The sequence below is a fragment of the Syngnathoides biaculeatus genome, chromosome 2 (genome assembly GCF_019802595.1).
Source record: "Syngnathoides biaculeatus isolate LvHL_M chromosome 2, ASM1980259v1, whole genome shotgun sequence".
NCBI classification, from domain to species: Eukaryota; Metazoa; Chordata; class Actinopteri; order Syngnathiformes; family Syngnathidae; genus Syngnathoides; species Syngnathoides biaculeatus.
The window spans coordinates 22,407,513-22,551,691 of NC_084641.1; the positions used below are offsets into that span (position 1 = coordinate 22,407,513).

General features: G+C 41.5%; 5 protein-coding genes and 1 long non-coding RNA gene across 17 annotated transcripts; all 6 read right to left on the minus strand.

The window, feature by feature from the left end:
• Nucleotides 1–677: 677 nt before the first annotated feature.
• Nucleotides 678–28,186, minus strand: dennd2da (DENN/MADD domain containing 2Da). 2 transcript variants are annotated; one of them, XM_061841241.1, is made up of 16 exons: nucleotides 28,042–28,186; nucleotides 26,362–26,428; nucleotides 26,177–26,263; nucleotides 25,970–26,035; nucleotides 15,088–15,180; nucleotides 12,962–13,137; nucleotides 11,599–11,711; nucleotides 11,444–11,513; nucleotides 11,300–11,377; nucleotides 8,347–8,487; nucleotides 5,137–5,285; nucleotides 3,398–3,569; nucleotides 3,258–3,308; nucleotides 3,077–3,158; nucleotides 2,756–3,001; nucleotides 678–941 (listed from the first exon to the last, which is right to left on the minus strand). In XM_061841241.1, exons 1-16 carry the CDS (start codon nucleotides 28,066–28,068, stop codon nucleotides 874–876), a joined length of 1,686 nt encoding a protein of 561 aa, XP_061697225.1. In that variant the 5' UTR covers nucleotides 28,069–28,186; the 3' UTR covers nucleotides 678–873. The 2 variants fall into 2 exon arrangements, with proteins under 2 accessions (XP_061697225.1, XP_061697235.1); XM_061841251.1 differs by lacking the exons at nucleotides 25,970–26,035; nucleotides 26,177–26,263; nucleotides 26,362–26,428; nucleotides 28,042–28,186 and adding an exon at nucleotides 24,102–24,512.
• Nucleotides 28,187–36,244: 8,058 nt separating this feature from the next.
• igf3 (insulin-like growth factor 3) lies at nucleotides 36,245–49,802 on the minus strand. 3 transcript variants are annotated; one of them, XM_061841344.1, is made up of 6 exons: nucleotides 49,666–49,802; nucleotides 48,531–48,634; nucleotides 44,544–44,636; nucleotides 43,658–43,790; nucleotides 40,452–40,639; nucleotides 36,245–39,090 (listed from the first exon to the last, which is right to left on the minus strand). In XM_061841344.1, exons 2-6 carry the CDS (start codon nucleotides 48,627–48,629, stop codon nucleotides 38,890–38,892), a joined length of 714 nt encoding a protein of 237 aa, XP_061697328.1. In that variant the 5' UTR covers nucleotides 48,630–48,634; nucleotides 49,666–49,802; the 3' UTR covers nucleotides 36,245–38,889. The 3 variants fall into 3 exon arrangements, with proteins under 3 accessions (XP_061697328.1, XP_061697344.1, XP_061697336.1); XM_061841360.1 differs by lacking the exons at nucleotides 48,531–48,634; nucleotides 49,666–49,802 and adding an exon at nucleotides 48,084–48,102; XM_061841352.1 differs by lacking the exons at nucleotides 48,531–48,634; nucleotides 49,666–49,802 and adding an exon at nucleotides 47,451–48,019.
• On the minus strand, nucleotides 48,882–58,129 carry lrif1 (ligand dependent nuclear receptor interacting factor 1). 5 transcript variants are annotated; one of them, XM_061841284.1, is made up of 6 exons: nucleotides 55,846–55,950; nucleotides 55,631–55,744; nucleotides 53,403–53,689; nucleotides 52,267–53,297; nucleotides 50,633–50,951; nucleotides 48,882–49,945 (listed from the first exon to the last, which is right to left on the minus strand). In XM_061841284.1, exons 2-6 carry the CDS (start codon nucleotides 55,666–55,668, stop codon nucleotides 49,671–49,673), a joined length of 1,950 nt encoding a protein of 649 aa, XP_061697268.1. In that variant the 5' UTR covers nucleotides 55,669–55,744; nucleotides 55,846–55,950; the 3' UTR covers nucleotides 48,882–49,670. The 5 variants fall into 5 exon arrangements, with proteins under 5 accessions (XP_061697268.1, XP_061697276.1, XP_061697258.1 ...); XM_061841292.1 differs by having other exon boundaries at nucleotides 52,267–52,589; nucleotides 52,878–53,689; XM_061841274.1 differs by lacking the exon at nucleotides 55,846–55,950 and adding an exon at nucleotides 57,991–58,129 and having other exon boundaries at nucleotides 52,267–53,689.
• On the minus strand, nucleotides 58,123–76,296 carry renbp (renin binding protein). 3 transcript variants are annotated; one of them, XM_061841314.1, is made up of 12 exons: nucleotides 75,973–76,296; nucleotides 73,707–73,779; nucleotides 72,747–72,856; nucleotides 72,549–72,624; nucleotides 72,392–72,467; nucleotides 67,518–67,696; nucleotides 63,966–64,193; nucleotides 62,811–62,892; nucleotides 62,523–62,698; nucleotides 60,943–61,074; nucleotides 60,141–60,228; nucleotides 58,123–58,348 (listed from the first exon to the last, which is right to left on the minus strand). In XM_061841314.1, the coding sequence occupies exons 2-12, from the start codon at nucleotides 73,761–73,763 to the stop codon at nucleotides 58,275–58,277; spliced, it is 1,278 nt and encodes a 425-aa protein (XP_061697298.1). In that variant the 5' UTR covers nucleotides 73,764–73,779; nucleotides 75,973–76,296; the 3' UTR covers nucleotides 58,123–58,274. The 3 variants fall into 3 exon arrangements, with proteins under 3 accessions (XP_061697298.1, XP_061697307.1, XP_061697315.1); XM_061841323.1 differs by lacking the exon at nucleotides 73,707–73,779 and having other exon boundaries at nucleotides 75,973–76,268; XM_061841331.1 differs by lacking the exons at nucleotides 72,747–72,856; nucleotides 73,707–73,779 and having other exon boundaries at nucleotides 75,973–76,260.
• A 3,042-nt stretch (nucleotides 76,297–79,338) lies between these two features.
• Nucleotides 79,339–89,290, minus strand: pex10 (peroxisomal biogenesis factor 10). Of its 3 annotated transcripts, XM_061841394.1 has the most exons (7): nucleotides 88,840–89,199; nucleotides 87,171–87,251; nucleotides 85,290–85,543; nucleotides 85,131–85,223; nucleotides 83,647–83,819; nucleotides 81,169–81,310; nucleotides 79,339–79,750 (listed from the first exon to the last, which is right to left on the minus strand). In XM_061841394.1, exons 1-7 carry the CDS (start codon nucleotides 88,949–88,951, stop codon nucleotides 79,682–79,684), a joined length of 924 nt encoding a protein of 307 aa, XP_061697378.1. In that variant the 5' UTR covers nucleotides 88,952–89,199; the 3' UTR covers nucleotides 79,339–79,681. The 3 variants fall into 3 exon arrangements, with proteins under 3 accessions (XP_061697378.1, XP_061697368.1, XP_061697357.1); XM_061841384.1 differs by lacking the exon at nucleotides 88,840–89,199 and adding an exon at nucleotides 89,206–89,290 and having other exon boundaries at nucleotides 85,131–85,543; XM_061841373.1 differs by having other exon boundaries at nucleotides 85,131–85,543.
• An 11,333-nt stretch (nucleotides 89,291–100,623) lies between these two features.
• LOC133512118 (uncharacterized) lies at nucleotides 100,624–119,397 on the minus strand. The gene is made up of 3 exons (XR_009798104.1): nucleotides 119,330–119,397; nucleotides 119,046–119,207; nucleotides 100,624–101,962 (listed from the first exon to the last, which is right to left on the minus strand). It is a non-coding gene; the product is annotated as an uncharacterized LOC133512118 (long non-coding RNA).
• Nucleotides 119,398–144,179: the final 24,782 nt, after the last annotated feature.

Consider the following 144,179-nt stretch of genomic DNA (forward strand, 5'->3'; position numbering starts at 1 on the left):
CTGGGATAGGCAACGGCACTCCGGTGACCCCTGTGAGGATGAGTGGCTCAGATAAAATAGTGGTTATGCTTCGAAGTGGTCTCTCATCATACAACAAAGCTTGTTCAGCTATCTAGAGGAAGACAACATTTTTGTTCCCCCCACATCTCAAATAAGGTGCCTATAAAACTTGTGTGAATAGAAATAAACGGTTGGGCGATGCATGTCACAATGCATCCGAGAGTCCCAGATTCAACTCCCCATGACCCGCAAAAAGGAGCAGGTGGCCTGAGAAAAAGAGCATCGAGCATTACTTGCGCGTTCTTGTGCAACATCAGTGGTGGCATTTTAAGCCACATCCTGTGCATGTAGTATTTTGTTTTTTCTGAAGTGTGGTTGTGTGGCTGCAAGCAGCATTGCTCTTGCTTCTCATGCTTGACAGTTTCAACTGTCTGTCTTTGTGCTTGTTCTCACCCTTGTGTTTTTGTAATGCTTTTCTTCGCCTCAGAGACTGAGCCCAAGACTTCCTTTTGACATCATCTAGATGGGGTAGGGTGACAAACCTTATCGCTGCGGGTTAACAACTCACTATTGGTTCTGAAGAAAATATATTTGTTAACAAAGTGTTGACAAAAATAAATAAAAAAGAATGCCCAAATATAACCCATTCTGAATTTTTTTCAAATAAACTATCCAAATGGACTTAAAAAAAACACTACTCTTTATTCGATTGAAATTATTTCCTGCTCACCAGTATTAGACTGTAAAACAGTGTTTCGACTAAGTAGCAGCAATATAGTATCTTTGCACAAAAGTATTTAACAAAAAATGACAAATAAAAACAGTGCAACATTCATTAACTATGTACTCAATTATATACAGTCAATGTGAGAACTAGTGTTTCTTGGTCTTTTCCTTTTTCTTCTTATCCTGGTATTCCACAATTTTTTGGTGAAATATTCCTACAGAGAAAAACAACACAAACTCAAATTAATAGACAGGTACAGTTTTTCACAACCACTAAATGTACAGTACATCGAATACCCACAAAAACCCAAGCTTCTTGAATCACCACTAAACGTATACAATATGCTTTTGAAATAAAGTACAGGGGTGCCTCTTTTTTCGAACGTCTCTGTTTTCGTACACATCGGATTTCGAACGAAATTTGAGACATTTTTGCTTTGGTTTTCGAACGAAAATCATTATTTGAACGCCCCGACCAGCTGACCCAACGATGATTTGTGATTGTGCTTTCAAACGCACCCCCGAAAACAACGGAAACGACGCAACCAGTTGACCCACACACTCCTCTGCGTGCGGACGTGTCCCTGTACTAACTTTTTTTTTTCTTCGAATTGAGCGACATTAACCCCCGATCACGACTCCAAAGAAGGCAAGGGGAACTGCTGGTGCTGAAAGGAAAGTGGTGCGTAAAACTGTCGACTCCAAGAAGGATTTGATAGCCGAATACGAATCTTGTGTGTTTCTGAGCTATCGAAGAAGTACGACATGGCGAAATCGACGATCGGCACCATCCTGAAACACAAGGATGCCCTCAAAGCGAGTGATGTTGCTAAAGGAGCAACCGTGTTGACCAAGCAGAGGCCACAGAGCTTGGCGGAAATCGAAAAGTTGCTTCTTATTCTGATGAGGCTGAAGGCAGGAAGGATGTCTCAAGTGCCGATATTAAAGCCATCAGCGCTAAATGGAATGACATCCATAATTTTGTCAAACTCCATCACCGTAACAAAGCAGAATCTTGTAGAGGACTGAAAATTTTCAATGACATTGTTATGAGCCACTTCAGGAAGGTGTTCATAAGACGGCAGAAACAGTCTACATTCGACTCTTTCGTTCTTAAAAAGGGGACAGTCATCCCCACCGAAGACACTTGAAACAGTTATGCATTGCTTTTTTTCTCTTGTTCCATTAACCCTACCTCTAGTTGCAAGTTAAATTTTTTGTACGTTGTGTACTTTCTGTGCATATAAAATTTGTCTGCCCCCCCCCCATTATTGCTTGTTTAAAGTTATTCTGCACTTTTATTAATAAAAAAAGGTTTACAAGGCTGGGGGCCGAGTCGCTACAGATACGGCAATGCACTCCCAGCCTAGCATACTCTACTAGGCTAAAGCATACATTTTAAGCAAAAAAATATATATATTTCTTAAATGATTTAATTACATAAAGCAGGGGTCACCAACGCGATGACCGCGGGCGAATGGTAGCCCCCAAGGACCATACATGGCATGTTCTAAAAATGCCATAGGCCACAAATTGTTACTATTATTTGTGCTTTAAATTCTGAATCTGACTTGCTTACGTGAATTCAAATTTTAAAATACTTATAATGTCATTTACTACAATAAATTAAACCAAAAATATTTTATGTACGTGTAATGAACTGAGTCTGAAATTTGCCCCAAACAGGTCACGTAGCCCTTCATACGATCGGTGCTCATGAAGCAGCCAACAGCCTCAAAAAGGTAGCTGAGCCCTGATATAAAGTATTTAAACAATACATGTATTTCTACTATGCAGTTTATTATCAGGAAAAGCTAAAAAAAAAAAAAAAAAAAAAAAAAAAAAAAAAAAATTAAAAAAAAACTTTTTAGGCTCGGAACGCGTTATTTAATTTTTTTTCACTGTAATGGGCAAACACGCTTCAGTTTTTGAACGTTTTGGTTTTCAACCGGCCTTCTGGGACGGATTGTGTTCGAGAACTGAGGCACCACTGTAAATGGAGGAGTGCCAGCTTTGTGAATAGCCTCACCCTGCTGCGGTCCAGTCTGCTGTTGCTCCACCTCCTGGATGAACAGGTCAAACATCTGAGTCTGGATAAACTTCTTCACAAAGTGTCGAGTTGTTTTTGACTCGATGGCCTTGTAGAAGGTTCTTTTCTCAAACGTCCGCTGATTTCCAGCCTGACTGCCTTTCACATAAGACGTGTAATGACCAACGGTTTTCACAAAGAACAGTAGGAAGGCCTCTGACACCAAACGGTTCAGATCTTCGGTCGCTGAAAGAGATGAGACAAATGTTGTGATGAATGAATAAATGACGAATGATATTGAACACCCCATACTTGACCTACATGATCCTTTCTTCCTCTGGCTGAGTGCCTCTCGGATTTCGCTTTGCAGTTTTGGGGGAAGAATAGAGCCTTCGTCACCGATCTGCAACAGAGCATTTTCTGACCTTTTAATTTCTTTATTTGAACCTTGTGCACAATACTTGCATGCAATTGACAAAAAAAAAAAAATCTCATCTCTTACAGAAACAATGAAGGTTTCCTTTTTGTTCTCCGATAGATCCACTATCAGCAGCTGTGAGAAAGAGTAGGAAGGGACACAACGTTTAACAACGCCGTTGCTTTTATTTCAGTAGAACAAAGCTTCAAGTAGGCGTGACTGACATCGCTTTGGTCGGTAACTAGGTCAAGCAGGCGTTTCTGTACTCCCAGCAAGTACGGGGTGGGTGCCATCACAACATCAATTAGGATCTCCGGAACTATGGAGATAAAGGTGTGCTGCCACGTAAAAGGATAAAGAAGCGCCGCGACTGCATGAATGACCTGCGATAAAGTGCTGTAGAGGGATGAGATGAGAAAAGAGAACGTTATCGAGCCTAAAATGATGAGCACAGATGTCACGCCCATTTAGTAAACTATGTCTCCGACAATTAGAAAATGCAAGGTGTTAAAATGAACTTTATACATTTATAGTTTGAATGGGGAAAAGATATCAAGTTTTGAAAAAGGTTAACTCGATCAAATGCGCTTTTAAATTTAAAGAAAAAAAATTTTGAATGCAGGTTTCAACTCTTAAAAGATTTACCCAGCAATTACCCACTAAGTCACACAGTGTATAAAGGTAATAAGATTTTGCTTATTGACAGTTCAGGCTGCATATTCTGAGTGCACGTCATGAATGTTGGGGGTTGTTCCCTTGTTTGCCCACTGGGACTCTTAGGAAAACTAGTTTTTCTGGTTTTTCTCTGACTCCAACGCAACAAAGCAAATCAAACATTCTGTTGAAGTAGATATCAGGAAGTTCACTTACAGTACAAAACTTAGCTTAAAGGAAGGAATAATTTGATGGATCACATGCCGTATTGGTATTTCACTCACTTTTCAACAGACTTAATAAACTCACAACTAAATTATTGCCTTAGCATTCATGATTAAGTCCATCAATCCTTTATTTTTAGAATGCGTGCAAACTTCCATCCAGAAATGATGACATTAACAAAGAATTCAATGTTTTGCCAAAATGTGAACTGGTTTACGAGGTGTTTCTAAAAAATTAGAAATTAATCAAGCATGACATTGAACCACAAAATATTTTTTAATGTCCTGGAATTCCAGTAATTAACTCATTTGAAATCTTTCCTATTTTTCCCATTTGGGAAAATACATCACCCAAACAATTTTGAAAAAAAAAAAATGTTTGCTAAAAAAGATTTGGATTAACAAGCTACACTGGGGAGTAGAGTAGCAAAGTAAAGTAATACATTTATTGAGCATTTTGATATGGAAGAACAATCATTTGAATTCTATGCTTCCAAGGTTATTGCTCATATATTACATTTTTTACATTCCTTGAATGACAGACCAAAATTATAAAAACCATGGACATTTTTTAAGATCACGACTTACACAACACTAATGCAACTTGTAGTTAATATTGTATAATATTTGAGCCAAAAACAAGATAAATTCAATGTTATCCAGTTCATAATTCTATTTGTAATAATAAAGTTAGTCTAATGAATGACAACGAAAGCTGTGATAGGTTTCAGCTTACTCATGACCCTGCTGGGTACAAGTGCTATACAAAAAAAAAAAATGGTTGGTAGATAGAGAAAACTGTAAATGCAAATTTTAAGTTTACTTTTTTCTCCATACAACCAAATTCTAATCAGAGTCAAACAGAGATTTCTATCACTTTAGAAGAATAATATCTTCTTATAAAATATTATTGCGTCTGCAATGTATCTTACATTGTATTCAAAGTCAGTTGAACACTGACAATTGTCAGTATTACATACCAGTAGTACAAATCAAATGGGAAGTTTTGCAAAAACGAATTTGCGTACAAGACGGTATATTGTCCAGGCATGTACAGTTCAGTACGAGGTGAGTGGATACATTACCCCAACTCATCAGCGATGAAGATGATTCGTCTCTCAAGGACGGCAGCCGCAAACACCAGGAGCACCTCCTCATTTGTGAGACAGCTGAACAGCACTTCGAAGTTGACATGTTCCAGCCAGGAGTCCAAAGGTCGCGTCAGTCGGATGATCTGGCGAGACAATTACTGACGCATAAGCCGAGAAAAACTAAACTCCAAATTGACTAGAACCTCTACATACAAAGTTTTTGTAATTTTAAACAAGAGTTCATCAGAGCAGGACACCAACACTTTTTTGAAACCATCAGTAAGAACTTCAACAATACTTGAACTGTGTTCGCTGTGGTTGACAAAGCCCATATATTGAATATTGACTCAGCATGGGTGTAAATTCTGGTTTTGTTGGATTGCAATGCATCTTTTGATACTGTAGATTATAATATACAACTGAAGAGGTTGAAAATGTGGGTAGGACCCAATCGAACAGTCCTTAAATGGTTCAGGTCCTACCTGGAAGAAATATTATTTTGGAACCATTGGAAGTCTACGAGTTCATTCAATGGCAATGATATATGGGGTCCCTCATGGGTCAGTTCTTGGACTCCTCCTGTTCAGTCTCTATATGGTACCCTTTGGTCAAATTCTACAGAACTTTTATTTTGACTATCATAGTTATGCGGATGACACACAGATATCTAGCAGTGTCTCCACATGATGAGAGTTCAATTGCGGTGTTGGGCCACTGTCTAAAGCAGATAAATAACTGGATAAGCCAAAAATTGATTTAATCAAACCACAACAAAACTAAGAATTGGTTTTAGCAATAAAGAAAAGAGGATTGCTGTTAGTAAATACCTGGAGTCATTCTCTTTAAAAGCCAAAGACCAAGTTCATGGATTCCCACCTGACTTTCAACATTTTGATCCAATGAATCATTAAAACTGCTTTCTACCATCTGAAGAACATTTCCAGACTGAAAGCTTGCATGTACCAAGCAGACCAGGAGAAGCTCATCCATGCTTTTAACTAATCCAAGTAGAGTTCAATATTTTAATGGTATTCTGAGTGGAGTCCCCCCCAAAAAAGCAATAAACAAGTGTCGCTCATTTTGAATGCTCCAGCTCGGGTTCTGACCAGAACAAAGAGGTCAGCGCATCCTGCTCCAATTTTTAAGTCTATACTGTCTCCCAATCAGGTTTAGAACAGATTTTAAAGTTCCCCTACTGGTCTACAACTCACTAAAAGGTTTAAGTCCTGATTACATGAAAGAAATGCTAATGGAATATTAACCAGGTGGGGCTATGAGATCTATAGTCAGGTCAAATAGTGGAGCACAGAGTCCAAAGCGAACATAGGGAAGCAGCATTTAGCTATGACATTGCACATAAAGGGAATAAGTTGGCAACAGAATTGCCATCAGCCCGAAGCGTGAATGACAACAGGTCATCACCTAATTTGCATTCGACAGTTTTTATTCTTAGGACAGCCACAGGTTGTCTCTCCATTGTCATATCTGAGGAACAACACAAACAAGATGCATGCAAATTGTCTTCCACCCCGAGGGTCTGACTTCAGAATACGCAGACACTGGCAAGCATCGCTGAATAACAGCGGTGAACGTGAGCTGTTGAAACATGGAACGCGGCCTCATGCTCAGAGGGGTAAGTTGGGCAATGTAAGACAGGTTGGGACACAACTCCAAACAAACAACCACCTCGGAGAAAGAATACTCTCAAGTCACTACAACAGTTTGGCCTTTCGTTTGTTGTGATTGAGGCACGCGTGTATGAAGACAAATGGTCAAAAAATTAATACAAAAAAATAATAATAACGGTCAAAAGCAATAGCGTTTTTGGGAACTTAGGAAACTAAAATTACCTCTGCAAGCTGCAGCTATACAAAGGATCCACAATCATCAATGTGAAAAATATGACCAAGATAAAGAAGTTCAACAATTTTTACACATGAATGTGACTTAAATCCTGTTTGACAAAATCTTTTAGAAAGGGGAAGTAAATTTGGACAACAACTAAGATAATGTGGTGCTGATCAATCAAATAATTGTGGGTCCGACTCTTGTTCCGATGTCACGTTACACCTAGTCCGGCGGCTAAGCACCAAGACCGAGATATCATGTCTGTCCCAGTTACTGTATCCTCCTCTGGAGCCCACCACCTCATTGGTAGCTCACCCGAACGCAACCAAAGCGGCTGCCAACCGAAGCGGCTGCCACGTGATTTGTGGCGCAGGAGGACCAGCAAGTACAGACCTTCTCAAGCTCCGTGTAACACTCCAGTTAAAAGAACAAAAGTTTTGCTGAGTGTGTCTGTGCGGCTTAGTGGTTAGTGACGCCTGTCTTACAGGACAGGACATGGTATTCAGAGAGCTGCTACAGCAGGGGTGTCGAACTCATTTTTGTTGCGGGCCACTTTGTTCTTACGGTTTTCCTCAGAGGGCCATTATGACTGTGAAACCATGAAAATTTTTAATCAGCTAAACTAGTTTTGGAATCAGAATTCAAGGGTAATGGGTTTTTCAACTGTTGTTGATGATTGGCAACACAAAAATGCTCAAGGTCATCCTTTAAGATATGACAATTGGACGTTTTGGTAGAGATTAAAAAAAAAAAAAAATCACAGAAGTTGATACACGGTTTGCCTCCACAGGCCACATAAAATCATGTGGCGGGCCGGATCTTGCCCGCGGGCCTCGAGTTTGACACCTGTGTTCTATAGCATCAGAGGGATATCACTGTTGAACTATATCAATTAGAAGAACGGTACAAAAGAATTTCTAAAGCAATAAAACCAGAAAAAAAAAAGATGTCAATTGAAGAAAATATGACAACAGTGACATCATCGAGAACTGGACATCCCTCCAAAACAGATGAAAAGATAAGAAAAGTGGTTAGCGGCTTACTGGAAACACCGGAACTTTATTTGGTGTTAATCCGAGGCAGTTTAAAAAGTGGCAGGTGTGTGTTGACTCATATTTAAAATGCGTTTCAATGTGATTGGTTCATTCAGAACACGGTTACATCCCCCAGTTAGACAGTCTGACGATGTGCATACTTCTGCAACCACCTTATCTCAGTTGGCTACTTTTACTTTTTATATACAGTATGTATATATAGATATATGCATGATTTTGACAAGACAAATGAAATAGTCACACTTTGTACAGTCATTTTCAAAGACTTAATAACTGCCGAGTGGAATGCTATTCCTCTGACCTCAGTGCCCGACTCAGGAATGAAGCTTTTAATCTCCACAGTGTTTCCTGGAGCTGGGAATGGAGCCTCCCGCAATTTCTGCATGAATGGGTAAATCATAGCCATGGAAATCTGCCGCCTCTTCTCAACTTCATCAAATATCTGAGGGGGGGGCGAGCGGACAGAAAAACAGAAGTCATAAGAGAATGTACCAAGAGATAGTTGAAACACTGGACAGATATTTTAGAATGTCTCGAGGCAACTTAATACCATAGTTTGGTCATCAGTTCAAATATTAATTAGCAGAGATGGGAATAAGTCACATTTTGTGCAAATCACAAGCTGAGTCAATTTAACTCAGCTTTATTTCTGAACAAACTATCCTGTGTAGTCTTTGGTGAAAACCCCTGTAACATTTATGAGACAATTAAGCTAAACCCAAGACTGTTTTCTTTTTGTCAAACACAATGAATGTCTACCTCATGGACTAAAGGGAAAGGGATTCATAATTGAAATAATAATGCATGACATAAAAATGATGCCATCCTTCAAAAACAGTAATGTCAAAATATGCATTCCTCCTGTGTCCTACAATAAAGTCACTCAGTCGGGTTTGATCATTTAGAAGGATACGTTTCATATGCTAGGGTCTCAATTTTAAAAACCCAGTGAAGACAGCTTTCCAAGTGCGATGACACAACAAATGATGACACATTAATAGACACGCTATGTTGTATGAAAATTATATTCACAGGTAGCTACCCTCAATTTGCACTGTATTTCGTAACAGAGGAGTGCACTTTTGTCGCCGTAATCTGAATGAAAAACCATCGCATCCAGCAGAACACACTTGGCATCTTTTAGCTCTTTCATTTTTATGTTCATACCCGTATACGTCTCAGCACATTTGTTTTTTGTTTTTTTTTTTAATCTACACAACACTCACAAAGCTCCTTCACTTCTGCATTCAGCGAACGGCATATTTTAGTTGTTACTTTCCGCTCTAGAGTGCATGAGAAAAAAACGGCGGAAGAAAAAAAACTTTTGCATGCTTATGAACATAAATGAAAGGTCGTGACAGTTAGCATAAAGTATCTCAAGCCCCCATTATGTTACCAAGTGATATTAAAATGTTCACAATATCAGTATTTTTATTTTTAACCATCCTAAAACAGTCTATGAACGTTAATCAGGAGGTTTTTGTGTGATAAAGTTTGACATGGTCATTGATGTGTCTTTCATGTGCGAGACGTAAAACATGCGGGTTGCCATTGTAGCGAAGTGGCTTTGCCAACAGAGGTGACACGGACTTCCCCCGACTCTATAAACTGCAATTTCCGATGGTGCCCTTAGGTGAGATGGTCTTGGTGGCTCCTAAAACTAAGTCTAGACTCTCCAAAAGTGCCAACAATCCCGACCATGGAAAAGGCCGAAGAGACATGAAATGTACCAAAAGCCAATAAGCATTAATTCATTATTGATTATTATTCTTTACGTGAGAGAAACAATGTCGGGAATGCTTTAGTTTATGATTCGAAGCTTGCAATAAATCAAATTGAAAACTTGAGCCAGCCATGCGTGTGGTCCTCCCCCTTTCCATTTGCTCCTCCTCCTTTTGGGTCAACCCTCAGCGTAATTAAATGCTTACTCTCTTTCTTCGAGCTCTCTCTTGCTGTTGCTCTGGCGTTGTCTTCCACTCCTTGTTGGGGGTACAGCAGCTGGGTGCCCGTGGGACACCTCCCAACCCTTTTACTTTTTTTCGGGCTCAGTCACCGAAAGAACCCGGGATGAGGACAGATTTGGCTTTCCAGATGAGCATGGCAATCGGAGCATGTAGGACCCGTTACACTTTAAGCAGAGCGTGGTTCCTCTGAAGTTGCCAGCGAGCCACAAAATAGGCAGGAAAAGGAAGTCATAAGTCTCCAAATAAGGCGGGAAAGCAACTTTTCCTCTGCCTATCTTAATTTGTTTTATCGTTTTCCTTCGCCAATACTCTTCCTGCTTCAACCAACGCTGCCTTCTTGATTAAGCCCCGGGGAAGACCACGCCATTTGCAGGTGTAAGTCACACAATATAATGTTTGCTACACGGAACAACCAATGGCTAATCATTTTGGGAAAATTGCTAGAATCTTGCGAAGCTGCAACATTGTCCTCTCTCGTGGAGACTAAAGGTATTAAATGCCCCATACAGGCACATGTTCCTTTTGTCCATTTTCGTACCCCAGATTTTCTTTCCTTCTTCTTGTAGTTTGTAGTCATTGCTGCTTTGATGTAGATCCTATTAAATTCCATCCAAAATTTCACTGCCTGTTGTGATGTGTGTCTTGGTTTATTGAGTACAGCCTCTGTACATCGAGAACTCTGATATTTAACGTGGAGCAACCTTCATGCGATTTTTGAGCCCGATCAATAAAAGTTTCGCAGTTCTTTTTTTCTTAAGACTGACTCATCTAAAACAGGAACGCGATGCCCCTTTTCGAGACAAATGCTAACCTGAAAATTGGATGCAAGCGTTCAACACCACTCCACCATCCTCTCTTTTTCTCAGACTTCATTGAAAATAATCTTTGAATCCAAATATTATCTTTGGACCTCATTTTTTTTTTTTTAATCTTTGCAGCTCATTCCATCATTGTTCATGCAGGTGGCTAGGTCACAGTGGCAAGTACACAACGTGTTGCCAGGTTGGTGTGAATGACCCCCCTCGACCCACCCAAAAAAAACCAAACTTGTATAGTCTTGTAGTTCAAGTCAGTCAGGTCTTCCTGATTTCTCTCTCTATTTCGCAAGCAAGTCGCAAGTCAAAAATGTGGCAATTGAATTTGACTCGAGTCCCCCTCCCCCCATCTCTGTTAACCAGGGATATAAAATACTTGTGTGCAATTTACAACAGAAAATTGAGGTGTTTGGCATGGAAGTATTTTTCCCACTTAAAAATATTTGTGTTATAACAAACATTGTGTTTTTCTCACCTTGGAAAACAGGCCAAAACAAGCCAAACTGCTGATGATACAGTACGCCTCAGGCGGACGAGCCCCCTTCCCACCAGGCTGCACGTTGGAAAGTGGTTAGGATACATTACGACTATTTCCAGCTCACACACGTGACATGCTAACCAGTAGACGCCTGCAGTATCCATTTCTTCGGCTCCCGTCAATCTCCGTTAAAACAAAGGAAAAGGTCTCACTGCAAACACATGAGGAATATGATCATTGAGAGACGGGGTACACCACCGACAAGACAGGAATAAATGACGTGGTTTCAGATGTACCTGTGATATTCTGTCAAAGGGGCCCATGTGATACCCTCTGGGAAGCAGAAGAGTGTGATGGCTTTTAATGTGCGCTCCTCTTCTTCCTTTTGAAATTTGGCCATCCCATCCCTCTGTATGTACACGTCAGGCATGAGCACATAAACGCACGAGCAGCCACGCACAATTTAGTTCATATGGCCCTCTATCAGTTGGAAAGCCCTCCCATATCCACACTGTAGAAACTCAAAATCTTATCTTACAAAGATAAAATGAAACATCACCTAAAACTTTTATTTCTTTTTACAAATAAGTTTATATGGGTTGTTTATTCCTCATGTGTTAAACAACAATGATTTTAATGTTATACTATGATAAAGTGGAATGACCAAGAGTGTTTCTCGCACATAAATATAATTACTTGGAACCGATTTACATAAATTAACACATATTTGTTTTGAAGAGGCGGCACGGGGGAGCAACTGGTCACAGTTCTGAGGACCCGGGTTCGATCCTGGACCTGCCTGTGTGGAGTTTGCATGTTCTCCCCGTGCCTGCCTCCCACTATGGATTTGTCCACGGTGGCAGGCGCCGAGCAAGTGGGGGTACGCTTACTGCCCCCTGACTTGCCGCCTATACATTGGGGTTCACCCCGATGGAAAAGACTTCAGATGGCGGGATGAGTGTTTACTGTTGTCTGCACCAAACAGCAGTTTAGAATATCCACCATATTTGGAGTCCTAGGAGGGGGTGCTGGAGAGCGTTCCCGGTGGCGATGTGATCGTTCGGTATGATTCGGAGGAACGGCCTCTCGGACCAGAACTCGAGTGCGGTTCTGTTATCACTTAATTTGGTGTTTTGTGACTTCATGGCACGATATCTTAGCAATTGGTGTAAAGACTTTCCCTCTTTTCCTACCCACTCCTCACCTTCCCTTTGTGTAACCCAAACAATACTTCTCAGAAGTATGGTAAGGAAGAAGTGTAGCTTATTCACTAACATTTAAGCAATGATTAGTGACTTAAAATGCGTAGACAATGGATGCAAAGAGAACTTTCGACTTTGCAGCTTTGAAGGCGGGTGGGGCGTAACAAAATACTCCAAGGAGCTTCCCCCATCCAAGATTCAGAACGATTGTCGTTCTGGCCGAAAAAGTCAGCATTCAGTGATTACCGCAATAAAGTATGGCTGTTCTGGAATATTTGACAACTCTGGTATGCAAAATAGCTGACTATCGAGCTGGGATTTAATAAGTCTAGACTTCTTCCCACTTGTTTTTGAACATGGAAAACAGGATCTCTCAATTTCCATTAATTGTTTTCATGTTCAGAACACACACTCCAATCCAATGTTTACATTAGGGCAAGATGTTGAACAAACCAACCTTAGGGAACTGATAGGTGATCTGAGGTTCGTAGCTCTTGCCATCCTTGTTCTTCTTTAGGCTGACCACCACCAGGTACTCAAAAAAGTACTGACCACTGACAAAACGGCGTTGCCTAGTTGCTTTGTCTTCCCCTATCAGGCCCAGGGGTTCTGGAGGATCTTGGTCTTTCAGTCCTACATGGAAATTTGACAACGATAGTTTTGTTTTTAATTTGGATGCACTGTTAGAACAGTGATAAAAAGATTAACATCATGGCCAAGAAAAATAAACATTTTAATTTGATTTCACTTGACGGTAATTCTGAGCTTTCTCCCATGCCTTTGGACACATTTTACACTACATTTATCCGACATAACTTATGAAATAAGAAATCCCATAGGATCAGATATCTTAATTTTTTTTACTAAAATTCACGTGGGGCAAGTGGCGTTATGCTTGGGTGGCAGAACTCCTGGAGGCTAAAAATTTCAATTGCTGCTGCTGCTTCATTATTATGTATTGTCAACATTGACTAAGTGAAATGCCCAAAGCGAAACACAAAACCGAAGTCCAATGAAGTCGGCACATTGTGTAGAACAAATATATATATTTTTTTGTCATGACAAGCTATGAGTTTAAACGTACGAAAAAAAATGTATTCGAACGAAATGGTTAAAACATGGGCATCCTCGATAATGCGCTTGGGTTTCAGCGTGCACAGATGCCTCAAATCTGTAGACTACTTTCAGCACACATAGGAGAAGAAGAATCTACCTCAACTGCTTGTAAAAGAAGACGAAGCCACAATTCGCGCATGTAAATGACGACGGCACTAGTTTTTGGTGCCCTGAAAAGCAGGATAAAGCACGACATGCACAAACGCAAAATAGCTTTTTTAATATAATTAATTCAAAATCTTTCACAAAGATTGTCCGAATGCGAAGGTCTTCCTTTTCTGAGGTCTGCCGGTGAATTTTAGATGTGTGGAGCAGTGTGAAAGAATCTAATATCACCAACGGACTAAAAGGCTAGACTGCTGTTAGGCGAACAGCACAACTTCAGCTGTAACTCAAGATGAAAATGACAGATTGAATTCGTTGCTGACTGACACTTTCTGAGGCTCTTCAACTCCGATATTGAAGACAACGGCTTTCGTGGTTTCAGTATACAGGAGGATGGGCAATTAAAAACAATGACTTTTCTGTTATGTTTGAGCCATTTTACTGCTGTGCTATATTAATTGTTTGGAAACAAGGTACGTAAAAAAATTACAAAGTCTTTGTGTGAATATCTAATTTGGTATGGTATATACCCGCGGCATATAGGTCAGGTGCGGCTCGTGTACGGGAAGGTTGCTGTACAGAGTGGGCGCATCTTATTATCTGGTGCACGCTGTTTTCCGGAAAATACGATAAAATACACTGCAGAGACAAGGTCTTTAATATTTCAAACTGAAGAATGTCTTTTTTGGTAAATTTCAACTCATTTTGATGTGATGCCTGCAACAAATTCCCAAAAATTTGGGAGAGCTGCATGTTTACCACTGTTACATTAACTTTCCTATAAACAAACACTGAATAAGCATTCGGAAACTGAGAACACTAACTGCAAAGTGTATGTAGCATAATGTTAAGTTTTTGTGTCCATGTTTTACTGTTTTAATGAATATAACGATTTCAGACGAATGTCCTTCGCAAACTATTCAATGCCGATAATACTGTGGGTTTCTTTCGACTTGTCCCTTTCGGGGTCGCCACAGCATGTCATCTCAGATGAACGCATATATATGTTTGGCACAATTTTTACGGCGGATGCCCTTCCTGACGCAACCCAAGGGAGTGGAGGCCCCAGTGGGATACGAACCCACAACCCTTGGTTCATCAAACCACTGCTCTAACCACTGAGCCACGGGGCCTCCAATAACGATAATACTGATTGTGTTATACTACAATGACGAGTTGTGCTAAAATGTTATAAAGAAGTCAAAGAGGAAGACCAAAACACAGATTTATGGATGTGGTGAGGACTCTTGGAGAAAAAAAAAATGGCTCGATAATTTGCTTTGGAGACCCATGAAAGGGGTTAAGTCAAAAAGGGAAGAAGATTTGAACTGATGTTGTTACTGTATATTATATAAAACTCACTGTCTCTTTTGCCCTTGCGGAAAGAAGACCACATGGCACTTAGCCTCTTGAGTGCTTTTGGTCGTCCACCCCCATCTTGAACTGGGATGGTACCTGTTGCAAAATAATGTCAGTTAAGGTGTATTGAAATACTTACACATGAGTATGAGGTTATTCACAATTCTGTAAGGCTATGTCCATTGACGTGCCATTAATTTTTCAGCAGACACTCATACAGTATATTGTTGCAGATGGCTTGCAAACAGACCATTTCTTGCTGTTACAGAAAAAGAAAAATAACAAAAGACAAAGTTATATGTATAGTAATTAAAAAAATATATATACAGATTTTTTCCAACAGACTTGGAACCCTTGTGAGTTTAAGTGGTACAGTATATAGTAATTACAGTGTTCCCTCGCTACAACGCGGTTCACTTTCTGCGGCCTTGCTATTACGCACATTTTTTTTCCGCATGTATTATTATTATTATTTTTTTAAGATTGCACCTTTTTTTTTTTTAAACAGTGTATGACTGCACATTGGTTTTGGTATCCTGATACACTAAGGGAAAGCCTGCACCATGTCCTGAATACCAATTGACTAAGGGACTGTAGACCATTGTCAACTGCCTTAAGTACTGGACTGCCACACGGGGGTGGCAAGCAGGCCCTCCTCTTGCCCAAAGTTAACCTGCGAGAAGCTAAAATTGACAGATTTATTCATTGAGCGCCTAGGCTGTTCTTCGGTACATAAGATGCTGGATGACCCATTACCCAGCAACATCCAAGATCAAGCTACTTTGGGGTTTTTTCCCCGAGAACACAGGTGTCAAACTCAACGCCCAGGGGCCAGATTCGCCCCGCCACATGATTTTATGTGGCCCGCGAAGCCAAATCTAGAGTTTCCATTTCCATGATTCATGTAAAAATCCGTACCAAAATTTCAAATTGTCATATATCATAAATGATCAAGTTCAGATATTATAAGCATTTTTGTGTTACCAAACATGAATAGGTGAAAAACACATTACCCTTGATTTCCGATTCGGATTCTGGCTCATAAATTGATTATGTAAACATGAGACGTTTCACAGTCAAAACGTCCCTCTGAGGGAAACCCAAACTACAATGTGTCCCTCGAGAAAAATGAGTTTGACACCCCTGCCTGAGAATAAAAATATTTACAGATTTTAAAAAAAGTTGTCCTAATGTATGGAAATAGATTTGTGACACCAGGATATCAATTTGAATCTGCACCATGCAGAACACCCAGCCAATCGCAGCTATGCTTTCTTAGTCACGTGACGTTACATACAAAGAAAGCATAACTGGACTGGCTGGGTGTTCAGTTCTGACCTGAAGTAACCCTGCCTGGTGGCAAAGACGATGAATTTTAGACAGCGAATGGTAGTCGGTTGAATTTCATACCGCAAATTGTAGCAACTATTGAAAATGTGACCCCTTAACATTTCAAATTTAAATCCTGGTGGCACTAATCTACTTCCATACTAACGGACCCTTAATTGTCAGAGTACAACCATGGATCAGATGTATACATGATTAAGAAACAATACAAACGGACAAAAGAGCAGTGATTGTTGTCTCCAGAGACCATCCCAATTCTTTCCTGAGACAAAAAAGTGTCCACTTGCATTGGAATAATTTAATTTACCAGACATAGGAGCAAACATTATAAAGTTTAGCTGTTATATGACATAACATTTGACAGATAAGCAGGGTTCAACAGAAGCAAAACTCACTGTAAGGTGGATTTGGTTTGATTTCAGGTACTTTTAAGGACTGTGGCTCAGCCAACACTGTCAATAAGATTGATAATTCTGAGCCAAAAAGTGGCAGAAGACAAATTGTTGACGTTTGCTCTGAAAGCTTAATGGGATAAAAGCGCAGTAGCTTTCGCCAAGGACTGTGTTTGAAAACACTGTGACAATATTTATACTAGGCACCATGATTAATGTTACCACCGACAATAAAATCCACAGCAGAAAAATTAGCTGATGAAGTCACTACTGAATGGGATAACACTAATCTGGCAACGTTACTCGAGAGATTTGTAGTGTCTCAATGAAAGAAGCCTATCTTGGCCTGTAGTGGGTCTTCCAATACATTTTCTCTTCTGACTAAAGTAACTCGAAACATATAGCGCGTATAGCCACAAGAGTAGGAAATTGCTGATCGTTAAGGTTCAGGTCTTTCATTCTAGTCTTGTACATTTGCTTAGCTTTTAGCTAAGATCTTGGCTTTCTTTCTTTTTTTCTTTTCTTAGCTTTTTTTTCCTTTTTCTAGCTTAAAATCTTAGCTTTTAGATTTTACTGTTTTTTTGTGTCCTGGCAACGTAGTCCTTGACTAGGCTGTCCTAATAATTCTTAGAGAGTGCTACAGTTCTTGCAGACTGCTAAAACATTTGTTTACTTCAAACTCCAGGGAAAGAATGTTCATACTTGCGCTGTATTCACATCTCAAAGGATTGCAAAAACTTCCAAAGAAGAACTTTCTCAAACTCAAACTTTAAATGGCAATGGCCAATATTATTTTGAAGAGAAGCAAACCAATTAATTTAGCTTCATAGCAAGCAATGATTTAAGAGCCTTCAATTAACTGGAAAAAAAAAACATTTTGGGAATTTCTGAGGAAACTAGAGTACCTGGAGACAAACCCACACATGCAGATTGAGAGCAAACTCCACACACAGAGGTTTGAGCTGAGATTTAAAGTCCACACAAGTGTTTTTAGTTTTTAAACACTTGGGGTAAACAATACAGAGCAATGTAGAATGTGGTAAGGAAGTGAGAAACGGGTCCAAGCGGGGTGGAACAGTTGGCGGAAGGTGTCTGGTGTTCTATGTGACAGAAGAGTATCCGCCCGGATGAAGGGCAAACTTTATAAAACACTGGTGAGGCCGGCCATGATGTACGGATTATTGTCTGCGGCACGAAAGAAACAGGAAGCAGAACTGGAGGTAGCAGAAATGAAGATGCTGAGGTTCTCGCTTGGAGTGAGCAGGTTGGATAGGATTAAAAATGAGCTCATTAGAGGGACAGCCAAAAGTTGGAAGTTTCCAAGAGGCGAGAGAGTGAGTATATTGGTAGAAGGGTGCTGAGGATGGAGCTGCCAGGCAAAAGAGCGAGAGAAAGACCAAATAAAAGGTTGATGGATGTTGTGAGGGAGGACATGAGGACAGTGGGTGTTAGAGAGGAGGATGCATGAGATTGGCTTAGATGGAAAAAGATGACACGCTGTGGTGAACCCTAACGGGACAAGCCGAAAGAAAAAGAAGATAACAGTGCAGTCAAGAAGCTTTAACTGAAAACTGCTTATCGTGGGTAGTGGCAGATGTACAATAAAACAAAACTGTCCACAAGAACAGTGTTTAGAGTTGATATATAATAAAAAATATTTTTGATTAACAGTCAAAACCGCAAGACTGAAGGAGAATATTTCAATAAGTGTGTTGAAATAAATATTACTAAAAACTGTTGGGTAATCACATTCCCCCTGAGGGTAGTACTTAAAATTCTCCATTAAGTACTGGGAAAGTAAAGGTTGTCACACAGAAACCTGAAATTGTACTACAAAACAAGCTCAAGATTACCAGGATAATCTCAAGTAACCGAGCAACAACTAGTCATGTCCAAATGGTTATTGTTGAGAATGTGCTGATTCAGTGCAGGGTTTCCCAATGTGTTAAGTGAGCCTGTTCTCATGAAGTGGGTGGTGAGGGTGAAAAATGACTCATACCAAACAAGAGTCATCAAGAGCAAACCAAAATTATAAACAATTGTGAGCAAGTGTACAACAATTAAACACTTTATTTAGGTCAAAAGTCACAGTTTCCAAAGAACAAACTGTAATACTCATTAGTAAAAAAGTTATATTGGCCTACTAGCTATAAAAAAAAAATATATACATATATATATGACATGCATTAATTGCAGTCTCTAAATTACCTGTGGGTGTGATTGTGAATGATTGTATGTGCCCTGCGATTGGCTAGCAACCAGTTGAGGGTAAATCCCGCCTCCTGCCCAAATATAGCTGGGTTAGGCTCCAGCACTCCCACGACCCTTTTGAATATAAGCGCCTCAGATATTGGATGAATGGACAACGTGATCAAATTGGTTCAGTGCTCACTGCCTTATCCCCTATTTAGGGACCTGATTGGATGAGTCACCCATGTGACCAAGAAATACAGTGAGGATAGGCTGATTGGCCCACATCACCGAAATTCTGCATTTGGATTCGGAAGTACTGAAAAAATGAAAAGGAAAAAATTAAAACGACCACTCCATACAAAACCAGACATCAATACAAATAATTTAAATACTTTCCTCACTTCAAAATAGACATCCACATTTCAAATTAAAACACACAAGAGGCTGCTCAGAATATAAATAATTTTATAATATCACAGAGCAGAGGAAAACTAACAAGAATTCACTTTTTTTGTTGTTGTTACCTGGTGGTTTCTATATTTCTAAAGCCAAAGCACGTATGAAATGTTAATCTTGTGAACACAGAATTGGCAATTGTTCTCCACTCCTGGAATTACAAATGATGTCTACTGTTTATTAAGAACCCCAAGTCAAAATGTTCATTTTAGTCTATGCGGCAGACTGCTCAGAAAATTGAAATTCATCATTTAGACACCTTTTACTTCAACCATGCACGCTTTTTTTTTTTTTTTTTTTTGAATCCAACCCCCCAAAAAGAAGCAGAATCAAGAATAGTTTAGAACCGCAATTAAAATGACAAACGTAATCCCTGAAATTCAACCATAGCTGAAAAATACTCAACGGTCAGACCACCAATAGGGTCAGCCACTCCAGAGCCACTGTTCCCGATATCCACATGATGCAAGCATGGGCATGTCAATCAAGACAGCACCGGAAAATCCAGAGCATTGAGGATCTCCGAGTGGATCTCATCTAAACCCGAGTCCCTCCACCGTAGGGTTGGGGATCGCTGGAATTTTAGCGATTTTGGTTCTTTGTTTCAATTCTGTTGATGTGAAAGATTTGTCCTAATTCATTGTGATACAAAGTTTGATAGTTTTACATTTGTGGAAGTTCAAGCTCGGTGTTTATTTTATAATGCGTCTTTCTACTTCCTTTCCAGTGTGGTGAAATAATTTATATTTAATTTTGTCTGTCATCAGATCTTAAAACTTTTATTCAGCTTCTCTACAGACATGTTGCTTGAATTGCTTTCTCGCTTCTCTACAACTCAGTCGACATGCGTGCTATCCATACAGTGCAAGCGGATGCCCGTTCATGAGTAAATGACGTTGTTTTCGCTGTCGTTTTGGAGCGCCATCAAGTGAGACAGTGCGGGAATGTATAGGACTTTCACTAAATATATTTGAAAATACTAATATATTAAAAAATAATGGCAGGGTGTGCTTAATCAGCATTCAGTCATCTGCTCTTGTAGTGGCTTGGGTGAAATTTTGAAACCTCCTCACTCTGAGAGAGAACCTCAACATCTTCATTTCTGCCACCTCCAGTTCTGATTCCTGTTGCCTCTTCAGTGCCACCGTCTCTAATCCGTACATCATGGCCGGCCTCACCAGTGTTTTATAAACTTTGCCCTTCATCCTGGCGGAGACTCTTCTGTCACATAGAACACCAGACACCTTCTGCCAACTGTTCCACCAAGCTTGGACCCGTTTCTTCACTTCCTTACCACGCTCACCATTGCTCTGTATTGTTGACCCCAAGTATTTGAAGTCGCCCACCCTCGCTAACTCTTCCCCCTTCGCCCCTTTCATTCATGCACATATATTCTGTTTTACTTCGGCAAATCTTCATTCAAGTCCCGTCGTGTAGTCCTGGTCTGATTCCTCACCTTTCTAAAGATCATTGAGACCCCACAAAGTGATATCTTGCATGGGGCTCCACTCCGACTGAGATTGACCGTCATGTTTAGCGTCTTCCATTTTCTAATGATTGCTACAAACAGTGGGCCTTTTTTCACCAAGCTGCTTCGTAATTTCTCCGTAGCCCTTTCCAGCCGTGTAGAGTTGTACAATTTTGTCTCTGGTGTCTTTGGACAGCTCTTTGGTCTTTGCCATGTTCCAAGTTTGAGTCTTACTGATTGTATGGGGTGGACAGGTGTCTTTATGCAGCTAAAAACCTCACATCTGATTCAGGCTAATACATGGAGTGGTGGACTTTTAAAGGTGGGCTAACAGGTCTTTGAGGGTCAGAATTTTATCTGATAGACAGGTGTTCAAATACTTATTTGCAGCTGTATCACACAAATAAATCATACATTGTGATTTCTGTATTTTTCTTTTTAGATGATCTCTCTCACAATGGATATGCACCTACGATGAACATTTCAGACCCCTCCATGCTTTCTAAGTGGGAGAACTTGCAATATAGCAGGGTGTTCAAATACTTATTTTCTTCACTTTACAGTACATAATTGAAATTGTTTAAACTGGGTTCCCTTAAATCTATAATCTATGAAAGTTTAACTTTTTGATTGGAATTATGGAAATAAATGAACTTTCTGTGATATTGTGTTGGGTTTTTTTTTTGGGGGGGGGGAAAGGGTCTGTGTCTGTAAAACTGCAGTGAAGTAGTATGGAGCATTACTAATTTTGCCTGACACACAGGTCCAAATACACGTAGCATTTCTAAACTGGGTTATAGTCAGTTGTATATCTAAAAAAAAAAAAAAAAAGTCTCTTGTTTAACAGCCCCACGCCCAAAGGCTCCTGAACATGTCACAACAGCATGCTGTCGATTCAAAAGTTAAGGGAATGCTGCAGCCCAGAAAACATCTGTCAAAAAGGGACCCAAATACATGTATATGGAATCGCCTGCATTTTTATTACACTTGACCTCAAGAAAATATCCTTGTAATCAATATGGCAAATATCAAAACTCCAATTGAAGCTTTTCATAATTTTGCGTCATCACGTTTCCTTTTCCATGTCAACAACCACATTCCACAGTTAACATGAAGTCAGTCAGGAAGAATCTCATTGGGTTTTGCACAGAAAAAAAAAAAAAAAAAGACATCCAACTGATGAATAACGGAGCTTAAGTGCGCTCGGTTCAAGGCAAAAATAGAAAAAAAAAATTAAGAATGTAGTAGTAACTGCTCTAAAGACCTAAAAGGAGCTTGGATTTCTATACGAAGCTCTGTTTAATGGCATTAAAATATCTGTCAAACAACAAATTTAACAACATATGATATACGTTACCTGGCTCTCAGTACGGCAACCACAGAGTGAATTCCCCCCCGGCTGGAAATTGTTCTAAAGTGCATGTTCTGCATATAGTTAGCGTATGAGCTGTCCATAATTTGGTGAATAGATTATTGCAAAGCATTACCCCAGCTGTGAATTTTTTTAAATTATAGCGCTGTATTAAAAAAAAAAAAAAAACGACAAGTCAACATCAACTGCTTTCATCACATTCAGGTCAACCTGAAAAAAAAAAAACACTAAATGGTGCATTTAACATGATATGCTGCAACATCTCAAGTTAACTTTTTCCATGGCAAAAAGTATTAGCATTCATATTACAGTAAATTGTATTTATGTTACTAAATCCAGAAAAAAACACCACCAATTTCTTTCCATTTCATTGTGCCAGATTAAGTGGAGGTCTACTAAAACTGCCTTTTCCCATTGTTTGGCGCAAGTAATCCTTGTTCTTCTACAGTGATGTTATTGGGAAATCCCATCACTACTCCATTTTTCAAAAATTCTCAGATAAGATTTTCAGTGGTTCTGATGAAAACGAAAATCTTCCCCCATTTCGCATCCAAAATCACATGTTCGTAGGATTCGGACACGACGGTTAAACCAGTGATTCTCAAACAGTGAGCCGGGGTACATTCGTATGCCGTGAGCGCTCTTCAGGTGTCCCGGGGGAAGTTATCACATTTTTATGTAATTGCTAAGAATAAAAAACACATTTCCAAGAAATAATGTATCTTTATTCATCTGTTTATGTCAGTGAGGCACAATGACAGACAGAACAAAAAAAAAATCCTCTTCTATTAGATGGCAGGAAGTACATACTGCAATTAATCGATCCATTTTTGGTGACATTTACTTTTGTTGGTGTGCCGTGGGATTTTTCAATTATAAAATATGTGCCTTGGCTCTATACAGGTTGGAAATCACTGGGTTAAAAGATATGGTTGAGGAGAACTATTATTATTTGTCTTTTCTGTTAAGCTGCTTGCACTCAGTTTGGCTTGGAAAAATGAGATGGCTGGATTTAATAAAAAAAAAAAAATCTGGAAATTTAACTAATAAGACCAACATAGAGGCATTTTTTCTCCCAAAGAGTCAAAATGTCAGTCACAAATTTCCCCAATGATTGAAGGTGACTTCTGCACAAGAAAGTTTGGCAGATGTGCAACAGCAAAAGTAGCCATAAGAGCCTTTATCCTTATCAGATTCTTACAAAGTAGGGAACATATTCATGTTTCCATTCTCTATCAAAAGATTTTGTTACACAGGTGGTCGGAAAATTTTTAGTAACATGCCTACGTGATATATATATATATATATATATTATATATATATATATATAAATATATAAATATATTTTTTCCCCTGTGGCTCGGAGAGCATCCACATCAGTTTGCTTTTGGGAAAACAAAAAAGGTGTAATACCTGTTGCAGGAAACAATTTCGAAAAAGTACATTTTTTTCCCACTCCATGGGTTGCTTTCAAGTTTCATAATAATCATCAAAAATATACAAGGGGGGGGGGGGCAAAAGACGCAATAATTAAGGGCTGTTACCGTGAAAATCGTTTGTAAAACCACCAAAGTCATTCTAGCTATAAAACACCTGCTGGGGGACAAAAATTCCGTTGACGCGAAAGGCAACAACAGGTTGTATGTAAACGGCTTTTTATCGATGTGCATGATGGCGTCCACATACTTTAATGTAATATTTCTTTGGCTTCGTGCGGCCTAACTTTCTAGCAATGACTCTGCCAAGCAAAAGGTAACCATCGACCGTGTATCAAGTGGCAACAACTTACTCCATCTGCTCTTCAAATTCGACAGGCGACCCTCCGCGTGTCTTCTCTTTACCGTTTCGCTCATCGCCGCCCTCAGTCTTTAAAATCAACGTTCGAGCTGTATTTCCGCAGAAAAGAGCTCTTTTTACTCAGAAAAGAGCCACGGGAGACGGGCCAAGAGTTCCATTCCGACCCGCGACAAGCTCCACCATCATCGTGCTTCTCTGGCCGAGCTTCGTGTTGTCCGCCTCCCCTCTCTGAAACCGCTGCTGCTTTCACGTCCGACCTGCAGCTGTGGGATTTCTCAGCGACGGCTCCAGACTGCAGTCGACTCCGTTCGCGCAGTTCGAAAAAGTACAGAGCCGCTAAAGTTGCTTCCGTTCACCGCCCGCAGCTAAAACACTGAAGCGAAATATGATCCACCTGCTCTGCAGCGAGGGGAAGTTTAACTGACGAAGTCAAAATAGATACAGGGTTCCAAAAAAAAAAAAAAAAAAGTTTAAACACTTTCAATAGCGATTTGCAAATTATTTTACATGTTAAAAACGTTTTCGAATGATAATAAACATTATGTTTCCAACTATTTAAAGTGTGTATACATTTTTTGGGACTCCCTGTAGATATATAGATATATATCAATCCAGCCGTCCATTTTCTTCGCCGCCTATCCTCACGAGGGTCACGGGGAATGCTGGAGCCTATTTCAGCTGTCAACGGGCAGGAGGCGGGGTGCACCCTGAATTGGTCGCCAGCCAATTGCAGGGCACGTGGAGACAAAACAGCCGGACTCGCAATCACACCCAGGGCCAATTTAGAGTGTCCAATTAATATTGCATGTTTTTTTATCAGATGTGGGGGAAACCGGAGCGCTCGGGGAAAAAACCCACGGAAGCACGGGGGGAGGACATGCAAACTCCACACAGGCGGGGCCGGGATCGAACCCGGGTCCTCAGACCGTGTTTTATATATATATATACACGCAAATACAGTATACAGTGTGCACTGGCTAATTTATGACGGGCTTTTTTGTCTTCTTATGCAACAGAGGAAACTATTTTGCCTGCAGATTTTTTTTGTTGGCTTGCCTTTATCAAAATGGATACTGGCTATAATTGAGAGTAATAAAAATAAAAGATACGTTTGTACTTTAATACATTTCAGGCTGGATCCGTGCTTCTTCTTAAACCAGTCTTTTTAAAAGCATCTGTTAAGTATATGGAAGTACATCATCTTTGTAAGTATCTGTACATCTGTGTCTCGGTGCAATGTTCACTGTAGATTGAAGGAGAGATATGATAAATGACAGTGTGGCATTTTCAAAGTTCATTTCAAGATTTAAATGTTGGAGTGTTGCTTCACAGTGGTTTCCCAAATTCTGGCTTCAAATATGATTTGAGGCCATTCTGTATGGCGTTTGCACGTTTTCCAATTGGTTGTGGTGGTTCTGTTCAGGTTCTCTGGCTTATTCTCCATCCACACAGCAAAGACGAAATCACAGGTGTCAAATTTAATGTGAATATCGAGGACCTCCAAAATTCGGTCTACGTTCGCCCATCGCCACCCATCTATTCATACATATGTATTTGCGATCACTTATTCTGCTCATGTTATGGGTGAGCTGGACCCTATCACAGTTTTCTTTGGGAAGGACACAAGGTACACCCCGAATTGGTCACTAGCCAATCAAGGCACACACTGTAGACAAACAACAATTTCCGGTTTCACTCTTCAAGCATGTTTTTGAATGCCGAAGCTGGCCGAAATCCACACGCGAGGCCTCCATGCAGGGAGGCCCGAGCCGATAATTCACACCCAGCCGTGCCAAACGCAAGCCGCGCTGCCATTGCGACTTCAGTTTCCAAAAATAGCATGAGAAGATTTTAGCTTACCTGTTTTAGTCATTTGGACCTGAGTGCTTTGTAATTGCGAGGCGCCGCCGCCATCTTCACATGTCTCTGAGAAAATGCAGTGGAGGGAACATTGATGTCCACGCACTTCATGTTGAGCTATGCATTTAAAACTGTATCCCGTCGGTGGTCATCATCGCTGGTCTTATTACTCGGTGTTTTTAGAATGCAGATAACGAGGACGTTTACCTCTTCTGGAAAACTCTCTAGCTGATGAAAAGGACCACGTGCCTCTGTGCCGTGGGAATCCAGCCTCTTCAATGTTGGGGTTCCTTTCTGCGGGAGAAGTTAGCATCGGATGAAAAAAAAAAAAAAGTGGGCGTCTACATTGAATTCAGCGCCATGTGTAGTCGGCGGTGCCCTCGCAAACTCACTTTTAATGCGTACAGATGAAAAGCTGAAGCTCCTCTTCCAGTTTCGGGACACTGGCTGCTCTGTGAGCTATGAAAACATTGGGCAATGAAAATAATAATTATATTCCCGCCTCACGCCCCATTCACTACGGTAACCAGATGCTACGTTTCCCATTGCAGCTACCTTCAGGTGAGAGTTGGGGTACTCCCTGGACTGGTCGCTAGCCAATCATAGGGCACACGTACGTAGAAACTGCCATTCACCGTCAGTTTCATTCCTTTGGACAATTAATTGTCCTCGGCAAATACACTTTTTTGTCATTTTTTTGAAGGGGAAGATTCTACCCTCAGAATTGAGAGAGCAGATGTGCTGTACACTTGCGTAACGTGCTTCCCTAATTTAATTTTCATTTCCATTTTAATGAAAGTATCTCTCAAAGCGATATGCGATATACATTCAGTCCAATATTTTGGTTGTTTTGGACACCACATATACACTGAAGTAACATTAGCTGCTTTCCCAGTTTTTCGTGTGTCCCCGCTGAAAAAACAGACGGGTACCCCTGGATTATTTCAATCCTCCTGGTGGGTGGAGTCCTTAAGAGACCTTGAGAGACCCTCCCCACAAGGAGAAATCCAAGTAGGTCCTGGTGGGTGGGGGAGCGCGACTAGGAACCCTTTGAGGGGCGCGCTGATTAGTCGACAAAGTTTTGTTGGCGTTTACTTTTGCTTTCGCAGAGCCGCTATTTTCGTCGCCAAGGCATTTCTATATATTTCTGTATAAAAGAAGCAGGGCAGCGTGACCGGTTTGAGCGCCTGCCCTAGTTCTGAGGACTGGGGTTCAAATCCCAGCCCTGCCTGTGTGGAGTTTGCATGTTCTCCACTTGCTTGTGTCGGTTTTTTTTTTCCCAGACACTCCAGTTTCCCCCACATCCCATAAAAATCTTGCATTCATTGGAGACTCTAAATTGCCCCTAGGTGTGATTATGAGTGCGGCTGTTTGTCTCGATGTGCCCTGCGATTGGCTGGCAAGCAGTTCAGGGTGTACGGTGCCTCCTGCCCGTTGACAGTTGGATAGGCTCCAGCTCTCCCGCAACCCTCGTGAGGATAAGCGGCTTGGAAATGGATGGATGGCTATCTTTTTTTTCTTTCAGAATGTTGATTTTCATATCCATCCATCCATCCATCCATTTTCTTAGCCGCTTATCCTCACAAGGGTCACGGGGAGGTTTACAACCATTTAAAGTGTGGATAGTTTTTTTGGGACACCCCGTAGATATATAGCTATATATCGATCGATCCATCCATTTTCTTCGCCGCTTACCCTCACAAGGGTCGCGGGACATGCCGGAGCCTATCCCAGCTGTCGACGGGCAGGAGGTGGGGTACACCCTGAAGTGATTGCCAGCCAATCGCACACCTTGGGGCAATTTAGAGTGTCCTATTCTTCCATGTTTTTGGGATGTGGGAGGAAACCAGAGTGATCCACCGTCCCACCTTGATTTTCATACATACAGATATTTTCATGTTGCTCGCAGTTGCATCCATCACACAGGAAAATTCAAGGTTTGAAATGTTTATGCTAAGGTACTGCAATGACAATCTTCTGTCCCATGATACCACAAATTATGAAATTATTCGAGCTAGGACAGAACTAAACTACAATCCAAAAAGCAATATTTGCGAAGGACCAGCACTTACCTCTTGTGTGTACTGTGACGTTTCCATGTCTGAGCCACTTAAAGAAAGTATTCATGAAGTGGATCCAGTGGATCCAAGCCAATGTTTCAGTTTCTTCTTTGCTCAAGAAATGGGTTACATTCTTCTTTCCTACAGCACGCAGGCATTGGTGTGACTGCGATGAAGCACTAATATGAGGAAGTCCACTTGCTGAAGTGTTGTCAGCCTGGGATTTCCTCTTTCAGCATGAAGTCAAAGTGCTGCGATAACATGATGTGGCTCTTTTCTGAAACGGGCCTGTCGTAGAGGCAGGGCCACTCGGGTAGAGGTGTGGCAAGAATCAGATAAATATTGTTGTCCAACTTGTTCAACCGACTGAGGTGGCATCATGAACTAGCCAAATGGAACCGCAGTACAAAATATGAAACCGCTTGGGTCCAGTTGATGTTTCCTCCCTGCCTTGGGCACACCTGCGGACGTGCATCGAAGGGGACTTTCGACGCTCACAAATTCTCATACAGAGTCTGACTCATTTTGTGAGGCAACCGTTGCCCAAGTTTTTGGGATGAGCGACTGCGCAAGTGCATCTAGCTGAAGTATTTCAAGGAACTGCAAATTTGGCTGTCGAAACGCACAACAGCCGGGCGGCACAAAATTTTATCATCATACTGGCACTGCTGGCCTAAACATTATCTTTATATTTTGTATTTAAGATGTGTCAAAACCTGCACAACAATATGTGAATTTAAAAAGTTTCTACATTTGTAAGCAAAGTATCGTGAATGCAAAGTTTAGTGCAAGTCAGTGGACCCTAAAATTTGCGCTTGTGTGGTAATAAATGTAGGTTATGGGCCATATGGGCAGCACGCCGGTCATCTGGCTCACAGTTCTGAGGGCACAGGTTCAAATCCGGCCTCGCCTGGATGTATTTTGCATGTTCTCTCGTTTCCTCCCACATTCGCAAAACATGAATAGTCGGTAGATTGTAAGTTTCTTTCAGCTTGTCCCTTTCGGGGTCGCCACAGCGCGTCATCTCAGATGAACGATTGAAAACCCTAAATTGGCCGTAATTATTTGTTTATATGTACCTTGTGACTGATTGGCTGGCGACCAGTCCAGGGTGTATTCTGGCCCAGAGTCAACTCAGATGGGTTCCAGCATGCCCGCTGTCATGAGCAGGTTGGACCACGGCCAAGAGGGGCGCGGCCTGGCCACCGGTCTGGGCGGAGTCATCGCTGACACACGTCAACGGTCACAGCTGTTTCGCATGAGGCACTGTGATTAGACCAATTATTTAAACTGGAGTTTTGTCACCGGCATTTGCCAGTTCATTGCCTTGAGTTAGTGAGTTGCATTCACTGCCAGCAGGAATCTCCACCACCGAGAGAAAGTGTAGTGTGAGCTATTTCCGTCACAGTGATTCTGTGCCACCCTAGTTTAGTCCCTTCTTAGTTCATGTTTCCAAGTTTGCCTCCTAGTCATCAGACCTCGCTTCATGTTCTTGGACTTTGCTCATAGCCTCGCGGTGTTGTGCCTCGACCTTCTCGGACGGCTTACACCGTGTATGACCTCAGCTTTGAATAAAACTTCGCCCAACATCTTGCCCTCGTCTCGGAGTCCTGCATTTGGGTCCAGCGCCGCACAGGTGATCTATGACAGCCTGCCACCCTATTAAGGATAAGTGGTAGGGAAAATATACTCCTAGTAAACCAATCAATACATTGAAAGAAAAAAAAATTAGTCTTGAGGGCTTGTATAGCATCTGTGACTTTTCAGTCATAAAACTCACATTACTTTTAAAAAAAATATCAATTAATAAAATGTACATATTGGTCTGATTATCTCTATTAATAGTAAATAAAGTGTCACATTTCAGGTTTGTCCAGCACAGGGCAGTATAGAGCTGCCTTTAACACCAACGGACCACCATCAGTTTTCATGACATATCTTGAAGTAATTAGCACTGGCTACCATCCATCCATCCATCCATCCATCCATCCATCCATCCATCCATCCATCCATCCATCCATCCATCCATCCATCCATTTTCTCTGGAGCTTATCCTGACGTGGAACCTGTCTTACTTGACTTTGGGCGAGAGGACGGGTACAGCTTGGACCGCAATATTAATTTCTGGCCCCTACAAATAAAAAGGTTCATGTTTACAAAGCTTTGAAATGACAATGTACCAGTGTAGAAATGAACAAATACCACGATAGTGCCACGAAACCCAGATGCAATAAACATTTTGTTGTCTGTTTTCTATAATACAGCAGTATGGCTGGACCTATTGACCGCAGTCGTCTGCGAGGGTGCCACATAATCTGGACCTCCGAGAAACGGGTCACAAACACCGCGCAACCGTAACTGGCATCTAATCACAAAGTCCTTGTCCCACATGTTCGATTTATCTGTGACGTGCACGTTGTTGTTGTTGTGATTTTCGACAAATGATGACACCCCCCGTTTGTCACACATTGTTTAAATTCAAACATGACATTGCAGATAGCTCAATAGCACTCAAATGCAGTTGTTCGCTCAATATGGGACATTCTCAACGAGATATCGTTTTGGGTCACCCCGATGCAAACTTTTTAAGATGGTAGAATGTAGTTTGCCCTTTTGCCTTTAGTGAGCGAGTTATCTGAGCCTCTGCCTCAAAAGATGATACAAATTAACTTGTTTGAACTCCGTCACGGTCAAGTTTTGCCAAAATGCAAATGGCCAAACGTGACATATTGGAGAGGGATCCCAAGAAGATGCACTTTGCTTCTTGAGTAGAGCAAGAGGGCCTCAGTTGCTAGCATTGCGCTCTTTATTGATGCTCTGCATATATAAAGTAGACAGCAAATATCGTAAGATCCTTGTTGAGCATGGCTGTATTTGTGTAGCATGTGAAATAAAAATCAGACTTGATATGGATTAACGCGCAAACTTTATACAGAAATGACCGGGTTGATATTCAAACCTGGATCCTTTTTATTAACATGCAAACCAAATGCTTTGATTTAATTATGAAACATTTTTTTTACATTACACTGTACACTCAGTTGGATAAGACAAACTATTAGCGATCGATTGGAACACGCAAGTCATGGATCATCTTTTTTCTTTTTTTTGTGACATTCACAGTTGATTTCCAAGCAAACAGTTATTTCCAGTTCGGTAAGGTATTGCTGCATCCAACTTACAATTTATTGCTTTCAGATGCAGGATGTACAAACCATTTTTGTAATACACAAAGGCATTTTTCAACAAAATATGACATACCACTAGAATAAATATTGATAATAATCTTTGCATCTTTTAGTATTATTACACTCTCTCATGACAGTGTGCAAAAGAATAACCAATGTTTGGGAGTAACGAATTACATATAACCGTATGAAATAATTTGCATCCAAATGTATGCATTTATAATCCATTACAATAGTAGCTGAAAATAAATTTGTTACTTTTGGAAATTTCCACGATTACATTTTTAGTCACATTTGAAAAATAGTAACAAAACTGCAGATGGTTTTTTTTTTTTTTAAAAACATCACTTCCTTATTTTCTGTGACATATTTTTCCATATATGACCTTGAAGCTCCACCTTGAGGAGCAATCTATTCATTTCTCTCTGTCTTTTATTAGGGGGGTGGATTGAATATTATCTTATTTGGCTTGTCATGTGAAATAATGTTTAAATCATACACATTCATCATGAGGTCAACATGGTAATATATGTATAGTGTTTTTTTAATTATGTATTTACATTTATTTATATTATATTTATTTACATTTATTTATTTACATTTCATCTTCCTTGCTATTTGTGTAAAGAACAAATATGTGGTTCATTCAAAAATAATGATTTATAGTTTTAATCCACATTTTGAGAAGAACCATCCAAGGGTCCTGGTGTTGCATTCATTCAAAATTTTAACAAGTATTTAAAATGTAACCTAATGTAATCACTGGCGGCATGGTGAGCAGCTGGAAAGCGTTGGCCTCACAGTTCTGAGGTCCCGGGTTTGATTCCGGACCCGCCTGTGTGGAGTTTGCATGTTCTCCCCGTGCCTGTGTGGGTTTTCTCCAGGCACTCTGTTTTCCTCCCAAATCCCCAAAAACATTCTAAATGGCCCCGAGGTGTGATTGCGAGTGCGGCTGTTTGTCTCTATGTGCCCTGCGATTGGCCAGCAACCAGTTCAGGGTGTACCCCGCCTCCTGCCCCTTGACAGCTGGGATAGGCTCCAGCACTGCCCGCGACCCTTACGAGGATAAGCGGAAAAAAAAAAATGGATGGGTGGATGTAATCACTTACATTACTTGGGAAAGTAATTGAAGTCGCAACTCCATTCCAACCAACTACACATCCAAAGTAATCTTCCCAACACTGAGAATCAGATACAGCACATATTGGTACCACAAAGAAGCACTCAAGAACTAAAATTAAAACCCCACGTGCGATACGTAGAGTACACTCGGAACTATTCAGGGAGGAAACTTTCAAAAATGACAACGTGACAAAGAAGCAATACCCTGAAACGACACTTGAGATTTGAAATATTGGCTGGTCTCTTTTCACGGCCGAAGGGACGCCGTCGACAGGCTACAGGTGCGGCCAATCACTTGAAACAAACACAAACTGTTCCCTGATATTACAGCGGCACGAAGACACATAGACATCGTGTGCTGACGGACACGTTGCCCACTGCCTGGGTGTGTTTAGTGGCCTAAACTCATCTGTTTATACGTTGTTGAAACAAAAGCGAGCAGGTGGCTGGAGGATGGTTTTTCCCACTGGCTGAATCATTTGTGTGTCCTGCAGATAAGAAATCTCTGCGCTAACCACAGACACGACATAGCTGCGCGAGTACACGCTCGTCTCAATGTGAGGGACAAAATGTGAAAGCGTGTAAATTAAATTGCTGGCTTTGTGACTCTTATTCCTGTGATTAATGCCAGAATCTGTCTTTGATGCTATGTTGACACTATTGACGCCCACAAAGTGCAGGAAAAAGCCTCTTTCCTCTCCAGAATTGTTTTTTTTTTTTAATGTGCATAAGTGTTTCAATGAGCTCCATGTTAAATACAGTGAAGAAAATAAGTATTTGAACACCCTGCCATATTGCAAGTTCTCCCACTTAGAAATCATGGAGGGCTCTGAAATTTTCATTGTAGGCGGATGTCCACTGTAAGAGAGATCATCTAAAAAGAAAAATCCAGAAATCACAATGTATGATTTTTTTTTTAAATTATTTATTTGTGATACAGCTGCAAATAAGTATTTGAACACTTGAGAAAACCATTGATAACATTTGGTACAGTAGCTTTTGTTTGCAATTACAGAGGTTAGGTTAGGTTATTTTCTGCAGTTGTTCACCAGGTTTGCAAACACTGCAGGAGGGATTTTGGCCCACTCAACATCTTCTCTAGATTAGACAGGTTTCTGGGCTGTCGCTGAGAAACACGGAGTTTCAGCTCCCTCCAAAGATTTTCTATTGGGTTTAGGTCTGGAGACTGGCGAGGCCACCCCAGAACCTTGATGGGCTTCTTATGAAGTCACTCTTTGGTTTTCCTGGCTGTGTGCTTCAGGTCATTGACCCTGCCACGACCCATCTTCAATGCTCTGACTGAGGGAAAGAGGTTGTTCACCAAAATCTCACAATACATACATGGCCGCTGTCATCCTGTCCTTAATACAGTGCAGTCGTCCTGTCCCATATTAAAAAAAAAAACCCACCCCCAAAACATGATGCCACCATCCCATGCTTCACATGTAGGGATGGCGTTCTTGGGATGGAATTCGTCATTTGTCTTCCTCCAAACACAGTTAGTGGAATTATGACCAAAAAGTTCCATTTTGGTCTCATCTGACCATAAAACCTTCTCCCACAACTCCTCTGTATCATCCAAATAGTCATTGGCAAACTTAAGACGGGCCTTGACATGTGTTGGTTTAAGCAGGGGAACCTTCCGTGCCATGCATGATTTTGAACCATGACGTCTTGGTGTATTACCAAGAGTCACCTTGGAAACGGTGACACCAAGTCCTCTTGTGTAGTCCTGGGGTGATTCCTCACCTTTCTAAGGATCATTGAGACCGTCATGTTTAGCTTCTTCCACTTTCTGATGATTGCTCCAACAGTGGACCTTTTTTTCACCAAGCTGCTTGGCAATTTCTCCGTAGCCCTTTCCATCCCTGTGGTATTGTACAATTTTGTCTCTGGTGTCTTTGGACAGCTCTTTGGTCTTGGCCATGTTACAAGTTTGAGTCTTACTGATTGTATGGGGTGGGCAGGTGTCTTTATGCAGCTAAAAACCTCACACAGATCTCACATCTGATTCAGGCTAATACATGGAGTGGGGGTGGACTTTCAAAGTCGGACTAACAGGTCTTGGAGGGTCAGAATTCTAGCTGATAGACAGGTGTTCAAATACTTATTTGCAGCTGTATCACTCAAATAAATCGTTAAAAAAAAATCATACATTGTGATTTCTGGATTTTTCTTTTTAGATAATCTCTCTCACAGTGGACATGCCAGGGTGTTCAAATACTTATTTTCTTCACTTTAAGTGTGAACTGTTAATGTTTTTAAAATCAGGAGTGGTACACATGCCTGGGTATAGTGGATGCAGCGCGGGTTCAGAGAACATTTAACGCCATCAGTGGTTGAACTGAGCTGTCAAGCCAGCTTGAAAACCGACCTTCGGCTGCGTTTCTCTTTGTGTGTTTTTTCATAATTCTGAGTATGGAGCCATCCATGCATTTGCTTTCTATAGTGCTTTCCTTGCAGCTGATGAGCTATGGACTACTTGTGAAATATTTATCTTCAAATTAATGAACATAACACATGCCCATTCTTAAAATGTGTGAGGAAGCTGGAGTACTAAGGGAAAACCTTTGGAATGGAGATTGAGCCCAGGTCCCAAGAACTGTGAGGCCAACTCTTTACAGCTGCCCCCCCCACCCCGCCATGTGGTGCTCTTGACAAATATTTGGTACACAAAATTTTCCCCAATTTATTTGATCAAACTCATAACCCACCTGAATTCCAGACGCAGAAATACACAAACCATTTTGTTGTTGTGCAAACACATTTTTAAAAATTTTGTCTCTTAACTCATAACCCCCTGACTTCCCTGTCACAAAACATTCTTTGAATATTGCACATAAGTGAATTAGTCTGTGCTTTATTATGTGATTACGTATTACAGTCTTGAATTTGACCAGATCTAAACATATCGATGCACATCGCCAATGGTTGCAAGTTGTTTGGGTAACTGTTGCCCCACACTTCCACACAATTTAGATATGTACAGTAGTGTAAGTGACAAATACAATGCTCTTTGTCAGTTTCAGACAGACATAATTTTGCGCAGTTTCCAGATTTTGTAGTCTGACATCACGGCCAAAAATCTGCTTTTATGTACTCATCATATACTTACACACCATACATATACGATTTATACTGGGTGAAAAATAAACAATTCACAACCTAATACTGACCCCTGCGGCACCCCAACAGTTGTATCATGACACAGTGACGCATAGTCACTAGCTTGTCTCTTTCGCAAGTACTGTAGCTCTTTACACAGTTGGACAATTACCCTCAAATATCATATTGTTCCAACGTTCTCAGTAACACTGTTGTTTATAGTATCAAATGCATTTTTTTAGGTTTGTAAAATCTGCTATTGCAAACTACTACTACTGTTGGTAAACAACCATTCACATTCACACACATGGGAAATTTAAAGTCTTTAATAAACCTAATCTACCAACTCCACACAGGAAAGCCAAAGCCAAGATTCCAATAGCTCTATCTGGACTGTGATGATTTTTATTCATGTATTTTTTGCATGAGGTGCTGCATAGGCTGAACTGTGACAGCATCTCATTTAAAAAGGCTACTGCAATTTTGTAATTTTGCTAAAATCACTCCTTTCGAAACAACCCAAGCCGTATTCGGGTCTTTGCTGTCATGGCCTTCTCAACAGTAGGGAAGGCACTAGATAACTTCAGTCTTGTTATAAAATGATCAGCGGTTTTCCATGTCACTCAGGCTCAGGGTCAAAACATAAGGTCAAGTGATGGTAAACAATATATTGAGATGGATTGCCGGTGAAGTAAAAACCATAATCCAAAACATTGGAAGTTGTTGAAAAACAAAATCACCCAATCATGTTTTCATCCAGATACTCATTCTTTTGATGATAAAAATGGGATCATACATAATCGGATTGAACATATTTTAATCTGAGCAGTCGTACTATATGTTGTCTAAGAGAAATAAATAGTGCTTTTAAATATTACACAGATAAGTAACATGATATGGTGTACTAAATAGAGAAAAAAAACCCAGCTACATACACAAAAAATAAGATAAAAATGAGATAATTTACAAGAAAATGTTATCAAAGTGCACGTAATAATAATAATAATAATAATAATAAACAATTGCAACATATTTAAAAAACAGCTCTACTGTACAGCTGCCAGAAATATACAGAAAGAGATTTGAATAGGACGAGAACAGCAGCTGGAGAATTATTCATAACATTTGCAAACTAATGAAAAACTAAAATCACAATAAATACAGAAAGCCAAAGACCATGTAAGGCCACTTAAATGTGGCAGTTGTTGGCAAAGTTCGCACAACATATTACTGCTGTTGCTGTGTTAACACGGGTCAAAATATTCGGGACAGTTTCTGTGACATTTACATGGGAATTTAAACTAATCAAGTTTGGAAAATATTATTTTTATTATTATGAAAATAACCCTAGGGGAAAAACTGGCAAAGTGCAGCACACTTGATTCAAGGTACCACTGTACTTTTTGAAAGAGAGTTTGGTCAGGATTATGCAAAAAAATATTCAGTAAAGAAAAAAAGTATTTGAAGACGCTGCTATATTGCAAATTCTCCCACTTAGAAATCGTGGAGTGGTCGGAAATTTTCATCGTAGGTGCATGTCCACGGTGAGACAGATAATCTAAAAAGAAAAATCCAGAAATCACAATGATTTTTTTTTCAACGATTTATTTGTGTGACATAGCTGCAAATAAGTATTTGAACACCTGTCTATCAGCAAGAATTCTGACCCCCAAAGACCTGTTAGTCCGCCTTTAAAAGTCCACCTACACTCCATGTATTACCCTGATATAAGATGCACCTGTGTGAGGTTGTTAGCTGCATAAAGACGCCTGTGTCCACCCCATAAAATCAGTAAGACTCAAACTTGGAACATGGTCAAGACCAAAGAGCTGTCCAAATACACCAGAGACAAAATTGTACAACTCCACATGGCTGGAAAGGGCTAAGGAAAAATTGCCCAGTAGCTTGGTGAAAAAAAGGTCCCCTGTTGGAGCAATCGTTAGAAAAATGGAAGAAGCCAAACATGCCGGTCAATCTCAATCGGAGTGGAGCCCCTTGCAAGATATCACCTAGTGGGGTCTCAATGATCCTTAAAAAGGTGAGGAATCAGCCCAGGACGACACAAGAGGACTTGGTCAATGACCTGAAAAGGCCTGGGAGAACCGTTTCCAAGGTGACTGTTGGTAATACACTAAGACGTCATGGTTTGAAATCATGCATGGCACAGAAGGGTCCCCTGCTTAAACCAGCACATGTCAAGGCCCGTCTTAAGTTTGCCAATGACCATTTGGATGATACAGAGGAGTCATGGGAGAAAGTTTTGTGGTCAGATGAGACCAAAATTGAACTTTTTGGTCATAATTCAACTAACGGTGTTTGGAGGAAGACAAATGATGAGTTCCATCCCAAAAACACCGTCCCTACTGTGAATCATGGGGGTCGTAGCATCATGGTTTGGGGGTGTTTTTCTGCACATGGGAAAGGACGACTGCACTGGGATAGGATGACCGCGGCCATGTATTGTGAGATTTTGGGGAACAACCTCTTTCCCTCAGTCAGAGCAGTGAAGATGGGTCGTGGCTGGGTCTTTCAACACGACAATGACCCGAAGCACACAGCCAGGAAAACCAAAGAGTGGCTCCGTAAGAAGCATATCAAGGTTCTGTCATGGCCTAGCCAGTCTCCAGACCTGAACCCAATAGAAAATCTTTGGAGGGAGCTGAAACTCTGTATTTCTCAGCGACGGCCTAGAAACCTGTCCGATCTCGAGAAGATCTGTGTGGAGGAGTGGGCCAAAATCCCTCCTGCAGTGTGTGCAAACCTGGTGAACAACTACAGGAAACGTTTGACCTCTGTAATAGCAAACAAAGGCTACTGTACCAAATATTAACATTGGTTTTCTCGGGTGTTCAAATACTTATTTCCAACTGTATCACACAAATAAATAGTTGAAAAAAAAATCATACATTGTGATTTCTGGATTTTTCTTTTTAGATTAGTTTTCTCACAGTGGACATGCCCCTACGATGAAAATTTCAGACCCCTCCGTGATTTCTAAGTGGGAGAACTTGCAATATAGCAGGCTGTTCAAATACTCATTTTCTTCACTGTGGGTTCCCAACTGTATTCAACTTCCCTACTGAACCAACATTAATGTTGTAAATTCATAGTTAGTTCCTGTTTATTTGCATAAATTCCCAAATATCCTCTGTAATACCCATGGAAAGTTACCAATCGTTGATTGTAATATTACGCCCATAAGAAAGGTTGAACTCTGCAGCGTGAGTAGAGGAAACATTTAATATGGAGCTTCGGTATGGTAAAAGTCACTAGTTCGTGCTTTACTAATTACGGATCGGTAACTTGAGTATTCAAAATATTAAACCAAGAGCAGTTTTCCAGAAGAACCATCTACTGATGAGAGTCAGGCCAGTCCTACAAAAAGGGTCCATGAGACAAACTCACTCAAATGGTGAAAGAGCCTCCATTTGAAGAGGTCAGCGGGTTAAAAGGATGTCCTTTTGGTGACCATCTTGGGGTGGGGGGGCTCGCTTGTTGTGAGCTGTCGATTCATCTTCCTGCGCGATGTCGTTTTCTTTGGGAATGTTTGTTTTGTTTTGTTCCTATAGGCCTCTCTCTTTGGACTGTTGGGTGGCCCCAGGTGCTGCAAAAGTCTTTTCTGAAATACTGCTTGGAACTGATAGGCCTGTAAGACAACGATAAGCAAAAACAGAGCGTTTCAAGGACTCGGCAAGCAGTGGTTTCTCCGCATCAGATGACCTTGGTCCTTTCTTTGACCTGAACTGATTTGACGGCTTGGTACTGACTTGTTATGTTTCAGTATCAGTATTATTTGCTGCATGCCTTTATTTACATTCTTTTATCTAGTAAATGATTATCTCGCATCAACATGACCATTTCAACATACAGTCGTCATTAAGTATTTCGTTTTTTTTTGATCACCGAGTGTAAATGATCATTTTGCTTTCTTTGCTCCGACAAACTTTCCAAACAAACAGAGGCCATTCAGACTTGACTAGTGAAAGATTCCCAGTTTCTAAATGTATCACTTGACATTACAGAGTAGACACAATCAACATTCTGATTAAAGATTATGAATGAAATGCCTCACAAATAATTAAGGAGGTCACTAAAATATACTTTCTTCCATTCACTTTCTGTACCGGTAATCGTCATTAGTGTCACGGTCATTGTGGATCTGATTCCAGCTGATTCTTGATGAGAGGCGAGGTAGACCCTGAACTGGTCGGGAGCCAATTGTAGGTCACGGATGTAAACAAACAACCCTTCGCACTCACATTCACACCTTCGATTAAGCTACCATGGATCTTTTGGGGATGTGGAAGGAAACGGTACCCAGAGAACACCCACGCGTGGAGGGGAAAAATGACCTGTTCAGGGTGTACTGGCCGCCCAAAGTCAGCTGGGATAGGCTCCGGCGTGCCCTGCAATCCTATTGAGGAGAAGCGGAACGGTACATGGATAGTCGCCAATCGTATTGCTCGGTCTGAGTCTGGCAAAATGTACATCCATCCATCCATTTTCTTATCCGCTTATCCTCACGAGGGTCACAGGGAGTGCTGGAGCCTATCCTAGCTTATCCCAGCTGTCAAAGGGCAGGAGGCGGGGTACACCCTGAACCGGTCGCCAGCCAATCGCAGGACACATCAACACAAACAGCCACACTCACAATCACACCTATGGGCAATTGAGAGTGTCCAATTAATGCGGCATGTTTTTGGGGATGTGGGAGGAAACCGGAGTGCCCGGAGGAAACCCACGCAGGCACGGGGAGAACATGCAAACTCCACGATCGAACCCTGGACCTCAGAACTGTGATGCCATTGCTTGCTGCCCGCAAAATATACATGGTTTAGGAATACAGGAGGAAGATGGAGTACCAAACAAAAGCGACAAAAGCACTGCGAGAATATGCAATCTCAACCCCACACCCAATAAAAACAAAATATACTAATCCCAATTCTCAGAATCTTGTCTTGTTAAACAAGAAGCAGGTCTTTACAGTCAAGTCAGTGGAGTTCTTACCACAACAGTTTGTCTTGTGGTCAGCGGTTCTGTGCTTGTGCTTGGCCAAGCTGTCGTCTGTTGTTGCTTCTTTGCCTTAGCGCAGTACATCTCCAGATGATGGAGGTCACACCCGTTCGACCGGCAGCATTTGTCCACGATTCCCTTCCCTCTGGGCCGGGAACCGTAACCAGACCAGGTACCTTTGCCTTTCATAAGAAACATGCAATCCATCATAGTCCATTTTGAAAACTACATAGCATCAAGATCATTGCAGTCTTTGTTGTCTTATTGAAGTAGTCCTGAGTGGCACATTTGAAGCAGGACAATTAAATATCTTCTGGGTTCAGTTGTGCTCTTTTAGTAACCCAATACCCTGAACGTGACAATTTCAAGGCTAAACGATCCCCCTAACCCAGACAATTGGCAAGAAATTGATTTTGACATGGTAACCCTTATAGTACTGATTAATCATGCTCACCGATAGGATAAAATGTTGCCATTTTAGCAAGCGGCCTTTATTTTCTGTACTTTAAATATCTTCCTGCTTTTTGTTTTTAGATGCTTTCCATCATGGGGCGGCTCTGGCTCAAGCGCGGGTTGTCCAACGACTGAATTGTAGCTGGTTTGAATCCCGGCTGCGGCTGTCTGCGTGTCGAAGTATCCTTGGGCATGACACTGAACCTTAATTTTACTCCCATTGCGCCCAGTGGTACACGAATGTGTGGGTGATTTTTTTTTTTTTAACCATGTAGAGTACATTAAGTTACAGTACTTTGTGTATGAAATGCGCTACAGAAATAAAGTTGCCTTGCTGTAATGTTCAGTAACAGGCAAAATGCCATTGGATTAAATATTCAACAAGCAACCAAAAATCATAGTCCCGTTATTGGTGTCCAAGCAGTGTTAGTGTGAGCCATCACTGTCTCCCCCCCCCCCCCCCCCCACCCCCCCCCCCACCCCCTGTACCTTTCTATGAAAACAAAGCTGCTCTCAGATAGCAAGTGCTGCAACAATAATGCTATCGCACAATGTGGCACTGTGTTCTGGTGGGTATGCTCCCATTTTGAAGTGTTGCTACCACATTGATACCAGATGGAGACAGCGGCCTCGGTCAGAACGGGAGAAAGGTAATCAGGTCAAAGGGCCCGCGGCTGGCTTCCACCGTGCACGCGTGCAATTGACAAGGGATACATGGTTAAATATGGATTCAACATTGAAAATGCAAAAAGTAAATACACCTCGAGGGACCATTTGGTAAAATCTGGCACGCAAACAAAAAAATGAATTGTGCCTCTCAACTTGCTGCAAAGACCTTACATATTGTACATGTGCAGCAGATTATTGCCAGGGAGACAATCAAAGAATGCTCTGACGGAGGGGAGTCAAACATAAAGCCCTTGGGCTAAAACTGGCACACGAACAGGACAACAAGTAAGTCAGCAAAATGAATTTGAAAGTGGGAAAAAAAACTACACCACATTGTGGTGGCGACGACTAAGGATAGCTTTAAAAATTCTCATGTTCATGTTTTTTTTCAAGAAATCTGGGGGGGGGTTGTGTGTAAAATTATTTAAAAAGTTATTAAATGTAAGAATTTTCCAACTTTTTTGTTTTGTTTAGCATCAAAACAAAGGGGGAAAACTATTACAGTGAATAAAATAAGTATTTCAACACCCTGCTGTATTGTATCGTGGAGTGGTCGGAAATTTTCATCGTAGGTGCATGTCCACGGTGAGACAGATAATATAAAAAGAAAAATCCAAAAATCAAAATGTATGATTTTTTTAACAAATTTTTTTTGTGATACATCTGCAAAGAAGTATTAGAACACCTGAGAAAACCAATGTTAATATTTGTTTGCAATTACAGAGGTAAAACATTTCCTGGAGTTGTTCACCAGGTTTGCACACACTGCAGGAGGGATTTTGGCCTACTCCTCCACACAGATCTTCTCGAGATCAGACAGGTTTCTGGGCTGTCGCTGAGAAACACCGAGTTTCAGCTCCCTCCAAAGATTTTCTATTGGGTTTAGGTCTGGAGACTGGCTAGGCCACTCGAGAACCTTGATGTGTTTCTTACGGAGCCACTCCTTGGTTTTCCTGGCTGTGTGCTTTGGATCATTGTCATGTTGAAAGACCCAGCCATGACCCATCTTCAATGCTCTGACTGAGGGAAAGAGGTTGTTGCCCAAAATCTCACAACACATGGCCACGGTCATCCTCTCCTTGATACAGTGCAGTCGTCCTGTCCCATGAGCAGAAAAACACCCCCAAAGCATGATGCTACCACCCCCATGCTTCACAGTAAGGATGGTGTTCTTGGGACGGAACTCATCATTCGTCTTCCTCCAAACACCGTTAGTGGAATTATGTAGTTCCATTTTGGTCTCATCTGACCACAAAACTGTCTCTCGTGTCTTTGGACAGCTCTTTGGTCTTGGCAATGTTCCAAGTTTGAGTCTTACTGATTGTATGGGGCGGACAGGTGTCTTTATCCAGCTAACGACCTCACACAGATCTCACATCTAATTCAGGCTAATACATGGAGTGGAGGTGGACTTTTAAAGGCGGACTAACAGGTCTTTGAGGGTCAGAATTCTAGCTGATAGGTGTTCAAATAGCTATTTGCAGCTGTATCACACAAATAAATGGTAAAAAAAAAAAAATCTTACATTGTGATTCCTGTATTTTTCTTTTTAGATTATCTTTCACAGTTGACATGCACCTACAATGAAAATTTCAGACCCCTCCGTGATTTCTAAGTGGGAGAACTTGCACTGTAGAAGGGTGTTCAAATTCTTATTTTCTTCACTGTATTTATCAATACATTAAGTATGCGATTTAACGGACCGAGAGCATTGACTTCTCATTGGGGTGTATGTGGCCCCTGAACTACAATGTGTTTGACACCCCTGCAACTATATTGTTGTTATCCTCTTAGTACTGCAATTATGATCCTAATGTGCAGAAAAAAAAAGAAAAAAAACAGGTGACACTGGCGACTCCTTCCATATCCATACCTCACCCCAGTGTCAAAAAAAGATATGAAATACTCTGTGCGCAAACAAGACTCGAGCAGGTGTTGTTAGACGTGGATCAAAAATGTGCATTTCTTTTTAAGGCATGGTTATATTTAGATGAGAAATGCTCAAAACCATTTCAAAACAGTCCCCGAGAAAACCTTCGGTATCAAGCGTGCAACACAAACCACGAAAACGCACGCACCCAAGTAGAGTCCTCGATCACCGCACACAAACAGGAGGTCGTTGAGAAGTTCCGAGCCACAGCGAAGTTTGGCTCCTTCCGAGCAGGGAGGCCCGCTGAGCAGGCACACGGTGGAGCAGAACACGCACAACACCTGAGGACAACGGGAAAACGTTTCGGATTGAAAGCGGTTCTCTCTGAGAGGGACCAAAACCAGTGGTGAACTCGCCTCGTGCAGAATTTAGCAAGACGGTTTTGGACATTGGACGAACGATACAGCATTTCTGTCCTATGTCTTGATCATTTATAAGATTGCAGATGAAAAGTTTGGGAAGGTTAAACTGCACATCAGACTCATGGCAATTTTCATGGAAAAACAGACCAAAACACAAGCGAACCAGATTTATCCTACACATACACAAAGTGCCAGTGAGAATACGTCAACAGTGATACTAACAATGGAAAATCTTAATTAATTATATTATTATTATAGTAGTATGTCAACTAAATGACGAGGACTAAGGATTCCCTCATTTTCGTATTTTCTACGTAACTAAACTTTTGGCACAAGTATAAATAACAGTGATTCCTATAAAATTCCATATTAAGCCATTTGTAAAGATTTTGGATTTATTACATTCGTGACATTTAAACATTCAGAAGTTCCAATTTAGTGTCCAATTTTGGGCTTTCAGTTTTTCGTTTTAGATAAAATAATGTCATAGTTCAAACTAATAAAGTTCTAAACAGTTTGAGCACTTTTCATTTCTAATGATATTGTCACTTTAGATGCAAAGTTAAAAGTGGACGAAACACAGAATGCAGAGCATCACTGGCGATAACTACAAAATACCTTTTAGCTGTTGAAATTCTATATTAGGCTATATTAGGCAAAGAAACAACTTACCTTTAATGGCAGCGGTCTCCCAGATGGGCACCGTGAAGACTTCATCCTGCCTGTGCAAAGGCACTTGAGCACACCTTCGGTGTTATAGTCTAGCTGTAGGAGAGGAGGAAGGACAACACCACAGAGAGAGAGAGATGGCCTCCCTCCACTCGTTTGCAAATTCAATTTCAAATCTCATCTGATTCTCATATCAGATGAATCAACACTCCGTTAGAGGGACTGAACCAGTTCGAAAACGTTCCTTACGATCTTGTGATACAGTGGATAGAAAAAGTTGACAAGCCTCTGTCTGGAGACACCAGTCACACAAAGCTAAATCACGTCGGTGCGCTTTCTGGATCCAATTGCGTGATTTCAGTTTTCTACTGAATTGTATAATTTGAAGGCCATTGGAGTTGTTCTACCGGAGTCTTGATCACCTCGACCAAAACACCAAAGCATGATGATTGTGACGTTCACCTTGGGTATATGTCATGTCAGTGGTGTGCCATGTTCCAATAAATTACATACGGTACACATCCCATTTTTGTAAATATTTCATTCCATATTATTATGGGGCCATCAACCTAAATATTTTCACTGAGGGGAACCTTATTCATACTACTCAAAATGTTAGTTGCATCGTTCGTTTCCCAAGATGAAGAGAAACTATGGCTGTTGCATTTTCAACTGACCAGGTAAAGATTATTATGACTATTTAGTCCAAGGTTTAACTGCAGTATGAACAGTTCAAAATTGCGTTCAGCGTTGCCACAAAAATGTCTGTGATAAAATCCACTACCCCAAAAATGTCCAGAAAAGCCTACTAAAACATTTGAGCTATATCTCATCTTTTTTAAAGATCCTTTTAATTGGTGGAAGATATTTGCTGAATCCAATTAAAGGCCCAGCACACAGTGACATCCCAGTAATCGGGGGTGCGCACACTTTTCCAACCAGAGTTACCCCAGTTTATTTTTTACGTCCTGTCTCATTAAGAGTTGGGGATAAAAAAATATATATATATCTTGAGTTGTAACGGTCATAGGTCGCAGTTATGATGGAAATTATTTTTGAAATGATTCATGTCTGTCTTTTATATCCCCAAAAACCTCATTTTTGAACAGGAGTGTGGAGAATTTCTCTAGCAGCTGTACTTGCCAAACCATGATTTTTGGTATACTGCGATTACACATATATGTATGTGGTTTCAGCGATGTGGCTTATGAGGAGAATTTTGAGAGCCCTCCTGCAGGGTGTGGAATGCGTAAAGAAAGAACCGATTTTAGCATATGTGGACTAGTGACCTAGCAGAGTATTTGCTCTGGGTGAATACCATAGAGTTACAAAAATAAATAAAAAAAATCGGGTGATAGTTTTACAGACAAAGCTGCAGATCTCAAAACTGTAGACCAGATGTGTCAAACTCAAGGCCCGAGGGCCGGATCCGGCCCGCAACATTGGTTTTATGTGGCCCGCGAAGGCAAATCACGTGTGTCAATGCCCATGATTCTTGTTAAAATCTGTACAAAAATTTGGACTTGTCATATCATAAATTACAAGATGGAGATATTGAAAGCATTTTTGTCTGACCTAACATCAACAACTGTTGAAAAACACATTACACTTGATTTATGATTCGAAAACTAGTCAATTAATTTCACGTCTAAAGATGATGAGGTGATTAAAGGTTTTTATGGTTTCACTCATAACGGCTCTCTGGGGGAAACGGGAACTACAAAGTGGCACACGACAAAAATGAGTTTGACACCCCTACGACTGTGACAAGGCCCATCATCATCATCGCTAAATGAAATGAAAAATGAGTACAATATAAAAGGAAATGAAGAGGAGGATGCTAGGTGATTTTGTGAATTTGGAGAAAAGGGCAGCTTCATATTTTATTGTCTTCCTTTCTTCTCATCTCTGATGGTTATGAAGATAGTTCATGTTACCAAGAACGTAGAATAATTTTAACATTCCGTTGTTTTTGCTATCCAAATTTTTGGGGTCGACACCTTCCAGACTCGACTGATTATAGGACTGTAAATTTGACCGATGCAGTTTATTTTTTGTAACTGTAGCGTGAGGCAGGCTACTTTCCCCACCTTGCGGATTGTTTTGGTACTGGGCAGAACAGTTTGTCATGTTCTGCTGTTGACACAACTCTTTTATACAGCAACTGATAACAGCTGTTCTTTTTGCTGAAATATTGACATGGTGTGTGAATAAGTTGTCAAGAAAGGCCTATAAAAACAAAATTAGTCTTTTGCTCGAGTCCTTCAGTGAAAACTGAGCTAACACATTTGCTGACGAAGAATGCTACAGACCTAAAACAGGTCTTTGTGTCAAACTAGTGGGCCTGACTTCATGTGAGAAACTGACATGATTATTATTTCATTGCTTCTCAACAGTATTATCATAAGCACTCTCATTTCTTTGAAACTGTTCTGCTTTACTCTGTGATATGGATCCCCCACCGGGTGTGAAATAAAGAGGAAAGAGTTGAAACACTAGCTTGGTTAATTTTAGAGCCTTTTATGCCAATTCTAATTGGTTTAGAAGCCCAAACAGAATAAAAGTGCTCCCTATAAATGTCAATTGTAATAAACAAGGCAAATCTGAATACAATGGAATATTTCTTTTGCCAAAAGGTTCTGAAGTTAAATAAGATCTGTGAAATGGTTTGCACACATGGCAACTATGACAGCTATCGACAGAGCTCATCTGCTGCAAAATGTTTGTTCCGATTAAAGGCAATTCACATCATGTATACACCCGATCGGAATGGATCGTATCCCATGTAAACAGCACCCTTCTACCAATTTACTCACTCCAAACCATCAAAGTCTGCTCTCTCTAACCTTGTCTCCAAAACATCCAACTTTGTCTGTCTCTCTAATGAGTTTGTTTCTAATCCCATCCAACCTGTTCGCTCCAAGCGAGGACTTCAGCATCTTCATTTCTGCTGCCTCCAGTTCTGCTTCCTGTTGTTTCTTCAGTGCCACCCTCTCTAATCCGTACATCATGGCCGGCCTCACCGCTGTTTTATAAACTTTGTCCTTCATCCTAGTGGAGACTTCTGTCACATAGAACACCAGACACCTTCTGCCAACTATTCCACCCCGCTTGGACCCGTTTCTTCACCTCCTTACCACACTCTCCATTGCTCTAATTCATTGATGTTCCTGTACTACAGCTACATATACAAAACTTTTAAATCCACGGAACTGTAGAGAACCTTCCTGGACGTGGTCGCAGGGGGAAAGGTTATAACAAATTGAAGAGGCAAATAAGAACAGAACAATCCCAAAAGGAATTGAAAGATGAATGCCAAGATCAAAGTACAGGCTACACAATATTTGAGGCTGAGGGCTACTTCGTGAGCACCGATCGTATGTAGGGCTACGTGACCTGTTTGTGGCAAATTTCAGACTCAGTTTATTACACGTACATAAAATCTTTTTCTTTTTTTGTAGTAAATGACATTACAGCCAACTTCAGAATTTAAAGCAAAAATAATAGTAACAATTTGTGGCCTATGGTATTTTTACAACATACCTCGCGGGCGCTTTATATGGTCCTTGCAGGCTACCATTCGCCCACGGGCACCGCGTTGGTGACCCCTGATTTAAAATATCTAAAAGCACAACACGAAGTTGAAGCAAGAAAAAGGTAAAGCACTGCCCTTTATATTGTAATATTTAAATTATGAATGCAATATTTGTCAAGAACAGACTCGCTTATTTTGAATAATGCAATGTGTATTTTTTTTCATTTTCATAAATCCAAAATTGTTAAAAAAGTGTTTCCGTCTGCCAAAGCCAACACTTTGGACCAATTTGATTTTGTCAATCACAGAAGTTTACATTGAAAAGGAATTCAGGGGGTCGACAGGACTAACGCTATATTTGTATGAAAAACACGTTTACATCGTGATGATAAAACTGTGAAAATGTATGAAAAAGAAGTGTGACTACCTGCTGCGCAAAGTAGGTAATTGCTTACCATTTGTGACCTTGAAGCCTCGCAGATGTCGGGAGGCGCTCCTGTAATCAAAACGTGCTCGTGTAATCGTTTCACAACGACCCTCCTCAATTCAAACATGTTTCCTGCGTGGTCGGACAGCAAATCATATTTTAACAGTGTTGTTTTGTATCACAAATTCATTTTCAAGTTTCTATTCCTTTTGGCACAAACACTATCTAATTGCAGTTTCCATAAGGAACAATTTTCTACGCCCCAAAAAAAAAAAAAAAAAAAAAATAGCCATTGCAGCACTGACATCAAGATGAAGATTTCTAAAAAAAGCTATTAGTGACTCAATGCAAAAAGAAGACTTCAGTCATTACAGTTTAGTATATTATTCTTTAATAATCGGTCTAGTAAGCAATACGATAAATTGAAACAAATCAAGCCAATGGATGTTAATGCTAAACAATAAAATAGTGTTATAAACATTACGTCTTGAAATAAGTCAGTTGACCTGATTCATATTCTAACATTAACAAACACGTTATTTGAATATAAAAGCCGTCATCAAACCAAAGGTGAGATGAAAAACTGCTTAGAAAAAATATGGACAATCATATAAAAATAGGACGAAGTGCAAATATTTAACGAGTAGTGTTTGTTTTCAGTAGCTGTATGAGAATGTACTATTTCCTGGAAAAAGAGGAGGCAGATTAAGGGCCACAATAAAAGTACACTAAAAGACAAAACAAATAAATAAAATTGTTCTTGTGGCCCACTACTACTATGAGAGTTACTAACTTGCTTAATTTCAGTTGAATTACTGTTGAACAGTGAAGAAAATAAGTATTTGAACACCCTGCTATATTGCAAGTTCTCCCCACTTAGAAATCCCTCTCACAGCGAACATGCACCGACGATGAGAAATTTCAGACCCCTCCATGATTTCTAATTGGGAGAACTCGGAATATAGCAGGGTGTTCAAATACTTATTTTCTTCACTGTATGTTTGCTCAACAATGAAGTACATTGTCAGTCTTCTTGTAAACAGGAAAAGTGACTTAGAATTTCAAATATTTTGTTACATTTGTATATTTTCCCCATTTTTATTCTTGGCTGGTTCTGTGCGTCCATGCAGACAAGGTCGGTCCGGCTAAAGTCGTACATTCACCTTTGCTATTTGAATTTTTGCCGTCCACCCCTTTTACTCGTGTGGTCTCTTGTCCATGTCAATCTCTCTGAGTCTACCGCCCTGGTGCTGGACCTCGTACTCAGACCCAGGGTACCAGGGACGCAACATGGACAGGTGGTGCGTTTCCTTGGTCTTCCCATTCTACTTGTATTTGAAAGAGCACTATTCAGGCTCCAGGCAGCTGAGGAGTCAGGAATGTAATTTTCATCGATGCTGGAGATATCGTCATCGATTGGTTCCACATAGCCAACCATTATCCCTGTGTCCAGATCACACAATAGTCTTGTTAGAAGTTCTCCCAGAAACACACTTTGCTTTCTAAGACCCATATCTCATTGGCGAAGACTTCATTGAGACTGATCAATCACGAGTTGGGGACCTCAGAGACCTCAATATTGTTGGTGCCAGAGAAACATCTGCAGGCAACGTGAGAACCAATTTACCTGATAGTCGCTCATGTAGGCCTATTTGCAACATATATTCTTGAAATATATTTGTAATGAGTATTATGTGTTCATATGTTGTGTGTGTGTGACACCAAGACAGTCCTCCAATGAGGAAAATGCTTTAGCTTCCATAAAATTGAAAATATTGTGGAAATAGCTTCGATATTGCCCAAGGTTGAAGTGGGCAAAAGTAGAGATGTCCACATACATTTAGGTGCCAATGACTGTTTTGTTTTCTTTTTTAAGCTCAAGTTATGTAATTCTTTTTCTCTATAGAGAACATATTGCAGAGTCAGCAAAAGGTCACCAATGAAATCTAAGGTTTTCACTGCGACTCCTTAGTGACCTGGCTAGTTTCCAGGAAATGACGTGGAGTTGTCTCCGCAACCAGCGGGAACTAAATGTGCCATCAGGTCGGCAACTCGTCTTCAGGTCAGTGAGCTACGGGTCTTAGCTTTTGCGTTCCAGATAAAAAGACAAAAGTTGATCAATCTTGTTACCTGCAAAAGGACTGGTAGTAACCGTGTCTCCTGACCAATTCTGTACATCTGATAGCTTTGCTCTTTTGACGTTGACTGGACTACTGCTGCGGTGAGGGTCTTGTGGATTGTAACTGTACTCCATGAAAAGTTCACTCTCTTTTACTAGGTTTGTGGTTTCCTGAATGTCTTGTGTGAGCACATTCTGTGCAGGCTCTTCGACTCCAGTCCCAGATGATTCTGGATTAATTCTCTGGAGGCAAATTCTGACATCAGATGTAACGCCAAACATTTGCCTTAGAATATGGTCAGATGATCTACAAACTGGCGCAGTTGAACTCTGCAAGTCAAAAAAAAAATAATTCAGCTGAATATTCAATCAATTCTTCGCATTCACTGACTTCACATCATTGTAAACGCAATGCCAAGCCACGGGGGCTAAAGCTTGCGTTGCGTCCTTGTGTCAATGCATCATAAATTACTTATTCACTGCTTCCATTGCTGTGAATAAGCTACGTATGGGACAAGAATCGCTTTCACGTAGGGATGACAACGAGTAATCAACAGGAAAAAATGATGTTGCCCAGTTAAGTAAATTAACTTAGCTATTATAACTAAGTCGCAAAAACAGTGAAGTGATTGGGTGTAACAGTTCACTTGTCTCATTGGTCTGGTTGGAACCTCGTTTTCGCAGAGCGTGCCCAAATTTGAAGGGCAAAACAGCTTGCAAAATGGTAAGTATATTTTTAAAAATATGGAAATTCAGACAAATTGCTCCGAAAGTGAAATTCTTCTTAAGAGCCATTAATCTAATTTTCCTAAAAACTGGAAAGGTTCTTTCAATGAGTCAGCCTTTGGGCTCTTGTTTTTGGTTTTCAGCCAAGAACTTTCATTTATGTGCATCGTGTGCCCAAACCTCCTGTGCTGTTCTGAAAATGTGTTGCAGTTCTCCTCAAAGTCAGGGGTGCCGCTACTCCTGATATTGGCTCGGACGTCACAGGGTGGAGTTTCCTCAGCAATTTACGGCCAATTCCCGTAGCAGTTTTTACTTTCCAGAACAATTCGCAAAGTAATAGAAATGGTGACCGTGGAACAGTGCCTGCTAGAACAAATAGACCTAAGATGACGAGAGGATGTGCTTATTATATATTGCAAAACCAATTTAGAAGGCGCCGGTGTATGTGGAACCAAGGGTGGAGTTGAGTACGTCATCCCATGAGCTGACTAAAACGGAGCCATCAAAAGAGATGAGCTCCGTGGAATTCTTTGTATGGCGACAATTTGTGCCCTGCGGAGGTCAAATGTCGCATAGGGGCCGCAAAGCGCCGGTCACGTGATGCAATGCACAGGAGTATAAAGTGGCCTTCGTGCTGTCACTGTTGATGAGCACTATTTAAAATAAACACTCATTAGCAGTGAGCAAAAACTAAATAATTATGTGTTATGAACACTAAACAGAAATAGGCAAATCTAGAACCAATATTACAAAAAAAACTTACATCCCTCAAGCAATGGTGTGACAAAGGCAATAAAAGACAAATATGGTTGAAAACCAGAACAATGAATATTGTACAAAAGTTTGACAAAGAGGGTTGAAAAGCAGTTATGTGCTGTAAGTGTGGTACCCAATTCTGCCACAGGAGTGGTTTCCTCACCTTCGTTTTGTCTGTGGACTCCCCACTGTTGGGGTCAGAAGCACTGGGATGTGACAAACTCTCCATTCCTAGAGAAACCGTTATGCTGTCCAGCTGTTGACGGCTCATGACCGAGTCCCTGTCATCATTTGGAGCTGTGTTTGCCATCCTGCTCTGGTCGGGTTTCTGACTTTTATCAATGGAACAATCATCCATACTTTCAGACGTTAGTTGAACATGAGCAGTATTGGAGTAATTGAGTACTGAACTCTCACATTCAGGCGCAGGGTGAAGGGTCCTTGTGCTCGTTTCAATCTCCAGTGTTTTTCCTACCAGACTTTTCACTGCCACATAATCAGATTTTGGTGGAATATAGGATACAAATATTACATTATCTTCGTCCAAAGAAGAACCCGTCGTCACGTCATCGGATATTATTTCACACAAGTTCTCTGGGTTATCGTCAGTGCAAAGGTCAATCACCTCGTTTGGTTTGTTTCCTTGTCTAACCCTTGAGTGTTGCAAGAGTGACGAAGACGATGATACAGCAGTGTTTTTGAGATGGCAACATTTTCCCACACTTTCCTTTGTCGACAAAAGGGTGTCATTTTTGGTTGCCAAAAAAATCTTACCATTGCACACAACTGAATCTTGTTGATCTCGTTTGTCGTTCGTTTCATTTGAAATCCAAGACACGGGCAACGCTTTTTCAAACAGTCCAACAGTGTCGCTACTTTCCAAGGTTTTAAACGTCTTTGATGGAGCGGAAGGAGAATTTGGGAGGTCAACAGCAAACTCAGAACTGACTTCTTCAATCGTCCACTTCATTGGGCTGTTTGGCCTCTGGGAGTCCTTTGGAATTAATTTCAAGTGGGATTTGGGTGATCCCAGTGGGAGTGAAGTCATAGGTGATGCGGAACAAAAAGAAAGTTCTGAAAGACACCTCGAAACATTGCTTTGGCAGTCAGTTGTCTTGGATGATAGACTGGCCACAGTGGTCGAGTCTGAACTTGAAAAGCAGTCAGTTGATGACATGAAACTCTTTTTAATACCTGAGGGAACATCAGAAGCAGCAACGGTTTGTACTTGATTTTGGGAGTCTATGAGGATTGTTTTTGATTTTATAGTCCCAAGTGGATATTTATTTGATGAAATACTTAGCTCCTGTCCTTGATCTTCAAAACCAACTTCACAAGGCGAGGCATTCGCAGGGGAAACCACATTTCGAGTAGATTGTTGCGTAGCTAAGGAAGTCAAGGCTGTCTTTATTCTAAAGGAAACAGGTGCTCCTGCAACATTTAGCGGTAGAGCATCCTGCGTTTTAGGTTTGTTGATTTGGGTTTGGACACATTTCCCATTGACCATTTGAACAGGAATCAGCACCATGATGTTTTTTCCATCGGCTCCAAGGGCAGGCAAAGCCTGGTAGAAAACTCCCGTCCCGCTGGGAAAAATGAGCAAAGAAACAACATATCAACTAAGAACAGGACACCACCGTGGAAGTTTAAAAAAGAAAAAAACATTCAAAACCACAAAATTTTGCTTCCAAATAAGTTATTGCATTATGGATGAGCCGAAATTATATCAGTATGATGTTGCGCTATATGTTATCAATTTGTTGGATTTTCCCAATGGATCCAGCAGTACGGGCTGAAATGTGTCCCAGAAGGAAATTAATTTGAATACAAATTTGGAATATATATGAAACACTGCATTTACAACACTGAATCTGAATCGTCCATCCATTACCAACACAGCTACTGGCTACAATTTGCTGTCTGAAATTCAACTGGCTACAATTCGCTGTCTGAAATTCACCATCTAACTTCAGTGTTAAGAAGGCAGCCAATCCAGTTACGCTTTCTTAGTATGTGACGTAACGTGACTAAATTTTAATTTTACTGAAGCCTCGACTGCAAAAAGGGCAGCCACGTGTGAACACACTTCTCCAAGAACGGCCATACAAGTACAATGACCAGAGAGACCGCAGCCATCTTTTTGGGATATGAACCAGGGACGTTGTAGTGGATCGGTAGACCTCTGAGAATGTCTTACTCGAGCCGCCATTACACAGGCATGAGGATTTCGGCAAGTATGGTAACCGATCTTTCGGTTCCGTTGATTCTTGTCCTGGGAAATGTTGGGAAACGATTTTTTGGTTCCCATTGATAATGCTCATGGGAACCGGTTTTTATATGTACTTCAGAATAAAGCCTTAGCAGGCATGAGCATTTTGTTTTTTACGCTACTAGCATTTGACTGACCCCGATATGAATAACTCGACCTTGCGCATGCGTAGCGCAGAAGCGGAAACCGGTGCCGTTTGTAAACCACACTGACAAAGCTGGGCGTTTTAATCATTAAAAATAAAGGGGTTCATGTAGGTTTGTTTTATACAGATTGTTGTATTTTGTTGAGAACTTGTTTTACATTCCACACATGGGTGAATTTTATTAAAAGTAAGCCCCGAGATCTGGGAAACGCACTTTCGGTTCCGTGTTTTCTCAGGCTGGGTAACGACACGGTAACGGAACGATCGTTTCCGTGAAATGCTCATGCCTGATTACACACCGATTACCAATCATCCGTTGCCGTAGATCTTGAACCCACCCACTGACAAAGTCATAGGAGGCTTGTAGAGACTTGTAAGCCTGTAGTTCATCAAGGTTATATGCGCTCACAGAAATCACGAGATAATTAATGATATCGGATATATAATGTCAGGGTAGCCTTCTCCATCGTCACTCCAATCGCTTGCTTGAAAATCATATGTCCTTCAATTTCACCAAGTATCTGGCTCTTCTTAAAGCGTCAAACGTGTTTTTATCCACTACGTTTGCATTTGCTTTAAACGATGTCATAACTTTTACACCAAACGGAAAAATTATCGATAGAAAAAAACGCTTCACCATTCGCCTGTGGTCTCTGAACTCTAAGACACAGGATGGCATCCGTCGCGAGGCATGATGGGTAATCGGAAACCTATCCATTGGCTGGGAACCAGTTAAGAGTGCACGGCTCTTGTGAGGATTGGCGGCTCAGAAAATGGATGGATACATAAATATTTGGAGAATTTTATAAAAAAAACTGTGCGTTTGCTGTGTGATATGGAAAATGAACAGCTCAAAAATTGTGTGCCTGTGCTCGGGATAATAAAAGATGATTCTGATTGGATTCTCGCAATTTGCTCATAGTGTCTTGAGTTGGAAGTGGCCCTACACTGCGGAATATTGCGAGATGTGCAATATTTTTATGGACGTGTGACAAAGTTCGTTAAAATTTCAAGGTATGCATGATGTTGAATCATGCAGTCTCTTTATCATGTCTCACATAGACAGCATTCTTCAATATGGAGAGCAATGTAAGGGTGTTTCCTTTACGTTACCTTTGAGCCGCATTGTCTTCCCGAGATGCTGAATACATATCTCTCAGTTGTATGGCAAATAGTCCACGGGTGCCGTCAAGGAGAAAAAGGACCTCAAAAACAGCATGCTAACTCCTGGAACAAGCGAGCAATATTAATATCATAATCTCAAACGTCCCCGTTTCTTTATCCATCGGTATTTAGTGTTTGGCGCTATAAAGTTTCTCCATACTCACAGAAACATTACATAAAAGACTAAAACCATTCTTTACATCAGTCTTTGGTTTCTTCGTTTATTGGCGGGTAGCACATAATGTTTAAAACCCATTACTGCCCCCTACTGTGCTGGAATGTGAGTCCTCGTCCTTTTGTCAATTTTTATTGTTTTTATCCCGTTTAAAATGTTTTTGCGGTTTTAAATATCTTTTTAAAAATATTTTCTTTGTCATTTTTTATTGTTTCTAACCAGTTTTAAATGTTTGATCCCTTTGTTTTCAAATGCCTTGAATCATGTAAACCGCATTGAGTTACCTCGTGTATGAAATGCGCTACACAAATAAATTTGCTTTCCTTTGCGTTACCTTATATATACCTACACGTTGTGGCGACCCCTGACGGGACAAGCCGAAAGAAAGAATGGGACCAAACAAACGTGCAAACTACTTTTTGCCCCCACCCCACTCCATAGCCCCTGACCTCACCAATGCCAAAGATTTACACCAATTCTTCTTACACATACATACATCTCATCTCCAATTTGCTTATCCTATGCAAGTCTCGTGATTTTCAAATAACAAATCCGACCTTCTTTGTGATACTGTTCTAGAATGTTGACAATAATGGGTGTTTTTGACACCAGTTGTGGGCGTGGCGAAGCACCACTAAAATAATCCGCAATAAAAAACAGTAAGGCTAAAGAATCTGACACTAATTAATTTTGATGCAGTAAATAGGATGAGAACGTGTCATGTCACTTGATTCTTCCAAATGTGTTTTTCCATCAAACAGCCAACTAATACCACTGAATCCAATAACTCCCTTTTTTGATCCTTTCATTTGGTTCCCCTCCCTCGAAGATACCGGTGAATGTCTCCCTCTTGTGGGTCACCACACAAGTTCCCCCCTGGAATTCACCAGCACCGAAGTGCATAATTGAACAGGCTTTCATTAACCGAGTAAGAGAAAGAGTCAATATGATTTAGTGGGGACTGAGCAGCCTAAAACAGCTGTGCTTAGCAGGTCAGCGGTCCTGGGTGAGTCCGGACTCCCCAGTGCAGCACCGTGCCAGAGACTGGCATCACGAGGTGTGATCCTGCCACAGCAACAAGCGTGCCCAAATTGAAGCCTGCTCACTTTTTGTGCTGCACACTGTGATGACATTTCAGGGTAATCGGCAAGATATTTTGGCACAGTTCTGCCAAAAGACAGCATGGGGAGAAAATAGGAGAAGTCAGTAATTAAAGTCGTGTCCCACGTTCTGAGACACAACACGTGACATATCATGATTTGATAAAGATGCCCTGCGATTGACTGGTGACAAGTTCCCGGCGATTGCCCAAAGTCTGTTGAGATAGGATCCAGCAAGCCTATGACCCTAGAGAGGATAAGCGGTATGGAGACTGGATGGATGGAGGTGCTTGATCAACAAGCTGCTCCCTACTCAACGTGAAGTCAAAACCTGGAAGCAGTCTTCATGGGAGTGCGGCTCACTGATGAGCCTTAATGCCCCCAGATCCTGGCCTGCCATTCAAATTTGACTTTCCCATACATTCCTTTTTAGCTGCTGCCCCTTTCCTGTCTCCTACACATTATGAGCATAGTTCAGATTTGCTGTTGAAACAGTGCCCAATGGACCTTTCCGATGGCGATCTTAAGATCCATCCCCTTAGCCATTTCCCACAAGCTTCTAAAATGGCGATTGAACACAACATGTTTGAAGTCGATACTCTATCGCTTATTCCAGATAATATTGGAGTATGTTTTTTGTCAAATGCGTCAGACTTGCCCAAGAGAGTCCTACAGAGAGGTCTCAACTATTTCACGCAAGGATATGTAAACGGAATTAAGATTTTGGACGGAGCAGGACGCAATGTCAGCGTTACAGCGAAACGTTGGGGATCGATGCAAAAAAACCTTTGACGCCTCACAAACTTCATATTGAAATCCAACAGGATAAAATAGTGGAATCGTACTGAGAGTGTAAAGCAGGGTGAGTACTTTTTACCAGGAAAGCTCACGAGTAATATCATTATCTTTAGAAGTGATTTGGCTTTGTCTTAAATGTCTGATGTGATACAAATAGGCAAATAGACATTTCTCTTGGATGACATCGCGCATTTACGTATCCCTAACCCGACTCTTCGGCATAAAACATTACACACTTCATTCAGCAGGTCTGTGATTGACTGGCGACCAGTCAGTCATCCTGCCTCTTGCTCAAAGTCGGCTGTGTTCAGCTCCAGCTCCCCCACGACACCATAGAAACCATGTAGAAAACGGCGAGATGGACAGACTCATTACAGGAGTGTTTTATTTCATCATAAATCTGCATCTAAGGATACATACATACAGCTCTAACATTTTAAAAATACTTTCATGATATTTTGATTTGCAACCGTTTAAAAAGATATCTCGCTTCTAATCTAAAACACAACGGAGAGAACGCTCACAATGTATCATCCAGCAGATCATCCAGGATACGCTCGCACATGTACAGGCAGCGTGGTACATGGAAGAAGCCTGAAGAGAAAACAGAAACAATCATCTAAAGACATTGATTCCAAAACCAGTGTGCCGTGTACCGTGGGACATGATCAAAATTCACTTAGTTGGTCAGAAAATTATTATTGAAGAAACATAATGGATTTTTGTTCATATAAACATGCCAGACATGTACCAGTCACTCGCATTTGACGCGCTCGCAAATTTGCACAGTTGAGGACGAAAAATCATGAGCGTAAAATTTGTTACGAGTAGAAAAATTCGATATTGAAAGATGTCACTTATTTTGTGTGGCGTTGACATTAATTTTCGTGTTTATTTCATAAACGTTGTTGAGAAAACAAGCCTGCTCCTAAACAATCAAGTCTTCACCCTGAAACAGGAAATGCAAGTTAACCATCCTGAGCATGTACGGAAGTGATGCCAAAAGCGCATGTTCCGAGCTGCTTCACATATTGCGAGCGCATTTACGTCAAAAGTCATCAACATAATGAGCCATGTCAAAGGAAATTCAGCTACACCAGGGATGCTCAATGTGTTGATCGCAAAGCAGTTTTGGTTGATCGTGTGACGGCGAACCCCCCCCCAAAGAGATACTAGACTATCATCTACCTCGTTGCTTGATTCAGGTGTGGCCATTACGTCAAGCGCACGCACATCAAGGCGCGTTCTAGCAAGCCGGCCTCCTATTTACGGCAGTCGCGGTGATTGCCGCGTGCCCCCCCTCCCCCCCAGCCCCCACCGCCCCACTGGTTGATCGAGAGGCTGGTTGCTTGAAAAGTAGATCTTGGGGGGAAAAAAATCTGGACACCCCTGAGTTACATTGAAAACATTTCTGGGATATAACACAGGTAACGTTTAAGTATCTAACTATAATAAGTATGAGATTGTGATTCCCTTTGACTTCATCTAAGTTCTAATGTGAGACTAGTCTGTCCATGTATTTAAATGCGAACGGTCATTTCCCCCATGGTGCGTGTTATCTTGAAGTTGAAAATTTTCCCCCTCAACATGCTTTAGGAAGATATAGATCATCTACTGCTTGCTTTCATTAATGGATTGACAATAGATACTGCCATAAATTACTCTAGATTATAACAAAACATCACGATTGGCAACAGGAATGTTTGTTCTAATATCTCGCTAGCTTGTTGCCACTAACGCCGATTATGTTGCGCTAAACTTTCAGCATTTTCAAAACATTGCGGGTATAGACCGTTCGCGTTTATTCCTGAACAGTGCATTTAACTTTTCTTCAGATAAAGGTGGTCAGATCAAGAATTTTTATTGATGAAAATGTTTAAATACCGTTTCATATCATGTTCTACGAATATCAGTTGAAATTGGAAATGATTGTTTCTGAGTTTGAAATTTTTGTTTTCTATTTTAGTTATGTATTTGTTACTTTTGTTTTGAACTTACGTTATATTCATCCAGTAAGTTATTTTAAGGTCTTGAGATTCCATCCCTAATCACACCTGCAACTTTATCTGCGGGCATGACTGGTGGACCACACCTGTAACTTTGTATCCGCGAGCATGACTGACCACACCCTGACATTTTTCAAATGTGAGTGACTGATGTAGAGTGACAGGCAGAAGAAATAAATGCTCTTCTATTAGAAAGCAGAAAGTACATGACTGACAGGCCATTTTTTTTTGGTAGCATTTTAGTTTGTAGATCTGCCGTGAGATTTTTGAAATATAAAATATGCGCCCTGGCCCGATAAGGGTTTAAAATCACTGATCTCGAGGCGTTTATTTCACTGGTAAATCTGGGAAAGTCACCCAACAAGCAACATTACTCTCACCTTTAAAGGGGCCTCCTTTAAAATCCAGAAGTACTTTTCCATCTTGTGACAGATAGCCAAACCATTCACCATGTTGTTCGTCACAAAACTGCACACACGGGCAGCCACATGTCAACCATCATACAAATCAGTTTTGACAATGAGTGTAAAATTTCCCAACGACATCACTAAAATGCTTTGTTTGTGACTTGAAGGGAATATGTAAATCATTGTACATAGTTTTTGGAACATTTGTTGTCAGGTGCTTTGAGGTGGAATCATTTTTCTTCTTTTATTTGAGGACTATGATTATTGTTATTGTTTTCCCTTTAGGGTTAATTTCTTTGCTCACTTACGGGTATGAATTTGGTTGAGGATGACCTACTAGATCAGATAATTGCAGATGAGAGAAACCTGAAATTCTGTCATTTATAAAGGTATTATTACCCCACTGTTAATGAATGGAAATTAATTGCAATTTTTTTTCTTTTTCTTTTCTTTTCTCGTTTATTTCATTTTCTGTTTGTATATAAAAGTGTGGAAAAAATACATTATATTGATAAAAAAGTTGAAAATAATAATAATAAATTTTGTTCCACTTAAAAAAAAATGCTTGTTTTGATGTGACAAATGGCTCCATATTTTTTTTATTGTTAGTGAAAAAAAATGGTCGGGTCGTCACTTTTGACCTTTTGCTAAGAGCATCTGTCCTGAACACAAATACAGTATGATCGATCTAAAAGTTGATCTTATCGCCTTTAGAAAAAAAAATAATTGCTGAATAGGCGTGGTGGCGGTTTGCTGTATGGCGCGGGCGACTCACGTGGCTAAACGTGTAGTGATACACTTGAGAGAACCTCCCCAGCAGTCCAGGCCGCTTGGTTTGGCTGTAGGCCATGAGGAAGGCGATGAGAGCTTCACAGTGAGGCCACCACAATTTCATACTCCACTCCAACTGCTCGAAAGCAAAGAGACATCTGATATATTATCAGACCGCGAGCAAAATCAATACTTACGTTTCAGTCGTAATCTATGATTGCTGAAACCCAGTTAGGAGGTGTTAAAACATTTCAGCGCCACTTTTTAAATGCTAAGTTGCAATAAGTTGCGTCCAAACATATTTTTACCGGTACACATGAATTTGATCAACTCAAAACATTATTTTGTCTTTCAACCCATCATATGTTCTACTATCTCACTCCAAACCAAAAAAAGAAAGAAAAAACATGCGAGCCCAATGTAACCGTAATATTCCTGGTCACTGCAATAACATTTTGGGCGGCACTGTCGATCAGCTGGTAAAGCGTCGGCCTTACAGTTCTGAGGACTCGGGTTCTATCCCGCGGGGCCGGATTCTACCCGTGCCTGCGTGGGTTTTCTCCGGGAACTCCGGTTTCCTCCCACATCCCCCAAAACATGCAACATTAATTGGACACTCCAAATTGCCCCTAGGTGTGATTGTGAGTGGGACCGTTTGTCTCAATGTGCCCTGCGATTGGCTGGCAAGCAGTTCACGGTGTACCCGCCTCCTGCCCGTTGACAGCTGGGATAGGCTCCAGCATTCCCCAAGGCCCTTGTGAGCATAAGCAGCTAAGAAAATGGATGGATTTTCCAAAAATCTGGGAGAAAATTTTATGGACTTAGCAGACAAAAGTTGAAGTTTTTGTCAGGTGTGTCTGATTACATCTGGCGTAATGTGTATGTACCACAACATTTCAGAAAAAGAACTACCCCTCGTGAGGATAAGTCTCAAAGAAAATGGATGGATGGATGTAATAACATTTCGAGATATTGTTGGAACATCTTTCAGACACATAAAATACATCCTAAAGGAGGTTTATAAATTCTAGGTATAAAATGTCGATACACTATAAACGGTAAAAGTGGGATTCTGAAGTGCAAATAACATCCCAGGTATTCCATCCATCCATCCATCCATCCATCCATCCATCCATCCATCCATCCATCCATCATCCATCCATCCATCCATCCATCCATCCATCCATCCATCCATCCATCCATCCACTTTCTTAGCCGCTTATCGTCACAAAGGTTGGAGCCTACCCCAGCTGTCAACGGGCAGGAGGCGAGGCGCACCCTGAACTGGTCGCCAGCCAATCGCAGGGGACATGGAGACAAACAGCTGCACTCACAATCACACCTAGGGACAATTTAGAGTCTCCAATTAATGTTGCATGTTTTTGGGATGTGGGAGGAAACCGGAGTGTCCGGAGAAATCCCACGCAGACACGGGGAGAACATGCAAACTCCACACAGGCTAGGCCGGGATGGAACCCGGTTCCTCAGAACTGTGAGGCCAACGCTTCACCAGCTGACCACCGTGCCGCCACACATCCCAGGTAGTGATAAGTTAAATTATTATATATTATATAGACAAATCACCTGTGTGGGACAGTGGCCATCTACATCCAGGAAGTAGAAGAGGCCGCCGTGCTCTTTATCCCAGCCATACTGAAAGGGTAACTCCACAAACTTATTGATGGCTGTCTCCTGCAGCTCCTTGTCCCCCCATTGGGTTGCGTATTCAAGCAGGAACCAGCCCGCTTCCAAGGCGTGGCCTAAATTGACGTGTAACACAGAGGGAACATAAAACAGGAACAACAAACGGCACCTAAGAGCACGCATGTTTGATCTCTTGCGCGAATGCTTTGCAAACGCTGGATCATTTACCTGGATTCTGCAGTCGGCCTTGACAACCTGGTAGCTCTGCCCCCTCCAATGACACATTTTCTAAAATGGCTGCCCCATCTCTCTGTGCAAATGAGATAAATATGAGTTTCATTCACCCGATATGAAAAAGACACTATCTACCCATTTCTAAAACGATACTTTTGACTGGTTTTGTTGTGACTCTCAGATCCTCCCAGTGATGGTCGTCACACCAAGTAACTTACATTATGTGTATGTTTGGCAAAGTTTGTATGCCGGATGCCCTTCATGACACAACCACACGCTTTTTTTTTTTTTTTTTAAATTTGGGCGTGGACCAGCACTGGATTGGTCCTGGGGCACTGGCTGGAAATTTTACCCGGGTCATCTGTACAAAAGGCAGCGAGCATGTACCACTGCACTACGAATGCTAATATTTTCTACTGGTGTAATAAGTCAAAGAGCTAATACCGCAAGTGCAAGTGGCTCCCATAAAAATGTGAAGGTAGCAAAAATATCTAGCAAGATATATGGAAATAAATTAGCGCCACCAGGATTTGAATTTGAAAAGCCACAGCAAACAGGATTTGAATTTGAAATGTAAAGTGATCACATTTTCAATGGTTGCTACAATTTGCTGTCTAAAATTCCAGTCAGAACCGAACACTCACATACTAAGAAAGCGTAACTGCGATTGGCTGGGTGTTTGGTTCTGACCTGAAGTAACCCTGCCTGTGGCACAGACGGTGAATTTTAAACACTGAATTGTAGCCAGTTGAATTTCAGACATCGAATTGTAGCAACTATTGAAAATGTGATCACTTTACATTTCAAATTCAAATCCCGTTTGCTGTGGCTTTTCAAATTCAAATCCTGGTGGTACTAATTTACTTCCATAAAGGTACCTTGTAGCATGCACAGCCTTCACACCCATGAATATGTCAGGGTGGGGAAATGAGTACATACTCCCATTAAATTTTGTTTCCCACCTCATCCACCACATCAAGAGGGGCTCCATTGCACACCCACCATATTCATTGCATTATCTGCCCGATTGTGTCAAAATGACTCTGGTGAAATACTTCACATATTGCGACCTGGCACGTTTTGCGCAGTACAATAGAATACATGAACGCACTTGCAATGATAGTAACATCACAGTGTGTTTTTTCAAACCTGCACATGTTGGAGAATCTGCTGCACGCACCAGCTGCTCAACTTTTTGTACTTCAAGACCGCTTCCTGACCACGCCCGTCAGTGAGCTGCTGCACTAGGCACATCAGCATCATTGGAACGGCCATGCTGTTGGTGGGTGCGTCACCAGGTAGGCTGGGTCGACCCAAACCCGTTGGGTCGACCTGCACCCAGAAGATGAGCTGCGCCATCATCTGTTCAGCCTCTTGCTGAGAACAAAACAAACAGAACAACTCAAATGTCAGGGCACTTACCTTTTTAAGGCTATCGCATCCATAATAATTAAATAAAACCATTTGTATAAAAAGCGGGACTCATACTGAGAGTTACTTACCATCCAGATGCAATTAAGCATGGCAATGAAAAATAGACCTCTAAAGACATATATTTCTACCAGGCACAAGTATTTCATGTAATTCAGATTGAAACGGTCAACATTGATCTTGCTTATGCTCTTTATACTTTCCATTGATCAATCGATGTGGAGGCTGGATTATGATACCTTGGTCAACTGCAGTGATGTGAAACAAGTATTTACCCCCTTTCTGAAATAAGTTGTGTATTTCATAGTTTTCCCTCACTTTAATATTTAACATCATCAAAAAAATTTACATATCAGACAATGATAATCCAAGCATAAAATACAATTTTTGAAGTGTTTTTTTTTTAACAGAGAAAAGTATTCAAAGCTATCAGATCCTGTGTGTTTATTACCCCCCCAACACCTTGTTAAATCATGAATTAACTATGGCTAATCACATTTTTTTTGTAAAGCGAAGTTCATTTACATCGAGCACACCAAGACGGATTATATCCACATCTTAAAACAGAATCTGTCTGACAAACTAAAGTAAACCAAAAAAAAAAATAGCGGGAACAAAATGCCATAACTTGAAGGACAACAACGACAACAACAGATGAAAAATAATTGACCTCTATCCCTGTGGAATTGGCATCGGGACCCTAGGCAGTTCACAAAAAAAAAAAAAAAAAAAAAGAAACAATCTACACCAGAAAGTCAACTTTTGAATAACTTCAATAAAAACAAAATAAAGGTTTAGGACAGATGATGTGGGATGACCTCAATAAAGGTCTTCATGCTCGAAAACGGTCCACTGCAAGGAAATGTGTGACTAAATATGAAGACTCATTAGCAGTTATAGAAAATGCTTTATTTCATTGTGTTTCATTCCCAAACAGTTTAGGGTTGGCTTTGAATTTTTTTTCATTAATAAAAACAAATTACATTTAAAAACAGCATTTTATAAACGTATTTATTTATTTATATTTGTTTGATGATCTTAGACATGAAAGAACTCCCTATATCACTGTTTGTTTATGTTATTTGGAAAATATCTGATCCCGTTTATATGGTTTGCATGATATTTTCGGTTGGTCCACTCGTCAAATCTTTTTTCTGATAGAATAATTAGAGGAGCAAACTTGTATTTATGATTTTTTTTTAAACACAAAAAGTTATTGACATGATACAAACAAAGACACAGAGGGAATTGGGGAGAAAGAAGGACAAAGCAGAAAAAAATGAAGCAGAGAGGAGGGAGATGGGCAGCTGTCCTCATCCTCCCACTGCAATCTCTGTCAAGCTGACACTCCCAAAAACATATTCTAAATTCCATAATCACGACATTCCCAACCACAAACCAACCAGCTGTTGTAACCACTTGCGAATGTCCTTGGATAAAACAAATAATGACTTACTGCTATTAGCAGGCCAAGACATTGGAGAGACGCTATACCAGAGTTATGGAACAATAAAATAATACACAACGGCATTAAAAATTGATCAAAGTGAATATTATACCAACTTGTTGGAATCGCCACAAATATTATTTTTTTAAAGCGATTCTAATTGGTCTTTTTTTCCCGGCATTTTTTTACGGTCAGATTTCTCATTATTATGCATCATGTAACAAGATTAGCTTGCTCAAATTCCCCAATTTAAATACAGAAAATTGTTTGTCCACAACATAGCGTCTGCTACATTGAGATTGTATCCTTTGAGGCAAAGTTCAGACTCAAATCCCTCATGGGTTTGGTCGTGGGAGTTATAAAGTTTAAGTCTACATATGGTGTTGTCATGAACCTCCGGTACAGGGGCGAACCCAAATGCAGGACTTCGAGGCAGAGGCATAATGTTCAATGTGGTTTATTCCGGAAACTGTGTCATACACGGTGTAGTTGTCCAACAAGGCAGAGGAACAGAAACGCGAGGCTCGGCGGGATCCAAAAGACATACAGCAAGGTCCGATGACTATGGGGAAAATTATCAAACTCAACAGGACAGGATCAAACAAAAGGGCACAGAACTGCTGTGACTAAGGTTACTCTAACCTACGCGCAGAAGCGGAGAGTCCCACAGGCAGTGAATGCAACTCACTAATGTGAGGCAACGAACTGGCAAATGCCAGTGACAAAAACTCCAACTTAAATGGCTGTCTGATTACAGTCTGATTGTGAAACAGCTGTTGACCGGTGACAGGTGTCACGGCCCAGAGCAGTGGCCTGGCCACGCCCCTCTGGGCAGTGGCCAAGCCTTGCACATGACAAGTGTATTTAAAAAAAATTAAACTGAACTAAATTTGTCCCTTTGACTGTAACTGTGGTGGATGAAATAGCAACGCTTGCATTCATTGTCACTACCAGTGTTCGTCGCGGTCACTTCAAGCAACATGAATGGGAGCAGATAAAGAGCTCAAAATAGTCCCCCTCCACCAACCCGGCCAATCTCAGCCACGACACATTCTCTATTGGTGTGCCAGCAATTCAACACCTTGTGAATTGTGCTTCACAAATGATTGACACACAATGAATCGGCACTCGCCCAAGTTGCCTCACCCGGTTCCCGTTCAGTGGCGCGCTCGCAGTGTTGCGAGGAATCGTTGGGGACGGGTGTCGCCGTGACGGCTCAGAGCGCTTTCTCGCTGAGCACGGGACCGCCACCGTCTTGGTCTTCTCCAGCAGGCCAAATGAAAAGTGCTCTGATGCAGCCGTGGTGACACCCATCCGTGATATCTTCTCACAGATTGGTGAAACCACTGCCGCCGAACCACTGAAGAGTATCGAGGTGGTATTTCGGTGTTGCGTGTGTGTGTATAAATCACTGTGAAGCACAGTTCACCCAGCGTTGGATTGTTGGACCACTAATGGAGAACAAGAGCTGGCTGTGATTGGCAGTTCTGGTGGGATGGGAGCGAAAGAGAGCTACTTTTTCCTCTCTCACTCCTCCTTTTTCACACCTGGATTAGGTGATCCTCTGCCATTCCTCCATGTAGATCTTCCCTATTTTGTTCAGGTTTGATGGCCGAACATTAATGTTAAACCAATATACATACCAAACCTTGTATTTTGTGAACCTTTCCATACTGTGTGTAGTGGTACAGGGAAAAAACACATTTGATTTCCTTTTAAAAATGACACTTATCAGAAGGTTGTAGTAGGAAAGAGAGCAATATAAATCAAGCAATAATCTTAATTCCAGTGTTTCTTATTGAGCATTTCTTTTTTTTTTGTACCTGCATGTCCTTGTCACCAGTGACTCTGCTCAGTTCGTCCAAAGCCATGATGTAGAAACACTCACTGAAGATGGTCCTCTGTACTTTCACTGCTTTACCATCTCGTGTTAAACAGAAGGCACACTTCATCTGGCCGTTGCTACTGGAAACACAAGCAAACTTCCTGAGGAAAGTCCCTCCTGTAATGTAAGAGAGATGGCAATCAATGACTGAACTTTTTTTTTTAAACATGTCCGGTTCAGGTGCATGCCCAAGCAGCATTTAAACCTTTTTAGCTTAAACAGTTTTGCTGTGTAACAGAGGAGTTTGAAGCGCCCCCCCCCCAAAAAAAAAAAAAATAATACAATTATTCTGGTGTTTATTGAAGATGCAGCAGGACAAAAAAAGGCATTTAGGGGACAGAGTGCAGAAGTCACAGTGAGAACAAGAGCATCGTCATATTTACTTCAACCGTAACAACAAGAATAACTATAATAAAATCACGTCCATAGAGTTTTCTATTTGGGTCCTAAGCCTATTTTTAGAAAACACTTTTTGCAGTCACAGTTGCGTTCTAACAGCCACCAGGAACTTTTTCATCTCTGTGAATGCGTTCTCATTCATTGACAACAAACAGAGCTTCCAAAATTAATTAGTACGTACTGTATTTTCCGCACTATAAGGCGCACCTAAAAGCCTTTCATTTTCTCAAAAGTCGGTGCACCTTATAATGTGGTGTGCCTTATATATGGATCGATATTGAGCCTTTAGTGCAGCTCCATCTGATGGATGCATAAGTTAACCCCAGCCTGTACTGTAGCATCTATTCTATGCGCCTTATAATCCAGTGCGCCTTATATGTGGAACAGGTTTTTAAATAGGCCATTCATTGGAGGTGCACCTTATAGTATGGAAAATACGGTACTTAAAATGCACGAGTAGCCCATGAGTAGCCATGTTGCTCTTTCTTTGACTGATACCTGTGTAACAGAATCAAGTAACACTTTGCAGTTGAGATACTTCGTACTCCATCCACACACTCAGTTTCTGTACCACTTATCCTCAGTTGGGTCAAGGGCATGCTGGAGGTGAGATGCACCCTGAAATGGTCGCCCAGCCAATGTGCAAATAAGAAGAGGCTGTTCACGGAATTGCGTGCACGTTTGGCCGATGCCGCTGTGTGTGCCGATGTCACACCGACTTTAAATTGATCGGGCAGGTCGGACAAAATTGCTGTGCTACAAAAAGGTTTCATTGCCAAGCATCTCATGATGGGTAAGAGCACAGCACTCTCATCTAGACCAGGGGTGTCAAACTCGTTTTTGTCGCGGCCCACATTGTAGTTACAGTTTCCCTCGGAGGGGCGTTATGACTGTGAAATCATAAAAATCTCTGACTGCCTAATCGTATTTACACATGGAATTTATGAAGTAGTTTTGGAATCATAAATCAAGGGAAGGGGTTTTCCAACTATTGTTGATGTTTGGCAACACAAAAATGCTTGGAATATCTCAATATTATCATTTAGGATATGACGATAGGAAATTTTGGTGCAGATTTTTGCCAAAATCGTGGAAGTTGTTAAACATGACTTGCCTCTGTGGGCCACATAAAATCACGTGTCGGGCCGGATCTGGCCCCCGGGCCTCGAGTATGACAGCTCTGATCTAGACCAAACTAATTGTTGCAAAACAACAATGGCTGATAGCTAAGCTTTTGAATGTTCCAGTGTACACAGTTTGGGCCATAATACATACCGTCGTTTCTCATATACACACAGTACATATTGGTTGGGGTGGTTTGAAAATGGATGGTTTTCCCGATACATCCACATGGAGCATTGGAGACCGGACGGCGTTTCGCTAGTTTAGCTGACAGGCTTAATCATATTGTGTTATCTCCTCTAGCAATGGCCTGGGTAGAAATGTATTTCTTTTATTATTAACAACAACAAAAAAACGTTATATACAGAAGCTTTAATGTTAAAAAAGTGTTAACATGATTTATCTTGGTCTCATTGTTTTATATGACAAAAACCTGGCATTTGAACACGGGTGTGTAGACTTTTTATGTCCACAAGGGGTGAATGACCTCGGAACACAATGGTAGTGATAGTCAAGTCAACATCTAGTAGTTGATGATGTCATTAATCTATATTTATTATTTTAACGGTTGCCAAGTTGCTGATGGCCACCATGTCTGCCTTCCTCCTCCTCCTCCTCTCTTCCACTCCACACAGGCACAAAAGCTGCTGACTCTTCCCGATTACTCCCCCGAATATGCTGATCCAAACAAATTCAGGCTGCATTCAAGAACTCACGCAAAATTCAGATTTTTGTAAACTCTTAACCTAATAGACTCAACACACATTCAGGTGTCTCTTGGGATGGCCGTGCACAATTCTTGTGGTACTGTAAAATTTGAGGGTGACTGTGTCTACCGGTCTTTTTTTTTTTTTTTTTTTTTGTAAAATATTAACACAAACTTTAAGCATTTTTGCTCATTTGAATAGAACACCAATCCCCCCTTCCTGAATGCAGCTACATTATGGGCATCCATGTTGTTAATGCAAAACACAAAACCACGTGATTTGGCGATTCATTGACATCACTCTCTGCAATTACATGGTAGCAAAGTTGACGCGTCGAATACCGGAATTTCCGGACTATAAGCCGTCACTTTTGTCACACGCTTTCAACCCTGCGGCTTATGCGATGATGCGACTAATTTATGCATTTTTTTTCCCAACGGCCGCCAACCCTGTTAGTGCAGTGTTACTACCGGCTTGCTGCTGTGTTACTGCCGCGTCACAGGCACTGTTTGGAAAGAAAAGCTAAGGTGTATTATTAAAACTTTGAAAACTCTTTCTTTGTAAATATCTCATTTTTCAATGTGGGAGACAATTGCCGCTTATAGACTGGTGCGGCTCATGTATGTACAAAATGGGTTTTCCCTTTAAAAATGTACCGGGTGTGCTCTATAGTCCAGAACCTACGGTAATCAACAATCCTAAAAACCAATGTTGGCTCAAGATTATGCTTGTGTGTGTTGTGCAATCTCTAATTTGGACACTGCAAACGGAACCGTGATTCTTACGCAGATTATTACGCCATGCTTTTGCTGACATACTGAGATCTGTCTGACCTTCTGAGTTTGACTTTAGATATAAGGCCATGATTCCTCCATCAGGACCGTTCGGATTTAACACGATCTGCTTTGGAACTAATTAAAGTCACGTGAACTTTTGGCAATAGGACAGAGAGCACCTCATTTGAAAAGGAATGTCGTGTTGATGATTAGCTTGTTTAGAATCAAACAAGCAAAGCTTGCACAATGCATCGGCAGAGACTATTCTGAGAATCAGTAACCAGCAGAATAAAAAGGCTTGTTCTCCAATGCTTGTGCAGAAATACAGTGAAGAAAATAAGTATTTGAACACCCTGCTATATTGCAAGTTCTCCCACTTAGAAATCATGGAGGGATCTGAACTTGCAGGTGCATGTCCACTGTGAGAGAGATCATCTAAAAAGAAAAATCCAGAAATAACAATGCATGGTTTTAACGATTTATTTGTGTAATACAGCTGCGAATAAATATTTGAACACCTGAGAAAACCAATGTTAATATTTGGTACAGCAGCCTTTGTTTGCAATTACAGAGGTCAAACGTTTCCTGTAGTTGTTCACCAGGTTTGCACACACTGCAGGAGGGGTTTTGGCCCACTCCTCCACACAGATCTTCTCGAGATCAGACAGGTTTCTGGGCTGTTGCTGAGAAACACGGAGTTTCAACTTCCTCCAAAGACTTTTTTTTTTTTGCTGGGTTTAGGGCTGGAGACTGGCTAGGCCACGCCAGAACCTTGATGTGCTTCTTACGGAGCCACTCCTTGCTTTTCCTGGCTGAGTGCTTCGGGGTATTGTCATGTTGTAAAACCCAGCCACGACCAATCTTCAGTGCTTTCAAACCATGACGTCTTAGTGTATTAGCAACAGTCACCTTGGAAACAGTGGTCCCAGCTCTTTTCAGGTCATTGACCAAGGCCTGTCATGTAGTTCTGGGCTGATTCCACAACCTTTCTAAGGATCATTGAGACCGCATGAGGTGATATTTCGGATGGGGCTCCACTACGATTGAGATTGACCATCATGTGTAGCTTCTTCCATTTTCTAATGATTACTCCAACAGTGGACTTTTTTTTCCCCACCAAGCTGCTTGGCAATTTCTCCGTAGCCCTTTCCATCCCTGTGGAATTGTACAATTTTATTTCTGGTGTCTTTGGACAGCTCTTTGGTCTTGGCCATGTTACAAGTTGGAGTTTTACTGATTGTACGGGGCGGACATTTGTCTTTATGCAGCTAACAACCTCACACAGGTTGTATCTGATTTAGGATAATACATGGAGTGGAGGTGGACATTTAAAGGCGGACTAACAGGTTTTTCAGGGTCAGAATTCTTGCTGATAGACAGGTGTTCAAATACTTATTTGCAGCTGTATCACACAAATAAATCATACATTTAGCCACAAAAACAATGGTTTTCTCAAGTGTTCAAATACTTATTTGCAGCTGTATCACAAATAAATAATTAAAAAAAAATCATACATTGTGATTTCTGGATTTTTCTTAGATGATCTCTCTCACAGTGGACATGCACCTACAATGAAAATTTCAGATCCCTTCCATGATTTCTAAGTGGGAGAACATGCAATATAGCAGGGTGTTCAAATAATTATTTTCTTCACTGTACATGGCCAGTGACGACATAGTCAAATTGTCCAGCTTTGAGAAAGAAACCCAGGTCACAGTAGTCGGAGATTTTCAGACTTTTAGAAAACATTTCAAAATATTGTTCCCAGTCTCAATAAGCGCACATGGACTTGATTTGAATGCACATACCAGATTTGGCCGCCTCAAGGATTTCAGGCCTGTGGAATCTATCCATTGTTCTATAAAGGCGACAGTACATCCACACCTGGGAAAGAAAAAGATTATTTGAGACGACAATGGTCAAGTGTGGACTTACCTGCTTGACATACATAGCGTTGAGGCTTACCTGTCTCCCCTGCAACCAGACATACTTCAGCTCATCATAAACCGTCCCGTTCTTCCCAATACAATTGAAGAAGCCGCTGAAACAGGAAACGGGCTGCAATCAACAGGACTGCACGCAGCTTTTTGACTTTGCAATGTTCATGAGTACTTGTGTTAACGGTGAATTTTTTTCACGACCACGCGGCGGCGAGTGCAGTACCCATAAACCGTGTCATGAGAGTATTTCAGCCAGAAGTCCACAACGCTGTTAAGCTCTTTGCGAATCTTTTCTCGACACTCCTCCAGTTTCACCACGGGCATGGTGCTTTTCTAAATGAAGGTGGACACATTGGAAGTGAGAAACGGAGCCACAACTGAACTGATTTAACTCAAAAACATCGATGCCGACCTTGAATCCAACCTTTGCACATGCTACTTAAAGCACATTCCACTAAACAGGATATGTAACATTACAATTAGTTTGGCAGTGTTGTGAAAGCATACAGCCTCTGGCAAGAAGGTACTCTATTTAACTCATACGCACAACTCGGTTTTAAAGTTGAAAATAGTAAAGAAAGACTGCAAAAAGCACCAATGGAATGAGGATACTTCTGCACAGAGCTCTGCTGAAGTTCATTGCAAATCTACTTGAGATTTCTTTTATGGTTAGGTTGCTACTATTTTTTTCATTTCTTCTTTTCTTTGAAAAAAAAAAAAAAAAAAAAAAAGGAAACAGGGTTTGTGCCTGACATCACAAATCATTTGTGAGTCATTGTAAATCTCTTGTCTGATCAAATTCACAATTATACTTGTAAAAACATGAATTGAGCAGAACAGCTGTTACTTGGTAGAGTTTATCAGTTGCAAACATGGGAATTCCATTGGAAAATAATACGAACTGTTGCAAGGGTTGGCAAAGCAGGAAGTGTCTGTCTGTTTGTCCGTCTCTTGCTCTGGCTCCCGTGACCCTGACTACGAAAAGCGGTATTGATAATGGATGGATCGAAGTTTCTAAACCGGCAGAGTCATGCGTGTGATGTATATCACCAACGACTTAGCTGTAAGGCCTGTCATTATAGCCTTCATTAAGACACAAGCTAAGCCTGATAAATAACAATCGAAATGTATTGTTTACCATGCACCCAAACAGATACAGTGAAGAAAATAAGTATTTGATCACCTTGTTATATTGCAAGTTCTCCCACTTAGAAATCACAGAGGGGTGTGAAATTTTCATCGTAGTTGCATGTCCACTGTGAGAGAGATAATCGAAAAAGAAAAACCCAGATGAGACCAAAATGGAACTTTTTGGTGATAATTCCACTAAGCGTGTTTGGAGGAAGACGAATGATAAGTTCCATCCCAAGAACACCATCCCTGCTGTGAACCATGGGGGTGGTAGCATCGTGCTTTGGGGCTGTTTTTTTCTCCACATGGGACACGACGACTCCACTGTATGAAGGTGAGGATGACCGTGGCCATGTATTGTGAGATTTTGGGGAACAACCTCTTTCCCTCAGTCAGAGCATTGAAGATGGGTCTTTGCTGGGTCAATGACCTTACGCACACAGCCAGGAAAACCAATGAGTAGCTCCGTAAGAAGCATATCAAGGTTCTGGTGTGGCCTAGCCAGTCTCCAGACCTAAACGCAATAGAAAATCTTTGGAGGGAGCTAAAACTACGTGTTTCTCAGCGATAGCCCAGAAACCTGTCTGATCTAGAGAAGATCTGTGTGGAGAGGTTTGCCAAAATCACCTCCTGCAGTGCGTGAAAACCTGGTGAACAACTACAAGAAACCTTTGACCTCGGTAATTGCAAACAAAGGCTACTGTAACAAATATTAACATTGCTTTTCTCAGGTGTTCAAATACTTATTTGTAGCTGTATCACACAAATAAATGGCTAAAAAAAATCATACATTGTGATTTCTGGATTTTTCTTTTTAGATTATCTGTCTCACAGTGGAGATGCAACTACGATGAAAATTTCAGACCCTTCCATGATTTCTGAATGGGAGAACTTGCAATATCACAGGGTGTTCAAATACTTATTTTCTTCACTGCACCATGTTAAAGCTTACAAGAGCTATTCTGTCGAAATGGTGCTATTTGCATCCCCCAGGAAATAAAATGTATAAATGCACGACACAATTACTTTAAAACATTAGCAAGCATCCTGCACTTTAAGCTGTAATTTGCTTACTGCTCTTAGAATAAATTCCATGTGGCTGTATAATTATATCTATATATACACATTAGACTTCAGACTGATTTTAATCGGCCAGATCGGACTTAGGCAAAAATTAGCATTATTTTGCTGATGGGCTGACTGGTTTTAATGTTATAATTCGCCAATCCGATCAATGACACCAGTGATGTAACAGAGACACGGCAGAATTGACATCAGAGCCGAGTAGCGTACATTCGGTGCTACACGAGAACACATCACGGGTTGGTTTTGTTTGTGACTTTCTGTACTGCTATAAAAACGCGATTGTTTATTGTTATTGTTTCACTAAACACTTGTACTCTTGTTATTTTTGTCGCAAGTGTGCAAAGTATAAAAGTTGTACTGTTGATTAAACATTCTGGTATCCACACGGCAGCTCCAGCAGAAGTCTCGGAGTGATGTTACTATTTTAATACCTTAAATGTGCTTTGACACGAATTTGTTATTTTTATATATATATATATATATATAATAATTATGAAAGGACAGGGCAGCACAGTGGAACAGCTGGAGAGCGTTGGCCTCACAGTTCTGAGGACCTGGGTTCAATCCACCTGTGTGGAGTTTGCATGTTCTCCCCGTGCCTGCCTGGGGTTTCTCCGGGTCCCACATCCCACAAACAAGCATCATAAATTGGACACTGTAAATTGCCCCTAGGTGTGATTTTGAGCGCGGCTGTTTGTCTCCGTGTGCCCTGCGATTGGCTGGCAACCAGTTCAGGGTGCGCCTCGCCTCCTGCCCGTTGACAGCTGGGATGGGCTCCAGCATCAAAACAGCGTCAAAAATGTAATTTTTGGGGGGCAGATTATAAACCCACGCACATCTTCCTATCTTTTATTCATCCGAATGCAACTTTAAACTGGGACAATGATATATTACACTTACTGTTACACACAAGCTGACGTTGCGTTTAACTTCTTCAGTCATGTGACCATTGTTTAACAACAAAGGATAGGATACAGTCGCCAAATCATGCCTGTACTTGCATCTCTGCTTTCAGCGTCCGCGAAGTTCACGTTGGAGCTGGATGTCTTTGTTTTTTTTTTTTTTTTTAATTTTAATTTGCAAACTAAAGCAACCAGGCACAGGAGTTCCGCTCGAGCATTAAAACACGTCGCTGAATTGCCGACGCGACATTTTGTGTTCTAAATGTATTTGCGGCTAATCCGACGCGCTCAACACTCAGAAAAACCTGCAGTCCAGAGAGCAATCCTTACCTGTTGTCAGGACCGCAGGACGTGAAACTGCGTGAACCTTCCAAAGCAGCCTCCAGCGTCTCCGCCGCTCGGCTATCACGTGATTATTCAAAAACAACCGAGGTGCTGTCACGTGATTATCCCAAAACGAGTAAGACGCTGCGCGGGCAGGCTCGAAATGGCCGACAAGTTCAAGGAACATCAAACGGCTTTTATCTTACAAATACAGCAGAAGATAACAGATGCATGGCTGATGATAAATCCAGCAGCTTGTTGTTCTTTGAAAAAATACACCTTAAAATGTGTGGTTTGGAGACTTCAATAAAAGCCAATGGACCCAGACCAGCCTATAAAATGTTTTCGACCACGTGACTGCATCCGGGGCACCTCGCCGTGTTGGATGGGTTCACTCTCCTTTGCATACAGACCGGAGTAACACAAATGTTTGTACGACTGTTAAAAGTGACGCATGGTGGCTAAAAAGACTTTGGAACGCTATCGATGCTCAGTCGATGTTGTTTCAAGAAACCATTACAAGAAGTGTGCTTTGATCGAAAATATCGACCCATATGCCTTGGAGAAACACAAATATGGGCGTCGGTAACCTATCCAGACATCGTCGACTATCTCCTCTTCTCGACAAGCGTTTGCTTATACCGTGGACAAACTAAAGAATTACAAAGGTCTGGAGGCCTCCACCCAATTCATCAATGGATGGGTTCGTCATCCGGCGGTATCCATTGTAAGCACGCTATTAAGGTGAGTTTACCGCACAATGCAATTGAAATATGTACCGTGCGATTATAGCGTTGTGTTAAATTAGGTTGATTATACCAACGAAAGAGGTGTAGATTATTATTTTCGTTGTTGTTACCAAGAGAGAGAGAGAGAGAGAGAGAGGGAGAGGGAGGTTTGACCGGGACGAGTCCCAAGTGGAGCTCGGCCGCACCGTTTTCTCCACTTCCACGGCTACATTTTCAACTCAACTCAGGAAACAGCTAGCGGTGCGGTAACTCGTTTTTGAAAACTTATTATAATGAAACAGAAAATACAGATTTTGGAGACATGCATTGCATTCACACACGAGTATTGTGTTTGGCTGCTACATCGGCTCTGCTAATATGAGACAGCCACAGTTGTCGCCGCTTGGTTGCTAATTGCACCGTTTTCTCGCACTGGTTCTTGATCACAGCTGGCAGTCAAAAGAAAGACGCTTTACAACGCCCGTTTGAGAAACCGAGAACACAGCAGTGCGCCCCCATTCATATGCTTTTCTGAAATGATTCCTGCTTAGTTACATGTTTACGTGAATTCACCAAACCAAGATGGCTCCCGCGTTCTAAAATGGAAGATGTGTGACGTCAGTCGAAAGCAGTCTATAAAATGGCTCCCCAAACCATAACTTGACTCTGGAAATGTAAAACTGGACTTTAAGCAGCTTGACCTTTGCGCTTCTCCAGTTTTCCTCCAGACTTTGGAACCTTGATTTCCAAATGAAGTTTAGTGACACCTGAAAAGAGGACTTGGGACCTCCTTAGGCCAAAACAGTTTGTTTTGACATTGGTTTTGGTTGACACATTGAATTCCACAGCTGTCATGCAGACGTCTGGATGTGGAGGTTCACTAGTCTCAGTGCCTTCCTTATGAAGCTCATCCAGATTTCATCCTTGTCACTTGTGTACTTTCTCCTGCCACATTTTCCCATTCCTCTGAACACTCTCGAGCACAATCTGTTCCAGAAGGCGGTTCGAGAAGTGATTTGTTTGAAATCCAAATCGATATTAACCATTAGAATTAATGGAAAAAGAAATAATGTGTTCCAGGCCTAAAAAAATGGGCTTTTTAAAGCATTTTTAGCTTTTCCTGATAATAAACTGCATAGTAGAAATACATGTATAGTTTAAATACTTCATGTCATGAAGTAATTTAAGAAATAGATTTAGTTTTTACTTAAAATGTATGCTTTAATGGTAGTAGTAGTAGTAGTAGTATTGTCTACTACGATACATTGCTCCAGCTCCTTTTCTCCTTATGGTGGGTATCAATGATGGTTTTCTGCACAACAATCAAGTCTTCCCTATGATTCTGAAGCCTACTAAGCCAGACTGAGACCATTTGAAGACTGAGGACAACCTCTGCTGACAAGACTGGGACACGGGGGACCTCCAATATTGAACTTTGATGACTATGGTCATTTACATCCATCCATCCATCCATTTTCTGTGCCGCTTATCCTCATGAGGGTCACGGGGAGTGCTGGGGCCTATCCTAGCTGTTAATGGGCAGGAGGCGGGGTACACCCTGAACTGGTTGCCAGTCAATCGCAGGGCACATAGAGACAAACAGTCACACTCACAATCACACCTAGGGACAATTTCGAGTGTCCGATTAATGTTGCATGTTTTTGGGATATGGGAGGAAACCGGAGTGCGATTAAGTGAAATTGGAATCATTTCCTGTGCCACACCTAACGATTTCTCATGGCAAACCAGAGTGCTATGGCACTAACTGACGTCATTGCGCAAGGCCGAGTATCGACGATGCAAAGTTTTGAGCTTGCGACATCACCTGTGAAAAATTTGAATGATCATAAATGGAAATATCTTGCCAGCACGGTGGAACAGCTGTACAGTGTTGGTCTCACACTTCTAAGGACCGGGGTTCAAATCCCGGCCCTGGCTGTGCGGAGTTTGCATTTTCTCCCTGTACCTGCGTGAGTTTTCGAGTTTCTTCACACATCCCAAAAAACATGCGTGAAATGGAGTCTCTAAATTGCCCCTAGGTGTGATTATGAGTGTGACTGTTGTGTGTCTCCATGTGACCTACGATTGGCTGGCAACCAGTTCAGGGTGTACCCCGCCACCTGCCCGTTGACAGCTGGGATGAGCTCCAGCACTCCCCGCAGCCCTCATGAGGATAAGCGGCAAAGAAAATGGATGGATGGATATATTTACGTCTTTTACCACGTCAGTGCAGGCAAAGATGACATTTTGATATTCAAGCTTCATTGGTGTACATATTTATATTTCTATAAAATATCCATCCATCCATTTTCTGGGAGTGCTAGAACCTATCCCAGCTGTCAACGGGCAGGACGGAGGGTACACCTTGAACCGGTTGCCAGCCAATCGCAGGCCACATTGAGACATACTGTCGGACTGACAATTACACCTAGGGGCAATTTAGCGTGTCCAATTAATGTTGCGTGTTTTGGGGATGTGGGAGGAAACCCACAGAGGCACGGGGAGAACATGCAAACTCCACGCTAATATTTTGTCTGCCTCTGAATTTAGTGACAATCTTTTCATTATTCTGTTGCTCCTCCCCATCCCCATGATAATTTATATTCCAAGAAAGCAATAAAACAGCAGAAATGTTACCTGTTTTTGTCTCATTGTTTTTTATTCCCATGTTCATTCAATAATGACAAATCATGGTGGACCACTGAATTTATGATGTTGTACTTTCATGTGTCGTTAAACAAGTGTTTCAGTATTATTGACTGATGCAATCAAAATGGAATTCTTCATCTCTTCATGAAAAAGGCACAATTGTCATTTCAAAGATAAGATACCCGTCTATCTGTTGTACATAGTTTGCAACAGAGTAAGCTTCATTCTGGAAAATATTATTTTACATTTTGTTTTTGTGGCTAGGCATGAGTCCATTTGTGTTTAAATTAATTATTTTTTTTACAATGAACTGAATCCAGCAGCAGTGTATGCGTCTTCTAGCTGTAGTTCCTCAGGTACACGAGTCTATGAGGCTGGAACTTTTCACGGCACAGGGGGCACTCTGCCTGTATGAAGTCATGCAAAAATAGATAACACAAGGGAACAATTACAATAGTCATGACAAATCAAACATCAGTTTTAACTAAACTGTGTTCACTATTTTTACTGCCAGACCTCCGAAACAGACTAATCTCAGAATGAACATGCATTGATTTTAAGGCCACTTTAAAGCTCCACTGTCATGAAATGCACGATTTTTTCAGTGTTATTAATGAAAAAAACGCAGCCGGAATAGACCCATCCGTTTTTTCACCACAACATGATTTTGACGTATGTGGCTTTTTGTCACTCCCACCATGAAAATCCTCTCAAGGGATTTGTTTTCGAGAAGAAGCAGGAAGTGACTTACAGGGCAGTAGCGCACCCAAGCGGTCTCGTCTGTTTATACTAGTTTTACCTGCTGGAACGTAGCTCGTTGTTCCTTTGGGTTAGCTAAAATGCTGCCTCATTGTATTTCTGGATATTGCTCGAAAACTCGGGAGGATGGATTCATTGTTCATACTTTTCAAAAAGACCCAGTTTGTCGTGAAAAAATGGAAAGGCAATAAACCGTCTGTCGCAGAGACGTTTAGTAATGTGTGGGCGCAGCACGCATCCGTGCACGGGGGCTGAAGCCAATCCCAACGGTTTTCTTTTTTTAAAAATACGCATTGGAATCATTTGAGAACAATGCATATTTAAAAAAAAAAACCCATCTGTCACAAAGAGGCTCACCGAAGTTGAACGTGTGGCCGCAACACGTTTCGTGTACGTTGGAGACAACTCAGTCTTATTATTATTATTATTTTTTGAACACATTGTTCTCAAATGAACCAAGTTGGCTTTATAAATACTTCTTGAGAAACGCTACGGAGGAGCCGACTCGCTTGTCCTCTTTTTTTCCCCCCAATTACAGTTAATGGATGCGAGTTTGTGTAAAACCAGGGGTCACTTATTTAAATATTGGTATTTGTATTGAATACTAGCTGAAAATATCGATGGATTTCAGCAAAAGTTAACGTGCAGCCGAACAGACTTCCGCGTTCACGAGCCGTCTCCCCGTTGAGAACAGATCCAGCAACAAAGTATTTGTTTGCGTCCAGATTTTTATACGCTTTCAAACTCTTCCATGTAAATCTCGACGACTTACTCACCAGATCCATGTGTAGATCCAGTTGTCCAAGACAAGCGGAAGCGGGTTTTATTATTATATATATTTTTAAAACTGTGCACGTGTTCCTTCACACTAATTAATGCTTGCTAGAATTTGACGCATGGATGCCACAAGGATGTGACATTTTCAGTGAGCGGCTAGGGTGGATTCCACAAGAGGAGGAAAATTTGCACTGACTTACATAATTTACACAAAGGAGCTTGAAAAGTCAATTTTCCAAAATTTGTCCACTTTAAGGGATTATTATGATGGTTCTGACACGAGCCTTACCTTGGTGTTACACCACTCTGTGATGCACTCCCAGCAGAAGAGGTGTCCGCAGGGCGTAGAAGTCGGATGTCTGCGCACCTCCAGGCAAAGGATGCACCGTGCGGCCCTGGACGTCGACTTCTTTTCTTCGTTTTGCTGTGGACTGAGAAAAGGAAAATAACACATCCCGTTTTACCAAAGTGTCAAAAGCAGTGAACATTGGCCATCTTAACCATGCCAGATGGAACATTCCTCATCCATTGCCTTTAAATGGTACATCACAAAGTTGAACATGTATTATACTTTATGAATTATTGTGTTATGACCAATTATGCTGTTCTTGACAAGCTTTATTTTGTCACAAACAGTACACGTTAGCAAATGGTTTCGTATCGGACTTGTCTGCCTATCTCTGAAATTGTAATTGCCTTGAAGCTCGACTCAAAAATGTAGTACTGTATTTTCACGGCTAATCCGCAGGCTCAGATGCGGGTGCAATTCCAGTATTTAACACACGCACAAGGCGCACCGTATGATTAGGCGCAGGCAGGGTGGCGCTGGCGAGACAGTGAGGGACAATTGCACCTTTATTTTTGTAAGCAGAAGAACAGTTAGTTCATTTGTACTTTAAGTATTTAACTATGTATAACTGTATGGAGATACTAGCCTAAACCATACAGTAGCGTGTATGCACGCTTTTTAAATACTTCAATAAAGTACAACCAAGTTCACTGTTTACAATGTTAAGTACTTCGTTAAAGTACAACCGTTGCTTTGTTGTTTTTCTTTCACTGAGATTGTTTGTTCTTTGTTAATAAATGCATTGCCCGTGTTGTTCTTCCAACTTGGGCCACCTCATCTTGTTTCCAGGGAACTTCAGCTCAGTCTTCTCGACTTGGCAAAGCTCGTTTTCCTACTTCCTCAAGTGGAAGCAGACACGTGAGCCCAAGCGTCCACAATCCTTTCAGAAATTGTGGCGTAACTCACCCGGGGGCTGCCTCTTAATAACGTCGTGTTCGTCATTTGCCATCCATCGCTCCCACATCGCTCGCAACTTCACTTGATTTTATTCGCGGCGATGTCCGGTGAATGGAGTTCCTTCTGGGGGGCGTGACTTTCGTGTCCTCTTCACGCCCACACTTTCTCCACTAACTTCTACATGCTGTGCCCTCACAGGTCCGCTTTTCCTTTATATAACTTGTGTGTCAGCAGGAACTGCTTCCAGTTAGTTACACATTTTGGACAACAGATCACGTATAAGGCGCTCCGCATTACAAGGCGCCCTATCCGTTTTGGAGAAAATTCAAGACATTTAAGTGCGGCGTATAGCCGTGAAAATACGGTAGTTTTGATTCGTGAGGCATTTTCTTTACACCATTTCTTGTAGAGTCCTCCAATAGAGGGATCAATCCCCTATTGAATAGGAAAAATCTGTCACCAAGGTAGGCTCGCCCCAAAATGTTTGGAATTGTTTATAGATGTCACAATATATCGGCAAACCAATTCTTTTCTATTCGACGAGGCTGTGGCCTGAAAATTTAATTGCTCCTCCCCTCACTTCATACATTATTGTTAAGATAGTTGTAAATATAGTTATCATACATTTGTTGTGCAATGAAGAAAGTGCTCTGTAGCAATAAAGAAATGCTTTGCTACAATGCTTTATTTAGCAATTCAACAGGAAACAGATCTGCGCTCGAAAGAGGAAGTAGCCTGCCAAGGAAGACCAGAAGGATCCAGTCTGATGGAAGGCACCTGAAGATAATTTCAAAATGACTTTTGTCATAAATGCCTTACGAAGCAGTTTCCACTTAGTTGCAGTACACATAATAAATCAAGGAAACAATGCTTCTGCCCTCTCTCCTGGGGATGTAATTGTGAATGCAAATAAAAACAAAGGAGTAGGTGAGGACTGCGTCAGAGTGTAGTTGAGAATTGTGGGGTAGAGTTCTTCTTCATTCTCCTTGCATATGAGTGTCTCCCCCTTATTTTAATCGGTAATAAATATCACCCTGGTGAACCTGAGAAATATATACCGTAATTCCCGGCCTAAAGAACGCTAACGCCGAACTAACAGTGCTGGTCAAAAAAAAACACACACTGGTAAAAATCACTGAGACACGACAGCGCTAACAGGGACGGACCGGTAAAAGTCACTTCCTCGGCACATATATTCCACCGGTCTCATTCTTACATTTTCCACTCGAGTACCCCCTCGCGCCCATGAAAAAAAAAAAATGCATAAATTAGCCGCGTAAATTGCAGGGTTGAACGCGTGTGGAAAAAAAGTCGCGGCTTGTAGGTCGGAAAACACGGTGCAGTTCCTTGACTCCAGACAGAGCTTTGGCGGGAGCACAAAAAAAGAAAATAGGTGCTGTTTTTCCAGTAATGAAAGAATAGGTTTCACCTCCCCAAAAGCAATTTGTTAGGTACCACCCCCCAATATGCAAATGCCGACCCTGGAAAAGTGAGGGTTCATCAGCACGTGTGGTTATTTACCTTCCAGTGAGGTTCCTGTAGAGCTTCCACTCCTGCCTGGCTCTCTGTCTCTGTCGAAAGTTGTTGAGCTGCAGAGACACTGTGATGAGCAGCTGGATGAGGGAGATGGCGCCAAGCAGCCTGTAGCAGCTCCTGATGGTCCCGTCATCACTATGCGCCCCTGCAACACGAAGCTGCAAATATTTTTTTGTTAAGTGTTGATTTCCGAAAATGTCTCCGAGCGCCTGCGTGCATATCTGCCTCACTGTTACGTATCAGTGGGGCTTATTTGCTTTGTACCCCCCCCCCCACCCCCCTACCGGCTGAGTTTCTCTACCGATGATTTGACAGCTATGTTGGCCAAAAGAGCAAGTCACTTTCAAGCTCAAGATTTCAAATCTAAAAAAATACCTTGAAGCCAGACGTTTACATAAACTGTGCATAAACAGACATTTTGTACATTTTGGCATTTTTCAGGGCTTTGTGACGGCCACTCCGAGACATTGACTTTTGAACCCTTTCGGCAGTATGCTAAGGGTCATTGCCCGTTGTGAGGACCATGTTTTAGCTTCCTGGCCGATGTCTTGAGATTTTGCCTTTATACCTTGATCTCCTTTCTTCATGATTCCGCCTATTTTATGAAGAGCTCAAGTTAGCTTTTTTATATTTCTTAAGGAGTAAACAAAAGCTTCATTGTTGGTGAGTGGCCTTTCAGCCCATGTCGGTGCAAGACTTCTTTCCCTGTGGATAATGACACTTTCTTACAAGCTTCATCCAGCATCTTCACAAGCTCACTTTTTTTTTTTTACTGGCGTTGATTTGTCCATTTCGGATCAATACACGTTCATCTCTGGGACACGGAGCCTGTCTCCTTCCTGAGCGGTGTGACGGTTGGACATTCCCACGATGTTTATATTTCCATTTAATTGATTGAGCAGATGAACGTGGCACCTTTAAGCATCCAAGGATGAGCCAGACTTGTGGAGGAGCTCCACGAATCTTTTTCTGATTTACTGGCCCATTTCTTTTGATCTTTCCACGATGTCAGCGAAGGAACCAGAGTGTTTGAAGTGTATACTTAAATATATCCCCAGGTGTGCCGTCAACTAACTCACACGTTGCCAGGAGCTTTCAAAACCATGACCTCATCAACTGGTCTTCCCCATTTTCTTCAAACACTTTTTGTGTATGTAAACTTTTGACCCCGAAGGAAATCATGTAAAATTCCCTCAGAAATTCTCTCATTATTGTGGCATTTAAGAAAATTAAATCAAGATCTATGATGAGAATAGCGATCCTGGCTGACATGAAATGGGACGGCTTTAGTCTGATTTGACTTCAGACAGTGAGACAAAAAACGAAATGTATGTTTTTGCACAGTGTATGCAAACATCTGGCTTTGACTATAAATGTTGAGATACAACTAATGGAGCTCTTTCAGTGAAATATTTTAGTTAAAATATTGAGAATGGTGTTCGACCACATGAGCTGTTAAAATGACTCACGTAGCTGATTGCAGAAGTTCTCTTGGACAGTTGATAGAAAATGCCGCTGACATAAAAGAGAGCCACGTGGAATCTGTGCAGGAGGGTCACTGTCTGCTGGAGGACAAACACAGCTGGCAAACACTTTCTCTTCTGGGGTTCTGACAACAGTCCTACTGCCCTCCGCATGCCTCTCCTCAGCCATAGCTCAAGGCTCCAAGCCCCCGATGATGCCTGCCTCCGTCTGATACCGCAGCCGGGCTCTTGTGGGCCTTCGAGCTCATTCTCCAAACATACCAAAACCTTGTCCAAGAGGTAGGGCAGGAATGTGTGGCAGAAAACAAAAACGCCGCGTCTGATTGGGGAAGGGATGCGTCTTTTACTGGGGTCAACTTGGATGATGTTGACATACTCCTCACCCAAGGTCTGGTAACCTGACAAGGATGGTAAAAGTTGATTTAGTACTAGGCGATATGGCCTTATAATAAAATTTCCAATTTTCTTCCACCCAAAAATCCAATTGTCAATTTTAAAGAATGCCCCCCCCAGCCACCCGACCCAAGAATGTATGTTGCTGACGGGCTATTCCCTTCAAATTATGGCATTTCATATCCCCGGTGTTGCAACCAATGCATTCCACACTAGCAGCTAGCTGCAACTTTCACATTAGAATCTCAAAAACAGGGGGGAAAACTTGTTGCTTGGTGTTTTTAAAATGAGGACTATTTGAAAGTTAATTTGCAAATGAAAATATACTAAAAAGTATGAAAGGAATGACGGTGGATGGGACATTTATAATTTGCCATTCCTCACAGGCAGACTACGTCATTAATTTATCTCTTCTTAAATTACAAAACAAAATTAATTGCACACTATCAGTGTGATCGTAGTGTTTTAACTAAAGAATTCTGATTTAAACAATTTCCGCATTTCTATAATCATACACTATATCGCAAAAGAACAGATTCCCTCTCATTTACGGTGTCCCTGAACTCATCTTGTCCACAGACGCAACCCCCACCTGCATTCCTGGTTTCATTCAGAAGCACGAAATAGGAAATGCAGCAGGTGTGCATTCTTTCCTGTGCTTTCATTCATAGTTATCAAATATGGAGATAAGGACACAGCAATCCATGCTGCTGTGTGTGTTTTGAAAGTATAATTTACTGTAATATGGGCACTAATCTCACAGGTATGTCCAAACAGGTCCCTCTACTGGTCACTTTTAATACTACATTTGATTCACTACGACGTGACTATCGGAGTGTGTTTTGAATTATGGAGGCCACAAAACAATTACAAAAAAACATTTATTAAATATAAAAATCTCCCTCAACTATAAAACCAAATTAAATGATAAAAAACATGCTCTTTTCCCATTATTTTTTTATTATTGAGATTTTTGTGGATTTTTAAAAAATGTATAGGGCTCACCAAAAATAAGTACACCGCAAAAAATTTTTTAAAAAACCTCGAGTTTCTTTTCAGAAACAGTATTTTCCCATGTTCCAAAAGAAGTACACACTCGCCTAGCAAAGCTACATTTTAAATTTAAAATAAAAGCACATTTACTAGAATTAATTCAGAGGAGTCTAATCAATATGAAGATGTAGAAGAGTTTTTGATTTCAATGAGATATGGATTAAAAAAAAAAAGGCTTACCCTAAAAAGAGGGTGTGCAGTGGAACCCCACTTTTTGCGGGATATGGACCTGGCTCAACTGCAAATAGCTCAGATGGAATAATTTGAATCTTATAATTGCAATGGAAAAATAAAACAAAACATCTTTTTAACACCCCAAAATGAATGAACGTGAGAGTTATACTACTAATAAGTTTTTATGGTGTTCTGCTTCACTCCCTGAATTTTGTAATTTTTTTTTGTGAATTGAAACAAATTTGACAAAAACGAATCTGCATGGCTGAACCGCAAACAAGTGGGGGTCCACTGTACTCATTTATGTTGAGCACTAGTACTTGCAATACACTTACAACAGAGTTTGACCTCTTTATTTATCCCATCACACACAAGAGACGTGTCATATCGATTTGGTCAGCCTACCTAAGAGTGTGGTCAAACCAAAATAAGCTACGTCTGAAAAAAGCTCAACTTCCTTCCTCCAGTCGAGCCATTTTTTGGATCCTGCAAAAAAAAAGAAAAGAAATGTTCAAGCAACTAATGATGGGAGTTTGGACTGAATACAATGTTGCTATACGGTTCAAACAATCTACAAACCTGTTCAAATGCCAGGTTTTGTAAGCAAGAAGAAAGTGAGCCCAAGACAATTTCAAAACATGTCCTGTAGAACTCATTTTGAAATTAAAGAAAAAAAAGGGGAAAAATAATTCTGAGACGGCAGTTATAGGGGAATTCCACTGGTTTGCATTAACAATGTATCCAATAGGTCATGTAATATGTACTGTATTTTCTATACTCTCGAAAATGGCAGCACCCCTGAAAATACATAATTGTTGATAAAAATCTTCTCAAAACACTATTAAATGAGAGAGGATTTAACATCACATTGTCAAAATAGAATACATATTCCATGACCTACTGGATACATTGTTCATGCAAAGTACTGGATTTCCCCTTTAAGAAGCAAGATAATGTGGTTCTTATAACTGCGGTGATGTGTCAGTGTTGAGAATTTAAAAAACATTTAAAATCACATTAAACTGAGTTAGTACACCCCTGCCACCATTCAAAGAGCCAATGATAACCCCAAATAAAGTTTAGATGTTCTAGGAGGCTTTCCTTTTCTTTCCTTTTTTTTTTTTTTTTACTTTCAAGCAGAAGCTGAGAAGTTTTATGCTAATAATACCGACTGGTACCAAAACATTTTCACAGCTCCTTCCACCATCACTACTTCCATGATTAAGAGAGACATTAGAGCCAAACACCAAAAGATTTTCTAAGCTACAAACAAACTGTGCCCTACTGTGAGGGAGTCATCATTTCACCAGTCAGTAATGAGTGAGACTGAATGTACATTTTCGTGGCTGTCAGATAGCTCGAGCTTTTCTGCCTGGTTTCAATCAATGACGTAGAATAAGAACTAGACTGCGCACAGAACCCTTTCATGTGGTAATTCGCCTTCAACTTCCGGTTGGGGCAAAACATTGCTTTGGGTACTATTTCACGGAAATGTTGACATCCTTTAATATCCTTACAATTGTACATTGTGAAGCATGATATTGGAATACGTTAGGTTTAGCTTTTCTGGTGTCAATATGGTTAATTCTTCTCACGCTTTTAGCTTTCAAAACAGTGCAGGTGGTCGCAAAGAAGTAACTTTTCACTGGTAAGTGTGTTTCAGTTTAACCTTCCTAATTAATTGTTGTAATTATGAATGTGGAAAATATATCATTACAATATTATAGAGGTCTGTACCTCCCATTACAAATATATGTGTCAAAATGTATCTTTTCAACCTTCCTGAGCATGCTGCAAATGTTTAGATTATATTCATGTCAAGTATATAGATTTATCGCATTGTTTTCCAATGTGTGTTGTTTACCACGCTTTTTGCCCTGACCGGAAGTGAGAGCCTGTTGACCATGGCGGAAATAATGTTGGATGCAGAGTTATTAGTTATTGTTCTCCGTCATTGGTTTCAATTAAGACTATTTCAATTTGGCCAAGACGCGTCTAACATAAATAAGCGCAATCAACCACTCTTATTGCTTAACAAAGACGGCCCGTGTATTCATTCACGAAATGAACTTACCGACAAGTGTTTGAAAAGCTTCATTTGCGTTGTTTCTAAGGAAGGCTTGATAGTACTCGTCCTTCTGTTCGGCTCGAATTAGCTGGGACTGGTTGGCAGGAGCGAGCGGCATTGTGCGTTACACCGGACGAGCCTGTGCGGCTGCTACTGGCATATTGTTTCCAACAAACACACAACTAAGTCTGCGTGGGGAAAACTCGATTCTATTAGAGCAGCCAAACGATTCCGTGGAACAGCTATCGGATATATGCCCTCGGTAAATAAGTTATTTTATTTCTGAGCTGCTACGCTACTCACAGACGTCGTAAACAGAGTAAGTTATACAGAATAACAGTCCTCCCCAAACACTGGTGACAGGAAACTTACCGGAAGTGAAATGGATGCTCCGGAAACAAACAAAAGACCGTAAAAATTGTTCAATTTGGTACAGTGTCATCCACTGGTTGTATTACATATTGCAACCACTCGTACGACCCTTTAACTTGATTTAACAATATCCAGTCATCTTTTGAGGCGCTAGAAAAATTAAATAATAGTTCATATTTTGGATTTTATATTTAATTATCTACTGTAAAAAACATGAAAGCTGTCTCGAATTGAAGATTACTATTTCTTTACAGGTATTTAATTTATACTCTTGATCCATGACATTTCGGTTTTGTGTTTGTTAATTTTTTTTATTGTTTTTTTTTTTCATTGGTCATCTTGCATGTATATTTTAATATCATTGTATTTGATATACACACAATGGAACATCTGCCATCCACTACCGTACCCAAACCCTTGAGCGGGAAAGATTTTGCAAAGTTCAACAAGCGCACAAAGTCAAGAAAGGAGAGGAAAGTAAGTCACGAGCCCCCCTCACCCCTCTTGCCCTGCTTGTGTGGCCATCTCCGATGTGCACTCGTCGGTTCAGGTTCCTCATTCAAGCCGGGTGACTTGGACGACCTCTGGGAGGACTGTTGATGCTTGCAGGAGCAACTAATCCGTTGAAACGATGGTGGGAAAGAACCTGTGACTTGATCCCTGATTCATTTTAACTTCATAAAATAAAGCTACTAAAAATACAGACCCCCCCCCCATGGATCTTGATTTATGGGGCTTTATGGCCTCACAGTTCTGAGGACTGGGGTGCGTATCCCGCCCCTGTGTGGAGTTTGCATGTTCTCCCCGTGCCTGCGTGTTATTTTTACCCCAGTCACTCTGGTTTCCTCCCACATCCCAAAAAAGATGCATTGATTGGATGCTCTAAATTGCCCCTAGGTGTGACTGCTGTCTGTCTCCATGTTTCCCTGCGATTGGCCGGCAACCAGTTCAGGGTGTGCCCCGCCTCCTGCCCGATGACAGCTGGAGTTGGCTCCAGCACTCCTATGCCCGTTGTGAGGATAAGCGGCTCAGAAAATTAATGGATGGATTAATGGATTTACAGTTTGTGAAAAAATACTCTTCAAACATTTCGATCAGATTTTTTGGGGGGATAATCTTAACAATGTGGTATGTAATAGAATGACAAGATAATGTACTTCACTTGAATAAAACAACAAAGACAAAAATAAGAAACACAACATGATTTCCATCGTAACATAAATGAACACCGGGTATAATGTAAATATGCCCATGCAGCACACCATTTCGTGCATTTAGTGTATGTGCCGAGATGAAAACACCTTTTAAAAATTTTACTCCACCCAAATCCTGCACATTTTCTTGACTAAAAAAAGTAAAGATGCAGAAATATTATATATATTCTAGTTGAGTGCCATCTGACTGAAGCCTCATGTGTCCCTTTACAGTGAAAGTAGGTTAAAAACATTCATTCATGGATTCATTCATTCAGTCAATCATGATCAGACTGAAAAGTGGCTGAACCAGTTTCTTTGTCTCCTGGCTCCTGACCCAGCAAGGTGTACTCTATCTGGCCAATCTCCACAATCCCCAAATAATACCACTCTTCCGCCTGTGCAGTCTACCTACATGCGCTCCGAATAACCCTTGGACTTGCCTCATTCGCCATCCTTGCTTACCAGGAAGTTGAACTTTGCTGTCATGCGTGGAGGGCGTTTTAAGTGCGAGCCAAACACAAGTATTTAGTTTCAAGTCAAAGGTGGATGGAATGGGTGGGTACTGTGCTGCTTGGAACTAAACCACCAGGTAGGATTCAACTGGACGCACGGCGCGTTCGACGGGACTGTCATTTTGTATTTATTGGACTACAATACATCCACTTCAAAAGAATTGGAGCGCTGAACCTTTTCCTTTCAATTGATGCATTTTTGTTGCTTTCCAGACCCATATTCACTAAATCCGCACCACAGTGTAGCAGACCTGATGACAATGGCAGATAAAAATCACATTGGAAACTTTATAACTCCATTTGCAGGTTCAGTGATGTGCTGTGTTTTAAAACCAGTGTAAGTTGATGAGATAATTACTCACTTGCAAAAGCTTTGCCATGAAAAATTTGCTAATATTCCCCCCCCATTTATGTACACATTTTTACATCATTTAAGTACTCTATTTTCTCAAATTGGGACCTCTACTCGAATAGATTACATGGTACAATTATGCTTATCACCCATCTGATTAAGTAATATTTTTTCCCTGATGGGAGAAAAAAGTAGAAGTTTCCACTCGGTGGTTGTGATTACTTTTACTATGACTGATACCACCATGCTTTGTAGGCTAAGATGAAGTTCATGGCAGGGTTGAAAGAGAAAGGGTGGAAAATTCCAGAGCAAAAGTTGATAGAGATACAAACATTGAGCCAAAATAAGCATGGTACAAAGTGACTGGAGGTTTTTCAAGGGACCCCTGCTAAAAAATTTCTATACATTTCTGAAGAACTATAGAACTTTAGGACCCAAGTCCTATAGAATTTCTAAATGTATCTATTTTATCTATAGAAATTTCTACTCTACTTCTATAGAAATTCTATAGTTCTGTAGAAATTCTATAGAAAATCACAGCCAAAGTCCAATAGAGCAAGTTGTTCTGTACAATTTCTATAGATTTCTATAGAAAACTTTAAGCAGGGAAATTGCATTACAACGAGGTCACCTTTTTGTCTATCTAGTTTAATGCTAAAACCATATTTTTAAAATGGAACTATTACTGGCTCACACTTTATGCAAACTGTGCTGCTTCTGCGGTCAGTGCATGGTTGGTATGGTTTTTTTTGGAAATGAATAATGAGTTCAGTGGTTGTGTTTTTGTGTACAGTCCCCAGTGTTTTATATTGGTTAAGGTCAACCACCCCCCCCCAAATAAATAAACAAACAAATAAATAAATAAAGTGATTTAAAATGAGGCGGCACGGTAGATCAGCTGGTAAAGCGTTGGCCTCACAGTTCTGAGAACCCGGGTTCGATCCCGGCCCGGCTTGTGTGGAGTTTGCATGTTGTCCCCGTGCCTACGTGGGTTTTCTCTGGGCACTCCGGTTTCTTCCCACATCCCCAAAACATGCAACATTAATTGGACACTCTAAATTGCCCCTAGGTGTGATTGTGAGTGCGACTGTTTGTCTTGATGTGCCCTGCGATTGGCTGGCAACCAGTTCAGGGTGTCCCCCGCCTCCTGCCCGTTGACAGCTGGGAGAGGGTCCACCACTCCCTGTGACCCTTGTGAGGATAAGCGGCTAAGAAAATGGATGGATGGATGGAATATTTATACTTTTATACCCAATTAAGGGAGGAGAGACCAGCAGTTATTCACACATTTAGCATATAAATAAGGAAACAATCTAGAGGATGCATTTATATTATTGCACTGAATATGATAGAAAAAAAAACGTGTATCATAGTAATTGTGGGGTAATCGAGAATATAAAGCATAAACATTTATTCAACACACATTCAAGATTTTGTATGATTGTGGTCTTGTATGTTTTTAAGTGTTTTCCTGTAAGATCTTTCGTCAAGAGGCTTTACCGTGCATACGTGGTCGTGTTTGACTCGACACAAAGTGAAACCTTAGTCATGGCTGCGTGTGTGTGTTGTGCAATTGAGGTGAAGCGACTGTGCTTGGGCTTGTCTCTCGTTTACCCCGCTTGGACGCAAAGGACAGTGGCGCTTTGTTTCGTTTTACAGAAAATACTCCTTAAAGTAACCTCGCTTAATACGCTGCACTAATGTAGCACAACGCGTACTCGACTGCCTACTGACAGACACAACCGATTTATTATGATTCAGAAGAACTGCAACAAATTCTTTCCTTATGAGCAGCATTCTGTTATGTGTTTACTGGATATAAATAGGGTTGTTTTGTCACTGAAGGTTTAACAACGGATGAACTGTTTATGTAGAAAAACAGTGACTCTGCTGGGTAATTTTATACATATGAGATATCCTGCACTTTACGCTACAATACGATGCTGTATTCTCGTATCAATGAAACTACAGCTAAGAAAAGAAAAACTAATGAGTCATAATAAATGTACCTTCAACCTTTCAATATTTTGGGCTCAGCTCATTAACACAACTATGATGATATCACCTCTCACACAGATTGGTGACACCTCCAGGTGTGGTATCATCACAACAAAAATTCTGTGAACCATCTATCATAGCAACAGACAAACCAATAATTGAATTATATTTACGGTTGTTGTTATTATTTAGTAGCAGCGGCATGGGATAATATTAGTTAATATTGAAAATATGCCTCACAGTTTGAGGGTTCTGGGTTTGAATGTCAAGCGTGGCTTTTTTCCAGGACCTTTGGTTTCTTCCCTCATTCCAAAAAACCTGCACATTGGGTTCACTGACTCCTCTAAATTGTCCACAAGTGTGCGTGTGAGTATGAACGGATGTTTTCCATCTGGATCCTCCAATTGGCTGGTGATCAATTCAGCAAATATCTCATTTTTCATCCAAAAGTCTCACGAGATAGGCTTCAACTCGTCCAAAACCAGGCTTTTCCCAAAGAGAGTGCATATGTGTGTTTGATGCTAACAAGGACATGCCCTGACCTGCGGCTTCAACTATCTGCCGTCCAACCTCTGGCAAACAGTTCTCAACATGCTCTCCAGTCTGCCCATCTAGCACATCTAGCAAACCCCACCTCCATCACACACACACAGTCACAGTCTGGACTTGGTGTGCACAGCGGCAGATCTCGAACACTAAAGCTTTGCAGCAAAGTATCCGATCTTTTTATGACCTTGGCGCAAAGTAAGTAAACAAGATTTCCAAGTGATTTGTACTTCTGTATTTTATTCACACTGAGGTTTTACCTAACACTGATATCTTTTTTTTGGCCATACAAAAAAAAAAAAAACAAAACACCTTAAACACACTGTAAAGTAAATTTGATTTGTTTCTAAACACGGTTCATTATAAATGTTTGAAGGTAAGGTAGTGTTAAACCATTTTTAGCCATTTTGGGGCCATAGCTAAGATGGTGCTCTGATGCACTTGACTGTAGTTCTCTTTTTAGCGGGTACCTGGCGGAATTACAAGAGACTTGAGCCCACCGCACAATAGTGGGTGAAATCGGGCGAGGTAAACCATCGGGAAAAAAATTCAATTGGCAACTCTTTGCCATACATAAAGCAATTAAGATTCACACATTTACCCTACTAAATTAGTTTGTATTGAATTATGGAAAACTATGACACAATTGTCATAGAACACAGGTGTCAAACTCGAGGCCTGGGCGCCAGATGTGGCCCACCACCTGATTTTATGTGGCCCACGAAGCCAAATCTCGATTGTCAATTTCCACGATTCCTGTAAAAAATATGTACCAAAATTTCAAATTGTCAGCAATCATAAATGATAAAGTTGAGATAGTACAAGCATTTTTGTGTGACCAAACGTGAATAGTTGAAAAACACATTACGCTTTACTTGTGATTCCAAAACTAGTTCTCAAAATGATGATGTAAATATGATGAGATGAATAAACAAAACCGGAACAACAGTGTGGCCCATGAGAAAAATGAGTTTGACACCGCTGTCATAGAAGAAGCGGTTGGGAACCATCTGAAGAAATGTGCCACAATAAAGAAAAGTGTGTAGCGAATTTGGAAGTCAGCTGGCTGTGATCGGAGACGCTATTGCTTTAATTACACCACAGGTACATGTGAAACGACAAATCCATCCAGCCATCTTCTTAGCCGCTTATCCTCACAAGGGTCGCGGGTAGTGCTGAAAGCCTATCCCAGCTGTCAAAGGGCAGAAGGCAGGGTACACCCTGAACTGGTTGCCGGGTCGCACTGCACGTGGAGACAGACAACAGCCGCACTCATAATCACACCTAGGGGCAATTTAGAGTGTCCAATTAATGTTGCATGATTTTGGGATGTGGGAGGAAACCCACGTAGACACGGGGAGAACATGCAAAGTTACTTTCTTGACACATTTGCAGAGGCTATGGTGCAATGTAGGGCAGAAAGAGATCAAGAATATGCAGAGATTCCGCGCATAGATGAGGGTTGGTTACATAGAAAAAATATGCAATAGCTGAATTTATGAAGAATGGACTGGTAATCGCTGGGGCCCCACTCTATTTATCAAATCATTTTTTGCATGCCGTTACGTTTTCTAACAATGATATATTTCACTGACATATATTTTAAAACCATAAAAAAAATACCCTAAAACATAAAACCAGAACTACGATGTGGCCTGCGATGAAAACACATTTGTGCTTCAGTGATTTATTCCAGAGAGTTTATTCTTTCATCATCATTTGATATTTTCTTTACGAACACATGTGAAACCTTGGAAAGTGTACTGTAGCATAAATGGTATGGATCCAGATAAAAGGCGCGAATAAAACACATTTGTATCGCGTGGCCTTGGCAATGTAGAACCTGACTGTCGAAATGCTTGTTTGGCAACAAATGCCCAACAACTGACTGGCAAACTGGTTTTGCCCAAATTCAGCTAGAAGAGAGTCCAGCTCGCCAGGAACAGGCTAAGCCATGGAAATTAGACAGATGTTTTTGAATCTGTGACCTTTTTGTGACACTGTCATGATATGAGACACGAGGAAGTGGAAGAAGGATGGGTTGCTGGATTTTGACGCGGCCACATTTTCAGCTCTGATTGGAGAGTCGTGCGCAGAACGCGTAGCAGTCGCTCCATTTGAGTCACGAATTGCAAATTGACGACACGGGTACCACGGATCACAAGGTGCTCGCGTCATAATTGCAAACACACTGTAGATGGCTTTTTCAAAATGAATACGCTGCCACTCATAAAGTCCTACTTTCTTTGACACTAAAGATTGAGAGCACAGATTAATTGTAGATCTGCGTACAATATGGTGAAAAGTTTACTCAAATTTAAAAAGACAACAGCCACTGTGCTTATTTGTGTGATAATCCTTATACATATGACAAATGTTTTAATTTTTTTTCATTATCTTTCTCATACTCTCTATTTATGTGTTCTACTCTGGCTCTGTTGCAGGGAATTGGAGCAGCCTCGTGTCCCGAGACAAGTTTCTTTTCTGGCTCAGAGCAGAACATTTAAGAAGCCCATTTATCATTTCCAGTGTGTCACAAAGGATTGGTAGGAAGGCCGTTTTTGTCTCCTTTTCAGAGTTTTTTTTTTGTTTTTGTTAAAGACTCTCTTGTGTAATTCAGAACTGTCTTGCAAGGCTTGATTTTTTTTTTTTTTTTTTTAAATCAGATACTTTCCAAATATATGGGAATATGCTTCGTGACCTTGATGCACTGCAGCTGAACTTCAGTTTGGACTACTTTGAATTTTCAACTTAAACTCTCAAAATATTTTTGCCAGCAGGATGACCAACAAATAATTTTATAGTTGTTTAATTGGTATAAACTGGCCTGATTTTTTTATTTATTTATTTTTTTTTGGGAAATGAAGTCAGCTTCAAGGACACAGTGAGAGCGTTGTTTTGACAACAGCTTTTGTCACACAAGCGCGACGACCCACTTTTAACAGAGGCTGGAGGAGCCAGAATTTCTGCTGCAAATCAATCACCAAACCTGTCCCTGAGATCAAGGACTACCATGACCACGGACAGCGATTCAGTCTTGAGCATGGGCGGCCTCCCCTGCAGGCACTTCCTGTCAGCCAATGTCATCAATGTCGGTAAGTGTTCCTCTCCTTTCGTCAGTGAGTTGCGTGCGGGATGCTTGTTGTATGTTCAATTTATGAACGCCATCGCTCCTCTCGAGTCTTCCTGTGTGGCGAGCGACAGTGCTCGAGAAGTGTCTGCTGCTGGAAGCACGTTTCTGTTTTCCAAGCTGTCTTGGTATCATATGATCATAGACTGGATAGTGTTGCAAATGTGGAACGGTCTAGAATAGCTGCAAGATACGGAAAAATGAGGAGTTGGAGTTGGGTGTTGACTTGTTTCGGAAACAAAGTCTACTCCCGTTCAGCAGACGCTTTAAGGTTTTGGACCAACACTGTGACTCTGTGAACAAAAACTTCAAGTGCAAACACATTATTTCAGCAGAGTCGGCATTTGAACAGGGATGTGGAATGGACCTTTCCGACCTGTCAATCACTCGTACAATAATAGCCAATCAGATAGCCGCATTGTCTTAGCACCTGGCTTGACACGCCCCTGCCGCCATGTTCTCCCACAAGCAATACTGGTCGTCAGTAGCGTGCGCTTGGAAAAGTTAATGTTACGAAGAAAATGGTCCCCAGATGCGCTTGGGGAACGTGCAATTTTGCTGAAAGATATCAGACTAGATTACAAGGGGCCCGGTTGATTTAATTTCGAAAGCCTAAAACACAGTTGATGAAGTGTCTATGATGGATTAAGGCTTGCGGAAGAGCGCACGTCCAGCTAAATGTGGACAATATCAACAAACACAAGGCTGTATGTTTCAAAGTAAGTGAGGGAGAAGTATCTTCTCTGAGTTTGTTTGAATTATTATCAGTGCTTTATACATTGCAGGAGAAAAACTTTCACTTTGTTAGTGCATCACTGACCTGCTGAATGAAGTGTGTCATGTTTAATGCCGAAGAGTCGAGTTAGCGATGTCATGTCATGCAAGAGAAATGTCTATTTGCCCATTTGTATCACATCAGACTTTTAAGACACAACACTGGGTTTGATTACGAGCCAAGTCAAATGAATACACCCAGTTATTTGCATAATGTACATGACGACAATAATATTACTCATGATCTTTCCAAGTAAAAAGTACTCACCCTGCTTTACATGTGCAGTACGATGCCAGTGTTTTGTCCTGTTATATTTCAATATGAAGTTTGTGAGGCGTCAAACGTTTCGCTGTAACTTTGACATTGCGTCCTGCTCTGTCCAAAATCTTAATTCCGTGTCAATATCCTTGCATGAAATATTTCAGACCTTTCTGTAGAACTCTCTTGGACAAGTGTGACGTATTTGGCAAAAAACCCACCCCAATATTATCTGGAATACACAATAATCGACTTCAAACCTGTTCTGTTCATTTTGGCCATTTTGGAAGCTTGTGGGACATGGCAACTGGAGCTAATGGGGTGGAGCTCAAGATATCCAGTCGGAAAGGTCCATTGTCATATCCACCATATGTGTGGAGCATAGAGGATAGTTTATTATTATTTGTTTTGGCCTCGGTTATGGTCAGTGGTGCTGTAAGGGGGGAAAAGTATGAATGATTGCAAGCGCCCATGACTGACAGGGACCTTGTTACAAATCAGATTGTGCAATTGCGGCATTACAGTGATGGGGCCCAAAGTGTTGCTTTTTTTTCTGCTGTCACAACCTGTTGTGCTTTCTAAATCAATTTCCATTAAATAAGCAATATCTCAGCATCTCAGTGCCTCCGGCCGGACAGTCACTATTTCAATTTTAAATCCATATCCATAAAGTTATTTCAAGATATACAACGTGGCATTTCATTAGCATGCCTGTAAAGTGAAAGTAAATATGCCTTCAAAATTTACCACACTGCAGAGAAGACTGTTGGAAACACGGACTGTATGTTTGACATACTGCTTTTTGCAATTCCCCTTTTCCCTTTTCAACAGCGCTTATCCTGGTCAGGGTCAGGGGGCGCTGTAGCCTCTGCGTTTTGCAGTTGTACTGTACTTAATTTGATCTCTTTGCTAAGGTCAGGACAGATGCAGTCGAGCTGCTCTGTATCCAAGTAATCTTTGTCGACTGTGACCTTTATGGCCTCAAGCATATGTTTTAGCCAGAGGAAGGATGAGCTGAGTAGTCAATCGTGATTTAATGTTTGCATTTTGCCCTGTAAATGCTTCTAACTGTGTGCAATTTGGAACTTGATGGTCTGTGTTGTCTCAATATAAGCAATAAGTGGTTCTGATTTCTACACAAATGACTCACTTATCAGTTTTGTTTAGCATCTTCAACTCAAGACGCCGAATCAGGTTTGTGGTTTTTAGCTAAGCAAACACTTTTCAATGCAAATCACTGGCACTCACAGTTAATGACTCGCCCCTCGCCCAAAGCCCACTGGGACAGGACTGACCGAGCGACACGATTAAAAACAATGATTATTCATCCCGTTAAAGACTGAAGTTCACATGTGATCCTCAACAGGAGAAGTGGTAGAAATCAAATTATGGCTATAAATAACTCGCTAGATTCAGCTGAGAAGTGAACTGACCTCGTTCAAATTTGTTTTTCTTCGTTTCAGTTTCCCAAAACACACAAGCTACTGTGGCACATAGGCCCAAAGTTGTAGAACAGGCAAAGTAGTCTCGGCATTTCAAACAAAAAACATTTAAGGTGAAAACAAAAATGATAACAATAAATGCACGTGTATGTGAGTAAGATATAAGGCCAGTTTCTTCTTCCCTGGGGGTCCTGAGCACAATGCGTTCAGCGTGACATTCTCCCTTTTTGCTGGTGACCCAATTTCTATGGTAGGCTGGAGTCAGCCCCTCTACAAAGACGAGTAACTGTAACTGCTGAGTTGTTTTCAGTTTTGAAACTCCCTGTGCTTCACGTGCATATGAACTCTGAAAGTTTCATCATCCCCGCACCAAACCTAAATTCTGATTCACCGACAGTATACGTAAGAGTTTTGGCTGGGGCAGCAAGGTGGATGGTCTCACAACGACAAGATTCCGGGTTTAAGTAGTATGTGTTGAGTGGGTCTATTGTTTTGATTAAAAATTGTACCAGTAGGCTCATATTTGAATGGGCTAGAAGTAAATTGCGCTTCACTGTAAACATGAACATGAGAGCAAAGAAAATGCACTTTCTGCATTACTTTTACACTCATATTTTTGTCAATTTTGAAACGTATGCATTGCATTAATGTATTTTCATCAGCCTGACGAAGTTTTGCTATCAGATGTACTGTAGTATCATCGGTGTGGAGACATGTAACTGGCAACTTTCTGTTACTTTTGTATGATGTACTGCACACTTTGTAGTGAATTGAAAAACATAAAGAGTCAGTGCACAAAACGGACAGGGAACGGCGAAAAGCGTTTGGGATTCCGTCAAAGTCCTAAACTATGGCTAAATATCCCAAATGTAGCACGCAGGACTCTAGCTGATGTAGTTAATACGTCCAAAGGATGAATCCAGCCCAAAACCTCCCAATTTAAATTCAGCAGCAGATTGACGCTACCTCCAAAAGTCATGGGAAGCCATCTGCTCAGTCTCAAAATGTTTAAAGAGCTGTCAGTCAAACAATAACTGCCGTTCATTTATATGCAGAGCAGATAATGCAAACATTTAAAGCGCACACTATTTGAGTATTGAGATTTATATTGTTTAGTTTACTCAAATCTTACCAGAACTCTACGTATTTATTCCAAGGAGGATTCATTGTTAATTCAATAGACAACAAAAGTTTCTTACGTCGGTGCCATTACTGAGCTGATCATTTTATTTCATGATGATATTTCTCTGACAGAACAGGGTCAGTGTTATAATTTCTTCCATTTTCTTAGCCGCTTATCCTCACGAGGGTTGCGGGAGAGCTGGAGCCTATCCAACTGTCAACGGGCAGGAGGCACCGTACACCCTGAACTGGTTGCCAGGCAATCGCAGGGCACATCGAGACAAACAGACGCTCTCACAATCACACCTAATGACAATTTAGAGTCTTCAATTAACCTACCATGCACGTCTTTGGGATGTGGGAGGAAACCGGAGTGCCCAGAAAAAACCCACGCAGGCATGGGGAGAACATACAAACTCCACACAGGCGGGTCCGAGATTGAACCCGGGACCTCCGAACTGTGACGCTAACGCTTTCCGGCTGACCTATGTTATAATGTCCTTTGAAAATAAAATGGTTGACACAATCATCATAAAACATGATATGAAAGCAATATTTACCAATACTACTAATCGATCCAAACATTTCCATACTGCTTATTCTCACCAGGGTCGCAGGTGTGGTGGAGCCTATCCCGACTTTCTTTGGGCGAGAGGTGTGCTACACTGGCCGATTAACCGACCATGCATATTACTACTACGACCAATAATGATAATCATAATTTTGTGGGCGGCACGGTGGCACAGCTGGAAAGCATTGGCCTCACAGTTCTGAGGACCTGGGTTCAATCCCAGCCCTCCCTGTGTGGACTTTGCATGTTCTACCCGTGCTTGCGTGTGTTTCCACCCACATCCCAAAAACATGAAACATTAATTGGACACTCTAAATTGCCCCTAGGTGTGATTGTGAGTTTGCCTGTTGTGTGTCTCCATGTGCCCTGCGATTGGCTGGCAACCAGTTCAGGGTGTACATCGCCTCCTGCCCGTTGACAGCTGGGATAGTCTCCAGCACTCCCTGTGACCCTTGTGAGGATAAGCGACAAAGAAAATGGATGGAATTTTACCAAATCATACTATCTTTCAAGGTAAAGTTGAACTGGGCCAGCAGAATTGTGTTCAAAACCGCTTCTGTTTGAAACAATTATTGTTTGTGGATAGGTAAAATCACATCATATTTTTTTTTTGAAACTGTGCATCTGTGATGCGATTCAAATACATACATAATTCCTCTAGTCTCAAAGGGAACAAAGTACTGCAATCAAGACACCACGGTGCACGACTGTATGTAGTAGCATGTACAGTGTTATGTGGCGATGCATATTCTGGTCTCGACGGTTCTTATAACCAGAGGGGGGCAGTCTTCTTTCATTCACCAGCCAAGTGGATCTTCAGCGAAGTCTCAACGAAGGCAGGCTGGAGTTGGTCAGCTTGATGAGTGAGAGAAAACATTAGATTTAAAAGTTGGTCACATGTCATATTTATGGGAAAAAAATAGATAAACGCAGCGAAAGGAGCTAATGTCTACTTTTTAGGTCAAACTTATTTGACCGTTGACTGTCTCTGAGGGTGCACTTAATCCAATTTGAGATATTCGTCAAGATTTGGAAACAATTTTCTCCACGAGAGCAAATGGGCAGAAATAATCAGTTTGGGGGTCATTAAACTTATATACAAAAAAAAAAACAAACATCAATTAGACTCCAAATGCAGTCACTGGAATAAATTCACAGCCCTGGCAAAAAAAACATTGCATCATTATTAGTTGATTTATGCCAACAAATCTGAGTGTTTTTGTCATTTTCTGTTGTTATGGTTTTAACACCAAGATAGAAAGCAGACAAAAACCAGAATATAATCCGTACATCATGGTCGGCCTCACCACTGTTTTATAAACTTTGCCCTTCATCCTAGCGGAGACTCTTTTGTCACATAGAACACCAGACACCTTCCGCTAACTGTTCCCACCCCGATTGGACCCGTTTCTTCACTTCCTTACCACATCCTCCATTGCTCTGTATTTGAGCGCAAGTAGCCGAGTATTTGAAGTCGTCCACCCTCGCTAAAACAGTGGTGAGGCCGGCCATGATGTACGGATTAGAGACGGTGGCGCTGAAGAAATAACAGGAAGCAGAACTGGAGGTGGCAGAAATGAAGAGCTTGAGGTTTTCGCTTGGAGTGAACAGGTTGGATAGGATTAGAAATGACCTCATTAGAGGGACAGCCAAAGTTGGATGTTTTGGAGACAAGATTCAAGGGAGCAGACTTCGATGGTTTGGACATGTTCAGAGGCGAGAGAGTGAGTATATTGGTAGAAGGATGCTGAGGATGGAGCTCCCAGGCAAAAGAGCGAGAGGAAGACCAAAGAAAAGGTGGATGGATGTTGTGAGGGAGGTTATGAGGGCAGTCAGTGTTAAGAGAGGAAGATGCAGGAGATAGGCTTAGATGGAAAAAGATGACACGCTGTGGTGACCTCTAATGGGACAAGCCGAAAGGAAAAGAAGATGAAAGAATAGAAAGCAGACTTGGCTTTGAAATACACCCTCGAATTTGGAGTCCTCTTATTGTCTTTTAATTGTTTCATCTTGCAATGGTCTCTTAATTTTTTAATTTTTTTCCCCCCCAGAGTTGTAGATGAGAGTTTATTATGCCAGATACACGCGCAGATGGAGGAAATTGGTCTTATTTAGGCATTTGAAACCAGGCACAGCAAAAAATACGACAAAAAACAGTCATCAAGATAGCGTGGCGAAGGAAGTGTCCTTGAATCCATGGAATGGGCAGACTTTTTGTGCCGCACGAAGGGAAGCACATTGACAGAAGGAGGAGGATGAGGAGGACGAGGCAGCAGCGAGTCGTCGAACCCACTGAGGAAAAAGATGAAGGGATGACAGACGGGCCTGACACATAACTAGCAGGCCTGGGGGGAAACACAGGATGAAACAAGGGAAGTTGTTTTGTAGTTTTAGTGGAAAAATACATTTGTTGCTGTTTATATTAACGCATATACAGTGTATATCGCGCTCGGTCTGTCAGGATGAAGGATTTAATTAGTAAAAAGATGTCAACCTCTGTCAAAACCTAAAAATAACTTGAAAGACATACAATGGAAAATTCACTTTCAATTGTTTTTTTTTTTTTTTTTTTTTAAAATACAAATACTGTAGTTGGCTCTCTGGAGGTCCTTCCCACGCACAAAGTGGTAGTTAAACCAACAACATTTTTGATAATAGGCCCATTTTCTCACTGTTATCAAACAGGGGGACGAATTAACACCATGACCACCCCAGAGTTTCTCAGCCAATGAGTTTCTGGTCAAAAGAACCACCGACCCAGTGAAACAGGAACTCCATTGTGAGCATCGAGTAGCAGGTCGGCAGAATTAAGTTCTGATAAGAGATATGCAATGTCATTGCAATGCAATGTTGTGACATATGTGTTGCAATTGACGTTGGGTGACAGCACTTCCGCACTTCCTATGCTCGTGAGACCAGAACCACGGGTTGTCAAAGTAACGGAAGCTGTGCTCGCTATTGGCTTAACAGTATGTGGGGTGGGATCATGGGTGGCTCACTGCACGTAATCCATTGGCCCCATCGAATGGGCCAATTTCCCCAGTGCAGGAAATATGCTCTGAATATGATCCATGGGGTATGTTGATGAAAGCAAACATCAACACCCCATAACTCAAAATTGTGAAAAGAAACATGTAACATTTGATGCTTGTTGAGCTCTTGTGAGATGAAAACACAATTTCCAAAGGATAGCTTATGTTCTCAGGGTGTCATTCTACAAAATAAAAAATGTAATAATATAAAGCAACGTGGATATGTTATTTTTTTTTAGGAAAGTGCAGCATCAATTGTTTGGCTTCTTTTTAGGAAATAAACAATGCAGAGAAGCACAAGACTAACAACACTTTGCAGTCTACATTGCTACAATGCTATGTTTTTTTTTTTTTTGCTTACTCTGAAGATCGTGTGAATTCAAAATGATGCTCTGCTTTTTCGTGCTGAATTGACAGTCGCGCTCACCTGATGTCATTTAAAATGAGTTCACAAGTTTGACTTACCCCCAAAAGCATATCACGAGTCACGACGCTCTTGAGGCAGAAGTTCATCGGCATTGCATTTATCTACACAGACACAGCACATTTCGGCGGCACGGTGACTCAGCTGGTAAAGCGTTGGCCTCACGGTTCTGAGGACCTGGGTTCGATCCAAGGTCGTGGGGAATGCTGGAGCCTATTCCAGCTGTCAATGGGCAGGAGGCAGGGTACACCCTGAACTGGTTCCCAGCCAATCGCAGGGCACATGGAGACACACAACAGTGCCCCTAACTCAGAATCACACCTAGGGGCAATTTACAGTGTCCAATTAATGTTGCATGTTTTTGGAATGTGGGAGGAAATCCACGAAGGCACGGGGAGACCATGCAAACTCTACACATTCGGGTCCAGGATTGAACCCGGGACCTCAGAACTGTGAGGCCAAGGCTCTACCAGACTCAACCAACGTGCTGCCCACATCATAACAATGTTATTTAAAAGAATTCAGAGACTTATTATACTCCAAAAGTATCTTACATAAACGTGCAAATACACTTGTACTTAGTTTTTAAAATATTGTATGGCTCTTTTGAAATTACATTTTAAAATATTTGGCTTTTATGGCTCTCTCGGTGAAAAAGGTTCCCGCCCCCTGCCTTATTGCATGAACAGAACAGAAAAATAGAACAATAAAATTGCAATCATTTGAACGCCCTTAGAATATACGTACAGCATGTGAAGCACTTTGGAGCGTGTAGGTGATTGAATTAATCATAATAGCACAGATGTAAATAAATTGAGCAGTAAGCATTCTGCTGCGGTATAATCATATTTTTGTGCTATCAAGTCTCATAACGTATATGCGTGAAAGCACAAATGTTTGGCCATATGTATGCTCACGTGGATGCTTTAATATATAACATTGTGTCCTGTGTGTGTACAGTATATACCCATGCGTACGCATTTACTTGCGCTTCGATTCTTCTGCACCTCCCCCTGGCCCCCGGCGCCCCCGAGGTTACTCTCCTTACATTGACACTCATTATCAGCGATATGCAAGGCAATTAGCGGCAATGGTGCCTTCCACATCGCAATGGCTCCACCGCTACCATCTGCCAGTCGACACACGCAAGAGCCTAATGAATAATATAGCATGGCGCTGTTGCAAAATCTCCTCATGTGCATAATATGGAGTGATTCTAGGAGTGGTGGATTTTGAGCTAAACTGAGGCGATAGAGAGTGATAATGATGACGATATCATGCAATATTAAATAGCATCTTGAAAAGGCTGATCCAACCTACATGCAACAACAAAGGCTCAAGGGATTTTTATTATTTTCTTATGCCACCTTATTCCTGATCCTGTATACAGTAAGCAGTCAAAAATAGGGCAGAAAAGAAGATGCTTTGGTTTCTGTTACCTTCACATGGGATAGTAACAAGTACAAGCAGATACCACTGTGATTAAAAACAAACAAACAAAAAAAAAAGCTTTCTACATTTTCTTCCTCAATGCAAAAAAAGAAACAGAAAAGCTAACTTAAAGGGCCACTGTCATGAAATGCATGATTTTTAGTATGTTATTAATGAAAAAACTGGGGCCGACTTGGACCCATGCGTTTTTTCACCACAAAACATGATTTTGACGTATACAGCTTTTTGTGACTCCCGCCATGAAAATCCTCTCGAGGGATTTGTTTTCGAGAAGAAGCAGGAAGTGATGTACGGGGCAGGAGCGCCCTCCAGTGGACTTGTTTGTTTCTATTAGTTTTACCTGCAGGTAGGTCGCTCATTGTTCCTTCGTGTTAGCCGGCTCGTTGCATTGCTGAGCATTGCTTGAACACGCGGGAGGATGGATTTACCCTTCATAAGTTTGCAAGAGACCTGGTTTGCTGTGAAAAATGGATTGCACGGGTGCAAAGGACGAGAGCTTCGTGGGTTACAAATGACAGGTAGGTGTGTATACAGCTACTAAAAAAAAACGATAGTTGGGGTCGGGGGTGACGTAATCCACTCAGAATGTAACAAAAGATCCATCTATGTAAGGGAGGGGTGCCAAATGTGTCGATGTACCCATTGGCGTCGCAGACGGCTTCGGCCGGGGTGGATCATCGTGGCGCCACCCGGGTGGCTCATGCATACTGTCCGGGAGTCTGTTGTAAGTTAGAAGTGATCCGCATGTCACCTAATTATGGCTCAAAACGAAACGAAATGATAGGGTAACTGGCCCTGGTCACTTCACTCGATTGCGTCTGTGGTGGACGGCTTCGCCGGCACCCCGTCTGCGGCGGACGGCTTCGGCCGGGGTGGCTGGCTCATACATACTGTCTGGGAGTCTGTTGTTAGTTAGAAGTGATCCGCATATCATCTAAATATGGGTTGAAACGATAGGATAATATTGCCCCGGTCACTTCACTCGATTGCGAGATGTTCTCTTCTTTGAAAAGAGCTTCCGTGTCCCATAGTAGGTGACAGAGCGTGCTTTCAATGGTGAATGTCACGGTGTGACGGAATGAACAGACGTTGCAGGCAATATGGCGACCACTTCGATGTTGAATCCGCAACTTTGACCATGGATGACATGCTCTACGCTCATATTTCTGTTTTCGTATAGACATTGAAGTGAATAACGTTGTATGTATTTTTCATTACGATATTTATTTTAGAATGTTTATAGGGATGACACTTAACCTTTAACCTTACCACTGTTATCCCTCCTTGCCCTTTTAAATGAGGATTTGACTGGACACTTTTGCTAGTATTATCTAGTTTAGACGTGGGGCTGCTCTTTGCCGACAATGATAGGTTGTAAAATGAAACTCTTAATTTTTTTTTTTCTGGCACTGATTTCTGCAAGATGACCAGTGTTTAAAAGAGAGATGAGGAGGGAGGAAAGTGGGGCTGGCCATGAAATATGAAATGGACATGAGAGAAAAGCAGAGGCAGAAAGTAAGACGGTAAGAAAGCAAAGGAGAGGTCTCCGTATGGCTGGGGGTGGGGGGGATGTGCAGCATCTGCAAGTGGAGCAGAGAAAGAGAATTGTCCTCAGCTGCACTATTGCTTTTATGAGAGTTGAGCTGCAGCAGGAGACAACAACCCTGATTCCTAATGGAGTATGTGTGTGCGTATCTGCGGATGGTTGAGCCCACACACACATGCACACTGAAACGGAGGCGTCAACATTTAATCGCAACTTTCTATTTAAGCGGCTGTGTAGTTGTAAAAGATGAAGCAAGACACCATCATAGCAACAACGGTTTTTCATAGCTCATAGCCGGACTATTAATGCATTTTATTGTCCGGAATATTCAGCCAATAGGATACAAAGCTATTTTAAGTACTGGAATGGTAATGCATACAAATTCAATGGATAATGCATCAAATGATCAGAGCTGAATCTGCCTTTTTACAAATGAGTTCTGTGGTTCTCTAACCCTAACCCTGGTGAGGATAAGCAGTATAGAAATGTTTGGCTCGATTAGTAGTAGTAGTAAATATTGCTTTCTTATCATGTTTTATTATATTGTATCAACCGTTTTATTTTCAACGGACATTATAACATAGGTCAGCTAGAAAGCGTTGGCCTCACAGTTCTGAGGTCACCGGTTCAATCCTGGAACTTTTGGTAAATACATCCATTCATTTTCTTAGCGGCTTATCCACACCAGGGTCGCGGGGAGTGCTGGAGCCTATCCTGGCTGTCAACGGGCAGGAGGCGGGGTACACCCTGAACCGGTTGTCAGCCAATCGCAGGGCACATGGAGACAAACAGCCACACTCACAATCACACCTTGGGGCAATTTAGAGTGTCCAATTAATGTTGCATGTTTTTGGGATGTGGGAGGAAACCGGAGTGCCCAAAGAAAATCCACACAGGCACGGGGAGAACATGCAAACTTCACACAGGGGGGGCCGGGATCAAACCCGGGTCCTCAGAACTGTGAAGCCAACTCTTTACCAGCTGATCAACTGTGCCGCCGGTAAATACATTAACACTCAATTTTAATGGCACTGTCAGAGTGGTAGTGTCAGTTTGCTGTTGATGGAAGAGGAAAAGGCACGAGCAGGTACAAGGCAGTGTGCAACATGTAATTGAAAAAGAATGAAATCCAAAATGCACCCTCAAGATAAATAAATACATAAATTCAGACATACATATATACTGACTAAACACAAATCCAAAATTACAATACTCAAAATGGAATGAGAAGCGGTCTGGCCAGGAAAAATGTCATATTGTACATGACTTATTGTAGTTTTAGCGGTGTACTGGTACAAGCGGACTGTAATACACCACCAAAACATTGGATACGAAATGTGGATACATGAGTGAAACATTACAAACGCTTCTCAGCACGATGCGGTGCAGTTTTACACCTCTGCAAACTACAAGCACAGTAACAAATCTCTGTCTCGTTCGATAACGCACGCGTATCTCATAAATCATCCGCTGGGTTTGGAATAGAAAAGCCTGCAGTGACAACCAGAGAATTATTCTCACTTCTCCAAAGCTCAGTTTCCCTCTAACTCATTGGTTTGGTTTTCCCTTTGATGTTTGGCTAACTTTTTTTTTTTTTTTCCCAAGCAACGTCTCTGTAGAGGCAACATATCCTGTACTTCGGGCATATTTTTAATATTACTCATTATGAAAGAACAAATGTAAATGCTGTTTGTTTGTTTTTTTTTTTTGAATGCAGAAATGTAAGCACAAGAAGAACTGTAAAACATATTTCCAAGAAACACCCTCCATCTGCTCTTTGTAGGTAAACTCAGGCTTTATGCCCATGTGTCATTTGTGGTCTTCTTTTGTTATCAATGGCATCTTATCATGACCAACAAAAAGTTGATGTGCAGTTTTGTTTTAGTCATTCAAAAAGTGTGATTTAGGTCCCAAGTGGTCTATCCTGGAGAGAAACAGATTAACTATAATTCAAGGCTAATGGTTATTGAATAGACTTCTCATCAAATGAACCCAACACTGCAAAATGCACATTATCCGATCCAGATAATCTAAATAAACATCTGCAATAAGAAGCTGAAAGACCACAATTCAAAGCTCAGAAGCAGTACGAATGGCCGGATAAGATGCCGGTGCCCCAGTTGAGTGAATCAATCAATCGATGTTCTTAATGTTCTGCTCTCCTTGCGATGTTCAGTCAGAGCAAGTGCTAATCTGAAGCGTTACGCCCACACCGAAGCCACCGAGCCGTTCTGATTCAATCGTTTATTCAAACGGGGATTCTCATCGAGAGCGGACTGATTTCTGTGAAAATTAGTTTAGCGACAGCTGACACGATGCAGGAGCAAAGTGATAGAGAAACATACTTGTTCACAACCCAAATCACGGGAAGAAAACAATAAACCGATGTGACGCAAATGTCTACATTACAGATGAGAGAGCTCTCGCTCCTGTATTGCATGTTAGCAGTTGGTATTCGACTTGTTAGCGTTGACATGTTGGGGCTGCTGTGGCTCAGTCCAGTGACCGAAGATTCAACGGTTTGAATCCCAGTTTCGACCGTCTGTACATTCTTCCCCGGTGGGCCTGGCAGCGCTTTGCCCGTTAATGTGTGAAAGTGTGTGTGAATAGGTAAATGTGACACCTTGTAAAGCCACTGTGATGGTGTAGATGCAAAATGCAAGTGCATTTAGCATTGTCATTTTAATTTCTTTGAATTAAGACCGCATTTCTTGACCAGCTGGTTTTATTTTATTTTTTTAAAAAACCTCATTGAAGAAATGGAAGAGAGGCTGGATTGTCTCGCTGATAAATCTCGTTAATCACCAAAATACTTTTGGCCGAAGGAACCAGCGCTAACGTTAGCATTAATAGTTGTACTGTGTATTTTGCACTGTGTATTTTGCACATGCAGGCACATCTTAAGGGGACTTTACTTCACAATGAAGGCGGAGAACCAGCAAGACTACACAGAAGGGAATGACTACAAAAACACATCCATACAGGAAGATGTGATTTTATTAAAATGTTTATATTTTGCTATTTTATTAAATGTAGACATTGAATTAAAAAATAAATGCCATCATTGAAGAGGTTATATGGCGTTGATGCATCTCTATGATGATTGTGATGGCTGTTATTTCCACCCCTTACCCAACAGGATATTGTTCAACTCAAGTCTTTCCAAGACCTCCCCTCAGGCCTTTGGTCTCGCTGCTCTCCTATCTTCGTACTGCCGTTACCTTCCTCCTCATAAAAATACATCTGGAGCGGCGCATGTCCAATGTAAAACTCCTCAACATGAGGATGGTCCATTTTCATAATGGTGTGAATATCCACTTATTCATCACTGTGGAGTAGTTTCCCAGCACTTGATGTGCAGGACCATGGTGGAGTATTTTTGTACCGCTGCAGAAAGCATCAGGCTTTAATGAGTCCGACGCTGAAATGGATGGTTCACATTTACTAAGTGGTACCTGAGAGATGGGTCATCCACTGTAATAGCCCGCAAAAATACATTGCAAAATCCCAGTTTGTATCACTCTTGTGCTGATAAAATCGTCCACAATGGCAAAGTGTTGTTGACGAGAGAGGGGAGAGAGTCGTTATGTTCCTAATTTACAACATTTCAAAAGGAAAATGAACTCAACGCATTTCTCTAAAACTTCATTTAAATTTAGAGTAACAAGCACATCGATTCCACTGGGAATCCATAAAACCTTAATGATGTTTTTTTTTTTTTTTTTTTTTAACCCAATAAAATGAGCTACCATAACTACTTACTAGTTGGGTTGATTTTCTGACAATGCTTACAGTGGGACTCATTTATAAAGTCTTCTTCTTTTCCTTTCGGCTTGTCCCGTTAGGGGTTGCCACAGCGTCTCATCTTTTTCCATCCAAGTGGACCCACAGTCTTCATGTACTCCCTCACAGCATCCATCAACCTTTTCTTTGGTCTCCCTCTCTCACTTGTTTGCCTGGCAGCTCCATCCTTTGTGCCCTTCTACCAATATACCCACTCTCTCTTGCCGCTGAACATGTCTAAACCACCGAAGTCTGGTCTCTCTAACCTTGTCTCCAAAACATCCAACTTTGGCTGTCCCTCTAATGAGCTCATTTCTAATTTCACCAACCTGCTCGCTCCGACCGAGAACCTCAACATCTTCGTTTCTGCTACCTCCAGTTCTGCTTCCTGTTGTCTCTAATCCGTACATCGTGACCGGCCTCACCACTGTTTTGTAAACTTTGCCCTTCATCCTAGCAGACACTCTTCTGTCACATAACACACCAGACACCTTCCGCCAGCTGTTCCAACCTGCTCGGACCCGTTTATTCACGGTCCTCATTGTAGTCTTCTTCTTTCTGGTCCAATGTAGGCCTCTCTGGAGTTAGCATTAGCGTTAGCGTCATTGATAAAGTAAAAGTGGGGAAACAGGAAATATTAATCATGGCTTATCAAGATATAAAAAACAACAAGACTTAAAATTGTATCTTTGTAAAACATATTTTTTGACATTCCCTACTTGATTTTGTGCTCACCGTGTACTATTCACAGTCAGTAAGTAACATCTCAGTTCCAATGCATTGTCCTTCACAGAGTTTACAAGATAAAATGTGCCTCAGACATCTTTTCAATGCTGTCCATGCTATTCATTTTCTTTTGCCCGACAGACCCTCAAGCTGATCTTGCATCCCTCCTCCATCTTTCGACATGTGTTCATCACCACGCGGCTCCTCAGCTCACTGGACTGGGACGTAGGCCATATTAACTCGGCCGATGCTCGCCGAGGTCAAGTGTTATGGACGCAATAACGCCGGTGACTGGAGAGCATGAAACGGCCCATTTGCCCATTTTCGACAACCCTTAATATCGGTTGACGGGCTTCATTAACCTACCTGATGTCTCGCAGTCTCATTTGACCAGTGACGTTTCAGCCTTGAGGTGATGAGCATCACATTTAATTTATGCAGGACCATCTGGCTCAAATCAGGAAGCAACAACAACATTTATAAACAGTTTTTTCTTACATTTTCTAAATGCAACGGTCCACATTGGTTGCTGTCACCGGGCAGGTCATTTAAAGTGGTCACTAATAACCACGCGACACACCGTCGAGCACCGTGTTTGTCGTGCAGCCCTTTCATTTTGTTTTTGATTGAGCAGCAGCTGTGCTTGGTCGAAATAAATGTTTGCAAAGACAACAGTTATGCTGCCAAAATGTTTGAGTACTTGGATTCAGAGAATTAAGACTCATTCGTACAATGGGCATAGGTATTGGTATAAATCCCATTCGTGGGGAGTGCCCCATTTTTGGGACATCATGATTTTTACGCATTATATCCTTCAGTATATTGAAATATTTAAGTGTGTTAATCTGAAGCTATAATTTGGTATCAGGAAAGGAGAACTCATCGGTCAAAGTTAGCACGGAGTTATTTCCCTTTCCTTCCTGACCTAACATGGCTGCCTTAAGTACACTTGAAGTGTTTTCCAAGAGAAAAAAGGGAGAAAGGTCAGTATGCAAACAAGCTTGTCTTCAAAATGCTAATCCATCGGTATTATTAAAGCGTAAGTGTCATTCTAGAATAAGAATTCATGAATAAACATATCTCTAGTATGTACCACTACACAGAACGGATAACATACCCGTCCCAGTTTTGGGACACTGCCCACGGGAGGGTACATCTTATTTGCCCTTTGTTTTATGCATTAAACAAAAAAGAAGCGTTATTTCCTTGATTGTGGCCTGTTAGGAGACTTTTATCTCAATAAGGCAAAAAATTGCCACCATGCCCATGAATGGGTTAACATCAGAACTTCTAAAAAAAAAAAAAAAAAAAGTAGCACTGCTAAACCACCAGTGGGTCTTTTTTTGACTTTAACTTGATAATTACAGAAACTGACGAACAAGCTGATATTTCCATCAATTTGAATTAGATGTATGTATTAGACATGCTTATTAACAATGAATACTAAAATGTTTACTGGTACATGTACAATATATCTAATCATCAACTTGACAGGCTACAATAATTTCTCACTGGCAGCCGTATAAATTTCAATCAAGATAAAGTTGGTGCACAGAAATGCCAAAGAAACGAGTAGAAAAGCTGGAGCTGACCCGTCTCTATCCATCATCAACCACGTCTGCGGAACTAGTTTTATTTTTTTCCATACTCCCTGTCTCAGAAAACGGTGAGCCCATCCACCTGCGCCTCATTGCCAGCAAGTGAATTTCTCAAATGTTGTTGGGTCCATTTCAGCTGCCAATTTATCCGCAAATGATGAACCACCATCCCCTTGGGCATGGTGGACATCTTGTTGTTGGTAGACTACATTGTTTCGCTCTCATGCTAGAGCTGATACGTGCCAGCACTTTTGTATGTGACTTTATTCAGGCGCCGTTTGTCGACAAGCGATGTCTTAGAACAGGGGTGTCAAACTCATTTTTGTCGCGGGACACATTGTACTTGCGGTTTCCCTCAAAGGGCCGTTATGGCTGTTAAACGATAAAAATCTTTAACTGCCTCACCATATTCACACACGAAATTCATGAACTAGTTTTGGAATCAGAAATGAAGTTTTTCCAACTATTGTTGTATGGTAACACAAAAATGGTTGTAATTGCTCTATGTTATTATTTAAGAAATGACAATGTGAAATTTCCCTACAGGTTTGAACAAAAAATCATGCAAGTTGATAGACATGATTTTCCTCCGCGGGCCACATGAAATCATGTGGCGGGCCAGATCTAGCCCCCGGGCCTTGACTTTGACATCGATGTTTTAGAAATTTGTCCACAGTGGCCCTTCAAAAGAAAAGCATGTATGATGCCATATCAGCTATTTTCCAACTCAGTGTGGTTGATTTGATGAGGAGGAAACACAGCAAACATGCCATACGCTTTTTTCGTAGTTGTGGTCGTGACACGGCGATCTGTCCTTTATCCCCTCCAATCGGCAAATGAACCAATCAGGTGTACGAGCAGGAACAAGGACGGAGGATCATTTGCAAGACGTATGCATAAAGTGGACATTTTTCAAGATTTATTACAGTTCCCAAGTGTTTTAATAGGACGTGTGTGACATTCTTTTGGCAAAATACACCACAAATGACAAATTGTTATCTACATTGCACAAGCTATTTCTCGTCTCGCTGAAATGAAGTTGCCTTTATTATCTCATGCAAGTAAGCGACTGTACATCCTGCCCCTTATACCGTACTGCTTTTGTCACCATGACGACCAGGGCTGGAGCCCGAGCATTGCGATAAGGGGAGCGCTCAAAAATGTGGAGAAAAAAATGCATCTATTGAAATGGTAACATCCTTTTTACTAATGGAGGCAGCGCTTTATTGTGCACTTCACTTGACTTCACTTTCACAGCACTTCATTGCGTGGATGTGGGAAATGGAAACATCACCTTACACGAATACCCCACACCGCTACTGCATCAACAACTTCACCAAGCCCACCGGTATGTCGGCCCCATCAAAATCTTAGCTAACGCTCTTAGCTAATGCTACTCTGTGAATCCAGCAAAAATCGATGCAGACATAGCATCTGTGGGGGATGTGGGTGATTCTGAATGAAATCATTTCAGATATATGGCTGTATTCTGGATAGTTGTCCAGGCTACCTGATCCTGTCACGGCCAGAGAATCTTTGTGTGAGTGTATGTGTGTGTTTGGAGTGGGTAAGGGGGAGGTGAAGCAAACTTGACACGCTACTACTGAATAGTGGAGTATGAGCTATATAGGAAGATCACGAAATACTGTATTGTATGTATCTATTTGTATACAAGCAAACAAGTGTACTTTGTCCTGATATATGGTACCTGTAATAATGATAGTTCTCTACAAGGGCCAGGTTTACTTCATGTTTTCCTTATTTGTGCTGTTTTCCTGTTTACATTCTGACAGTACGCTGACCAACAAAAGCATTGTCACATGGTTGGTTGTGGCACATTTTTGGGAGAAATACCGGCCTTGGCAGGATCCTCGAGGGTGCATGGGAGTTTGCCCAACCAGTCTACATGTGTTTTGTGGAATTGGAGAAAGCGTTCGACCGTGTCCCTCGGGGAGTCCTGTGGGGGGTTCTTCGGGAGTATGGGGTACGAAACCCCTTGATACGAGCTATACGGTCGCTATACGACCGTTTGGTCCGCATTGCCGACAATAAGTCGGACTCCTTTCTGATGAGAGATGGACTCTACCAAGGCTGCCCTTTGTCACCAATTTTGTTCATACAGTAACTTTTCGGGTCTTGTTCACGAGTGAGAGAAGAATGGAGCGGGAGATCGACAGATGGATCAGTGCAGCGTCTGCAGTGACGCAGACTTTGTATCAGTCAATTGTGGTAAAGAGGGAGCTAAGTCAAAAGGCGAAGCTCTCACTTTACCAGTCGATCTACGTTCCTACCCTCACCTATGGGCACGAGCTGTGGGTCGTGACCAAAAGAACAAGATCCCGGATATAAGCGGCCGAAAGGAGTTTCCCCCGCAAGGTGTCCAGGCTCTCCATTAGAGATAGCGTGAGAAGCTCGGTCAGCCCCTGCTCCTCCGCATTGAGAGGAGCCAGATAAGGTGGCTGGGGCATCTGATTTGGAGGCCTCCCAGACACCTCCCTGGTGAGGTGTTCCAGGCATGTCCCACCGGAAAGAGACCCCAGGGACGACCCAGGACATGCTGGAGGGACTAATGTCTCTAGGCTGGCCTGGGAACACCTCGGGATCCCTCCGGATGAGCTGGAAGAAGTGGCTGGGGAAAGGGAAGTCTGGGTATCCCTGCTGAAGCTACTTCCCCCGCAACCTGATCTGGTAAAGCGGTAGGAAATGGATGGATGGATGGAAAAATACCCTTGGATGATGAGAAACGTATATTCTTTGGTCTTTAGCCAGTGTATAAAAATAGTTCTGTATCGACATTTCAATCAGGATTGTCTCTCACATTGGCAAAACTTCACATTATTTGCCCTTCTACCCCATTTTGTACAAAGATTTCAAAACTTCAAAGCAGTATTGTTATTCTATGTTATCAAACAGCATACTTATATTTGTACATTCAAGCTTGTGTATGAGGCAATGCAATGCCATAGAGGTGTTGACTACTTCCAAATGAATGCTCATGAATGTAGAAAATTTTCAAAGTGAACTGCTGCACGGTGAAACATGATTGCAGCTATTAACAGTGGCACTGGTGAATGAGCGCAGTTACCAGCTCAACACCAATTCACACTTAGTTACTTCCTCATTACAGCCTCTTGGAGAACCAAATCCCAGCAAAAACATTTTAATGTGACAATCTTAAGGCCATCTAAATGATGGTTTTGCACACGCGCTGTTTGCATGTTCCTGGAGGGTTTTTAATATGATTCCCAAATTACATACGTACATGTGGAAAATGAAACAAAAGAAAATGGCCATAGTAGTAACTGAAAGGAACAAAAGTAATAACGGTATATTACTGAGGATGAACTAATGAAAATCAGGCATTACTTTCGGGCTCTATTTCAACAACACACTAACAACAAAAATTGACAAAAAATACTTCATTGATTTGAATGCAGCCCTATGGGGACACAAGCCAGTGCAATCTTTTGGCCGGTCCCAAGCCCCGATAAATGCGTCAGGAAGGGCATCCCTCTTAAAACTTTGCCAAACAAAAATGCACGTTCATCTGAAGAATACCACACCGGATCGGTCGTGGCCTGGATTAAGAGCGTCCATCCATCCATACCGTCAACCGGCAGGGCATCAGTGAAAATTCAGCTACTATAGGTCCAATACAAAGAAGAGGTGTAAATCGATGTCACATCCCGGCTGCACGTAGGTGGACCAAAATGCAGGACTCCCAGGCAAAGGCATAATGTTCAGTGGCTTTTATTCTCAACTGAAAAGATGCCCAAGTACACAGTCCAAGAAAGCAGAATCCAAAAACGAGAAACAGGTTTCGATGACTATGAAGCTAAGTAGCAGAGTAACCTGGGATGCGATCAACCATACTCACTAAGACAAAGCAAAGAAATGGCAAATGCCAGTGACATAAACTCCAACTTAAATGCCTGTCTAATTACAGTCCGAATGTGAAACAGCTGTGACCGGTGACAGGCGTCACCGCCCAGAGCAGTGACCTGGCCACGCCCCTCTTGGCAGTGGCCAAGCCTTGCTCATGACAAGCGAATTCTTTAGCAGAAGAAGAACAGGAATGCACAGAGCCTACAACTGAGTTTAGGATGGTGCCGACCCCAAATGGGACAAGACGAAAGGAAAAGAAGAAGACTTGATTGATTTGAGTGACTGCAATTACTGCAATGAAACAAACTAACCCTCAATGAGATGTGTACATGTTGACAAATATTTTGGTCAAGTTCTCGTGCTTCAGTTGCTTCCTTGGATGTTCAATAGGACATTAAACAGGACTCAAGTGAAGCAAAGCAAAGCAAATTTAATTCTGTAGTGCATCTCATGCACAAGGTAACTCGTTGTATTTTACATGATTAAAAGCATTTAAAAACATCAAAATAACTTCTTATAAACATTTAAAACAGAGGAAAAAAACAAGAGTACGACTAAAATAGTATACAGAGCAAGATATTTCAATTATAATACTAGTAAAAATACTTTTAAAAAGCATGAGGAAAAATGAGTTTTAACATGTACGCTTGGGGCTGATGTCACTTCTGTTGGTATCTGATTCCATTAGTGTGCAGCAGAATAGCCAAATGCTGCTTCACCATTTTTGCTTTGCACTCTATGCTCCAATATTTGACCCAAGTTTGTCGATCTCAGAGTGATATTCGGTTTATAGCCCACGAGCATTTCTTTCATTTGTTATCATTTAATGATGTATAGACCAGTAGCAGAATTTTAAAATATATTCTAAAGATGACTGGAAGTCAGTGTACGGACTTTAGAATTGGAATGGTTGGCTCGGACCTATTAGTACTGGTCAGAACTTGAGCTGCAGCATGCTCAATGAGCTGCTTTTTTGGGAGTCCGGTCAAAAGACCATTACAATAGTCAAGTCTACTTGAGATAAAAAGCATGGATGAGCTTGTCCTGATCTGCTTGACACATGCAAGACTTCACATTGGATATATTAATTTAAATGGTAGAAGGCAATTTTAGTAAGTGATTTGGTATGACAATCGTCTTTTCTTTCTTGCCAAAACAGTTATCTAAGTTTTGTTGTGGTTTCATTGAAGAAAACTTCACCACATCCAGTTTTTATTTGCTGCAAATCAGCCAGCACAGACTGCGGAAAAGCTTTAAAAAAAAGTCTGATGGTATTGAGTCAAGACGTCTCATTGATGGTTTTGGCTGCCCAACCTCTTTCTCGACAGTTTTTTTTGTTAATAATATAAAATTCTGTGACAGTAAGGTGTTTTCCCTTTGTGGTTTCAGACGTGGTATCGTTTTATCATTTTGATGATTTGTCCTGTATTTAACCTGATAGATTATGTAAGTATTTTATCACTAAAATAACAAGCAAATTCGTTGCACTTACTTGTAGTCTGATTTTTGTTCTTGTTGTTGTTCCGAGTCATTCTCTGGTGTTTTCAGATGTGTGCTGCTATTGGAGGACTCATGACCTGCAACTTTTTTTTGACAGCGGGTAGCAGATTTCACTCCAGAATGCCTTGATATGTTTTTAGTCTTTCACTGCACCCTGTACAGATCCAAGAGAGAGTCCCTGTGTGAGATGTAACAAAGCAGCCCTGAACATAACAAAGCTTTGTCCTTGTTTCGCAGTCAGTACTTCTTCTTTGTCTGTATGTTTAGTTTTTGCACCTGCATAAAGGATCTGCCGATTTGGTGCGCCCAACAGTTCCACTTTTGGCCATCCATCCATCCATCCACCATCCATCCATCCATCCATCCATCCATCCATCCATCCATCCATCCATCCATCCATCCATTCTTAGCCGGTTATCCTCACAAGGGTCGCGGGGAGTGCGGGAGCCTATCCCAGCTGTCAACGGGCAGGAGGGGGGGTACACCCTGAACTGGTTGCCAGCCAATCGCAGGGCACACCGAGACAGACAACAGTTGCACTCACAATCACACCTAGGGTCAATTTAGAGTGTCCAGTTAATTTTGCATGTTTTTGGGATGTGGGAGGAGGAGGAGTTCCCAGAGAAGGGAAAGGGGAGGACATGCAAACTCCACGGAAGCGGGAACGGGATTGAACCCGGGTCCTCAGAACTGTGAGGCCAACGCTTTACAGCTGCCTCACTATGCCACCCACTTTTATCTCATCTGTCCAAATACATTCTCCAAGCTGCTTGGTGGTTTTTCAGCCAATCAATTTCCAATTGTAATGTTTGGTCGGACCTGAAACAGATATTTGCTAATATGATATGTTGAGCGGCACGTTGGATCAGCTGGTAAACCGTTGGCTTCACAGTTCTGAGGTCCCGGGTTCAATCCGGGAACCACCTGTGTGGAGTTTGCATGTTCTCCCCGTGTCTGCGTGGGTTTCCTCCGGGCACTCCGGTTTCCTCCCACATCCTCAAAAATATGCAACATTAATTGGACACTCTAAATTGCCCCTTGGTGTGACTGTGAGTGCGGCTGTTTGTCTCTCGATGTGCCCTGCTGTTGAATGGCAACCAGTTCGGGGTGTAACCCGCCTCGTGCCCGTTGACAGCTGGGATAGGCTCCAGCACTCCCTGCGACCCTCGTGAGGATAAGCGACGAAGAAAATGGATGATATGTTGATATAAAATATGGTATATTTCATCATATGATAAAAGCCAATTTTAATTCTGCCACGGTTTAGACGGATTAATGAAGAATGTGGGTTAACAGAAGAAAAAGAAAGAATGTACAAATAGTAAATGAGGTAACGTACTGCAGATTACTGCAGAAAATGGATGGGTGGATGGATGGATGGATGGAATTAGACTGTAGGCCTGTACTGCTTTTCACCACAAAGGCTCTTTAGTGTCCCATTGCTGTTGTGTAACTTTAGAAGTTCTCCTGTTTATTACACTTGATCACACTTTTTTTAATTACTACACATGATCTTAAAACAGGTGATAGTTGGCATTACTCTTAGTAGACGCAGAATACCGTACACGCATCTGGTATGCATGGCAACCAAAGCTGCCGGGATTGGGAATTGGTGTTTGCGTGTTTGGGCGCGCGTTCAATTGAGCCAACAAGTGAGACAAAGGACCGAGGTCGAGAGGAATGAATGAGAGAGATAAAACGTGTAAGTCGAGGAATAAAAATAGGTTCGTGTCATCACAGCAGTGAGGCGCAGACAGACAGGAGAAAAAGAGAGAAAGAAGAGGGGAGGTAGTGCGAGCTCCACGGCATCTTCTTCTTCTGCCGCTCGCGCTCTTTGCTATCACTTGCTTTTGCGACTCAGCAGCAAGCAGCATGGAGCGGGAACCTCCAAGATTCAGTATGTAATTTCCATTTTAATATCACTTGTCTTGGTTTGCTATGATGCTGTGATTCGTTTGACTTGGCACGGCATTGTTTTTTTTACTGACCTTAGTTTAAATTTCTTCTGGATTGTGGGCGCTGGTCTCAAAAGTGTGCACGTGTGTGTTCAAAAGTCTGATAACCACTGAGATCACCTTCTGATGTGTTGGATCTCAGTCTTTTGGCTTGGTTATTCCATGTACATGAGGTAGATGTGGTTTATGTACATATTTCAATTGATGTTGTCAGTGAGTATATATTAATATTGTTGGTTACAATTGTCAGTATTTATAAACAGATGTGAATTAATCAGGAAATCAGTCTTTTTCTCTTGAAGACAGGAAAATTGAAATGGAGCTGACCGTGTCAGGATAGGACAGCTCCATTTTAATCGAATATGAACTGATTTTCAAATACCTGTTGAATCAATCACCTCCTCCTTCAAAGGCTTTTATCTTGAAAGCGACACAGTTCTGGTTTTCATCTTTATCTTCATTTGTTGCATTGTTCCCCACACCTAATGGTCAAAAATGGGAAGCCTTGCAATCTCCTCGTCCTTTTGAGTGTGAGCGTTTTTTTGTGTTTTTTTTTTTTTTCCTCCATAAATCTGTGTCCCGATACCTGCACTGGGCCAGGTGACATGAGGACCCCAGCACTGATGATGTCCTGAAATATAGATTCCATGACATTTGGAATTCGTCAGATCCAAATTGAAGGAACGTGACTACTGCAATATGAGTGATTGATTAAGGATGGAGATGGAATTGTACACATTTTAAAATGTCACAGCTTGCGTGAGCGGTCGCATTTCTTTAAAATGTATTCATTGTTGCCTTCACTTTGAACCTGTCTATCATGAAGGAGTAATGCTTTTGTAATTTTGATCTGGCTGGTGTGCCTTTCCCGTCAGAGCTTTCGGAATCTCATATATGTTTATCGGTGTGGTTAAAAATTTCATACAGTATGTGAGGACACATATAAGCTAACACAAATATGTATGGGGACTACACAGATTCAATCGTTGGCTAGTGATGGCTTCGCAGGTATGCGGATCAATTTTCGGAATTGTTGTGCGGTGGATGTGTACCAACTTTCAGAAGGCTTTTAACGATATTTTTCCACATGCATTTCTCCGTGCCGACAGAATATACTGAATGGAGAACACAAATCATAAATTGACACAATTCCAATTATTTCACCTTGCTGAAAGAACTGGATACACTTACTGTAGCGGAGAAAATAATCTTTTCAATCATTGACAATCATTGTATCAATATACAATTAGAGTAAAGAAGGTTTGATAATGTATACTTGAACCATTTGGTGAGGTTACTGTTTGAATTCTTTTCTTAGCCATTCTTTCACCTCTTATCATATACAATGTGGCGTGAAACTCAAATTTGATCTCAGACTGAGAGTGACTTTTTGTTGATACAGTACATCAGTTCTCTCAATTAAGTCAGCAACAAGAGTCATTAAGATTCTCAAGTGTTTTCTCTAGTTTTTGGACATTCTAGGCCAGGGGTTGGCAACCAAAATACTGAAACAGCCACTTGGTCTCCTTTCCCACATGAAATGAAACACTTGGGTGGCATAAAAAAAAGATAAAAAAAATTAAAAAAAATCTTAGATGAAGTTAACATTGAATACAGTAACTGATATATTTGTTTCAGTGCATAGTGGACTGACAAATTCTTCCCATTTTATTTTAGTGTCGCAAATGTGTACGCCGCAACTGATTGGCGAGCAGTTCAGGGTGTAGTCTACCTTTTGCCTGAAGTCAGCTGGGATAGGCTCCAGCGCCCTTTGACCCTGAAGAGGATAAGTGATGTTGAGAATGGAAGGATGGATACCACTTATTTACTTTCCAAAGCCAAATGTGGCCGCAGAAGATTGGTGAAGGACCCAGATGAGGCTCTGGAGCCACGGATTACATACCACTGTTCTGAGCTTTCTGAAATTGACTTGACAGACTTTGTTAATTATTAATTACCAGGATTGCTTTTGTTAGATCGGGGTTTAAGTCTCTCTGACAAATGTTGAGGTGCCCTGGGGTCTTGGGTCTGAATCTTGGACATCATATAGGGCTTTGATTGAAGCTTGACCCAAACCAGACAAAGTACATAAAAATCCTTCACCACCATCATCAATCTTTCACTCTAAGCCAATGAATTAGTCTATCTTTCTTTTTTTGTACAGCTCCCCAAGAAAATCAATAGACTGTTCAAGCTAGTCTTCAACTACCAAACTATACTTTCAAAGGTTTCCTGGGTAGAATTTTGATGTTATTTATTTATTTTTTTAAATGTCACTCAGTATTAGAAATGATCTGTTCCATGGTCAACAACACTGAATTGTTCATTCCATTATAATTTGTTTTAGCAGGATCAGTTTCTTCAGTCTTACCCGGTATTATCTTTGCTCAAACATAAAAAGGTAATTGGTTTTGAATTTTTGCATTTTCCTACCCAAGACAATCTCTCCCTCAAAGGGCACCAAAGACAAACTTGATTTTAAAAAGAAATTACAGAAACCTAACCTGGAGATGATACAAACTGAGCAGGCACTTTAAAATGAACCTTCTCAGTGACATAGTAAGCATTTGGCCCAAAGAAAACAGACTACTGACCACTACTTATTTTGCATCTTCTTCTTTTCCCTTTGGCTTGTCCCGTTAGGGGTCGCCACACTTTTTTTTTTTTTTTTTTGCATCTCACCAGTTAATGACACAACCTTTGTCATCTCATTAAAAAGTTCTACAAAACACAGCACTTTAATCACGGCACCATTTACATGATAACTTGAAAATAATGGAATTGATCAAAGATGAGGAGAAATGAAGGGGAACAAAACAATTGCACCGACCACACAGATAGATGGTGATCCAATCTAATCACGGGAAAAATAGAGCCAGTTAACTGGATCATCATCTCTGTCAGAAAATGGCAGTGTACTTTATCACAGGACTGTAGACGCTGGTCAGTGTCAATTTTAGGTCCACTGTCTGGACCTGAAAAAGCAGCTTTGAGCAGAAAGAGCTGCCCATCATCCATCCATCCATCCATCCATCCATCATCCATCCATCCATCCATCCATTTTTCTAGTCTCTTATCCTCACAGGGGTCATGGAAGTGCTGGAACCTATCCCAGCTGTCATCAGGCAGGAGATGGAGTACACCCTGAACTTGCTGCCAGCCAATCGCTCTCTCTCTCTCTCTCTCTCTCTCTCTCTCTCTCTCTCTTTCGTATATATATATATTTTTTTCTTTTTTTGATCAGCCACCAATTCTATATTAATCACAACCAAAACCATATTTTCCCCTTCAGAATGATTGAATTAATTACCATGTTCCAAATTATTATGCACAACAGTTAAATTTTTTTGTCTTTCAACGGTTACGTTTTTCGTCTTTGCCATTTAGGCAGACCAGGCTGGACCAACCTGAGCGTACCGGCGCAATGAGTGTGTGTGTATCATGAGCAAGGCTGGACCACGGCCAAGAGCGGCGTGGCTTGGCCACCGCTCCGAGTGGTTTCATCTCTGACACCTGTTGCCGATCATAGCTGTGCCACATGAGGCGCTGTGATTAGACAATGTATTTAAGTTGGAGTTTTGTCACTGGTTTTTGCCAGTTTGTTGAGTATGCTTTCCCGCATCTAGCGTTACTCCGCCACTGCGCCATTGTAGCCCAGCCATGCTTTTGGTTATGCTCTTTAGGTGACTCATAGTTATCGGACATTATTTCTTGTGTTTTGGATCCTGCCTTCTTGGACTGTGTTGTCGTGCACAACTTTCATTTATGATAAAACCCACTGAACATCATGTCCTCGTCTTGGAGTCCTGCATTTGGGTCCGCCCGTGCACTGTTGGTTCGCGCCAGTGTGCAATTTGCCATCATAGGTAGAGAGGCACGCAAACTCTGCAGACGTGGATACATCAGACGTATTCCTTTCATAAATAAGCCCATGTGAACACCAGCCTTTAAGCCCTTTGAATCATACAACACATTCTTCTTACCATCATCACATCATTATATTCAGTAAATTATCCCGCTGGCCAGCATGGTGCAAATGAATGACTGGTGGGGAGGGCAGTCTCTGAACCCCCACGTCACGGCACAGAATTGTGATCTTCCCCTGACCCATCTTTACTCCATCCGCCCAAAGTTACGTTGTCTTGCAGTATCATATAAATCTATTTTGCGCTTTTCGACCCCCAGGACTCGAACAAATCAGTTTCTTCTTCCGCCATCTCAAGGAGCGTCAGTGCACCATACATGCATGAAATGAGAGTGAGCAGAATGGAAGTCAGATGTGACCTGTATTCAAGCCCACAATGGTGCAGAAGTCAGTCCTGCAGACTGCTGGTCCACAAAAATATAAAAACTGGATTGATCATGTCTGTGCGCAGAGTTATGCTATGTGGTATGCGGGATTTATGAAAAAAAAATATAACAACTATAATATAATAACAATCACAACAGAAAATAAAAAAACACAAAATTAAGTGACTGGAAAAGGTATGTACTGGTCGGGTTTATGACTATTCCCTAATTGGACGAACCTACAAGTAGAGGTAGGTTATGCTGCAGAAGATAAATCTCATCGCTGATTGGATGAGAGGGTTGATTTGACTGAACACTTTGAACAGGAAGTTACTCCACATCTAGGATGGCTTTTTAAATGAGCATTACAGATTATTTAAATTTACCTGCCGCAATCAAACAATAGCTTGACTCAGGACATGCGTATGTAACCCTTCTGATTGTGTGGCTCTGCATTATATACTGTAACTACTGTGACGACTGTGACTGCTAAGTTATTTATATTATTTTAGTTACTTTTTTTTTTGACACATTGTACAGTCCCGACAGTCCGTTTTATCCTGTATTTCATATATTAAATTTTATCGAGGTTCCACTGTAGACCTTCGTGGTAACAAAGTCATTTGAAAAATGTACGGGTGTGGTCAGTCATGCCCGCAGATATAACGTTACTTGTGTGGGTTATGTTTGTAATTATGAGTGTACCCCTTTAAGAGCAGAGGGGGGCGGTGTCAGGTAAACTAGGAAGTAGAATTAGGCTGAGCAGCAGCTCATTGTTAGAGAATGTGTGGTTCCGTGTTAAAAAAAAAAAAAAAGACGTCAGGCTGTGGTTCTCTGGATCGGTTTTCATGTGCTGAGAGTGCGACAAGTGCGCAATTGCGCAGTGGCGCAGCTAAGAGGGAACATTGGTCAAGACTACACAAAATAATCTACGTCTTTCAATATCTATATATTTCTACTCGTAACAAATTTTACGCGTGTGATTTTTCGTGCTCGACTGTAAAGATTGGCGAGTGTGATGGAGCGTGGGCGCGTATGCCAAATCACAGTGACTGTCTATTATAACAAATCAGTTTTTTTCCTATATTGCATAAAAAATATCACATAATTTTCCTTTAATTCGGCTAACTTGGAAAGCTCATCAAACCAATCCGAGATTGATATGAGTAACCTCAATAGACACATAAGACAACATCTGAAAAACCTTCCTTAGGAAAAAAAAAAAAAATGCAATATGGTTTGAAACAAATTACATGTCACGGTAATGCTAGAATAGTTCTGTTGCTCGGAAGGGCCCAGAGGGAGGTGTAGTGGGTCTCGTCTGTGTTGCAGGAGTATTTGGGACAGATGTGAGCCGATGATGGCCTTATATGTGGAGCGTGAGTGATGCTTGGCATATTCAGTGAATTCACAGAGCGCGTACAGTATGTGTGGAAAAATTGAAGCTTTGACCTATAGAAAATTATTGACAAAGTCCCAAGGTTTTGTTTTTTTTTGTGTTGCAGTGTACATTTACAGTTTCAAAAGAGTTTTTGACATTAACTTTAATTTGTATCACATTCTTGCGGCACGGTGGATCAACGGGTAAAACGTTGGCCTCACAGTTCTGAGGTCCCTCTGTTCAATCCCATATCTGCCTGTGTGGAGTTTGCATGTTCTCCCCGTGCCTGCGTGGGTTTCCTCAGGGCACTCCGGTTTCCTCCCCACATCCCAAAAACATGCAACATTAATTGGACACTCGAAAGTGCTCCTCGGGTGTGATTGTGAGTACGGCTGTTTGTCTCGATGTGCTCTGCGATTGGCTGGCAACCAGTTCAGGGTGTCCCCCGCCTCCTGCCCGTTGGCAGCTGGGATAGGCTCCAGCACTCCCTGTGACCCTCGTGAGGATAAGCGGCTAAAGAAAAAGGATGGATGGATCACATTCTTACTGAATTTCTTATCCCGTCATGATGGCAAAACATACTATGTACTGTCCATCCATCAATTCATTCATCCATCCATTATCTGAGCCGCTTATCCTGACCAGGGTTGTGGGAGTGCATGAGCCAACCCAGCTATCATTGGCCAAGAGGCAGGGTACACCCTGAACTCACTGCCACCCAATCGCAAGGCACATAGAAGCAAATAATTTTGAATTCACTCATGGCAATTTGAAGTCGTCAAATAATGGAACTTTTTTGGGATGTGGGAAGAAACAAGAGTCCCCGGAAAAATATCCACGCAGGCACAGGGAGAACATGGAAACTCCACAAAGGCTGGGTCACGATTTTAATCCCAGTCCTCAGAACTGCAAGTCAGACGCTCCAACCAGTTGCGGAACCGTGCAGCATCTATAAATGTATACATTTTTGATTCAATGTGAAGACCACATGTGAAAACAACTTAAAATGACGTTTTAATTTGATGAAAGAACTTGCTTTGAAAAAGTTTCTAGCCATTACATGCTTCTGAAATACCATTGATATATGAAATATTAATGCAGCATAAAAGATGCAGCTATCTGAAGTAGATCATTACTATCAGTGTTCATTAATTTTTTTCTTTCCTTATAAAAAAGAAAATTCACAAGGACCGCACACACTGGACCATCGACGCCATTGGACATAGATGAAGTGCAATAGATTCACGTTTACATTAATTCCATGAAATGTAAATGTTGCATGCATAATTAATTCCCTCCCTATTTTTCTTGTAGCACACTTTATCCTGTTCTTCCATCCATGATGTGCCCCGTTTGTCTTCATAATTTGTGTTGGTGCAATATGCCACATCGTTAAACCTGCCCGTTTACTGACAATGAGCGGAAGTGTGAATTAGGTTTGTGTGAAAAGTTGAATATGTATTTCTTACATAACTGTCCGCCGCAATTAGTGAAGTGAAATTCAGATGTTTGCATAAATATCAAAATATGAATATTTTGTTTTGGATAATGTGTTTTTCCTGACTTTCTTCTCAATACTGTACATCACACGCACAGGGAATGTGATGGTGTATACAGACCAGACAGGTTCGATTCCCGGCCAGCATCCTGGTACGGACCCAAAAAGTAGCATCAGGAGTGTCATCCGATGGGAAACGAAATCATAGATAATCAAATCACGCCACTGGTCTGTATAAAATATCAAATTCTCACTGTTTAATTTATTGAAGTGTTTGAATGAAATGCATTGTATACCATATTTGCAAACTGTGTGTTGGTGGTCGGCCACACGGTGGATCGCCTGGTAAAGCGTTGGCCTCACAGCTCTGAGGACCCAGGTTCGATCCCGCCCCCGCCTGTGTGGAGTTTGCATGTTCTCCCCGTGCCTGCGTGGGTTTTCTCCGGGAACTCCGGTTTGCTCCCACATCCCAAAAACATTTAACGTTTATTGGACGCTCTAAATTGCCCGTCAGTGTGATTGTGAGTGCGGCTGTTTGTCTCCATGTGCCCTGGAATTGTCTGGCAACCAATTCAGGGTGTACTCCGCCTCCTGCCCGTTGACAGCTGGGATAGGATCCAGCACCCTCTCCGAGCCTTGTGAGGATAGGCAGCAAAAGAAAATGGATGGATGGATGTTGGTGGTAACTACAACTATAAAATTCATTCATCCACTACTGCGCTGCATGACGAGCCAATTTGCACCCCAAAATCTGCTGTGAAATTTATCTCGCCATCTACCTGGCAAACTAGAATGAGATCGGTGCAACGACTACAAACACACACACACACACACACACACACACCACACACACACACACACACACACACACACACACACCACACACACACACATGTGAGTATGTGTGTATATATTGCCCTGCAGTTGACTGGCAACCAGTTCAGATTGTACTCCGCCTCTTGTTCAAAGATAGCTTTGATGCGCTCCAGCACTCCCGTGACGGTTGTGAGCAACGTTCCCTCTAATTTTTGACGTGTCTGAGCAAACACACTAAGCCCGTGAGCGCCCCCTTTGACCACCGTGAGCAACATCAGACGTATGCACTGTGGTCAGATCAGTGTCATCAATCGAAGTTACATGGCTCATTCAAAGATTCAGATTACAGCATTTACATTCCCATCAGAACATATTTCAGAACAATTTAGTGTTTTTGCTAACTTATACTAAAAATGTCAACAACAACAAAATACATTATTAACCAAACCAAGCCAACTATGAACTATAAATTTGAAAGGTCGCTTCCAACTTTGTTTCATTTTTTTTTTTTTAACCCACAATGAAATCCCCGTCTGCTTTTCTTGCTGTGAAACTGAATTATTGCTTGCAGAATATCTTTCGCAATGCATATTAAAATCTGAATAATGCTCCCAAACAGTTTTAAGGTTGTTATTTTGCCTCCTATGTTTAAAATTCAGAATGAGCTTTTTGTGCACTGTATCGACTGTGCTTTCATCCTCGAACCAGGCTGTGCCAAGGTGGAATTTTAACATGATACACCATCTCATCCTGCGCTTTCTACTTTGGTTTCAGACCAGACCTTTTTTTTTTACTTGAAAAAGAGAAAATCTCATCCAGTTTCACCACTTTTTCTTCAATTATTCACATACCCCGGTGTTTATAATTATGAGTGTACCCCTTTAAAATGGAGGGGGGGCGGTGTCAGGTAAACTAGGAAGTGGAGTGTGTGGCGGAGCAGCAGTTCTTTGTGAGAGGAGTGTACTGCCATGTATATATAAAAAAAAAAAGACGTCAGACTGTAGTTCACTGCACTGGATCTGTTTTCCTCTGCGCTGAGAGTGTGCGACAAGTGCGCAAATGCGCACTTGCGCAGCTTAGAAGGAACATTGGTTGTGAGGATAAGCAGCTCAGAAAATGGATTGCCATATATATTAAAAAAAAAAAAAAGAAACAACTTTTAGTGGTGCATCAAAACTGATGTCCTGATAATCAAAGGTGAAAAGAATGTCTTGAATAGCTGAGACCTTACACTACAATATATTGCTCTCACTTATTAATTACTCCTCACAATCATTATAAATTACTTTAGATTCATCGGAAAACACGTCTGTTCAGCATGTCTCCTTTTCTCTTCTGTGCAGGTATCGTTTTGTGCATGTCAAAAGATGTTTTTTTTATGCCATTGTTGACTTGACTTGGAACGTTTCAAAACGACAGATAAACAAAGACTCCACATTTTTCGCAAAACCATTCACAGTTAATTAAGTTCGATTATCCACGCAGATCCACCCCAGGGTTCTTCCCCACACGTGATCATGTTACGACATCACTTGAGCTTCAGCCCACTTCAGTGTGTCATTTGTGCATTCGTCATTATTCATTATTTATTTCTACTGTGCGAAAATGTGGTTATCGTTAATTGGAAGAACAACTTAATTTAACACAACACCTTCATGGTACCTGTTTTTTTTTTTTTTGTTTTTTTTTACTTCACTTCACTGATCTTACACCTCTTTTTGAACCTTACCTAAATAAATGTTGGATGACTTATGAAAGCAACTATTTAATACTTTTTCATTTTTCATTTAGAGTATAGACGCACGTCCTCAACTGCGGATCTTAACTGTTCTGTGTTATTGTGATTTGTGCAGCACATTTAATGGATGTACCCTGAGGCAACAACATAGTGCTGCAGTCACAAAAGGGTTCAAAACACACACACAAGCACGCCCCCCCCCCCCCCCCCCCACACACACACGGAAGCACCCACGCAAACCCATCCAATTCTAACAAAAACACACGGGAGCGGACTAGTCTCTGGATTCACTTTCCCAAACCCCAAACAGCAAAAACTCTCGATGTGAGCAATCACAACACTTACTGTACATCATTTCTCTTGCAAAAAATGGCATTTTCCCTTTTCAGGGACTCATACAGGGATTTCGTCTTCATTTCAATACATCCCAGGTCTCTGCAAGATGAAGACACCCACTAATTACTTTATGCGGCAATTTGGTCAAGCGGGTTGCGAAAAGAAGCTTTTACGCAACCGGTGTAAGACATATAAAGAAATAACAAACTAAAATAGCACCAGAGCGTAGACCTCCGAAATGAAAAAAAAAAACATTTTAAAAATGTGCTGCAGCATATTTGTGGTTTTTGAAGGTTTACGATGATGGTCAGAGGTCAATAGAGTAACCAAATATTGTATTCAAGTAAGAGTACTTTTACTTTAGAATAACATGACTGAAGTCAAAGCAAAAATTAGTCCTCCAAATTAATTACGTTGCAATAAGTAAGTACACGGTGGATCAGCTGGTAAAGCGTTGGCCTCACAGTTCTGAGGACCCGGGTTCGATCCCAGCCCCGCCTGCGTGGAGTTTGCATGTTCTCCCCGTGCCTGTGTGGGTTTTCTCCTGGGCACTCCGGTTTCCTCTCACATCCCAAAAACAGACAACATTAATTGGACACTCTAAACTGACCCTAGGTGTGATTGTGACTGTGGCTGTTTTTCTTGATGTGCCCTGCGATTGGCTGGCGACCAGTTCAGGGTGTACCTCGCCTCCTGCCCGATGCCGGCTGGGATAGGCTCCAGCACTCCCCGTGACCCTCGTGAGGATAAACTGCAAAGAAAATGGATGGATGCATGTATGGAGTCAGTAAGTAATCCTTATTGAGGTTGCTGGTGCGCTGGATAAAACCCCGAACTGGTCGCCAGCTAATTGCAGGAAACATCTAAACAAACAGCCATTTGGACTTACAGCCAATTTAGGGTTTTTAATTAACCTACCATGCAAGTTTTTGGGATGTGGGGGAAAACCAAAGTACCTGAAGAAAAGCTAGACAGGCACAGTGAAACCATGCGAACTTAGCACAGGCGAGGCCAGATATGAACCCGTGAATTATGAGGTAGATGCACTAACCCAGGGGTCGGGAACCTTTTTGACTGAGAGAGGCATAAAGGCCAAATATTTGAAAATGTAATTTCAAAAGAGCCATGCAATATTTTAAAAACTAAGTACAGGTGTATTTGGTAATTTATGTAAGACCAACACTTTTAGAGTGTAATAAGTCTCTGAATTCTTTTGAATGACATTATGATGTTGGTCACCGATGGTGACAAACGTAATTCTTACCATTAATGCGACGTCTGGTGCTGCACAGTTTTGCTGATGGCTTTGGAGTCTGTTTCATACATCGTCAGATCACGCAGACTTCTTATTCTTCTGTTTTTCGTGAACGTAATTCAATTTGATTTGTCGTCATGACGGTACGATGGTGCACAGTTCTTGCCGACAAAGGCGTGCCTTTTTTTTTTCGTTTGATTATCTTGTCTTTATGGAAGCTGGTAAAGTGTTTATTGGCGACGTCGAGTACGAATGCTTTGGCATACTTACCATCTGTGAATTTAAACACACACCAGAGCCCTCCCTCTCCACAAAGGCTGCCCATTCTTGTTGAAAACTTCGGGACTCCTCATCTTTTTTTTTCTTCTTTGAGCGACTTTAGTCAAAACCGTTTCCATAATTCACGAGGACAAACTGTCTCTGCGTCATTTGCGTTGGCTCCTACAACAAACTACAGCAACCCCACTAGGACAAACCTTCTCTGCACAATAGAAATCACATCTCCGCGAGCCATATGCAACCACCAAAAGAGCCAGGTATAGCTCGCGACCCATAGGTTCCAGACCCCTGCGCTAACCGGTCGTCCAGTGTGCATCTTAACTTTTGATTAGTTTTGTGGAACGGCATCTAAATGCATAAACACAACAAATTGGATCAGACACCCGAAGAATGTAAACATGGGGGAGCAAGTCATGATAGTGAATGAGTGAGTGAATGATAGACAGTGTGGAAAAACAAAACTTCTTGTGCTTATTTCCTTTCGGCTTGTCCTGTTAGGGGTCGCCACAGAATGTCATCTTTTACCATCTAAGCCTATCTCGTGCATCCCCTTCTGTCCTCATGCCCTCCCTCACAGCATCCATCAACCTTTTCTTTGGTCTTCCTCTCGCTCTTTTCCCTGGCAGCTCGATCCTCAGCACGCTTCTCCCAACATACTCAGTCTCTCGCCTATGGACATGTCCAAACCATCGAAGTCTGCTCTGTCTAACCTTGTCTCCAAAACATCCAACTTTGGCTGTCCCTCTAATGAGCTCATTTCCAATTTTATCCCAACTTGTCACTCCATGGTAGAACCTCAACATCTTAATTTCTGCTTCGTGTTGTTTCTTCAGGGCCACCGTCTCTAATCCGTACATCATGGCCGGCCTCACCACTGTTTTATAAATTTCGCCCTTTATCCTAGCAGAGTGTGGAAAAACAAAACAACAACAGGGGAAAAAAAAATGTACACAAACTCTGAATAAGATCTATTCATATAAATGGCACATGGAGAAAGTTAGTTTGTCATTAAGACTATTCATGAAACTATTTTAATTACCATAAGTTATCACCCATGATTTCCGTCATGTTGATTTGACCTAAACTTACATCAGTAACCAATCGTTGAATGCCTCCCAGAGGTCACTGATGTTTTAACTTTTGTCTAAAATGAGAATACTTTAGACTAGAGGATACCATTGCTCTGCTCTGTTTTGTGATCGGATCAGTGACTGGTTATGATTTTTATTTTTTTTTTTAACTTGCTGACCGCCTCCAAAAATCCTGATGCTGCAAAGCACATAATTCAGATTCATTCAATTCTGACACATGCTTCTGTGTTGTTGTTGATTGATTTCCTCTCTGTGTGTGCAGCTCATGTTCATCAATAATTCTGTTAGTCTGGTCTTTCATGTCGCCTTTTTTTCCACCCCCTGCTCAGCCATCACTTTGTGTTCTCTAATCCGATCCTTCCCTTCCCTTATAACCTGCTTAGCTGTATTTCCTGACTTCAATCCGTGTTTCTGTTCCGTTGTTGATGCGTTAATTTTGCATTTGCGTCTGCTTGCTTGCACCACGCCACAATTTCACGTTAACAAACAGCACATATACAACGACATCAGAATTCTGCACTACCGTTCAGACATAAGTCAAAAAATCTTGTTCGTACTTCTCGTTCCCTTCTCGTTTCTACAGGTATTTCAAAGGTGAAAAATTACTTTCATCCTGTAGACAGAATTCACAACGCGTCCTCATCTTTACATATTACCCTGCAGTATTTAGTATTTTAACACCAAATTATTTGACTTTTGTCATGTGCAAGGCTGGACCACGGCCAAGAAGGACGTGGCCTGTCCACCGCGCTGAGCAGTTTCATCTACGATTCCTGTTGTTGTTCACAGCTGTTTCACATGAGGGAATGTGATGAGACCACGCATTTAAGTTGGAGTTTTGTCACTGGCATTTGCCAGTTCGTTGAGTATGCTTTCTCGCATCAAGCGTTACTCCGCCACTGCGCTATTATAGTCTAGTCACGCTTTTGTTATGCTCTTTGACTCATATTTATCGGACATTATTTCTTGTTTTTTGGATCCTGCCTTCTTGGACTGTGTTGTCATGCACAACTTTAGTTTGTAATAAAACCCATTGAACATCATGTCCTCGTCATTTGGGTCCGCCCCCGCACCGTTGGTTCGTGACAACTTTCATGTGGCATCACAGGATTTTGGGGATAAATTTGGCAATTGTTGTGTTGCATTTCCATAATTAAAGATGTTCGCATATCTCGTAGTCTTTTTATGTTACAGCACAAAGTGAATTTTTGCATATGACAAATGGTTTTGGAGTTTGGTAGTATCAGCGTAAAAGCACATCACTGAATTGGATCAATGTGAACACCAGTCAAAATTTGGTTTGGATGGAGTGAATACAGAAAATTAGCCCAATAACATGGATATCTGCTTTTCATCATTAATTGAACAAAGTATTTCCACAAGGCCCTTTATTATTGTGACCCCTCAATCAAGGACAGTCAATCCAGAGAACATCTGGATTAAAATTTCAAGCATTTACAGGGTAGCCGCGGCTCAGTCGGCCGATCGGGTTGTCAACTGAGCAAAGGGTTGGCAGTCTGAATTCCGAACGTATGCTGTCAAATTGTCCCTGGGCAAGACACTGAACACAAAATTGCCTCCAGGTGGGCATTGCAAATAAGGAACTATTGTCAATTGCCTTACTTGGTTGAATAAAGAAAATTCTATCCATTTTCTTAGCCGCTTATCCTCACAATGGTTGCGGGGAGTGCTGCAGCCTATCCCAGGTGTCAGTGGGCAGGAGGCAGGGTACACCCTTAACTGGTTGGCAGTCTATTGAAGGGTTTTTGGGATTTGGGAGGAAACCAGAGTGCCTGGAGAAAACCCACGCAGGCACGTGGAAAACATGCAAACTCCAAACAGGCGGGGCTGGGATCGAACCTGGGACTTCAGAACTGTAAGGCCAACACTTTACCAGCTGCTCCTCCATGCCGCCGTAAAGGAAATTATTAGTGTTATTATTATTCGTCATTCATAAAACATTACGATCAAGCTCAGGGGCATTTAAAAAAAAAATCTCTCAAAGTAGTTATGCGTCATTTCATCAGATGACAATATATTTTGTATTTTGCAAAAAACAGCAAAAATACATATGTTTATAAACATACATATTTTGGAATTAGTCCAAACATTCCACTGCTATGTGCTCCTTTCTTTCTATAACCAAAATTGCTTCATCCTATTCGGTCGCACAGCATTAAATAACCTCACCTCCACATTTTACTGCATCGCTTACCTGGTTTAACATTTGGTATGAAGGATTTAAAACGAAAAACTTGGGAAAAAAGAAGTGTAATGCTTCTTCAGCATAATATGTTGTGCTCGTTTTTAAAACTGTCAAAGTTCACGATTTGGAGCCGCAATAAAAGATGGCTTGAATAATCAGCCCTCCTTTGCAGTTTGCTGACTCACATGTTTACACGCGTCATCGTTTGATTCAGCATCCTGTAACATGTCACAGCAGACACGCCCGTTCCCACAGACTCTTGTGAGAAGTAACACTGGTAAATAAAGTTATCCTTGTGAAGTAAGGAGCCTGACTTCTTGTGGCAGCTCTGTCATGACAAGCAAATACAATCGTTGACAGGGAGAATTCTGCATACGCTCCAAGCGCTCGAGCGTTTAAGACGAGGGAAAAAAACGAGATTTTCTTTGACACGGGGAAATGAAAATACACGGCAAGGCGCCGGTGTGATGGATAGATCGGAAATAAATGTTGCCGTCTTCCTTCCCTCTCACAAGCTGCTTCATGGTCTGAAATCTGTTTATTTACTGTCAACTTTAGAAGAGGCAGCGTGAAAGAAAGTCAAGCAGCCACCTGTGTCTGTGTCGACGTTTAATCCTCTCCTGGTACTCTACGATAGTTGATTGACACCGTCACTGGGGGGGTTGGAGGGCTTTGTGGCACATTACATGACTGATCAGCAAATGTGGGTCTCAATTTTGAGGTTGGGCGTTTGACTCTGGGCCTCACTCAGTCTTCTTGTTTGGAATTCGCACGTTCTTCCTGGATTTACTGTTACTCCGGTTTCCCCTCAGTAACGCGCACGTTAGGTTTGGTTAAAGTACCCTTAGGTGTGAATGTGAGTTGCTACAGTGCTGGTGGAAAAGTACAGAGAAGGTCAGAACGAGCTACGTTGTGTCTTTGTGGATCTAGAGAAAGCCCATGACAGAATACCAAGAGAGGAACTGTGGTACTGCAAATATGTTAGAGAAGTACAGGACATATATGATGGCAGCAGAGCAGTGGTGAGGTGTGCCATTGGTGTGACAGAAGAATTTAAGGTGGAGGTAGGACTGCATCAGGGATCAGCTCTGAGCCCCTTCCTGTTCGCTGTGGTAATAATGGATAGGCTGACAGATGAGGTTAGACTGGAATCCCATGATGTTCGCAGATGATATTGTGATATGCAGTGAAAGCAGGAAGCAGGCGGAGGAACAATTAGAAAGATGGAGGCAAGCACTGGAAAGGAGAGGAATGAAGATTAGCCAAAGTAAAACAGAATATATGTGGGTGAATGTGAGGGGTGGAGGAGGAAGAGTGAAGCTCCAATGAGAAGAGATAGCGAGGGTGGAAGACTTCAGATACTTGGGGTCAGCAATACAGAGCAATGGTGAGTGTGGTAAGGAAGTGAAGAAATGGGTCCAAGCGGGATGGAACACTTGGCGGAAGGTGTCTGGTGTTCTATGTGACAGAAGAGTCTCCTCTAGGATGAAGGGAAAAGTTTATAAAACAGTGGCGAGGCGAGTCATGATGGACGGATTAGAGACTGTGGCACTGAAGAGACAACAGGAAGCAGAACTGGAGGTGGCAGAAATGGAGATGTTGAGGTTCTCTCTCGGAGTGAGCAGGATGGATAGCGTTAGAAATGAGCTCATTAGAGGGACAGCTAAAGTTGGATCACCATCACTGAGGGACAAACGAACCCACAACGCCTGCTCCGAAGTCAGGAAAACGTACGACGACACTTTCAGTGATTCTTGCATCACCAGTCGTTTCTCTTCTGACAGATCACATACTGTTGTTGAAGTGGTTATGGTACTTTATTTAGTGTTTTCTGTTTTTCAATACGAGTTCCCATATTTGGAAGTTGCATAATATTTTGAAGCACATACAGTAACTATGTGCATAAAAGTCAAGCCATCTGACTAGTTCTTGTGGAAAGATTTTGCGATAGCCCCCGTGGTGTCGGCAGTGACAAATGAAAGCAAAGCGATCCCACTGAGAGGCTCTAATGTGCTCGTGGTGACACACACACACACACACACACACACACACACACACACACACACACACACACACACACACACACACACCACACACACACACACACACACAAACAAACACAGTCAAGACAGACATGCAGTGATGCAGTTGCCACACAGGACGGAAGACATTTTTTTGTAGTACAACCGTGTAACTGAGCATGTAACTATGGTATTATGTACCGTGAAGCTCTTTTAGCCAATCACTGTCGAGCAGGAAGCTGCCTCATTTGGACCCATAATGCTACCGTTTGACATTTTGGGGGATTCGCCGTGACAATTTATCAGTGGTGGCAGTATTTAAAAAAAAAAAAAATACAGTACAAGTACAGTCTTTTTCATTAAAAATCCATGTTTTTGGATGCGCTGACTCAGCAAAAAAAAAATTGTAATGAGCTGGAGATGTAAATTGCCCCGCCAGGCTTGTTCCCAGGTCTTCCCCCCCTCAACATTTTAGATGGATGTTGCGCTGTGTGCAAGGATCCAAACGTAGCTGCAAGTTGATGCGGTACACCTCATGGTGGGCTCGGTCCACGCTGGGTTGCAGCCCTAATTGGCAGCGTCCCTGGGGCGGGCTGTCGGCCCATAGAGTTGTGTTTGTGAGTGCGCAGTCCCACCCCGCCCTCCCCATGCCAACCAACCGCTGAGTAAGATCCCAAATGAGTTTAGACAGAGAGCCATCTTGCAAAAGTCTGGTTCTCCCTGTGCGATGAGGAGGAAGACTTAATTGGAAGTCTATCTGTGACCTCCGTCCACCATGTTATGCTCTAATTCACATCCAACAAACTCAAAATTTCACCACACAGCTGACTTCTCCATCACGCGTTCTAGCTAATGTCCACTGCTGCAGTGCACGGAGTGGTACAGTAGATCTTAATACTGTAATTTGTGCACTAGATCTTCATAATGAGTCGCGGAAGCATCTATGCAGTAGAGGCATTGGTCATTCAGTTCAAAAGCAAATAGCAAAAGATGAATCATAATTGTGAACTGCTCAAAGCTAGGAGAGTTGAAGGATGAAACTCTTTACATGGCACTGTAAAGAATACGCTGGTACAAGATTTGATTGTTTCTGTGAGCAAGCCCGCGAACTCAATTTGCTCATGTATATTGAATTATTTTGATCATTAAAATGTATGTAATGCCTTTAATCCATTGCAGCTTCGCCCCCTCCAATCATTTTAAATGAAGAAAAATAACACTATATTGTATAATATAGCTTACGGCCATACTACCCTGAGAACGCCCCATCTGGTCCGATCTCGGAAACTAAGTAGGGTTGGTCCTGGTTAGGATTTGGATGATAGACCGCAGCGCAGTGGATCAGCTGGTAGAGTGTTGGCCTCACAGTTCTGAGGTCCCGGGTTCAATCCCGGACCTGACTGTGTTGAGTTTGCATGTTCTCCCCATGCCTGCGTGGGTTTCCTCCGGGCTCTCCGGTTTCCTCCCACATTCCAAAAACATGCAACATTAATTGGACACTCTAAATTGACCCTAGGTGTGATTGTGAGTGCGGCTGTTTGTCTCTATGTGCCCTGCGATTGGCTGGCAGCCAGTTCAGGGTGGCCCCCGCTTCCTGCCCGTTGACAGCTTGGATAGGCTCCAGCACTCCCTGCGACCCTCGTGAGGATAAGTGGCAAAAGAAAATGGATGGATAGATGTATAATATAAAAATATAACAAACTGGAATGTTTCACACACACACGCAGACACACACAGGGACTACATTTAATGTGTTAGTGTGTTCATGTGTACGTTCTCGGGGACTGCGGCCCATCAGGTTCTATCAGGAGCTCTGACTCAAGCACTGGTTGGCTAACGTTCACCCAATTTCAACTGCTTCACGATCCCTATGAATTTTTTTCATTTTTTATTTGCATATTTCGCTTTTTTGTCCTGTTCAATCAATGGCGTTTTATGTGTTCTCACTATGTCTGCGTGGCGAGGGTTCTCCAGGATCTTCTGACATTCCAAAAAGTATGTTAACTTAAAGTGAAAATAAGGTCATATTGATGTTTTGTTTATTATTATATTAAAAACAGTATGTATAAAGATAAGTGTTCAAAGCATTTGAAAAGACTGAGATTGATACACCCGTGGGACTGAATTTTTAAGATACGGCTGAAAAAGTTCTATTTTTCTCTCATTTTGTGCACAGGGCTAAAAACTAACCTTGTGACATCTCGGGGCTGGGGCGTACACCCCACTACACAACTCCACAACCTTTATATGAATTTTGCTGTTGTTTTTATAGGAATATTCAAATTCATTGTTAAGTACATTTAAGTGCAATTTTCATTTATCTATCCATCCATCCATCCATCCATTCATTCATTTTCTTTTCACGAGGGTCGTGGGGAGTGCTGGAGCGTATCCCAGCTGTCAATGGGCAGGAGGCGGGGGACACCCTGAACTGGTTGCCAGCCAATCGCAGGGCACATGGAGACGGAAAAAAGCCACACTTACAATCACACCTAGCGGCAATTTAGAGTGTCCAATTAATGTTGCATGTTTTTGGGATGTGGGAGGAAACCGGAGTGCCCGGAGAAAACCCACGCAGGCACGGGGAAAACATGCCAACTCCACACAGGTGGGGCCGAGATCGAACCCGGGTCCTCAGAACTGTGAGGCCAATTCTTTACCAGCTGCTCTACTGCGCCGCCTCATTTATTTATTTATTGATTTATTTTGACAATTGTGCAAAATGATGCTGAGTCTTCTAGTAATTATAGCAGTTTGAAATGACTAATAGAACAATATTCTGGTGCACTGATCATTGTGCAAATGTCGCAGAGACTTCACGGAATGTATGTAGTTTAAAGCGGCTCGTGGTGTGATATGTTGGAACAATGTCAATTGTGCAAATGGTGCAGATAGGACTTCTTCAACCACGAGTGCCCAGCACTCGTCAATAACGTGAAAAGTTTCACGTTATAACGAAATTCTTTTCATGTTATAGTGTGATAGTGACATTTTTTTCTTTTCTTGGTGTGGCAGCAATACACTTTCGTACTTGATGGATCAACAATAGAAATTTACTTTGGGAGGACTTTTTGCAGGTGGCATTTACAATTCTGTTTGAACAAGCAAAACAGCTGTTTTATTTTTTACACGAGGGGTCATCAACCTTTTTGAGGCTGAGGGCTACTTCGTGAAAACAAAGGGCTATATGACTTTGTTTGCAGGCAACTTCAGTCATAGTTAATTATAGATACATAAAATATTTTCGTTTTAATTTTTTGGATGATGTAACATTACAGGTATTTTAAAAATTTAAATAACATAAGCAAGTCAGGTTCAAAATTTAAAGGTGTGCTATTTTTAGAGCATGCCTCGCGGGTGTCTTAAATTGTCCTCGCGGGCTACCGTACGCCCGCAGGCATTGCCTTGCTGACCCCTGTTTTACACTATACTGTATGTCGATTCCAGATAAAATCGGAACAAATGAGTAAAGTCATTTTCCATTCATCATCAAATTCAAATAGCTGCTGTTTATTTTGTGGAAATTGTTGCGCAGGGAGAAATTGTTGGTTGTCTTGCGGCTGGCTTCCATTGCTGCTCAGTGTGCCGTTTGCGATCTCTCCGTGGATGAGTGGTGATCAGTCCAAGGTGTTGTCCATCCTCTCTCGTACACCCTCTTCACTCATGACCGAATCTCCTCCGAGGACAACGCCACCATCATCAAGTTTGCTGATGACGCATCGGTCACTGGCCCAATCAGCCGTGGCCAAGAGGCAGCCTATAAGAAAGAGAAACCCATGAAACAAAGTTCTCTTTATTGGCTGAAAATACTAAATGTTGACCTGAGGTGGAGGAAAAAGTATCCTTTCCCACTTGTCAACAGTGGGACTCAGGAGGAGAGGCTTACAACAAGACCGACAAGACCCAGCACATCATCAGGAAAACTCAACAAAGACTGAATGAAACATCTCAGCCGTTCCAACGGGTGCACTGGAGAGAACGTCCTGACCAACTCCATCACAGTACAATATGATACGGGAACTGCACCATACAGGGCAGGAAGGCTCTCCAGCGTGCGATTAAAACTGCACGGCACATCTGTGGAGTAGCGTCCGCAGCGCGACATCCCATTTATGGCAGCTGTGCTACAAGGAGGGCACAAGATTACCGGCGACAGCTCACACAACATACGTTTTACACTTCTTTCATCTGACAAGCGCTACATGAGTTTTGCAGGCAGAACAACAAGACTCAAACAAAAAAAAAAAAAACACAGGCCATCAGACTCTTGAACAAATGACGCGCAATCTGGAGCTGTGACCCACATTGTGCAGCGTTTCTGAATATTCAGGTCTTTGAAAAATGCATTCATTCTCCCAAGTCGATGAATTGATCTGATTAAAATGGACTCATAGACAATCAGGCAGCTCTCGCAGAGGAAATTCCTGCCTTCTTAATCAAAATTCAATTTGTACACTCCAGTTAGACACACATGCACAATGGATTGAATGGTTTCTATTAGTCTCTATGGTGTGCACTTTCGGGGAAATGTTTCCCTTCTGATTCTCGCTTCTGTTCATGCGAAAGTGTGTTTGTTCAGTGTTAATAAGGAAACATGTCTGACAGTAACAGCTCATATGTTCAATTTTCACGAGAAAATTTCATTTCATTAGATGTTTTAAGATGGTCCGAAGGATCTTTGTTCTCGCCGTAATTTTTGGTTCAGTATAACTGCAAGTGGGATTTGTGACATTTGAGTGTAGGTTACTTTTCAATTTACTCAAATTGAAGACTCAATCATGTTCACAGTGATAAAGGAAGATGAGTCGGAAGAGTGCAAACCACAGATTTTCTTTTTAACAAGGGAAAGAGAAGTCAGGAGCACTTGACTGTGAAATATGACTGTCAATTCTTCTTCTTTTCCTTTCGGCTTGCCCCGATTAGGGGTCGCCACAGCATGTCGTCTTTTTCCATCTAAGGCTATCTCGTGGATCTTCCTCTCGAACACCCACTGTCCTCATGTCCTCCCTCACAACATCCGTCAACCTTTTCTTTGGTCTTCCTCTCGCTCTTTTGCCTGGCAGCTCCATCCTCAGCACCCTTGTACCAACATACTCACTCTCTCGTCTCTGAACATGTCCAAACCATCGAAGTCTGCTCTCTCGAATCTTGTCTCCAAAACATCCAGCTTTGGCTGTCCCTCTAATGAGGTCATTTCTAATCCTATCCAACCTGTTCACTCCGAGCGAGAACCTCAGCATCTTCATTTCTGCTACCTCCGGATCTGCTTCTTGTTGTTTCTTCAGAGCCACCATCTCTAATCCGTACATCATGGCCGGCCTCACCACTGTTTTATAAACCTTCATCCTGGCGGAGACTCTTGTGTCACATAGAACACCAGACACCTTCCGCCAATTGTTCCACCCCGCTTGGACCCGTTTCTTCACTTCCCTACCGCACTCACCTTTGCTCTGTATTGTTGACTCCAAGTATTGGAAGTTATCCACCTTTGCTATCTCTTCTCCCTGGAGCTTCACTCTTCCCCACCGCCTCTCTCATTCTTGCACATATCTTCTGGTCTTCATTCCTCTCCTTTCCAGTCTAATTGTTCCTCCACCTGCTCCCTGCTTTCACTGCAGATCACAATATCATCTGCGAACATCATGGTCCAAGGGGAATCCAGTCTAACCTCATCTGTCAGCCTATCCATAACTATCGCAAACAGGAAGGGGCTCAGGGCGGATCCCTGATGCAGTCCCACCTCCACCTTAATTTCTTCTGACACTCCTATGGGGCCATAATATAATGACTGTTAATCAATAATAGTAAAAAAATATATATACTGCGTACACCCACTTATTTGCAATTCTCTACTCAAAAATACATCTTGTGCTGTTTCTGAGATGCCCTATCAGGGGTCACAAATGCATTTTTGACATTGCCCTCAGAGGGCCGTTTTAACTGTAAAATCATAGAACTGGGTAATCACCTCATATTTTTATCAACAGCAAATACTGTATATAAATAGCCAATTCTGAAATCAGAAGTCAAGGAATTCAGTTAGTGTAAAAAAAAAAAAAAAAACCACCTGCCTCTTGCTCAAAGTAAGCTGCGATGGGGTCTCGCTAAACTGCAACCCTCGAGAGGTTAACGGATATCGAAGACGGATAAATGGATAACTGACTCATGATAAGCTTAGGATTTATATGAACGTTAAAAGAAAAAAAACAACTTCCACAGTGATAAGATTTTGAAACGATATCTCTTGTTAACGATTGCCC

Coding starts and splice junctions, on each gene's coding strand:
- dennd2da (XM_061841241.1), bottom strand. CDS start 28,068: ATGGAAACGTCACAGTACACACAAGAG. Junction 26,264..26,361: donor TTCATCTGTACGCATTAAAA/GTGAGTTTGCGA, acceptor CTTCTCCCGCAG/AAAGGAACCCCAACATTGAA. Junction 3,159..3,257: donor AGGAAACCTTCATTGTTTCT/GTAAGAGATGAG, acceptor GCTCTGTTGCAG/ATCGGTGACGAAGGCTCTAT.
- igf3 (XM_061841344.1), bottom strand. CDS start 48,629: ATGTTTGAATTGAGGAGGGTCGTTGTGAAACGATTACACGAGCACGTT. Junction 44,637..48,530: donor AGGCTTCAAGGTCACAAATG/GTAAGCAATTAC, acceptor CCTCTCCTACAG/CTAGACTATAACACCGAAGG. Junction 40,640..43,657: donor TGATCGAGGACTCTACTTGG/GTGCGTGCGTTT, acceptor TTCTTATGAAAG/GCAAAGGTACCTGGTCTGGT.
- lrif1 (XM_061841274.1), bottom strand. CDS start 55,668: ATGTATTCAGCATCTCGGGAAGACAATGCGGCTCAAAG. Junction 50,952..52,266: donor AGTCCACAGACAAAACGAAG/GTGAGGAAACCA, acceptor TTTGACTTGCAG/AGTTCAACTGCGCCAGTTTG. Junction 49,946..50,632: donor TACTACCAGTCCTTTTGCAG/GTAACAAGATTG, acceptor ATCTGGACACAG/GGATAATGGTTGGCTATGTG.
- renbp (XM_061841314.1), bottom strand. CDS start 73,763: ATGAAAATTTCACACCCCTCTGTGATTTCTAAGTGGGAGAACTTGCAA. Junction 67,697..72,391: donor CCTTGAGGCGGCCAAATCTG/GTATGTGCATTC, acceptor CTTACATTACAG/GAGGGACTTTCCTCAGGAAG. Junction 61,075..62,522: donor ATGGCCACTGTCCCACACAG/GTGATTTGTCTA, acceptor GCTTTCGAGCAG/TTGGAGTGGAGTATGAAATT.
- pex10 (XM_061841373.1), bottom strand. CDS start 88,951: ATGCCGCTCGCTCCTGCCAACCAGTCCCAGCTAATTCGAGCCGAACAG. Junction 81,311..83,646: donor TACAGGAACCTCACTGGAAG/GTAAATAACCAC, acceptor TCCTTTTCTCAG/TCCACAGCAAAACGAAGAAA. Junction 79,751..81,168: donor CAGAGTGGTGTAACACCAAG/GTAAGGCTCGTG, acceptor GACTTCATACAG/GCAGAGTGCCCCCTGTGCCG.